The 112,788-nt window shown below is 46.7% G+C and overlaps 4 protein-coding genes across 5 annotated transcripts; 2 read left to right on the top strand and 2 right to left on the bottom strand.

Moving 5' to 3' along the window:
- The first annotated feature begins 4,467 nt into the window (after nucleotides 1-4,467).
- Nucleotides 4,468-29,075, top strand: TADA2A (transcriptional adaptor 2A). Its single transcript, XM_009478625.2, has 15 exons — nucleotides 4,468-4,591; nucleotides 5,427-5,533; nucleotides 6,623-6,682; nucleotides 7,319-7,410; nucleotides 8,873-9,030; nucleotides 10,497-10,585; nucleotides 11,371-11,443; nucleotides 18,319-18,382; nucleotides 20,318-20,361; nucleotides 20,901-21,011; nucleotides 22,393-22,464; nucleotides 23,093-23,225; nucleotides 24,173-24,216; nucleotides 26,856-26,929; nucleotides 28,779-29,075. The coding sequence occupies exons 1-15, from the start codon at nucleotides 4,567-4,569 to the stop codon at nucleotides 28,962-28,964; spliced, it is 1,332 nt and encodes a 443-aa protein (XP_009476900.2). The 5' UTR covers nucleotides 4,468-4,566; the 3' UTR covers nucleotides 28,965-29,075.
- Nucleotides 29,076-40,080: 11,005 nt separating this feature from the next.
- On the top strand, nucleotides 40,081-53,595 carry DUSP14 (dual specificity phosphatase 14). The gene is made up of 3 exons (XM_075719830.1): nucleotides 40,081-40,111; nucleotides 50,682-50,780; nucleotides 52,324-53,595. The coding sequence occupies exon 3, from the start codon at nucleotides 52,442-52,444 to the stop codon at nucleotides 53,036-53,038; it is 597 nt and encodes a 198-aa protein (XP_075575945.1). The 5' UTR covers nucleotides 40,081-40,111; nucleotides 50,682-50,780; nucleotides 52,324-52,441; the 3' UTR covers nucleotides 53,039-53,595.
- A 6,800-nt stretch (nucleotides 53,596-60,395) lies between these two features.
- SYNRG (synergin gamma) lies at nucleotides 60,396-96,255 on the bottom strand. Its single transcript, XM_075719768.1, has 22 exons — nucleotides 96,215-96,255; nucleotides 94,757-94,875; nucleotides 92,652-92,782; nucleotides 92,164-92,269; nucleotides 91,435-91,546; nucleotides 89,980-90,279; nucleotides 89,015-89,239; nucleotides 86,477-86,554; nucleotides 85,563-85,759; nucleotides 84,444-84,692; nucleotides 83,470-83,606; nucleotides 80,851-80,969; nucleotides 80,609-80,671; nucleotides 77,191-78,138; nucleotides 67,690-68,286; nucleotides 67,168-67,331; nucleotides 66,374-66,427; nucleotides 65,547-65,643; nucleotides 65,120-65,268; nucleotides 62,116-62,226; nucleotides 61,627-61,662; nucleotides 60,396-60,603 (listed from the first exon to the last, which is right to left on the bottom strand). The coding sequence occupies exons 1-22, from the start codon at nucleotides 96,249-96,251 to the stop codon at nucleotides 60,472-60,474; spliced, it is 4,161 nt and encodes a 1,386-aa protein (XP_075575883.1). The 5' UTR covers nucleotides 96,252-96,255; the 3' UTR covers nucleotides 60,396-60,471.
- Nucleotides 96,256-103,357: 7,102 nt separating this feature from the next.
- On the bottom strand, nucleotides 103,358-111,369 carry DDX52 (DExD-box helicase 52). Of its 2 annotated transcripts, XM_075719802.1 has the most exons (16): nucleotides 111,283-111,369; nucleotides 111,019-111,096; nucleotides 110,859-110,970; nucleotides 110,369-110,499; nucleotides 109,986-110,171; nucleotides 109,559-109,702; nucleotides 108,791-108,902; nucleotides 108,403-108,475; nucleotides 108,047-108,250; nucleotides 107,593-107,683; nucleotides 106,944-107,066; nucleotides 106,559-106,709; nucleotides 106,096-106,171; nucleotides 105,216-105,287; nucleotides 104,493-104,585; nucleotides 103,358-103,927 (listed from the first exon to the last, which is right to left on the bottom strand). In XM_075719802.1, the coding sequence occupies exons 1-16, from the start codon at nucleotides 111,367-111,369 to the stop codon at nucleotides 103,840-103,842; spliced, it is 1,821 nt and encodes a 606-aa protein (XP_075575917.1). In that variant the 3' UTR covers nucleotides 103,358-103,839. The 2 variants fall into 2 exon arrangements, with proteins under 2 accessions (XP_075575917.1, XP_075575916.1); XM_075719801.1 differs by having other exon boundaries at nucleotides 110,859-111,096.
- Between the last annotated feature and the right edge of the window lie 1,419 nt (nucleotides 111,370-112,788).

Below are 112,788 nucleotides of genomic sequence, written 5' to 3'. Positions count from 1 at the left end.
ATTATCAGTAAATAATTTCAAATAGCAAATGAAAATTACCTCATTTGTTAAAACTTCCGAGTAGAAAAAGGCAGCATGTGAGCACATTATTCATTACAAATTATCCACTTAGATCTTCTCGGAGTGTAAGTGTAGTGAGAAATGTGCTACAGTGAGAGGTTTGGAAATTGAACTGAGACCCTTAAGAGCCATTTCACACAAGCCATTGAACAGCCATCGGGTGATGACACCTTTGGGCCTCTACCAAGCTGAAAACCATTTGAACCGACTTAAGGCAAAAGACTTTTTATGTCATTGCTCCCTCCAGGAGACATCAGGCGTGCTGTAACTTCTTTAGTTCAGTTCAGCCAGGAGATGTCACACCACTAAATTACTGAGCCAAAAAACGTGAGCACTGGTGTAAGACTCTAGGAGTACAGTTCTTTAACATTCCTCACAAAAATTTTTTCTTCCCTTGCCACACAGATGCATAATAGCAAGACCCTTACACAGAAAGATCAAAAATCATCGTCATCCATGAAAAGCTGCAGGCGTCAGAGGAACATCCTTTCTACTTGCAAAGATGCATCACCTTTCCCTCACCACTTACTGGAAACAGCAGAAAGCAACCTCTGAGAAGACACCCATATGCTGATTCCTTCCATTAACTACCCAGATTCTTATTTTAATTCCCAGATACAAGAAAAACCTGTTGGCATAAGCAATAAATAGTTTGTTGACATTCCAAACTCTCCTTCTCCCAAATTCTTAATTTTTTTCCCATAATTTTTCACACGCATTTGGGGCCTGGGCAAAAGGAAAAGGAAATAATTTCCAGTATTTTTAGTCCTGCAATTAAATAGTTCAGACAAGGAGCATACGTGTAGCAAACTCATCCTAGGATACCAGCCCCTCTCCTCCAGCCTCAACAGGAATAACGCAGATATTAATTACTGAGCTTTAGCCTCTGCCTAGGTCTGAGTAGGTGCACATTTTCATGCGCTGATACAAAACGAATCTCTGATCTATTTGCAATGTACTTGTATCTAATGCAATCTTCAGCTCTCAGATATGAACTGCCAAAGGCTACATCTGTCTGCTACAGAGAACAGCTCTCAAGTTCCCATGCAAAGGATTAAATGCTTCAGAATCTGCATAAAGAAGCAGCCTTTGAGCCTCGCAGTGAACAATATACCACTTCCCCCCAGCGATGCAGATCCTGTTCGTGTAAATCAACATCATGCGTGCTCTGAGGGGCACCAGAAGAATTTCACACAAAATTAGCATCTTCCAACAGCATAAAAAATGTTGCGGAGAAACGGCAGCGACAGGAGTTTTTTGCGGAAGAGGCATGGGGCGTGGAGTCACTGAGCTACATGGGGTAGACACAGCCACGGCCACGTGGGGTGTTCCAGGCAGGTTGAGTTTACTGCAACAGCACGCAAGTTAAGCAAGTATTTGAAATCCATGAAATGCCGGTTACATTTGCCAGCACCAGAGCACCATAAACATAGCGAGAACCTACTTAATATCTGTGTTAAACCCCATTTTAATTGTCAGCGTTGCTGTTACAATTGCACCGGGCTCCGAATGAGCACCAAGTCCCCACGGGAACGCAGCACAGCATACAAGGCTACCGCAGAGGCGACGAGAGGCACCATGAGGTATTGCCACCATGCCAGGTTGGCTGTGCAGACCCTCTAATACGAAAACAAATGGCTAAACAAAGCAACTCGCTAAATCGTCCCTGAGCTTTAAGGTTTTATGCAATGGAGGACTTGTTAAGCCCTACTCAAATCCCTCTGGATGTTCTCAAGAAGCCCAAGCCCATGTGTGTGCCTAGGACAAGGGTCTGCAGCGTATGTGGGAGACCACGAAAGCCTCGCAGGCAGGAGAGGGAAAGGGCTGGAGAGCCCCTTCCTCAGGCGACAGTCAGCCAAGATTCGCCTTCGCTACCTCAGAACCTTGCGGGATGAACCCGCAAAGCTGGCTTGGTCGGCAGGAGCCATCTGAAGGCCGATGGATTCGCCGCTATGGGAAGGAGCGCCGGTTCCTCGCCGGCGCAGCTGCAGCGCAGCCCTGTACCTGAGGGCGAGCTGAGGGAGAGCGGAGGCGGTCGAGGCCTCTCAGGCACGGCGCCGTGCGGCCTCCGGAGCGACGGACGGACAGAGGCGCACGGGGGGGGGGGGGGGGGGGGGCGGAGACCCGCCGCACGCCACAGAGCTCGGAAACACGACGCGGCCCCGCGGGATCCCCACGGCCCGGACCGGCGGCCGCAGCCGCGCCCGCCCAGAGGCGGGGCCCGCGCGGCGCGGGGGGGGGGGGGGGGGTGGGGGGGGGTGGGGGGTGCGGCGCGCGCGCACGCACGCACGCAGCGGCGCACGCGCACGGCGCGGCCGCGGAGGGGCCCGTGGCGCGCGGGGCCTGCTCGCCGCCCGGCGTGAGGTGAGAGGCGGCGGGGGAGCGGGCGGCGGGGCGGCCCGGCAGGGGCGAGCGGGAAGTCGGGACCGTGCCGTAGCGGGGAGGAGCCGGCCGCGGGGCGGGGGAGGCGGAAAGGGAGGGGAGGGGAGGGGAGGGGCGGCGACCGGGCAGCCGGGGCGGGGGGGGGCGGCAGCGCGCGCGTCCCACACCCGCCTCAGGGCCCGCGCTTGCGCCTGCCGGGGGCGGGGCCTCGCCGGGGGCGGGGCCTCGCCGGGGCGGAGGGCGCCGCCTGGTGGTGATGGGGAGAAGGGTCCGCCAAGGCTGGACGGGGGTTGGGGTATGGGGAGCGGGGGAGTGGGATATGAGGATATGGGGGAGTGGGGAGTGGGATATGGGGAGTGGGGAGAGGGATATGAGGATATGGGAGACTGGGGAGTGGGATATGGGGGAGTGGGATATGGGGAGTGGGATATGGGGGAGGGGGAGTGGGGAGTGGGATATGGGGGAGTGGGATACGGGGGAGTGAGGAGTGGGGATTGAGGAGTGGGATATGGGGGAGTGGGGAGTGGGATATGAGGATATGGGGGAGTGGGATATGGGGAGTGGGATATGGGGGAGTGGGGAGAGGGATATGAGGATATGGGGGACTGGGGAGTGGGATATGGGGGAGTGAGGAGTGGGGATTGAGGAGTGGGATATGGGGGAGTGGGGAGTGGGATATGAGGATATGGGGGAGTGGGGAGTGGGATATGGGGCAGTGAGGAGTGGGATATGGGGGAGTGTTATATGGGGGAGTGGGGGAGTGGGATATGGGAGAGTGGGGATGTGGGGAGTGGTTTATGGGGGAGTGAGGAATGGGATATGGGGGAGTGGGGATGTGGGGGATTGGGGAGTGGGATATGGGGGAGTGGGGAGTGGGATATGGAGGACTGGGGATTGGAGAGTAGGGATTGGGGACTGGGGAGTGGGATATGGGGGAGTGGTGATTGGGATATGAGGATATAGGGGAGTGGGGAGTGGGATAGAGGGGAGTGGGATACAGGCAAGTGGGGAGTGGGATATGGGGGAGTGGGGATTGGAGAGTAGGGATTGGGGACTGGGGAGTGGGATGTAGGGGAGTGGGGTTTGGGGGAGTGCGTGGGGTGCTGCAGGAGTGGCCTGTGCTGCTGTGCCTGGTGCTGGCCCTGCACCGGCGGGTTGGCGGTGCACGGGTTCAAGCAGCCCTGGAGACGGGGCTACAGTGGTTTGCAGCTGACTCCCCAAACCCCACTCCCCCGCTTCACAGAGTGCAGTGAGTGCCCGGAGGTGGCTGTGCCGTGTCACTTACGGCCATGGGGTAAAAAGTCCAGCCTGGAAGTTGCTCTTGGTTGTCTGAGGATCCAAGCAGAGGTGCAGGGACGTGCAGCTGGGATGGAGGCAGCTGCCATCTGCGTGGAGGGACTGCACCGCTTCAGTGGTGTCCGGGGACGCAGGACCATGCCTCCTCACATGGTGCCTGGAGGAGCAAAGTCTAGAAAGAAAAATATGAATTTCAATAAGTGAGAAGCCTGAGGCATTCCCACCAAAAATACCTTGTAAAAATGAGACATGTTAGAGATCCCACAATGGAAAACAACTCAATTCGCTGATGGTGGACTGCGGTGTAGAACCTCACCGTACAGGTGCTGGTGAATCAGGGCCGTTCGTAGGAGCTGCCACACAGTCAACGCTGAGAATGTCGTTGACATCAGCATGGTAGAGTTTTGCACTGCTGTGTCCATGCCACCTCTAACCTGTTCGTTCTCTTCCCGGTGCTTCTTGGAGGTGCAAAACACTTTCTGGCACAACAGCTGTTCATGACTGTCTGCTCAGCACATACATTCCCACTGAAAGCCTCGGTTCAGGATTGGCTTGTATCCCCATCACTTCTCATCTCTTCTTACGCTGTATCCTGTCTCTCCGCGTTTGATTTCTCCTCATATGCAGAAAACAGACTCTCAGCCATGTCAGATGGTCCCTGTTACAAAGACTGCTGACAGCCCTTTTGCTTTTGTGTTCAGGACGCTCTGGGAGGATCTCGTCCGAATACCCTTTTTGGACGCACTGGTTGGGGCAAGGCTTACGCTACGGGCTTTTAGGCGAGACGCGTTTTACTCAGAGGAGCAAGAACACCGCAGAGGGAGAGGAATGGAGCGCCTGGCCTCCTTCAGTAGTAAGTACCATAGATGACATTTGGAAAGTGTTTGCCATTGTTTAAAGACATTAGCAGCCATCTGGGGGACAGAGACAGAAAACTAGCAATATTTGGTCCACAGGGTCACTTCTTTGATCAAATTCTCAGGAGCATGAGTACATGAATGATTCAGTGGGAATTCAGGTCTTTTTGTCTATCCAGTTTTTATAGTTGGACTGGTTCAAATCCATTTTCTTGGAAAAAACGTGGCTTATAACTTGACAGTCTATTTATTTTGACTGCTTTGCAATGAACAAAATAAGAAAAACTTGCAGAGCAGCGTTTCATTCCTTGTTCAGCAATCTGAGCAGAGTCTGAGGTTTGGACAGGTTACAGAACAATCTTGTCGATGTCTTTGCAACCACAGCAATATGCTTTACGAGTCTGACTTGAGGTAGATGGATGGGAGACTGCGGCTGTCTGTGCAGTATTCTCCACAAATAAGGTCTTGGGTCTGGTCTTCAGCGCAGAACACGAGCACGGGCACTGGGTCAAATCAGCCAGCTAGCAGAGCCCCTGGCATCGCTGCTGAGTTGCACCAGGAGGCTGCTGCAGAGAAGATTTTCCTTTGAGTCCGTGGCACAAGCTTAGGTTTAGCCCTCAGTGTATCAGGTCTAGCAGGGATGCAGTGCCAACATCTCTCTTGCAACTCTAGCTGAACGAGGAACTTCTAACAGGTATTTGAAGAAGCTGCAGTAGGAAAGAGGTTATATACAGTTGAGTTCACTTAAAATTGCGGGGCCCAAGTGAATTTAGGTGATTGCAAAACCAGTGCCTTGCTTGTGTTGCATGAGATTTACTTTTGGCTTCACAGATGACCCTTTTGATAAGCCTCCGTGCCGAGGTTGCTCTTCGTACCTCACAGAGCCCTATGTTAAGTGTGCTGAGTGTGGGCCTCCTCCCTTCCTCCTGTGTTTGCAGGTGAGTGCAAGGATAAAAGCAAAGGCATTAATGTCTTTGAGAAAGTCATTAAAGGCCTGTCCGGTGCCAAGCTGTTCCGTAACACATTAATAACTGGTCTCTGTAAACTTGTATCAACACACTTATTTGCTCAGGGACAGGGAAATGACAAAGAAAATGTTGGAGGCTGAAGAATTGAGGCATGAGCAACTGAAGGAGATCTTTGTGAAGGTAGCCAAAGCTACCTAAAGACACACAGTCAGCCTGACTGTGTAACGGAGCATGCCGCTGCCTGTCTAGAGAGGTATCGTTTCTGTCATTTTTTATGGCATGGAAAAGAAAAGCCATCAAGAAACACCCTTTCCCTGTCACCACATGTTGGTTTTTTCCTGCCAAATGGAAAAGAAAATTTGGGGAAAGTTTGCAATATTGACAGTAATTGCTTGTGACCAGATACAGTTCTTTAAAAATTATGTGTGTGATCTGATAACCACAGAAAGTACTGCTAGTTTTAATAATTAATAAATACGTTTGCATTATTTATGATTAAAAAATGGCAATAACCTCTAAAACTGAAAAAAGAGCTTAGCCTTGCACTCAGATATGCACAAAATACACAAAACCATATTTTGTATATTGGGTGTATTTTTGTTCATTTACCTGTACTTAAAAAACCAGAAATTTAACTGTTGAAAATGGCTGCAAACCATGCTGGTGCTGTTTAAACAGAAAACCAAGATTAAAGGGAAAATGTCTTTTCAATACTTAAGAAGTGCTCTGTGCTCTCTTCCTGGAACGATCCACTTTAAAACATACCATCGAGTGTCTTTCACCTGCCTAACTTTGCCATAAGTACTTAACAAAAAAGTGTGTCGATTCATGGGAGTTATGTCTTGGTGCGAAAGACAAGTAAGATACAAAGACAGATTTAACACAATTTTAACAAAGATTCTTCTACCATTTTATGTTTTTTCTGAAATGAAATCAGAAAAATTTAATATCTTTTTCAGCACCCAGTGATCAGAGAATAAAAGGAAAAAAAGGGACCAGTTAAAATGTTTTCAGGGCAGAAGGGGGAGACTAACATAATGCTAATCTTTTGTTTAACAGTGTTTCACACGAGGATTTGAATACAAGAAACATCAAAGTGATCATACTTACGAGATAATGGTAAATATTCCTTTTAGATAACACCTACTCGATCTTGAGCTTTCATAACTTCCCAGGACTTAGCCCCTTGCTTACTAATATTACACTGAAAAGTTAAGTGATACAATTCTTTGGTCCAGAGGTTTCGAACTATTAAAAAAAGAAAGGATCTTCCTTGAGAGCAAAGGAAAATATCCACCTGGAACATAATGGAACAGTGGAGACATTTAAAGCTACCTTTTTTATTGTGCCTAGATAGCACAATGCATCTCACTAGACTTCCAGTGCTTTAACCATGTGGATCAACTTCTGTTTCTCTGTTCTTGTTTTTTCTTCCCCAAAATTAATCATTTTAAAAGACTTCCATAATTTTTATTGTGTTTCATAGCATAACGTGGTGGAATTACAGCCGGTAGCTACAACATGTAACAGTATATCAGAAGATCTGTAGTGGCAAACTAGTTTTTACTGTAGCTGGTGACCCGATGCCCTAAATAATTCAACAATTACTTGATCAGGTTTCATGGGACACAGTAAAAGTTTAAAACTACCAGTATTATATACTATGTTGCCCTGTAGTTTGGAACATCTTTGCTCTTCCTGTGGTGGATTATAACAGAGGATCGCAGTGGTTTGATTTGCTTTTTTCTGCTCTAGACTTCCGATTTCCCTGTCTTGGATCCTAACTGGACAGCTCAAGAGGAAATGGCACTCCTAGAAGCCGTGATGGACTGTGGATTTGGAAACTGGTGAGAATTTAGTGGTTCAGCCAGCTTCAGTGAACGATGGGTAGTTTTTCCTTTCATTTCACTGGATCTTGCTGTTGAATACATCAGTGCACATTGAATGTTCAATGACTTATTGTGGGTGAGAGACTAATTTAGCAGCTAAAGTGGAAGACTGGGGTAGCAGATGCTGTTTTCAAATCTGCTGTTAGATATACAAGGAAATTGTTAAAGGCTTCTTGTGAGATGCAGGGCACCTCCAGTGAAGTACAAAGTTCCCTCCATTCGCATTAAAGTCACTAGGTTTTGAAGGAGCTCAACTATTGCACAAGCTTTTCTGTGCCTCAGTTTACTCCTATGTAAAAACCAATTACAGAATTTCTTATCTTGTGTGCTTTCAGTTTGCTTACAGCGGACTAGCTGGGTATTGTTAATTTTGGAGGTTTCCTGCTTCTCTGTCATATTTAGGATAGAGCACTGAAGTATTTAAGATTTTTACATTACGTTCTGTTAATTTCTGTAGTTGCTACAGGATTGTTATGCATTTGTAAATAAAGGAGATCTGTAGTCATGAGTTATCTCTCTTCTCCTCCATGAAAAAATAGCTGTATTAAAAGTATCGAACTCCAGACTTCACTGAAACAGAACTGTGAGTTCTTATGTGTACATTGCTGTCATAATTAAGACTGAAAACTGGTTGCAGTTATGTTTGGCAAGTATGCTGTCTAGTACACTTTGCCCTACTTAGCAATACAAGTAATCTTAACTTTTTCCTTAAACACTTGGCTTTTTTCAGCCTTTACCAAATAAAGGAAAAACTGACTTTTCTTCCTGGAATCAGTTGATTCCAGTTTTTAGTTTAACAGAAATTAAAACGATTGCTGGGGTGAATTTTTTTTTTTTTTAAATTCCTCAACTTACACAGCCATTCTATTAAGACAAAATACTTCATGTTTCTTGTCAACTACTTTTCCAAGAAAGTTTGGCAAAGATTTCTAGAATGTGTTTTGTAAAACCATTCCGATGTTTTAAAAAAAACTGTTTAACATCTCTACAAAAAAGGGGAAATCACTATCCAGTTAAAATCGCAAGAGAAACTTGAGAAGCAGAATGCGATTCTGGACTTAGAATTTACCGTTACCTGGAGTTAGTAAAATGTGTAAAAAGCTCTCAAATAACAACACTAAATTTTCAAACATATAAAACATTTGGTACGTTCCATCAGCCAGGGAATTTTTCATGTAAAGACAGTGAATTACATTGCTCATGACCACCAAAAAAGTGCTCCCTAGCACTTTATCAAACGTGTAAGTATTAGCTCAGTGTTAGTATGCAAAATGTGGATTCAGACATCATCACAGATCAGTTCTCTGCACACAATGCGATCCATCTCTTGTCCAAAATTATCTTTTCCCACTAGAGAAAGAAAAAAACCCTCAACGTTTCTGTGTTCTTCATATTAAGCCTCCCCCTCTCCCCACTTCAGGCAGGACGTAGCCAACCAGATGTGTACAAAATCCAAGGAGGAGTGTGAGAAACACTATATGAAACACTTTATCAACAATCCCTTGTTTGCCTCTACATTACTGAACCTGAAGCAGGCGGAGGAGGCGCAGCACAATGAAACAGCCATTCCTTTCCACCGTGAGTATCCCCTGCCCACTAGCACACGCGGGGAGCTTCCCCGCAAGGTCTCTGCTCTTCCAAAACTGGAATGAGCAGCCTTTGGAGAAAGGCATGCACCACACATACAGGTTGCTTTCATTCCCGGAAGGAGAGCTTGTCCTGACGGCTAACTTCAGTAATGTTAGTAGTAAGGTTTTCTTCACGCTGTATTAAATCCTTGGTGTATCAAATGAACAAGACAGCCAGCTCAGTGGGAAAAGGGAGGGAACAGAGTGGTCTGATACAAACATCACGTTCTCAAAACCAGAAGTGCCTGCACAGCCAGTGGAAACGGTCACTCACAGAAATCACCACAGCAGAAGCCTGGATGTGCACATTCATTTAAAGGACAAGCTACCTCAAAGCTGCTTCGCACGTGGCATGGTGTAACAGCGTGTCCTTCATGGGAAATACCAGTGTGAGTTCTCACCCTGATGCTGGGGTGGTTCCTTTTCTTGTCCAGACCCTGCGTAGCAATGTTAACTGAGAAGGACTTCTACTTTAACACATTTCATCTGATTATCCACTGTGTACCGGGCCTGACTGCTGATGTGATTTGTCATAAAATCGTTCCCTTTAAACTATGCCAATTTCACACCTCTCTCTTTAAAACTGCCTTTTAAAAAGTGTATGTTAAATTTCAGCAATTTAACAAATTCCCAGTTTTCCTTAAATTTCATATCTTTAGAGTTCCCCCAGTCTAGCAGCTGTTCCATTATAAAGCTCCCCAGATTGGCTGGGTAAAAAGATTGCTTGGTATCTGGAGATTTAAATTTCACAATAAAGCGGTTAGAGCTAAAGCAGTAGGAACTGGACAATTTTGGTTCTGTCCCTGGCTGTCATTGATTTTTTTATGTGACCTGGGCCGAGACAAATTCTCTGTGCCTCAGCTTGCTTTATCTGTAGCATGGGACTTATAATGCTTAGCTCCTTCACAAGTGTGTTGTGAGCCTCAGTCCATTATTGTCTGTGAAACACTGCGTTCCTCAGTTGGGAAGCGCTGTAAAAATTCAGAGTTGTATAGCTTTAATTGCAGCTCTCTGTAAATGGCACCCAGAAGGTGGCAGATTTAACACCCCTGTTGCTATTAACTAAAAGACCCTGCACGCTGAGACCGAGTGATCTGCAGAGGTTTACCCGGGGCGGGGGGGGATGCTGAGCTCTGAAATGTAGAGTTCACGTTTTATAACCTATTTATTACCTTGAATTTATGTGTTTGACTTTTGAGAATACTATGAAGATCTCGGGTTACTGCATTTTTCTCTGGATGAACTCGGTCTTTTTCTGAATATAACGCTGAATAAAAGCCCAATCAGGGTGTTTTTCCTCAACTAATTATTCCCACTTTTCCTGCAAAAGAAACACCTATTTACGCATCGTTTTGTGTTAAAAAAAAAAAAGACCCCAAGCTCTACACAACAACTCAAAACCTTTATTTTTTTCAGCTGCTGATGATCCCCCACGGCCTACTTTTGATTCCTTGCTCTCCAGGGATATGGCTGGGTACATGCCAGCGAGAGCTGACTTTGTTGAGGTAAGACTCCCTCTTCTCCCGTTATTTTAAATTCGCTACTGAATGCCAGATCAGCAAACGCACCCTTGTTTGCCCCTGCCTATAGGTCTTTACTCACGTAAAAAAAGCGTTAGAAGAGAGGGCAGGACGGGGTGATTAATCCAAGGAGTTAATTGCAGAGGTGGCGCTGCAGGCCTGCGAAGCTGCGGGCAGGCGAGCCGTGAGCTGCTGGCCGTGCACGTACGGGCTGCGCGGCATGCTGCTGCCACCAGATGCCCAGTAACGAACGGCTTTTTGCGTAAGCGGACTGGATGTTGCAAATTAGATGCTTAGCAAAAGGGCTCGGCTTCAGCATGCTTCCATTTCATTGGCCTTGCAGAAGCACGTGTGAGCCCGATCCAAAGACCGCTTGAAAGACCTGCATTGTCTTCGGTGTTTTTAGCTGTGGGCCCAGGACCCCAATTCCTCTTGCAGAACGAGCTCCTGTACGTGAAGGAACGCGTTCAGCCATACAGGGGCCTGTTTGTGTACATTTGAGCAGAATTTCCGCCACAGTGTGGGAGTCATGGAGATAACCTGATTAATTCCCATGATCCTATCACAGCACCCTGGTCCAGTTCCAGCCATGGGGGTGCCTGTTATACATTCTCTAGTTAAAGCTCCCCTGTAACGTATGTTGCTCAAGGATGGAACCTTGTATGACTGTGTGTGAGTAAATAATCTCTGTTTTCAGTCTACGTGTACTGAAACTTGATGCCAATTTTTTAGTGCTAGTTAGTGACAATTTATTAATCACCTCCGAACAGGAGTTTGACAACTACGCTGAATGGGATTTGAGAGATATTGATTTTGTAGAAGATGATTCAGACATTTTGCATGGTAAGTCCCATGTTTTTGTACATTGTCTGAAAACAATGTTTCAGAGTGCCTACACAGCATTTCATTGGGTCTCTTCTTCTCTCCACACTTTTTTGAAAGTGAACATACATTTTTAATGATCTCACTTCTGTGCGCTGGGATTTAAACACTGGCATTTCTATGGTCCTCACTTTCAAATCTCTTTTAAAAGCTCTCAATCAACTGACGTGCAAATGGTACTTATATAGACAATAATGCACTTCACTCGCTACTGCAATGTGGCCAGCTGTAAAGTAGAACATAGAATCATAGAATCATAGAATCATCTAGGTTGGAAAAGACCTTTAAGATCATCCAGTCCAACCATTAACCTACACTACCAAGCCCACTCTAGACTAATCAAGGGTAGACCAGACTAAACCATATCCCGAAGTGCCACATCTACCCGTTTTTTAAACGCCTCCAGGGATGGGGACTCCACCACCTCTCTGGGCAGCCTGTTCCAATGCCTGACCACCCTTTCCGTAAAGAAATTTTTCCTAATTTCCAGTCTAAACCTCCCCTGGCGCAGCTTAAGCCCATTTCCTCTTGTCCTATCGCTAGCTACTTGGGAGAAGAGACCAACACCCACCTCACTACGACCTCCTTTCAGGTAGTTGTAGAGAGCGATAAGGTCTCCCCTCAGCCTCCTCTTTTCCAGGCTAAACAACCCCAGTTCCCTCAGCCGCTCCTCATAAGGCCTGTGCTCCAGACCCTTCACCAGCTTCGTTGCCCGCCTCTGAACACGCTCCAGCACCTCAATGTCTTTCTTGTAGTGAGGGGCCCAAAACTGGACATGACTGAAACCAAATAGTCCCCACCAGTAGTATGCATCTCTTTAGGAAAGACACAAATGATGTTTTATCCGGTATAAACTCTAGAGAAAGTTTAACTAAGTAGAAGCAAATTATCTGAGATAGCAGTCTGTCTGGAAACAGGTAGCAGTACATCAGTGTTTGAATAAACAGACCTACAGGCCTATTAAAAACCAGCAACATCAGTGCCTTCCTATTACTTCCCCTCCCCGTCCGAAAGATATTCTTTCCATCTACATAATGTTTGTGAGCATCAGAGCAAGGCACAACTTTTGTTCTGATTCAGAAAGAGGGACACTTCTCTGTTGCCATTACGCCTTTCCCCTCCTATATCTAGCTCGGTAGAACATCTGCCACTTACTCTATCCCCTCTTAGTTTAGGAAATCTGATATCTGGATAGGTATTACTGGAGGCAGCAAGGAGGTACGTGGTGTAAGACTATGCGCAACACATTGAAACTGTGCTACTCTTGAAGTTGTGTGGTTTTTCGTGTGTTAAACGCACACTGAGTTATGGTAGCATTAGCTGTACGTGACAGCTTTTTTATTGTGAAGGGGATGGCTGTTGTATGAGTCCAATTACTGCTACCCAGTTTCTGTGAACGCAGCTGCCTTAATAATACCAAATAACAGGAATTACTAAAATGATGTTAATCCATAGAGGAGAAAAGATCGTACTTTTCCCCACATTTGTAAGTACATATAGTGTTTAAAAGTACTGTGTTTATGCTTCAGAATTCTCCCATCTATGTCAGGCCGTTCTAAGCTAAAGCCTTAGCATCCCTTGGAGACAGACAAATCCTGTTACGTACAGACAGTCTTTCCAAACTTAAAAAATCAGTTTGAAATTTAGCAGTGTACACAGAGCTTTAAGGAGTGCAAACTCCCTTGGCTCAAAAAAGGTTATGAGAATCTTATGTCAGTCTCTCTTCCCTTTTAACATTTATTGAAAGCGGGACTGGCTTGTGGACATGTCACAGATTCATCATGCCATCTCTCTACTGTTTCTTTTTATTACTATTAAAAATATATATTTTCTTGCTTCCGTGTCCTATTCTGAGTGCTGGTAAACTGGAAAAGCAAAATAATCTCCTAGTTCTGTTCATTAATTGATAGCTTAATATTCATTCAAGCTGGTTTACCAGCACTCTTCCGCACCCCTGACACCGGTCTTCCTCCAGCTGCACAGTTCAGCCATTTAAGATATCTCCTACCAGCCTCCTGTTTCAGTTGTCAATCTGACTGCAAAAACCAGCTTTCCTCACCTCTTCAGAATATCACAAAGCTACGCAGGGCCAGACCCTTTGGTCTGCCTGGCTCAGTGTCCTGTCAGTACCCCATAGCAGATGCACAGGAGAAGAATGTAAGAAAAGGCAAGTATAGGCAGATGCTTTTCCTGGCCTATCTTCCACGTTTCCTGCAACAATAAGTTCAGAGACTTCTTGAGCCATAGGTTGTGTTCAGACCATTTTGACCAAAGGACCTGTCCTCCATGAACTTAGCTAGCTACTGTTAGAACGATACGTATCTGTACTTTTGCCCCCATAACATCCTGTAGCAGCGAGTTCCACAACTGAGTTAGGAGTTCGACGATTTAATTATGTGTTGTGTGAAAAAATACTTCCTTCTGTCTGTCAAATCTTTTGCCTGATAATTTCATTGGCTGTTCTCTAGTCCATTCAGTTGTCTTCAGCATTTAGTATAGGATGTCCGGCATTTGCCCTGTGAAAACTTTGGCAGAGGTTATGGAGCGTGACCAACTACATTTTTGATCTCTTAGCTCAGGAACTCTGGCATCTTCCTTCCCACAGCTGTCCTAGATCTGCCCACGTGAGAGAGAATGCCTCTTAAAAAATGAAGTCCCAGGGTCTAGCCAGCTGTTTTTCTTTTACATGAGGCATCTTGCGGAGAGAAAGAATTATTTTCTAAAAAGCTTTGGAATTAGGTCTTTCCCTTCTCCAAGTTTATACAAAAAAGGAAGGAGCCACATCCTCCCTGTCCTGCAGTTTTAAAGATCTCAGATGCTGACTTTGCTCAATTGCTTGAGAATGCTTTGCAGCCTAATTGTAGGATTTCATACTGTAGAAAATGGCTCAACACTTGGATCCGAAGGCAGGGACAGGCATTTGGATGATTTAAGAAACCTTCGTACTTTCTAGTTAACAGGCAGAGAAGGTTGTGAGGCAGCCCTGGAGGCCCAGGTTCTCGTAATCTCTCCCAAGGGTGCCTGTCCCACTACGTCCAGGCAGCGGCTCTGACGTGCCTCTCTACCCTGCCCACTGGCAAACTTCTTACGCTAGATCTTATAGCAGTGTCCTTGAAAAGCTGCCCTGTGGCTGTTTTCCACACCTGCTCGAGACAAATTTTTGCTGGCCGAACAGCAAGCTTTTTTTTTTTTTAAAGGTAAAGATGTAAAACAGGGTTTTAACACATTTTATAGCCCAGAGAAACCCAAATGGGGTTTTGCAGCGTAGATTAAGTGTCAGGTTAGTGAAAAAATCCTCAGTTTGTTTTCCTGCCATACATTAAACCCCACTGGGCTCAAGATTAATTTTTGAAAACTGTATTTTATATTCCATTTGCTGAAAGTTACTCAGGCTAGACCCTGAGAACACACCAACCAGAGTAATTTCTATGCTCTCTCTTTCTTTTGTTTCACAAGTCATAGATCAGTGCTGCAACATCTAGGCTGCACATAACACAGGAGTATTTGATGCTTTCATTGGAACAGAATTCCCCCATCTTCCCTTTCCTCCACATTGCTCTGCTTTTCTTAAAAATTTGTAAAAATCGTTTTATAAGAAGTCCTAGATCTAAGCTGCTTGACCTCTGTTTCCTGATACCATGGCATTTTCCCTGCTACATTTTCCTGTGTCACTCTAAACAAGTTCTCAGTATGCCCACAAGAAAGAAGAGTGCAATTTAATACAAGGTGGAAAGACTCCCAGGCAGCCTTTTATGAGGAACACAGAAACCTGTACCTGCTGACTCACCAGCTCCTCCCACCACGCAGGAGGTCACAGGCGCTGTTCAGTCACTTCTTGATATTTGTGAGATGGTAGAAATGAAATCTCTCCTATTTCGATTAACTTACTGAACTGTTAACTTTTATTCAGTACTTGCAATATAATAAGCGCATGCAAATATATACTGCAAACAAAACCATAATGGGCAGATCAAAAGAAACGACTGCTGACAAATTAATTCAGCCCAGAGTGCTTGAATATTTCATGAATTACAAGTTTTCATCAGACCAAATTATAACATTAGTAATTTATCTTTTTCCAGGCTTTTTCTCCCCTTTCCCTCTCGTGTAAATGATTTTTACTTCCAACGTGGGAAAGTAATTGCTGAAACCGCAAGTTTAGAAGTGAGTGGAAATAGACTGCAACTCTGGCTGTACAGTAGTGAAATTTCATTTTATAAGATACAAGGCGGTCACTGCCCTTCTAAATATTACACGATGTTTATTCTTTTGTGGAAAGTCCTGACACGCTCTGAAGGCAGATGCTCCGTTTGCCTAGGGTCCTGCTTTCCTCTAGGGAAGGTGAATTTGGATTGTAGCCATTAAGTTTGTACCAACCAAGGCACACACTGGATGCACAGCCTGTTTACTTTGATTAGTTTGCATTCTTCCCGTTATTTGGGCCTTGCATGCCAAACAGAGGTTAGTTAGCATGAAACAAAGGTCTCACTCATTAGTGTTCAAGAAAGTTTTTGCAGGCCAAACGAGGCTGAAGAGGAATGAAAAGCAAAGAAACTGTTTTCGACACACTCTTGAGAAACCAAAATATTTTGATTTTTTGGAATGAAGAAGGGAGCCTTGAATTTCTGCCTATCACTGGATCCTTCGGAGCTACTCTGACCATCTCAAAGAACCTTATCATTTCCCAAAATGGACGCTTTGAACACGGTGTCAGCTTGGATTATCTTAAGTTGCCAGTACAAACAACTGCCTCCCTAGTATAGTCCATGGGGAAAAGCACAGGCAAATCATTTTCATTCGTGCAGCATCTCTTTTCTCATTTCAATGCAGCTTGTAACAGTATAGTAGTCTGAGTTATTCATGCATTCCAGATTTTGTAATCGGCTGTTCCTGTGTGAATATGTCTATTAAAAACAAAAGCCCCTCCAAAAGTGCATGTGGCAGCAAATACTCATTTTTCTGTAAGAAGCAGCTCCTTTCTTTTCCTTCATTTGTTCTCATGAATGTTCCTTCCCCTCCCCAGCTGATCATAATTTCTTTCAGAATATTGTGCACTCAGGTGAAAGCATCAAAATGCAATGGTTATAGGTGCATAATTACTTGTGATATTTATAGAGGTTCTCCAGTGCAATTTCTGCATGTACTTATTAAGTTCTGCCCACACAAACCCCAGAAAATAACATGTTAGCTTAGCTTGCAGAGGGTTTAAAAATATAAAAATATTTTCCATAAATTGGCACCGATTCCAACACTTAGTAATATATTTCATTCATGTTTAACTTGCTGCATTTCCCAATTTCTTGTCCCCACATTTAAGCAAGAAGAAGAATTTGCTACCTGTGCTTGTTCTTGAATTAGGAAAGTTAAATACCTCTTTATGAAAATACACCATGATTCTTGACCACTCTGGTTTTGCAAGAAATTTGCAAGAAGAAGTAAGAATATTGTACCACCCCTCCTATCTTCATACATTATCTTTTGCTCCTAGATTAACATCAGATCAGTTTTGTATAAATTGAAGATCTTGGTGCTAATACAGGATCAGCAAGCGTAACTCAAAACTGTTGACTCCTGAGCTAATATGCACAGCCTTTGGGCTTTAGCTGTCCCCGTTTATAGGAAATTTTATTACCCAGAGGACTGCACAGATGAATTGCCTGGAGGCTAGGGGCTTCCCAGTGTTTACATATAAATATATATTTTAAAACAGACGCATAACCACACGTCTTTCTTAATTGCATTATTAATTATTTATCGGAGAGTGCAATCAATAAACTGCCAGTATCAGTTTTGCTCTTTTCTTGTAACTGCAGAGGAGGGGATTCTGGCTTCTGTCACACTTGGGCCAGCCCTGTTTACACGGCGCAGTGGGCTGAAGGGGGACGTGCTCTTGCTTAGTTTCAGAGCGCTGCATGTTGTCTCTACAGACTGTAAACCCACTGTCAAGTCTTAAGCCTCTTCCTTCTGAGAGCATATTGAAATGATTAACGTAAAGGGAAAAAAGCCAACCAAGAAATCAGCCAACTCTACGCTTATTTAATAACCTAGAATTTTTGCATTATTTAACAAAATGAGGGAAGGAAGGCAATAGGTGTCTCCTTATCTTTTCTTTCAACAATTTACCAAAAAAGTTTATTAACCTAGCAGTTACAGGAAAAAGAAGCTGAAGGATCTCCGAGTGGATCAGCCAGACTGCAGACAGATTTGATTTTGAAAAGGATATGATTCTAATGAGCGTGGCTTTTTCCTGTGCCTCTTCACATTGTGAACTATTCTCTTTGTTCTTCTGGCAGACAGATAGGTTTAGCAGTTAACAAGCTAAAATCTTGTAGATGTTTTTAAGAACGGTAGCAAAGGCTACTTTGAACCTTCGCAGTTCAGAACTGTGTCTTTCTATTTTTTGGAATTCCTTGTTCTGTGCAAAGAAGCCTTTGTCCAAAGATGATACCTCAGATCCTTAAAATCTGATAAATTTGCTTTTCAGGAGAAGGAATATTTAACAATTGCATGTATGAAGGAACAAGTAAGTGCTCATAGTAAAACAGTCCAAGAAGAAAGAGGAAAAGAGTTCTCAGGATCTTCTACTCAGGTTCATATTTACAGGCAGTAATGTATTTGGAAGGAGTAAGCAAAAGAAAGCTTCTACAGGTGGCATGTATAGTCTGCACAAGGTTAGCCTCTAGTGAGTTGATGCCCCTGTAAAATTGCCACAGGATTTTTAAAACAGCAAAGTAGAGTGACCATTTCAGCCTACCATGAACATAAAGGCTTGAAAATTAGCCTAACATGGTGATTACTTATCTAGGCTCTAATCTTTTTTTATTATTATTTTGCAGCCCTGAAGATTGCAGTTGTAGATATCTATCATTCCAGGTTAAAGGAAAGACAGAGAAGAAAAAAGTAAGTTTTCAAGCAATAACTGCATTCCTTTGCTTCATTACCATGTTTTGGTCCCCAGTGTTGTCCTAATACTAAACGTAATTGATTTCCTATAGCATCCTTCCAGACAATTCCCATGCATGGAGACCTTCTGCTGTGAGAGTTGCTCGACAGATTAAGATCGGGCACATGGCTTTAGCAATGGTACCAGCCCAGAAAACACAGATTAGCAGACCCTGATACTTATTTGTACACATGGTTGACAAAGGACCTCTACACACCGTAACTGCCCTTTAAACTCTCAAAACAAGTCATTAATTGTGAAAAGCCTATTTTCCAGTCCTTTTTAGTGCAAGAAAGTCATGTACGCAGCGCTCTTCATATTATGATCCCAAATCCAGCTATACATAAATAACTAAGCTTTCTAGCACACCTTATGAGATCACACAGCCATTTTGCAGAACGAGAAACTGAAATACTATCTGGGAAACCGGTCACAGATCCAGGGCAAAAAAGGAGCAAATCTCTGTGCTTTTTGCTCCCGATGTAATGCTGATGGACTGCACATAATTCATTTTCTACTTTAAGGAAAAAAAAAAAAGCTGCCAGTCTGTGACTAATTGCTAGGCCCCCACTTTCTCCATAGAAATGTTTGCATCATTATTTTTAATTCTTAGTGGTCCGTAAGTTAGTTTTCCACACTGTGTAATGAAGATAACTATATTGCTGATGTGAGTTTGAATAATTTACTCAGTTCAGTTGACGGCTTTTTAGAATGACTCAATCCATTCATGAAATTCAATTTTATTATAACTTTCAAATACTTTGTTCAATATGTAAAATTATATCTTGCTGTATCATTCCCTGCTGGAACAATTAGTACTTTGGAGTAAGACTCCTCCATTCCTTCTCCTCATAATACAGCCCAGTTCTGCTGAATGACAGGTAAGAGTTGATGTGTATTGACCTGGTTCTTTAGATTTCATAAATAAAAAATATTTATGTGGTATAATTTCCGTTATGCTAAATCATGTCATACTAAAAGAAAGTGCCATAAGGCTCAGTTATATAACTCAAATCGGTGTCAGTTTTTGTAAAGTTTCTACAGCAGGATGGGACAAAAATCTGGAAAATGACATGAAAATGCTCGTGTCACTCTCAGAAAGGCCTCTTTACATGGGACAGGAGTATTCTTTCATACATACTAAAGAAAATGTAATGGATTTTGTAGAGCGAATTCCAGCCTGACCTTGACGAGCCCAGCTTTGTAGTGTCTCTTATCATTTGCAAAAGTCGCGTGTTTATGGAATCACCACATAGCAATGACCACATGACATTTGCTGAAACCTGTGACAAATGTATTTGTCAGGCATTTCTAAATATCTTACCTGCCTTTTTACTCTGCTCACTTCCCTGATCCTGTCAGGAGCATTTCAAACTTATGAGTTACCTAAATCATTTTCCTCTTTTTAAAGTCTAAGCTGTCATGGAAAAATTCCTTCATCCTGCTCCCAGTGGTGAAATTTACAGTCCATCTCTCACCCTTGCTCTGGCAGAAGGACGTTTGTCTCTCTCTGAAGCTGGAAATCATGCTTCATGAGACATTGCTTTACCTCCAGTTTTGGAAGGACGAGTTATAAGACACTGTAGATGCAAAATCTGTGCCTAAAGAAGCAATTTCAAACCTCTAGAGCGATTGTAGCTCCCTTTGTGCTTAATGCTGTCAGAGTCTGACTAATGCGCACCCCTATCCAAAATTTACCCTGATTAAACCCGCGCTGCATCACTACATCACGTTTCTCAGCTAGCCAGCTCAAGAGTTATGGAAATTTCATACGTGTTTAGTTTTAGACCCCTCTGATGGTCTAAATCAAAGTTTCTTCTGAAGCCTTTGTATTTATGAGGTAATACACGACTTGATGCCTTTTGTTAACACCATTTTGCTCTCAATTACAGAATTATAAGAGATCATGGCCTAATCAACCTCAGAAAATTTCAGAGTGAGTATCAGGTGTAACTGCTTAACTTTAAAGTGGCTTCTCTACTTCTGAAGCAAAACTTCGCATGTTCACTATTTCCAGTGCACCAGTATGGTTTGTTCATACTGGACCATATTCAGATGCTCTGAATTCCAGCAGATTTCCTGCCCCAACTGTTTCCAGCCGGCTGGCTCTAGCTACTCCCAGCTCGGTGTTGTAGTTATTGCCTCAGAATTGCTCTTCAGAAACATTTTGGGCTCCACTGAGTAGGGAGAGGGGTGAAGGTGAAATCTAGGCCTTTTAAGTGCATCTCACTATTCTAAGAAATGATCAAACAACATTTAAATACCATCCTTTATGCTTGTAGAATTTTAAGGGCTGTATAATTTTATTGCTTTTTACTCAGCAATTTCTAGTTGTGACACCAAAATGGCCAAGAAGCGTGCCAAATCTGGATCTTGGGGCGGTCCACAGAGGCTGGTAGTCACTTCAGGTTCCACTGAACTTACTTTATTCTCACAGTAGGAGTGATACGGTATGTCACCTTTTCCCCCCTCTAGTTTTGGAAAGGCGATATCCAAAGGAGGTTCAAGACCTTTATGAAACAATGCGACGATTTGCACGAATTCTTGGGCCGGTAGAGCATGATAAGTTCATTGAAAGCCACGCATGTAAGTCTTTTGAGGATTTTAGCGTATATGTTCTTCAACAGGCATAATGAGGGGTTGCATCATCTACAGTCTTTCCTAAATATATACCACTCCTGGAGGGCTGGATGTTGTTTTTCTCCTCCTCCCCCATCTACCTCAGAAAAACAAATACATTTGTGGTTTGATACATTAAATGAGCAGCAAGTGTTTTTTTCCACTAAACTGCGTCTGAGTTCTTTGTTTGATTTCTCAGTTGACTGAGCATTCTGGTCATGTGTTAGAAATAGTAGTTTCTTATCAAAAGACCACTATTCATTTACTGGGACTCTATATCACCGAAAGAACAAAATCCCTAAAATTTATGTCTGTATTGAGAGATGGGGAGCTGGCAGCAAATTGTGAATTCTTTGAAAGATACATGTTAAACTATTATATGTGTACATAATTATATAGTACAGCTGTCATTATGTCCCTTACCTTAAAGTGGGAGGCATTGTTCCATCACTGAATCATCTCGAGTCTTTATGCATAATCATAGCATGCATTTAGTCAAATTCCAGTACAAATCATTACATCCTGCTTACTTCTGTGACTTAAACTGGGCAAATTGTTGCTCATTAGAAGGAACAAAGCATTTAAACAGTTGCAACTATTTTCAGGACACCCTGTGTGAAATACCAAAAGTATGATCCTGCAAAATCATGAGGCCCACATGTAAGTGCTAGTCCTGGAACCTAATTTTGCTGTTGTAGTGACAGCAAAGTCCTCAAGTTAACCTGATAGTCAAGTACACGCATTATACAGATCTCCCGAGTAGTATGAGTAAACAAATTCAAGACAAGCAAACTTGCTCACTGTAAAACTAAGCAATGCCTGGAAGCCAGCTGATAAAAGCTACAGGCAGCATATGTATCTCTGAGCAAAAGAAACATGGGTATTTAATCTTTCTGACTGCAGAAAAAAAGAGTTGTCTGCAAAGAAAAATTTTGGAAGGTCCAGTTATGAAAATCGTAGTTCAAAGACGGTATTAGCTGCTGTGAGGAGCCTGGATGGAGTAGTTTTTCAAACCTTTTGAAATGCCTTCCAGAATTCCTACATTATTGTTATTTGCCTTGTCCAGGATATGGCAAAGGAACTGTCAAAGCACGAAGAGAAAATAACTTTTCTGAGCACACAAATGCTAGAAACCAGCTTAAATCTGCGATCAAGGAGTGTTAGGACACAGTGAGTTTGAGGTGTGATACAGACTTGTGCGGAGAGGTTAACCCTGTCTGTGGTTCTGTGTGCTTCATAGCTGAACTGTAAATAAGAAATAGCAATGTACACCACAGTTCACTGCCACCCCCACTGACCCACATTTGTTTTTTGGATTTCCCTTCTGCTAACTGTTGGGGTGCAACAGTGGAATTTGAGCTGCGAAGGGAAATAAAGCGACTACAAGAATACAGAGCAGCAGGAATCACCAATTTCTGTAGTAAGTACCTGATGCATTATTCAGTCCCTTCCCATTCATCAAGGTGTGGAAGGATGATTTTACAACGTTTAGGATGTGTTGAATAAAAAGACATTTACTTTTGAAATGCATTTGCCTAGCTCTTTAACCGAACAAGGCTTTGGCAATAATGCTTCAGTCCAGCTGTGCTTTTTTAAAGCTAGTTTGAGCCATCAGCTTGGAGAAGGCGCTGTCTAGCAGAGCTCTGCTTTAGTCACCACTTCGCAAAAGATCCAGGAAAAGAAAAAAATATATGTGTCGTGGCACAGTGGTCTCCAGTGCTTTATCTGTGGACGCTTTCACTGGCTACCACCAAGTGTGATATCTGGAGAGAGGGCTAAAACCTCTGCGTAAACAAAATGACCTATTTTATCCTGGAATTGGATCGTGGAAGCCTTTTTTGTTTGGTTTTGGCCTGAAATTAATGGGGGGAGGGGTGCAGAGTGGAATCTAATATCTTCTGATGCCAAGTAGTTGTCATGAGGGAGAATAGCAGAGTCTGGTCCAGAGCTAGAGAACAGTTTCTCACTTACTTCCTAAAGCAGAAAAACAACAGTCTGAAAATGTTGACCAAGGGAGCTGGTGAGAATGTGGTATCTGTTTGCCATAGGTGCCAGAACATACGATCACCTTAAGAAGACGCGAGATGAGGAACGCCTGAAGCGCACTATGCTTTCGGAAGTCCTGCAGTACATCCAGGACAGCAGCGCCTGCCAGCAGTGGCTCAGTCGACAAGCCGATATGTACGGTTACAGTAAGACTGTGCATTTTACACACCTATAGAATCATCGAATCGTTTAGGTTGGAAAAGACCTTTAAGATCATCCAGTCCAACCGTTAACCTAGCACCGCCAAGTCCACCACTAAACCCTGTCCCTAATCACCTCGTCTACGCGTCCTTTGAATACCTCCAGGGATGGTGATTCAGCCGCTTCCCTGGGCAGCCTGTGCCAGTGCTTGACAACCCTTTTGGTGAAGAAAAATGTCTTCACCCAAATTCTTCTTTCTATGCTTTAGTCAGGGTGCATCAAACACGTTTTTTCTGTCTGATAATAACAAATGCATTCCCAATTTATTACAGTAGGAGCAGTCTGCAAAATTCAGAAGGGCAAGAAACTGTGGGTAACAGCAACAGTGCTTGTTGAAGTGCAGACGAGGAAGCGACTACTAAAGGCTCCAAAATCTCAGTTTTCGTATTTTATATTTCAGGAACTTAACTGCTGTTAATAAAGTCATGGAGGGAAATGAGGTCTTTATGGATATTAATGAGGACACAGATGACACCTGAAATGTTTCAGATGATTTTAGATGTTGCAACATTACTAATGTGTAGTCACCCTGCATAAAGCATTTGATTTAAGGAGCAAGCTGCAATGCAAAGGAAGTGCATCCTGCATGCCACATGGTCTGAGAAGCTGATCTGTAATTTCCCCAGTCAGTCTCCATTGAATTTTTTATTGTCCCACCCCCATCCCTTTTTTTTTTAAAAAAAAAAAAAAGTTTTAAACATAGTCTTCAATCTGGGAGTGCTAAATATTTAGAAATCCTGTCGACTTCAGATCAGGGTCTGGGTTATGCAATTTGAATTGTATAATTATTAGAAGTTGGGGAAAAAGTAGTTTCAGGGCCAATATATGCAGTTATTCTTAAAAAACCATAAAGGCAATTTGAAAATTTCCTTTCTTTTCAGTGATTCCGGCCTGAGTCCCACGGTACCAGTTCCTTCAAATTCAGGTAACTGTTAGATGATGGGCTGGGGTAAAAAGCCAGCCATACATCAGTAATACTGTTCTGACAGCCAGTTGGGGAGTGACTCCTTTGCTTCAGTGCAAAAGTGTCAGTCCTCCAGCCTCATGGTTAAGCACTGCTCAAGTCACCATTACCTCAGTCTGCAACTCATTCCACATGCAAATCCTGTGGGTTTTTTTGCTGAATTTCTAGATTTTTCTGGCTACAGATGGAAAACCCATCCTAAAGCTACATTAACAAGGCAGGAAAGAAAAAAAATTTTCACATGACAACAAAGTTTTATCTTGAAAAGATAAAGCTAATCCAGTTTTTTTAATGAAGCTGTATAGCACATACCGTAGCAAGATGAACCTGACAGAAAGCAGATTTAGGAGGGCAGAACACCACAAAACAGGTGCCCAAGAAGCAGGCAATGGTTGCAGCATCAAGCACTCCAGAGTGACAGAATGAGATGATACCGGTTGCCTGTGCAACTTCAGTTTCCCTTTTCTATGAATATGCTTTTATATTCTTCGATTCTGTAATCACAAATTATGTTTTTTTCCACCAAGAGGAACCCTACTTCTTTCAGTGCCCAGTAAGGACAGATTCAGGGGTCAGTCAAGGCCCTCCCACACAAGACTTCTGTAAAATCCCATCCTCATTTGTTGAGGACACGGGATGGCATGCGAATGAGACTAGGATAAAGTTTCACTATAAGGCTGTTAGATGTTGCTGGGGAAAACTGGCTTCTAGCTCTGTCTCTACATCCAGTTTTTACGTGGATGCTAATAAACCACTTGAACCAAACTTCTCAGAGGTGGCCACTGATCTGTATGTTCCTCCTCATTTCTGCCAGGAGCTCTGGAAATTTGGGTCAGCATGCCAAGCAATTAGTCATTGCAGAAGTCAGTACGCACTGTGTTTTAAACATAGCGGGCGATAGCTAAGATCTGGTGTTCTGGGGAGAAGATAGCATTGTGTATCTCAGGCTGGGCATCCAGAATCCATGAAATGGGGACAGTATCCCCTCAGCCGAAGGGCTAGTATGAAGAATGAAATTAATTGTTTGTCAAGTATGCAGTGGTCAGTGAGGGGGAAGAGGCCAACAGAACATGAATTGTTTTGCCTATGGAACTCAGCATGCGGTGTTTACAACCTGCATGTTGAACAAAACCCAAACAAAATACCATATAGTTAGTAATTAAGCAAACATCCTGCATACTGAATAAGGCAAGGATCCTGCGGAAAAACTGCCACGTGTCTATATAATTAAAGGCTGCATCATACTGAATATACAAGAGGGCAAATTAATGTTGCTTAACTTTCCTTCTAGATTTTGAGATCTTGATTTTGCAGCCTTAATGTGTTTTCTTTAATGTAGTTTGTGCGTGTGCGTTATTTCCTAGGTTTTTAAAAGACTAAACCCAAGTTCTGTCATGTCTCATCATAGCACGCTCGTTCCAGGCTGTAGAAAGAGGGAGGAGTCCTGGGCAATAACTTCCTCTACACCCACCAGAGACTCACTACTCAAGCTTCTTTCTAATCCTTCAGTTCTCTCTCTGATCAGGATCCCCTTGCCCAGACAGGCTCCCATCTGTCTCCTCCAGACGCACGGGAGAAGGAGATAGAGAGAGACTCCCCAGTCCCAGAGGCAGGACCCAGACAGGGCAGGGTCTGGAGCAGCAGCCAGCAGAATCCTTGGGAAAACGGAGCTGCAGATTTCCCAAGATCTCGTCACTTTGCCAAATGTGGGAAGGCTGTCCTGGGATAGAGCACCCTATCTCTAAGAGTGCTAAATATGCAACCCACAGCACAGGGGCAATAGACTTTCTAAAAATGTAAACAAATGACCCTAGCTTTGTTCTGAGATCTGGAAGTTAAAAAAAAAAATACTATTAGAAAAAAAACCCCAAACAAACCTGCAAGTAGACAGCCCTCGTGAAAGTTTAAGCTATACCAGTTAAAGTTCAGCAAAGTTACAAACAATAGTGGAAGTGAGAACTATCAGACTACCTTGTAATATTTCTTTTGGTACTGTTTATCATAAGACAAAGATAAATCCACAAACTGCGTTTGCTTTACAATATCTGCATCGTCTTTAAAGGCATTTAAAGAAAACTCTGCTTCATGAAGTTGTCAGTAAAGCCAGAGAAATTGGCTGCTAATCACGGCAATAAATAATCTCAGCATCCTTGCAAGGTACTGGTTTCACGCCTGCTGGGAGTTCATCCTGCATGCTGTGCACACCCGGGGCACACCCTCCACGCAACACTGACCTCCCTAACCCCGGCTGGAAGAGTCGGTTTAGTCAGGAGGTACAGCCCAGCTTAGCCATGATCAGTGCCAGTCTGACAGCAAGCGCTTGTCTTTCAGTTCCTCCTAAAAGCCAGTGAGCCAGGGTTAAAGCGTAAGAATCCTCGTGCAGGTATTCACAGTGCTTAACTATGCCGGTTCAAAATCATACCTTTTGTCAAATCAGTGCAGTTTTTGTGTTAAGCCCTAAATAACCCTGCCTATAAACACTTGGATCATACCGGGTTAACATCACCGGGATTTAATTGCCTCTGAGATAATGCACCTAAGGAACAGCCACCGCCAAACCACTCGGGGTTCTTCAGTGTTTTCCTGTCTTGTCCCTGCAGGCAGACGGAGTGCCCCACCGCTGAACCTCACAGGTCTCCCAGGAACAGAGAAACTTAATGAGAAGGAGAAGGAGGTGAGGAAAAGAATGGAAAGATAATCTATATAGAACTTCATCTTCACAGTGCAGGGCTGCTCACACCATCTGTCTCAGGTGCTGCGAATATCACCTCAGCTATGTGCCCTGACTACACTTTCCTGCTCACAAAAATAATTCAGGTTTTCCAGTTGGCTTCTTAATTTCAGTTGCTGTACTATACGTACAACATAGCTGCAGCAAATGAGCTTATCTAGCAAAGAAAGGTGGAGAGCGCCAAGGTGCTGTTATAACATCCAGAGTGTGACATCCTCTCTTCCTCCCGTTGTGAGACTGGGGTGAGCAGAAGGGTTCTTTTTGCTTAATGAACATTGGGTTTAAAACCGGGAGAGGATTTTGTCAAGGGCTTCACTGGACAGATCACTGAACCTAAATAGCATAGCTCTTTCTGTATTACAGATATCTCACAGCCAAACCTCGACCAGTTCTGGTTGGGTTTTTGCTGTAACACTCAGGTGAACCATGGAGGCGTACGGTTCTTTTCACGTTTTTCCCATACTTCTGCTTTACAGCGCATATACCAAGCTTTCTGTATGCACGTGTGGCAGAGAACAGAACCTGGCTTTAAGCCGTGGGTGGTTAGCTCGGCCGGGCGTTGCAGTTGGCAGTCCCGCGCGGAATGCTCTTGCGCAGTCACCTAGAGCCATCAGAGGCACAGGGGCATCGACAGAGCAGGCAGGAACGGGACTGCAACCCCTGCGGCAACCCCCGGGAGAGGTAAACAAGGCAGCAGGGGCCTGCCGCGTATTTATTTATGGCCCCGTTTCTTCTGCAGCCCAGTGGAGGCCTGTCCTCTAATTCAGTGAAAGGCAACACTGGAAAGCTCTTGAAATAAAAGAATTTCTTTTTTTAATAGAAGGCATAATCTGTCCGTAGATTGTCCACAAGGCAGATTTCAGCGTCTGTGAAACCCAGATGCATTTCAGACTTTTCCCTCTGTGTGGAAGCTGTTTCCCCTTCACTGGAGATGGCAGCATTGAAAATCAGATCACAGATTCACCATGGAACATGGCATTTCTGGCTCCGTTCAGCATATAAATAATTGTGCCTAGGACATTAGTGCATATGGGGAATCTGATTTTCTCGTCAGCTGAGACATAAAGTCTGAGTTCCTCTGAATTCTGCTATTTCCTATCAATGAGGAGCAATCATTAAGCATTTCCTTATTAAAAGGAGGCGGCAGCCAGTATCTCCATTGGGAGCGATACAGCGCACCATCTAGAAGGCAGCTGGTATTTGGAAGCTGAATAGGAGCGTTGCAACCTAACAGCAGAGCGCAGGGGCTCTCAAAAGCAATTCCTTTTACCAAACTTCCAAACACGTAACGCCCTCCCTGCACAGTTTCCCTCCTAGACTTCCGGAGGGGGCCGGCGTTGTGTGCATAGCTGCTTTTGTAGAAAGGTATTAAAGACTTAGTCTGCAGGGGATTAATAGACAGATGCCCTCCCTGGCTGTCGTCCAGCATGCCGAATTGCTGGTTGCAAGTCTCTTTGGCATGTGTACTTTCCTTGGTTTGTAAAGAACAACGCCCACACAGGACACACTCATAGTTACACTCCTGTGAGCCGAGAGCTTGCTTTCATCCTCCTAGTTTATTTTTTAGTCAGGAATGTTTTTGAATGCAGCAGCCAGCAAGCTCCTCCCCTCCCTACCTGTGGATCGAAACAGCTCATAATGCAATTACTGTATGCCTCCCCCATACAAAAAAACCCCCACATTTAAACTGTTTTCCGAAAAATATTCACAATGTTACTCCTCCGACAGGGATCGCAGAATGAAAGAGCGTGACAAGTGTTAGTGTTTATTAACTTCACCTTTTGTCTTCCAGCTCTGTCAGATGGTGAGGTTGGTCCCTGGAGCCTATTTAGAATATAAAGCTGCTTTAGTGAACGAGTGTAACAAACAAGGAGGCCTGAGACTTGCGCAGGCTAGAGCACTCATCAAGATCGATGTGAACAAAACCAGGAAAATCTATGACTTCCTTATCAGAGAAGGGTACATCACGAAAGCCTGAGGACAGAAATCAGCGCTTGGCTGGAGCAAAGCTTCTCCGCATCTGTCTGAAGTCACTTTGACAGCGCTGAAAGATTTTAAGAGTGTTGAATGAAGGACGTTCCCTTTTGTTTAAAATCTTTTGGGGCTTTTTTTTTTTTTTTTGTAAAAACAAGTAGGGAGCTTTGTTAACTTGTACGATATTGACATTTCTTTGTCTGGTTTCCTTTTGACTCTGCTGTTTAACACTGCCGTTGTCAGAATTACACTGCCACGTAGTGCTGGAAGGAATCATACGCTGTGTAAGCTAATCTTAAATGTGAACGGGCATTCTCTAGTAACACCTCTTGTAACTAAGAAGAGAATCACGGTACTTGTATCCTGACAGTGACACAAAATAAGGACAGAAGAGCAGCACGTCACGAGAGTCACGCTTTGACTTTGTGTGAGTACGGGGTATAGAAATGCAGTCCCCTCCCTTCTTGTACTCCTTCCTAAAACAGTGTCAGCTTTCAAAGGAGACAGCACATGCCCGAGGGTATAAAAATAGAGCTTGCAGTGGTCCAGTCTTTTTAACTTAATTGTGATAAAGGATGGGAAAGGACATTGCAGGGAAGCTCCTCAACAGTTGTTACTTTTATGTGATATTAGCACATATCACAGCATGAGCGCACTGTACAAACCAATAAGCTTCATCTGCTCGCTACTTGATTTGTGGTTGTGAAGTTATATATAATCCCTCAGTTTAGGTCTTCGTTGGAAAGGCTGGATGTCACAACCAGAGCAGCCTTTCGGAACATAAACGAAAAGACGCTCAGTACCCCGACGTTCTCTCCCGAAAGATAACAAGTGAAGAGCACACAGACTGCCCAGAGCACGCACTTACGCCCTTCCTGCCCTGTTCGTGGGGCCTTATTCTCTGGCCTTACCGCGCTGGCAGCGACATACCCAGTGACCTACAAAGCAATGACGAGGTGCAGCGAGTTACTACACACCCCTGCCATGCCCCGTCACATCAGGCGATGCCGTTGTATGACTTTGGTACAAAACATTGGGATTTGAAAATACAGTTGGATGGTGAAGACAGTTCTTTGCAGATGCAGCTTGGCGTGGTTTACGAGGCAGCGCAGTCTTTATCAAACAGCTTCCATTGCTAACGTATAATGCTGAAATAATGTCCCGTGAGTAACCTGACAGCCAAAGCAGGTGGGATGAGGTGCTCTCAAGTTTGGGATCTGATGTGGAAAAGCCTAACTGAGCTACAACTATCCTGATACCTATTTAAGGTGTTTAGGTTTTGGGGTTTTTTTTCCCAAGAGTAATTATCCTGTGTACCTGAGGTGCCATTGAATGTGAAGTATTTTGGTTTGTAATAAAATCAAAATGACTTGAAACAATCTTACATCCTTGTTCCTGGACTCTGAGTGAGACTGTAAAGGTCACACAACTGCCTGTATCTGTAGCCATCAGCTCCTCGCTGTGAGAGAGAGGAGATAAATGCACAACAGTGGCTGTATGGACGTGACCGCTAACCTACCCAGAAAATACTGCAATTCAGAGAAAAGCGGCAGTAGTAAACTACACGTTGAAGATTAAAGTTGGTAGAAATTGAGAGTATATAGACTGGGAATGCCCAGGGAAGGGACAAAGCAAGCTGGAAATCCTTGGGAATGTTTTTCCCGGTTGTCTTTTAACATTAACCAGCCAAACGACCTTTCCTCTTGCCCAGTCTCCTATGCCGTGACTTGTACAAAAAAGCAGTAGGCGAGCCAAATACACCGGTACCTGCTGTCGCCACCCCCAGATCCGCGACATCCCCACCCAGCAAGCTTCAGTGACGTTTCTTTGCCCCAAAGGGACCCAAACAAGACCGCGAGCGTGACCTGCTTTGACCAAACGCAGAACTACCCAAATCCGAGCTGTTGCCGAGCTCTGTGCTTTGGGCAGCGCTCAATAATTTGAGCATCTGGAAAATGTCAGGGGGAAAAGATCTCTGGAAAGGCGAAAACCGCAATCCTTTAACGGGTCGGGAGGGGAACCAGAAAAGAGACTTTTCTTTTCCAAGGCAAGTAGGAGAGCGCAAGGCAGTGGGGAAGCAAGGCCGGGATGTCTCCCTCGTGTCGCATCGAAGTACAAAACCAACAGGATTTTCCCCTTTCGCAGCATCTCCCAAGCAGGGAAGGCAAGAGACTTCCAGCGCGCCGATGCAAGGGTCGGCGCCTCTTTGCTGCTCCCGTTACCTTTAATTGCCAGGCTGCAACACAGCGCGCTGCTGTGCGAGAGCAAGCCAGAAAAGTCACATCGGGAAAAGGCTGTGGGGTTAAAAAGCTCCATCTGTGCCCGTGCCAGGCTCAGGGGCGAGGTGGGAACCAGGGGACACACGCGGGGGCTGGCTGGTGCTGGTGCCGTGGCCGTGCACACCCCACCGCGGCACGACCGTCCCGCTGCCGCTTACACCCGCGGTCTGAGGACGGGCAAGCGATCGGTCACCAGAGACACACCGACAGCAGGGGTTTGGGTACAAATCAACCCCTCGTAGCACCGGCTGGGGCCAGACCGGCTGACGGCGGGGAGGTGGGACAGGGACCTCTTCACCCCAGAACTTTCATACCACTTCCAATAAAATGGTGGTGGGCACGGTGGTGTTGGGTTGATGGTTGGACTGATGATCTTAGAGGTCCTTTCCAATCTTAATGGTTCCCAGTTTTTATTTTCATTATAAATGATCCAGCCACCAAGCCAGGAGGCGTGGGGTTGCTCCTCTCCCCTTAACTGGTTTAGTGGTGGGCTTGGTAGTGTTAGGTTACTGGTTGGACTGGATGATCTTAAAGGTCTTTTCCAACCTAAACGATTCGATGACTCTATGATTCTAAAATCAAACCCAACGAACAGCAAACGAAGCCCACCCAAACGGTGCCAGCTGAGGCTGAGCTCGTCCGCTCAGAAGCGAGCTCAGCTGCACTGGTTTCTAAGCAGGGCAGGGTTTCTGCGGGGGGCTCCTGCATGGCACAAGGGCTCAAGCCGACGCCAACAGATCCCTGCGCCTTTGGTGACAATCGCCGCTGGCGCTTCCTCCCCTCTGCGCTCTCTCGAGCGCCATTAAACAGAGAGGAAGGACCAGCCAGCGCTCGGGCGCAGGGCAGCCCCTCTCCCCATCGCTTTGTCCCCCTCCTCCCCGCTGGCTCCGCGCTGCTCTGGCCCCTCAGAACCATTTTCTGACACACGGGGAAGGTGTTTTTCGGGAGAAAAGCCGCCCCCGAGCCGCTGGCTGCCTCTCTGCCACACCAGTCCCTCCTCCTTTAAATCCTGGCTCCTCTCCGACTTCTCACAAAATGTCTCCGTCGCTGCCTGCCAGACCCGGCTCCAGCCTCCCAAGAGCTAGCTGTCGCCTCCATGTCATTTGGAGAGGCTTTGAAAAGGGGATCTATCTTTATCCGCGCTGGGAAGCGCCATGCGCGGCTCTGGCACCGTGCAAGTAATTAACAATAATGAAAAGTTGGGGTTGCCATGGATATGCCGTTCTATTTACAACGCGCATCTCTCCCCATCACCCAGACCGGCGCGGCGACCGAGGGAAATCAGAACCCCATTCACTGCCTCGGCGCGTGGTTTTATTTTTAACCGGGATGCTGTCGGCAGCCAGGCAGGACGGCAGGGGCAGGACAGCGGCTCCTCCGCCGGCTGCCTGCGCTGGCGCTCGGGAAGCAGCACGTGGGGTTTCCGTGCTGCCCTGCCTCGGCCAGACGCAAGCTCTCTGGACAAGTGCTGCCGGTGAAAAGAAAGACTATAAAAGCGTTTTTCAGATACCTCGAACTAACTGGGCATGACTTTGCTGGAAAAAAAATTTAAAAAAAACCACACAAAAAACATGGTCCCCACACACCGCTTTGGAGAGCTTTGCTGCTAATGGGTCCTCACTTGAGACCCTGCCTTGGGACTGGCGTTAGTTCGGGGGGGGGAAAGGAAAAAAAAAAAAAAAAAGAAAAAAGAGAAATAGAAAACAAAGGAAAAAACATCAGCCTGCGAGTTGGTTTTGGTGGGCTGCTGCGCGGGTCTCGCGCGCACAGCAGTCCGGGAACGCCAGACCTCGTTAGTACGCTGCGGGCTCTCAGCGAAGGATTGCAGTCGCCTTAATTAGAGACTCAGGTGAACATGAAAGATTAAATATGGAACAAAGCCGGGGAACAGGCGGGAAGACGGCCAGTTTGGGTTAATGTGCCGATACAGGTACCTGCAGAATTAATTACGCCAGGACTCGGGCGATGCGGGGAGGCTGTCGCGGCTCCATCCCAGCACGGTCTTAGTCACCGCTAATAGCCGGCGCACGAGGTATGCGCGGTATGAATCTTCTTCGGGGCTGTGTTATTCGCCTGTCATTAAAAGCATCAGCGCTGGGTTTTTTTTGGGTCTCACAGCTGCCGTCACACCAGCAGCAAACGCACTCGGCCCGTCGGTGACTCAGCCCCGGGAGGTGGGGGCTGCCTGGAGCAGATCCCGGGGGCTCGAGCCGCCCCCGGCGCAGCACCGGGCTCCCCACGGCTGCTGCAGCGGAGCAGATAACGCCGGTAACGAAGGCGACAAGAAGCCCTAGTTTTATCGCCTGCTCGAGTTCCCATCAGGTGGGGCTGGTGAAACCTAACCCCCTTCCTTTTGGAGACAAACACCGCCGGGCTGGAACAGCAGCTCTTCAGCTGCGGTTAAAGAAACACCAGAGCCGCGCTCCTGGCCGGTGCGACACGAGAAAGGGAAAAATCCAAACCGCTCGGCGACACGAGAAAGGGAAAACTCCAAACCGCTCGGCGATGCCCCTTAGTGACCTCCTCTGCTCTTCCAACAACTGGTTCAACGACCTTCCGGGAAAAACCAGCATGGATTTATTAGCGTGGAGAAAGCGCGCACAGTGGCACGGGAAAAGCGCACGCGTTTCCATCCCGCTCCCTGCGACTGGAGCCGACGGAGGGTGCCGGGGAGCAAACCCACCAGCAGCCTCGCGCGCGCAATGCCCGCAGCCCCCCGTCCTGCCCAGCTGCTCCCCGTGGAGCCGAACGCGCTTCCGCGGGGGAACCACGAGCCGGACCGCACATCCCGGCCGTGTGCGGGCGCAGCGTGGCAGCGCTGGGTCAGGACCGTGTGGGAACCCGACGGGCAACAACGGAGTAGGAACGAGCACGAGAAACCCAGGTGCAGGGTCGAGCGCAAGCTCGGAGCACGCGGGGTGCCCGGCGTTTTGGGCCTCTGTGGCGCGGGAGCCGTTCGGCAACGCCTGCTCCACCGCAGGCGACCCGCCAGCCCCACGCAAGGATCACCTTTTTGCGCCTGAAAAAGCAACCTGGCCTCCCTTGAGCTTTCCGTACAATCGCTAGCGCCTTATTTCTTTTGCAAAGCCTGTCTGGAAAGTCGATGGTTCACGAAGCAGCACCTGCAGGCACGAGCGCCCCGCAAACCCTTCCCATTAAACGCGACGGGGACACGAGCTCGGCGCACGCCTGCGCAGCGCTGGCAGGGCAGGCTCCGCAGGGGCACGCTGCGGGCTGGGCTTCCAGGAGATGTTTGAGGTCCCTGACCCCGGCTCGGCTGCCCGGGAGGCAGGCAGGGATGCAGGGAGCCGCAGTGGGAGAGGTGCAAGGAGCAGGGAGCGCCTTTGGGGAGGCTGAGCTGCCAGGCCACGTCAGTCCATCAGCCCTCGCTTCCCCGCCCGGCCACAGAGCCTTTCCCCGGGGCGCAGGGAGAGGGGTCGGGGAAGGACGCGGAGCATCGCCCGCCAGCCAGGCCGGAGGCACGCGCGCCGCGGCTCCGGCTCACGCGGCTGCGCAGCCCCGTGACTCGGCGGGCGAGCGCCCGGATGAAGCTCACCCCACCCTCCCGAGACCAAACAGCACCCAGGCACCCCCGTGCCCAGCGTCTCGCCAAGGGAGCTACCGAAACGCAGCCCGTACCACGGGGGCCCTGCGCAACGCACCATCTCTGCTCCCCCGCTGGCCAACGAGGGGCCGCTCAATGCGACGAGGGGAACCCCTCAATGCAACAAACACAGAGCGGAGCTGCTCCCCGTCACCCTGTCGTCACCTACAGCCCGTCAGGCGGGAGAGCAGAGGCAAAACCGGCCTTGGCGGATGGCTCTTGTCTCCGTGCGGCGCAGGCAGCCCGGCCGGGCAGCCAGGAGCAGGCAGGGATGCCTGGGCTGCTGGGGCGAGGCACGGGGATTGCCCCGGAGGTGAGTAAGCCTCTGGCACGTGTGGCTCCCCGCAGCTGGGCGCAACACACCTGGGCTACAGAGACACCTCCCGCTTCACCCACTGGCCCCGTGAATCAGAGCACCCCGTGGATTTGGAAATAGTCACGCACCCTCGCAGCCGATCGCACCCCAGGAGCCCCTAAGCCAAAATGTGCTCCTGCGCAGGGGCACTCGGCCCGCGCGTTGGGATGCGCTACCCCCTCTGCTCCTTGTGTCGCTGGAAACAAAAAACCCCGCCGTGTTTTGACATCCCCCTGCCTCCCCAGAGAGGCCTCCGGTGACCGGCACTCAGCCGCTTAAATTGTACGCGGTGACCTAAAGCTCAGGTTTTGTTTTCCCCCATTAACAAGCCATAGCCTGAGCGCCTGCTCGGGGATCTCTGCTCCGTGCTGTCACCTCGCATTCAATAAGAAGCGGCCGATGGCCCCGCGGCTGGATTTATCCCCAGAAGATCACTCGCTGCCTCCCCCGGGTCCCTGCTGCCGTCAGGGAGGCGAGGAGGGGAAGGCAGCACACCAAAACCGTGCCGCAGCTCTCCCGAACGCCGTAAAGGTGCCGTTCGGCCGGGACGCCAGCGCTGCCGGGACTGTCGGTGCCCGTCGCTCCGCGGTTTGACCGCCCTGGGATGCAGTTGTTGCTACCAAAAACCAGGAGGTCCCACGTCCCTGGGCTTTTTGCATCACGCGGGGACCTTCTTTTGCATCACGCCCGTGCAGGCGGCCAAAGGCGGGGAAGAGTAAACTCTGGCGTAGCCATGGAAACTGGAGAGGATGGATGGATGGAGCCGGATCCCTGCACACGCGTGCCACGGCCGTGCGGAAAGCAGCCATCTGCTCCCCACTCAGCCAGCCTGCGTGACCCTGCGGCTGCTGATCACAGAGCCCGGCAGGAAAACACCCCGGTGATTAAGCTAATAGCCCTAATGACCAGCTAATGGACTGCGGGCCAGACGCACCCTTCGGGAATGTGCCCAGGACTGCCTGGTGCCGCGCTCACCCCAGCACGCCCGGTGCCAGCCTGGGCTGCCATGAGGCGGGTTTGAGCCCCTCCAATGCCATCGTCCCCAAAGGCACCGTGGGGCGTCACTGAGGGGGTCTGGTCCCCCTTCAAGCATCTTTTCCCCAACGCCGTCTTCGTATCTCTTCCGAGAGCTGCACAGGTTCCTGCGGGGAGCGGGGGAAACGTGCCCACAACACGATGGCTGCCTTACAGGAGAGCTGCTGCTGCCCCGCATCACCTGGGCGGTGCTGGGAGCGGGGGCTGCCGTCCCGGGGCAGGGGGTCCCACGGAGGCACCGCTGGCCCCCGCACGCCAGGACAGAGGGCAAGCAGGCACCTGAGAAAGCGCTCGCTGCCCGACACCTCCCCTGCGCTCAAGAGCAAACCCTCTCGGTCCCCCCGGCCCCTCCGCGCGTCCGTTCTGGCCGAAATGGCTCTTTGGTGGAGGACACCAGCCCTTCAGCAGCACCCAGCCTGCCCACCGAGGCCCCCGGCTCGCCCCTTCCCCGCTCTCGCTGCCAGCCGCCGGCAAGCAAAGCCTTTGCCAGGGCTGAGCGCGGGGAGGAGCCGACATTTCCTTTTAGCTCCGGTGCCCGCTGCGTTTGCTCCGTCCCTGGGTCAAAGGCCTCCCAAGTTCCCCTCTTCGCATCCTCTAACCCACGCTAAAAACCACATAAAGCTCCCGGCAGGGTGAAGGTTAAAAGCACGAGTTACACCAGCATTAAAAACATCCGTGCACGGGTGTGCGAGTAGGTAAGAACCGCCCGGGAGGAGCACAGGGCTGCGCACGAGCCTATTTCTCATTTAATGACGGTCAAATGGAGGGGAAAATGAGGGGTTTGGGTGCTTGGGGAGGAAACCCCACGGGTTGCTGAGGCTGCCACCCCAAAACCCATCCTCATCGCTCCCTACGCCGCCCGTGGCCGACACCACCGCGGGCTGGCAGTGCGAGGGCTCCAAGCGCCCAGCCGGGGGCACGGTCCCTCGCCCCCCGCTCCCGAAGAGGCTCTCCGGGAGGCTCAGCCCATCTCTCTGCTCCTCGGTGACTTGAGATCGCCCGGGGGTTCGCCTCTGCCCCGGCAGCGCGGCTCCGAGGAAGGCAGCAGAGGAAGAGCAGAGCTGATGCAAGGCGGAGGCAAAGCAAACCTCGAGCTTGCAGAGCCGACATCCTTACATTTTCATTTTTTGGCCTTTTGAGGTTTTCTTAATTTGTCTATTTTTGTTCCTCGCCCACCTCCGCGCTGAGTGTGACGAGAGCCTTCGCTGGAGAGGCAGGGTTTTAAGGAAGAGCGCTGGCTGTTATAAAGCAGCGAGGCTCTTGGAAAAAACAGCCTCTGGAGCAATAAACAGCTTCGGCGCTGAGGGCTGTGAGGGATGGCTCCATCTGGGCTGCTGAGTCACGAAACCTGCCCGAGGGAGATACAAGCCAGAGGGCTCGGGGTAGGGGAAGCTTCCTATTAGGGATTTTTGCTATTTCGGTCCGAACGTGCGACAACAAAACCAGAAACCGAACAAAAGCGGGCCGGGGTGGCAACGCTTCGCTCCAGCAGTCGGGGGGTTAAAGTGGAGGCTGCCCTCCTCCTCCTCCTCCTCGCCCGGTGCCAGGCAGCCTCGTCCCATCCCTGCCATGGTGGCGAGGCGGGTGGGAGCAGACCCGTCCACCCCAGCCTTGCGCTTTCCAGCCGAAGCCGAAGTCTCCCCCTTGCCGTGCGCATCCCCCTGCCCACGCCACCCCGCCGTGGGGACCCCGGCCCACCCTGCCGCCGGCGAGGGACCAGCCTGGCCCCCAGCATGGCACCCATGGGGAGCCATGGGAGCCAGGGGCCCCCCGGGCCGCCCTCCTGCCTCTCCCCCGGGAGGGGAGAGCAGCGGCTGTGGCTCGGGGACGTCCCAAAAGCCAGGCTCAGCTCCCTCCCCACCAAGGCACCCGCTTTGTCCCCACAGGGACCCTGCCTCGTCCCCACAGGGACACCGTCATGTCCCTTCATGGACTCTGACACATCCCCATCCCCACAGGGACCCTCACTTGTCCCCATCCCCACAGGGACCCTCACTTGTCCCCATCCCCACAGGGACCCCGCCACATCCCCACACGCTCTGGCAGGGTCCCCGTGGGGACGTGACCTGTCCCACCCCTAACAGGGACACCACCGTGCCCCCGCACGGGCCTGGCCACATCCCCACATGCTGTCACATCCCCAGAGGCACCCCGCCACAGCCCCGTCCCCACAAGGACCCTCTCACGTCCCCAGAGGCACCCCACAGGGGTCCCACCATGTCCCTTTACGGACTCTGACACACCCCCATGCCCCCGGCGACCCTGCCACGTCCCCCCAGGGACCCCTGCCTGTCCCCACACGCTGTCACGTCCCCACAGGGGTCCTGCCATGTCCCTTCATGGGCTCTGGCACATCCCCATGTGCACAGGGACCCTGCCATGACCCCCCAGGGACCCCCCCATTGTCCACAGCCCCACAGACACCCTGCCATGTCCCCAAGGAACCCCCACTTGTCCCCACACGCTGTCACATCCCCAAAGGGCTCTCGCCACATCCCCACAGGGGTCCAGCCACGTCCCTTCATGGATTCCAGCACATCCCCATGTGCACAGGGACCCTGCCATGTCCCTCCAGGGACCCTCACTTGTCCCCAGCCCCCCAGGGACCCCCGCTGTCCCCACACACTGTCACATGCCCACAGGGGTCCTGCCATGTCCCTTCATGGGCTCCGGCACATCCCCATGTGCACAGGGTCCCTGCCATGCCCCCCCCAGGGACCCCCCCTTGTCCCCAGCCCCCCAGGGACCCTGCCATGACCCCCCCTTGTCCCCAGCCCCCCAGGAATCCTGCCATGACCCCCAGGGACCCCCCCCTTGTCCCCAGCCCCCCAGGGACCCCCGCCTGTCCCCACACGCTGTCACGTCCCCACAGGGGTCCTGCCACATCCCTTCATGGACTCCAGCACATCCCCATGTGCACAGGGTCCCTGCCATGACCCCCCAGGGACCCGCCCTTGTCCCCAGCCCCCCAGGGACCCTGCCATGACCCCCCAGGGACCCGCCCTTGTCCCCAGCCCCCCAGGGACCCTGCCATGACCCCCCAGGGACCCCCCCCTTGTCCCCAGCCCCCCAGGGACCCTGCCATGACCTCCCAGGGACCCCCCCCTTGTCCCCAGCCCCCCAGGGACCCTGCCATGACCTCCCAGGGACCCCCCCCTTGTCCCCAGCCCCCCAGGGACCCTGCCATGACCCCCCCCTTGTCCCCAGCCCCCCAGGGACCCTGCCATGACCCCCCAGGGACCCCCCCCTTTTCCCCAGCCCCCCAGGGACCCTGCCATGACCCCCCAGGGACCCCCCCCCTTGTCCCCAGCCCCCCAGGGACCCTCCCATGACCCCCCAGGGACCCCCCCCTTGTCCCCAGCCCCCCAGGGACCCTCCCATGACCCCCCCTTGTCCCCAGCCCCCCAGGGACCCTGCCATGACCCCCCAGGGACCCCCCCCTTGTCCCCAGCCCCCCAGGGACCCTGCCATGACCGCCCCTTGTCCTCAGCCCCCCAGGGACCTCCTTGTCCCCACACGCTCTCACATCCCCACAGACCCCCAGGGGAGCGGGGCCGGGGTCGCGCTGTCGCTCCCCACCCGCGGCGGCACAGCGGCCCCCCCGGTGTCCCCGTCCCCCCGTCCCCCCCCCCCGGCGGGCAGCGGCGCCTTTAAGGCTGGGCCGGGCGCCAGCAGCCTCCGCCCGTGGGCCGGGCCGGGCGGGCCGGGCCCCGCCGTAGCCTGGTAACCGCGGCTCGGCGGGCGGAGGGGCGGCCCCGGCAGCGCCGCGGTCAGGTGGCAGCCCGGGAGACGGAGCCGCGGCTGCCGGCCCGATAAAAGAAGTCCTTGCCCCGCCGCCCGGCCGCCACGGAGCGCGGAGCCGCCGCCGCGGAGCCATGGTAAGGGCAGAGCGGGCCGGGCCCGGGGGGGGGGGGGGGGGGGGGGGCGGCGGAGCGGGGCGCGGGGCTCGGGCTCGCCCCGGGGCCCCCTGCCCGGGCTGCTCCGGCCGCGGGCTTCCCCCGCTGCCGCGTTATCCACGGCTCGCCCCGCTAAACCCGGCCTGCCAGTGCCCACCCGGCCTGGAAGTGCCCTCCCCGGGGGGCACCGGCGCTGCCCGGGAGACCACCGCCCCCCCCCCTGCCCCTCAGCGCGGCCTCGGGGCGGCCGGGCAGCGCTGCTGGCTGCGGCCCTGGCTCCGGCTGCCCCGGGCCGGGAGGGTCCCGCAGGGCCCCTGGCTGCGGGGGGATGCCCGGGACCAGCCAGGCGGCTCTGCCAGAGGCGCCCGAAAGGCCGGGCCGGGGCAAAAACCCACTGGCGGGTGGTTCAGCCCCGAGCGAGCCCGGCTGGAACCAGAGCGAGAGGGAATCGCTTCAGACCCGCGCCAGAATAACCAAGTACGGCGCTCGGGTGTTTCCTCGACGTGGACGCAAGCCTCGGCCCACGCGGCAATGCCGGCGTCGAGCCGGCGTCCCTGGCTCCCGGCCGTCGGGGTGCTGGGCACCCCCGGCTCGCCCTGGGCACCCCCGGCTCGCCCTGGGCACCCCGGTGCCCGCCAACGCCGGCGCGTGGCTGCGGCTGGCTGGCCTGGCAGCCCAACCGGTTGCGTGCGCGGCCCTTGAGTCAGCTCCGGAGTCGCTGCTTTGAGCGACGCCAGTAATGAATGAGTGGCATTTGGCTGGAGGGAGGTTGGGGAGGATTATAACCTGTTCGACTGGGCAGCAAATGAGTCTTTTATTCTGAAGCTCTGCGTATTGACAGATGTCCTAATATCATGTTGCAAGTTCAGTTTATCCCTAATGCCACCGCCACAGGAACGGTGGAGGGATTAGCACTGACAAAACACTGCTTTCCCTTACGATACACCGGATCAGCTGTCCCTGCTCTAGCAGGGAGCAGATTCCTCTCCCTGGGCCTCTCCGTCCACCGCGTTCCCGGTGGCTGGGACAAGCTCCGTAGCACTCCAGTTCCCAAGCAAGGAAAACCAAGAGTCCCCGGTGTGGGGACCACGCGCCAGTCCCCACGGGCAGAGATCTGCTGCCGTGACTTGGCTAACGTGACCCTGGTGAACGTCAGGAGGGGAGCGGTAACGCAGCGGGTTTTCATTGATTTATGCCTAGAAGGTGTGAACGCGCAGCTCTGCCTGCCCCCGAGGGCTCGCCTGGGTCCTGGACAGGGGCACGCGCGTCCCATCCTTCCTCCCGAAACAAAGGTGAAATCCCAAGGATTTCATCCAAGCTCTCGCCGCTCTGCGGGCTCTGCTCCGGGCTCTGGCACCGGCTTCCTTGTTGGTCAGGGCAATATGGAAATTTGCACGGCTTAATTCAATACCTGATCACAGCTGGGATCTCGGAGCTGGAAAGGCAGAGAGCTCATGCTGCTGTAGCGCTGGAAACGTGTGGGGGAGAATCTGCTGTCTAAACCAGACGTGACGGGAGGGAGGAAAGAAATGCAGAAGCCAACACAAGAAAGTCTCAAACGGATCTCTGTTTTGAGAGTCCGTACTGGCTTTGTCCCAGGGAACCGGCCACACGGCACGGCTGGGCATCCAGGCAGAAGTCAGGAATGAGGAGAGGGGAAAAGGCATCCGGGCAAGGCAGCGGGTACCGGGAGCAGCTTTGCTCCAGCTCGTCATGCGCTGGCCCCCAAAGAGCCGTCTGCGCGAGGCCGTTCACCGGCGCAGCGGAGAAGCCTTCCAGGCTTCCTGCCGCTGCTGCGGGACCTTCCTTCCAGGGGCCGCCTGCCAGGGTGGTTTTCCCTGGAAGGTGGGGGTAACGCCGTGAACCGGGGACGGGAGCTTCGCCCAGCCCCTTTCCTATCCAGGTACACGGCCCTCGCAACATGCACGCCGATTTATCGCTTCAAAAAGACACGCCGAGCAACCAGAATGCAAACAGAAATGAGAATATCTAGCAGATAGGGCTCTGGCATTTGGAAAGAGCTGAGAAATCTCCAAACAGCAGCCCCAGCTCCCCAGTTGCTTGGAAATAAAGCCTTAAACTGAAACTGCCCACCCTTCCTTGGGCACCGCAGGGCTGGGGGTGGCTGCCCCAGCGGCGCTGCCTGCAGAGCACTCCGTAGTGCCAGCGCTACCGCTCATGGGCTAGTCTCACACGGCTACTCTCCCACTTTATTGTTATTATTTTTTTTGATCAGGCAGGTTTTAATTTCCCAGCAGGAAGGCTCAACAGGTGCCGCTGTGCTCGCTCCTGCATCCCACAGCCGTGTGGGTTGGGGTACCTGGGCTGATGAGACTTCATTTTCCCCTCCGTCACCGCCCCACCCCGCCGCGCGGAGGGTGGCTGCGGGTCCCTTCGGGCCCCTTCCCCTTGGGGGGACGCTGAGCAGCGGCTCACGGGGGCCGGAGTCCCAGCTCGCAAAGGAAATCTGCATTTGCTCAGCGGCCCTTCCACTGAGCAAAACACAATTTCACCAAGCCTCGGGCAGGCAGAGCTACGTACTGGGAGGCGAGGGGCGCTGGCCCCGCGCCGCTTCCATGGGAAGCGTTTGCTACTGCATGTAAACTTGATTTCCAACTAATTGATTAAAATCGGCCTCCCTTCCTGTTACCCTAAGCAACCCCGTTGATGTGCTCAGAAGGTGACCTCATTCCTTACAGCTGCTGCGGGCGGCCGGGCGCAGCTGACCAGCCCGTTCCCATCCTGATTTCTCACTGCTCTCCCTCCAGCTCTCGCTTCCTGCTTTTACTGCCCTGTGCCAAAAGCCCGCCTGGCCTCGGAAAGCGTGGGCAGCCCCTGCCTGCCCGCCCGCAGGGGATTCCTCCAGCGGGGTATCTCACAGGTCAGGTTTACCGGGGGGGTGCCAGGCTTTGAGCCCCCCGCAGAAGCGGGGCTGCTCTCGGAGCGTGCAGCAGTTGGCAGTGCCCCTGGAAAAGGTCCGGGTGCGCGCCAGCATGAAAGCACCAGACAGTTTCCAGGGCACGTTGCAGCGAATTTGCAGCTGCTTTTGATTTTATGGGTTTTGAGGTGGGCTGGCAGGGACGGGGCAGAGCCCGGAGCTGCTGCCCCAGCGCCCAGCCCTGCCACATAAGCAAGAGGCACAACCCCCGGCAGCGTAGAGCTGAGCGAGCCCTGGTCCCAGCAGAGCGGTCACACATGAGCAAACACACCAGGCCCCTGTGTTTTGCTCAACTAATAAGGAAGAGATTGTGTCCCTCCTGTCAGCTGTGACTGCGCAGGGCACGTCCCCAGGAAAAACAAGGCTCCATCTTGCAGCGCCCGGGGAGCCAGCGCCAGGCGTGGGTCTGCTCCCCGACCCCTCTCCATCCGCGCCCCCCCAGGGTCACGCACGCTCAGACACAGGGAGCCGGGGATGGAGCAGGGAAGCTTTTTCTAAACCTCACCTGCAACCCAGATGCCATCAGCTGGCGCTGAGATAAGCTGTAGCGCTTCAGAACAGATGATATCTCTACTTGGGGTTCGAAAACAGCCCTTGGTGTTCAGCCGACTACAGAAGGGAGGCTGCACGCAACTGTAGGATCCTGTTCGTGCCTCCTCAAGGCTTAATTCTGGTTTCTAAAGAGTGTTTCACGCACCCGACCAGAGTTTTTAAGTAAGATACAGATGGCCGTACTACTGGCTCGTATCGGGGCCCCGCAGGTGAGCCCCATGCCCCCGCTGCTCTCTCCAAGCCCCTGGCACGCAGAGCGTGGCGCGTTAGAGCCGGCCAGGAGCCAGCAGCTCCAAAATAACAGACACCGCTTTTTAAAAAAAAAAAAAAAGGTTTGTTTTTCTTGCATAAAATCCTCTTGCTGGTTGCGGAGGGAAGCTTGTCCCCAGAGCGGAGCGGCCGTATCACGTAGGAGTTTTATAAATATCAGCGTGCTCTAGGTTGCACCCGCGCCTGCTCCCCGTCTCGCTCTGTCCGTGCACGCCGGCCGGCAGCTCTCCCCGCGGCAAGAGGTTTTGCTCGCAGCTGGTGGGATCCAGCTGTCGAGGGGAGAGGAAGCAGCCCTGCCTGTTCCCACTCCGCGGCGGCAAGGAGGGGGCGGCTGCGTGGCAGGGAGCGCGTAACGTGCCCGTGGGCAGGCTCTGCTGCCTCGCCGAGGAAATAGTGGCAGCATGCATGAAGAGTCCGCGGAGCTGCCTGCCCCTGCCTGGGAGAGGCACGCAGGCAGCAGGAAAGCGGGCAGCTGGGCACTCCGGCTGATGGGCCACACACATCCTCGGATGGATCCTTCCAAAAACCTCACCACCCATTTTTTTCCTGCTCCTTTGGTGCTGGGAGAATAGCAAATCAGGGAGCCAGGCTTTGGCTCACGGGGTGAGGAGGGGCCCAGGGTCTTGTAGAGCACCCCTAGACTTTTAGGAGCTCATTAGCTGGTCACATTGGGCTGATTTACAGCCAGCTGTAAGGCATGCCCTGACAGTCTGGAAATGCTTGCAACGCTACCCATGCATTTTGCAATTGCTCGTTAACCCCTCATAAGTTTGCTCAGTGTATTAACCACAGCAGCCTGGTCACAGACCCAGGCTCGGTGGTGCGACGTGCCCGTAGCGTGAGCAGAGGCCGCCCGCAAGAGCGGGGACCCTGCTCCTGGGCCGCAGAGGTGAGGCTCGCAAAGCCCTGGCCTTACCCCAGCCTGCCCAGCACGCCGCCGGTGCCCCTGGAAGGGAGATGAGCCGTGACGCAGGAGCGTCTGCTGTCACCCCTCCAAAGGCAGCGTCACAGCAGGCTGGGACAGGCTAATTGGGGTTCGTCAGCCCTGCAGCCTGGAGAGCTGGCTTGGGTCATGGGAGCAGCCCGAATTCCAGCTGTGTGGAGGAGGCAGGGGAAGCAAGGCTCCGTGCTTACAGACTGAACGCGTTTGAGCTGAGTTCGTTGAGCAAGGATAAGCCTGGGACCTTTTGCAGCCGTACCCTGCGGGCTTCTGGTGTAAAAGGGGAGTCGCGCCTGAAATGCACCACAAAACCTTTGGGAAGTTACCAGTGTGTCCTTGCGAGCGCGGGGGACCCGGTTGTGCTGGGTGCTGCACAAGCAGCCAGGCCTGCTCAGAGCTTCAGGGAGATAGATTATTATCTTGATTTAACAGCTGACAGCCTCCATCCTGCGCTCGCCTCAGAGGGTAATGCGGGCTGCAAGCAGGAATCAATCAGGGTTCAGTCGAGGCATCCTCTGGCACAGCCCAAATCACCCCACCATCCCCTCCTGCTTCCCCTTCCTTCTTTTCCGCTTCAAAACCAAACTGCTCGCCCCTGCCATCACGAGGATGCGCCGATGGCTCGGAACCACGCGCCCGGGAGGAGGCTCCAGCAGCTCGGGAGCACATCCACCACAGCCAAAGGCAGGAAAGCAAAGACCCCGGCAGAGCAAACGGCGAGCTGCGGTCGCTGCTGTGACGCCCGGGAGAGGCGGGCTTGCCGACGGCCTCGGGCCCGCTTCAAGCTCCCACGGACTCGGCACGAGCAAGACCTGACCCTGAGAGCGGCTGCAGTTTGCGCTCTCTGCTGAAATTTATTTTAAATGCTGTACTCCGAGACCATTTCTGAAGCAATTTGCTGTTCAGCTTGGCTAGGAAGAGCCCTGAGCAGACTCGTTCGTTCAGCACCTGCAATATTGACTGTTCTCTTTACGGCAGCATTAGAGAGCATTTGTCATCTCTAAAATGAATAACTTTTCCTCTCCTGGGAAGGGGGATAAGGCTTGCTTCGGTACTGACATTTCACACACCCAGCCCACAAGCCTGCCTCGAATCCCAGATGATGCTCTGGGAACAAAACCAGGGGCTTCGGTGTCTTTGCTCGATCCTCCCCACGCACTAAACTTGCCGGGGACCCCCCAGGCCCGGCCCTCCGCACCCCTCCAAGGACGCCCTGCTCCGCCACAGCCCTCCCGGCAGCGTTAGGGCAAGAACAGCTTCCAGAAAGCCAGGGCACCCAGCAGCAAAGGTGGGAGCAGGCCCAGCCGTCCCTTCCCACCTGGTGAGCTGGCTACCGAGTCGCACGTCTGCGGAATTTCATGTGGTCCAGGGGGAAAAAGGGCCTGGGAGATGCTCTCACCTACACCAGGTACCGGCCACGTTGCCATGTTACTGATATACAGCCCTACACCAACTGCAAGTCTCACTCAAGTCCCTCAGGAACAAGTCACAGCCTCTGCTCTCAAGCCAGAGGAGCCCTTAAAAAAATAAAGTATTAAAAAAAAAAAAAAAAAAATCCCAAACCCAAAATCAGAGAAAACCACTCAGCAGCACCAGAATAAGAAACCAGAAGGTCAGACGTGCCAGCTCAGTGTCTAGAGACTGAGAAGCAAGGCTCTCCCCTCCTGTCCTAGAGATCACAGTGTATTTAGCTAACATCTGCCTGTTTGCCTTGGTCTTTTGAGCTTTCAGAGATGTTTTCAAGCCTTTCTCAGGAGGTCCAGGAACCAGGAATGCTTTCCTGTGGGAATTTCAGCCTGTTAGCAGGACCACATTCCCAGGAACGAAAGCAAGAGAAACAAACTCCAGCTATTGCAAGACTTGGAAGAACAGAGCCATAAGCATTGCCAGCAGCAACCTTTCCAAGGGACCGAGCCACCCGACACGCGAAGCGTTACATCAGCGCTGTTGTATTGCTTTTGAAACCCCCTTGCCTGGGGAGGGGCTGCTCCGATGCCAGGAAATCCAGCCCAGGTGGGATGCAACCCAGGATCAAGCTGGTCCACCCTGCGAAGGCACGCACCACCAGCCTTCCGCAGGAGCGGCTACCACGAGCAAAGCGCCTGCCCCTTCTCCCGGCGGACCCGACCGCAGATGAACCACGCAGCTTAGCTTCGAGGTACAGCAGGAACACGCGCGGTGCCCGGATACGCGCCAGCCGGGCTTACCTGAGCAGCGCAGCTGGGAGCGGAGAGCCGGCGCGTGCAGGATGAGGTCCCAGCCACGGCGGGTGCTGGAGAAGCGTCCCCTCGCCGTACACCTGCACCCAAGGAGGGTGCTGGCCGGGAGCTGTGTGGAAAGGACCTGGGAGAGGACCTTGAGGCTTTGAAGACCAGACTCATCTCCAGGCTGTAATTACCCACTTGCTTCCCCCACCCCTGATTATGCAGATGAGGGAAATGGCAGAACCCACCAATCTGCTGGGGAGGGAGGAGGCTGCGCTGGTCCTGCCCCTGTGTCACCAGGGCTGGGGACCCCGGGGACCCCCTGCCACCCGGCGGGTCCCAGCCCTCCCCAGCAGCCCAGCGGGGTGAGCACGCAGCCGCGGCCGCTCTCTGCGCGTGGGGAAGACCAAGGCAGAGTCTAGAAAGGGATTTGCTGTGGGTCAGGGCTGTTACAAGGTTAATTAATCCATTAATTGGTGTCAGCTCAGCAAACGAGGATGCAAGGGCAGGAACACCTGGTTGCTACCAGCCCACCACCAGCCAGTCTTTACCCGAAGGACCATGCTGCTCCCTCTGGGAATTTCAGCCCTTTGTGGGAAACCACAACCACATCCCGTCTCCTTTGGAAGGCGGCTTTCGGCTGCTCATTTAGAGACAGTCCCAGTTCCGACCCCTCGGCGCCGTCTCGCAGCCCGGGTGCAGCACGCCGGGGAGCACCCACGGCCCCACCGCCCGGCGACGAGCCAGCTGAGACAGGCTCCAGCACCCCGAGGACGCCGACTTCGGGCTTGTGTGACCACCCCAGCCTACGCAACCACTCCAAAACTCAAACCGAGAAGAAATGGGAGGAGATGTGGGGTGTTTTTTTTTTTTTTTTTTTTTTCCCCAGGAGATGGTGCAGACTGGCTGTATCGGTGCAGCTCTCCCCATCTCTGTGCAGGGGCTGAAGGAGGCACAGCGGGACCCGCAGCCAGCGCCTCTCCCCGTGCCCGGGCACGGAGCCTGTTTGCCGCTGCGCCGGCCTGTTCTGCCGCTGTCCTTTGCAGGTACCGCAGCCGGCACAGCCCAGGCTGGGCTCTGTGTGTGCCTCATTTGCTCCTCAGCTATTTTTTTGCCTTTTTTTTTTGCACACAGTAACGGCTGGGGAGAGGCTTTTCGCTCTTTTCCTCTCTCTCTGCCCCAGCACAATAACAGGAACTACTGCATGAAGAGCAACAGTGGTGGATTACAGCAGGGACACGGCAGGGTAAAGCAGGCATGTTGAGAAAGGCAAATGGGGTTTCACGGGAGCGAAACGGCAGACCTTAGGCAGGCCTTTGTCTGCAGCTGGCTGGGGCCAGGCAGGAGGGTTACGAGAAGGTGCAGCTATCGGGACTGATAAAGACTCGCACCTCCAAGCCTGGCAGTAGCTCCTCAGCAGCAGCCAAAGGCGCCGCACCGAGCCCGCAGCCTCCGCCGCCATCCGAGGCCCCTTTCATTTTCAGGCTCCCTGCAAGCCAGCAGCTGCTCAGCCTGGTACGTGTGGGCAGGAGGACCACGGCTCTGTCACATGCCTGAGCCAGCGTGTCGCAGTCGGTGGCATCCCAGCCAGCTCCTGCTGCGAGAGCCGTGAAACACGGGCAGGGCCGCTGGCACCTGCCCCTCTCCCTTAGTGCCTTTCCGCCGGCATCTGCTCCTGCCGCGGCCGGCATCCTCGGCTACCGGGGATTTGGTGTGACGGAGCACAGCAGCCTTATCTCTCGCTTATATAATGAACTCCTCTCCAAAACATTAACTCTTTCTGGACGAGAGCTGCTCAGGTTCGAGCAGGGGCAGCGCTGCCTGCTGTCGGCCATTTGGAGCCCCAGGGAAGCAGAGTTAAACTGGGACACAGGACTGCGGGCGCCCGGCTGCATTCCCAGCTGGCCCCAAAATCTGCCCTGTTCGCCCGCCGCTGCTGACAGCAAGCAGAGGCGGGACAGACGGGTGCCTCCCCGGCGCTGCTCCTCTCTTCCCGGGGGAGCAGCGTGTCCCGTAGCAGCAAGCCGCCCGTCCGTCCGACTGACCGTCCGTCTCGGCCGCCATGCGATGCCGTCTCGGGTGGCTGCTCGGGAGCGGGCTGCACACAGTGTGCAGGCAGTTTTGCTGCCAGCCCGGTGGCGGCGGAGTTTGCAGAGCGAGCCCAGCCTGTCACATGCAAATGTCCGGATAAGTTGCTGCCTGCAAACAGGAACCACTTTATGGAAAGCAGCAAAGCCCTTCCCAAACCGCCCCGAGGAGCGCTCCGGGTCCCCTCGGGGAGCAGCTGGAGCCCAGGTGCGGCAGCGTGGACGCGGGGCCGGCAGGAGCGGGCGGTGCAGGCGAGCGTGCTCAACGCCAGCAGCGCGTCAGGGCCCAGTTGGGGCAGAGATTGGGGTGCCCCGGTCTGTGGGAGCAAGGCCGGGACGCTGCTGCCCTGCTCCCAGAGGTGCCCCGGCACCAGCAGGCCCTTGGCAGGCGAGCGGAGCGAGGTGCCGTGGCAGCACCCGCCGGCCTCTCCTGCCCTCCCGCAGCACGTTTGCAGGCCGCCCTCTGCTAACATTTCCCAACCATCCTGAAGGGAGGTGCGGCGTTAAAAAAAAAAAAAAAAAAAAATCCCATTTGGGTTTGTCATTTGGCCTCTGGCAGGCTTGTCTCAGCTCCCCAGCGCCTGCCGGAGCCTCCCAGCCCGCCCTGCGCCACGGGCATCTCCACGGCACCGCGCAAGGCCTGCCCGGCCAGCCATCGGGCCGAAGCACCGAGTCCCACCAGCTACAGCAGCTCTCCCTTCTCCGACCCTGGCTCCAAAGCTAAGCCAGCCCGTTTCCCCCTTGCTCCCGCTCCGGAGCTTGGCGTGCAGGTTCCTTCATCATTTTAAGGCCATGCACAGGGAAACCGAGTCCTCTCCCTCCGCACGCCCCTGTCCCGGGGAGGGGGCACGGAGCAGCGTGCGATGGCCGACATTGAGCTGCATGACAGCAGGAGGGGTGCGGGTGGGTCTGCCTTGCTCCGACCTGTTTTGGGGGCAGGCGTTACCCTCCCCAGGTCCGGCAGCGTTTCCAGCTGCTTCACCTGCACTCTGGGGACTTGTGTTATTTCTGGTCTGGCTGGAGAAATAAAAGAAGGCGACGCTTCCCCCCGGCCTCCGCTTTCCAGGAGCGAGATGCTGCGGCTCGCCCCTTCCCGTTTGCCGCTGTAATTCCAGCGGTGCCGGAGCAGGGAGCGCAGCCCTTGCAGAGGGTCTCGCAGGAGAGCGTGCTGTGGGCACCGTCAGAAGAAACGCAGGCCCGCACTACCTGTCTGCGACTAGGCAAGAGCCTTGGTGACTGCTAAAGGAGACGTTAGAGCAAATTAATTACTTAAACTAATTTTTTTTCTTTTAGTTATGACTGTTGTGTCGGCCTCAGATTCCTCTGGGCGTAACGTGATTTTGAACGCTGTGTTAGCAGCGATTGGTGACATTACGCTGTGGGCAGCGCCGTCCCGAGGCCTCTGTCTCTCCCTGGGGAGCAGGCAGGGAAGCTGTCGTCCTCCTTCCCAGTTCTTGGCCAACACCTAAATTGGGTGGCTTAAACGTACCTCAGCGGAGGGGGCTGCCCGGTTGGGTCCGGCACAGGTCCCAGTAAGCCCCGTGCTCTCTTCTCTCCCCAGCACAGCGTTGGACACGCTCTATGAGACATCCCAGCTTCAGCAGCCCACAGCGTCCGCGTGCCGGTCGGTGATTTGGAGCAGGACAGTTTGTTACTGAGCGTAAGTGCCCGAATCCTTTGCGTTGTCAGTAGCAGCTATTTGAGAGCAGGGATTTCCCCTGCTCAAAAGACTTTATTCCTTTGAAAAACCGTGCCTTTCATTGCCGCTCCAGCTGGGTGGCTGCGGTGGGGGTGTCCGCAGGGGAAGCCGAGCGCTCACAGCTGCGGCAAAAATCTTGTCGGGGCATGAACTCTTGCAGCGCCGGCACTTTGGGGCCCAGGGTTGCAGGAGCTGCTCAAGTAGCTGCCAGCAGGGAACAAACCACAGAGGAGACTGTGTTATGCTCATTAAGTTACCGTACCGCAAAGCCATGCCAAAAATCTGCTGGCAGCGTTACCAGCCGCTGCTGAGACCTGCCGGTGTTTCCCGGAGTGCGGGATGCAGCCGGACGGCTGCGCTCTCGTGTCAGGGCCGGGGGAGCCGCGGTCGGGGTCTCTCAGCCCTTTGAGGACTCTCTGCCCTGGAGAGTTAACTGCTGGAGGGACAGACGCCCTCTCACCCGAGGCGCTGAGCATCCCCCAGATCCCCTCCGTGCAAAGCCCGGCGACGCTTTGGTGGGCTCAGACGTACCTGGGCAGAGCGGGGACTCCCCAGCCCGCGCTGACCGGAGCCTCTCCCACGGCACGTCTCCGGCCGGAGACTGCATAGCTCCAAGGGACTTGCAAATTATTAACGCTCTGGGGCTCGTCCCCCTGCCTGGGGCTTCTCCACTGGCTTCGCCCAAGTCCTAAAGGAGCAGGGGGAATCAAAGCGGGGGTCCTGTCAACGCGGGGGGTCCTTCCTGGGGACCACAGCAGAGGTAGGCGGGAGCGGGTGGCTCAGGCGGGCGAACCCAAGCCCTTTGCAGAGCGTGTCTTTCTCCAAAGCATTAGTCAGTCATTAAAGCAGCAGGAGAGAGCCTCCCCTGTCCCAGCCTCTGCTTCGGTTTTACTCTCAGCTTCTGACATAACCAGGTCACTCTTTCCACACTTCCCCAGCCTAGATGAGAACCGATTACGGATCTGGATGGACATGACTCACTGCCTTCTCTAATGAGCAACTTTCCTCTGTTTATGTACTTTGGCGGGGCCTTTCGTATACCTAAAAAAGGAGAAGGGTGGCATTGGGGAGAGGGCAGGGTGATCTAAATTGCTGGCATCTGCATCCAGCTCCAGTGAGCTGTTTCTCACCATCCCCTTGGACTCGGGCCAGCTGTGAAGTTGCTGCTTTTGAGCCTGGAAAAGGTGTAGCTGATCTTCCACGTGCTAATCCGGGTGAAACGCTGTCCAGGCCCACAGGTAGGCTGCCCAAACCCTCGACGAGTAATTGCAGCTAATTAGGGCTGGGAAATTTTTTTTTTTTGTTACTGTCTGCCCAGGTGATGCCTGGGGGCCCCGTGGTAAGAAGCACCGTGCAAACCCAGAACCACCTTAGCCCACGGAGGTTCGCCAGCAGGAGGTTGTCCAGGCCGCAGCAGGGCGAGTTGGGTTTTCCTGTTCTTGTGCATAGACGTGGTCTCATCGGACGGCTGCCCCGCTCATGTGGCGTTGCTTGTGTTTTGCAGTGACTAAGCGGAGGAAGCTCTTGCTGTCCTAGCACCGCCAGGCCAGACAATCCTTCCCTTGGCTGAAGATCCCCTTGGATCTCTTCCCATAATGGAAGCGTGAGTGCCAAGATCCTCCATGACCTCCAGAAGCCACAACTCCTTACCGAGAACTCTGATGGCTCCACGAATGCTTTCCGAAGGTGCCCTCGGGGGCATCGCCCAGATCACCCCCTCGCTGTACCTGAGCCGGGGCAGCGTCGCCTCCAACCGGCACCTGCTCCTCTCCCGGGGAATCACCTGCATCATCAACGCGACCATCGAGATTCCCAATTTTAACTGGCCCCAGTTTGAATACGTGAAAGTGCCTTTGGCTGACATGCCCAACGCCCCCATCTCCCTGTACTTCGACAGCGTCGCCGACAAGATAAACAGCGTGGCGCGGAAGCACGGGGCCACCTTAGTCCATTGCGCCGCCGGCGTGAGCAGGTCGGCCACCCTCTGCATCGCCTACCTGATGAAGTACCACAAGGTGTCCCTCTTTGAGGCATACAACTGGGTCAAATCCAGACGCCCTGTTATACGCCCCAACGTGGGCTTCTGGAGGCAACTGATAGACTACGAGAGGAAGCTCTTTGGGAAGACGACAGTTAAAATGGTACAGACACCGTATGGCATCATCCCAGACGTTTATGAGAGAGAGAGGAGACCCCTGATGCCTTACTGGGGAATTTAATGTGACTGCAGACAGGAAGCACAAAAGAAGGGACACGCTGTTCCGAGTCGCCCAGACTGGAGACATCCCCTTCTCCTTCTACAGCCAACTTTGGTTCTTTACCATACAGCAGAACCTCAACTAATTCTCACCTCACTAACCTGCAAGGCCAACGATTCCCTTCAAAGCATTTCTCTCTACAGGGATTCCCCCATCCGCATTTCTCTGATTTAGCAGAATGAGGTCTCCTTATAAGTTTATTCCTTTCATAAAGCCTCCCTCCCTTTTTTAGTCAGTTTATTAGTATCCTATGAGGAAAGGCCTAAAAGGCATTTGGCAGAGTTAATGAACAAAGTGTGCTTTGTGATGCGGTAGCCTGGATATTTCGTTAATAGCTTGTTTGCTTCCTTGCAAAATCCTGTAGTGGCTAGGGAGCGGCACTAGCACGGAACGAGCAAGGTCCTACTCTAAGGCAGCGGGTTCTTCCAAGAGCCAGGAAGGCAGGCGTGCAGGGTTGTGGTGCTAGTGCTGGTGTTTTCTTTAACATCTGTAGTGACTCTCAGTATATAGTGTTTGAGATCTTTAGTCAGCTCTTAATCTGTATTAAAAGTAAAAAAAAAAAAAAAAAAAAAAAGTGTGAAGTCAGTCCGTGTCGGCCACAAGTAAAATTAAATTTGAATTCTTCAAATCGAATAAATACAAGATCCTTTTTCACTCATTCCATGCCAGGGCAATAGTCCTGGAATACACTTACACTACGGAAAAACGCTGGTGTTTTTTGTGGGTGGAAAGTAAATGGAGATCTTGTCCAAACGTGGCTCAAGACAGAAGTGAGAGGTTAACCCTCCCCGCACTGGACAGCCAAAGAAACGTTTAGGAAACCATGTGTGCGTGGCCACCTTCCAAAGGGGCTGGGCTGTGTTTTCTAATATTCAGTCGAGCAGTAAATTGGAAGTAGGTAAAACCGCTTGATTACTTAGCTCTAAGTATGGTTGTGATCTGCCTTAGCCCATTTCTAAATCACTTCATTACGTCCTCAAGGTTATGTTGCATTCTAGAATTATTCTGCGCAAAATGGCGATCTGTTCCACCTCCCGGACAAGGATGGCTTTACGGAGAAGGCTTCGCCTTGTTCTCTATGTGACAAGAACGATTCCAACCCGAGACGTGGGAGAAGCCTTTCCGTGGCGTAGCCGCGGCCTCCTGGACGTCGCTCCCCTCCCTGCGGACGGGAAGGGACTGGGTTCGTTAGAGCGTAACTGGACCACCGGGAGCAAGGCAAGTCCGTTCCTCGACGAGACATTCGTGTCCTCTCTTGCATCTCTGAAGGAGGAATACGCAGATTGCTGGATGCCGAGATAGCTATCTGATTTAAATGAGATTCTATACTTGTAAAAAAAAAAAAAAAAAAAAATCAATAAAGATTAAACAAGAACATGTGTTGGTTTCCTGTTCAGAACTGTCCTAATGTATCTCAAGTAACAGCGAGAACATGGTGTAACACTGAGCAGCGGCTTTAAACAAATCTGGACCTCAGTCTTGAGAAAAATACTGTGATCTGTTCCCATCGCTTGGCTAATCCGTTTACAATCCATCCAGGTGTCCCGCAATTCCTGATCCTCATCGCAAAAGCCAGGCAATTAATTTGGCTATTTCAACATTTTTATCTTCCGAAGTCCTTGCTGAGCAGCTGAGGTTTTAAGGAAGAGCAGACATGGTTAAAGGTTTTCTCCAAGCTGAACCACGCTGCGTGAGGATTGCAGCACCAGTAGGTTTCTGGTTTCCCCAGACTAAAAGCCGCTCGGGCTGAAATACGGTTATCACCGATACAAAACTGCGCAAACGGCCTCAACCCCGTTTGGATCCAGAGTAAAACCAGGCCTGGTTGGAATAAAAGTCTAGATCAGAGTGAGTTTGGTACGGAGGCTTTGATAGCTCCGACTCAGAAGTCGGGTTTCAAATTTACTGCAGGGACAAGAGCTTTACCAGACTGGGCAAATGCCGCTTGCTTGAAATTGCTCACAGGGGAAGGGAAGGGTGCTCAGTGATTTCTAGGCTCCAGCCAGAGGTCTGGCAGGGTCAGCGAGGACGGCTGTAGAAGTTCACAGACTTTAAATGGGGGCTTGGTGGCACACAGGTGCGCTCGGAACCCCTCTGGGCGTGGAGGTCACGAGGTTGGCCGTAGGTTCGGCGTTAATGCCAAACCCACGCGCGGAGCCAGCACTGTGAAAAGAGTGACTGCAAATCCCTCGCCGTGGCAAGGGCATCCGGAGACATTTCCCGTGTGCACTTACATATAGCCCGTCCCCCCTGCAAACCCTTCTTTTATCCGTTATCCAGGACGCACTTAGACAAAACTGCACATAAAAAACCCCAAACACTTCATTTTTTTCCAACAGCATCAACACGTGGACCTCGGTGTCCTTCAGTACCACAAGAACAGAGCGCAGTCGCGCGCTGGCAGGGGGAGGTCACCTCCTGATTTTGCGGATGAGCAAGAAGGAAGTTTTGGCGCGCTGAAATAAAAGCGAGTTTGGCCATCAGCTGCGTGCGGTTCAGGTTTCGCGGCTGCGTCTCTTGGCCCCGGTTTCAGTGCCAAACCAGCAGACGCAGGAGACTGGCTGTCCATTTAAAAAAAGTACACTCTGCTCATCACTCTGTTTTTATCATGAGTCGAACTGTACTAGGGAAATGGTAAATAAGAAAAGGAACTAGAGATTAAAAATCAAGACTAAGCATCAGTCTGGAGACATTCTGAAAGCATGACATTTCAAAGGGGAAAAAAAACCCCAAACCCTAAAACTTGAAATCTGCTTTCAAAATTAAACTTTACCTAAAAAATGGACTACGTATAATTTAACAGTATTTTCTATATAAAAACCGGAAGGTAAACATTCTCCATTTTGAATAATTATAGATACTTTATACGCACACTGCCCTAGTACCTAGGCGAGGGGAAGATGCTAATGTTCAGCCAAGAAAGCATCAAGACTACTTTGAAACAAAAAGGAAGGTTAGACCTATAAGAAAATGTAATTGCCTAATAAAGCACATTATGAAATAAAGAATTTACCTGGAATACCCATTAGCGATTATATTATGGAAAAGTACAGTGGTATTAATACTTGCAGGGATTTCTTTGCAAACGTTCCTCTTGTGTGCATTCTAAGAGATCTTTTACATGAGTCTGTCTTTCCCTCCTTCAAAACCCAGTTTTTCACGCATCCTCAAATCAAAGAGAGCGAGAGTTGAACTCTGCCTGCTGTGTGCTCACAAATCCTGCTGGATTTAAGATCGTTCTTCCCGCTCCCCGTAGGCTTTCCCAAGCGGACGGTATCTTAAGCGCCTGCAGAATAATTCATATATTATTTGGTGAGACCTCTTCCAGCTATGAGCCACAAGGAAGGTTTCACTTACACAGCTTCGTTACGTTTAAGGCCCTTTTTGTCAACCTTTCACGGCTCCTCCCGCGTCACGGGACGATTCCACCTGCGGAGCTCTGACCGGGGCTGACAACCTTTGGGTACCAGCAAGCAGCAAAAGAGACATTTGGGTTTTTTTTTTTCTGGCTGCATCCTGGAACAATCCACTTCACAGGTTGGTCGGATATGAAATGAGCTCTTTATTGAAAACCAGGGTTGAATCTCAACAAAGGATTTATAAAGCGTTGCAAGAATTAAGGGAGTAAACAATGTACTAAAGTCAATTAATAATCACTTAATAACGCTTACTCTTGTTGGATTTAAAACACCAGCAGCGACTCCAAACTGAAAGAGCTCCAACTACTAATCACAAAACCACTTCTAGAAGACAAATAACATTCACCCAGAGGGAAGGAAAAAAGAGTCGCAATATGAAGAGAAGTTTTCTGACTGCTTTTCTTCATAAAATTCTGACATTTATATTTTAATATTGAGAACTGGAATTAAATACAGGCCCAGAAAGTGGGGGGGGGGGGGGGGAATCTTTCAGAAAAAGTAGTTTGTACAATAGCAGCTTTTATTGAAAAGGCAGGTTTTGTTTCAAGTTTAATTAAGCTGACATGTGGCTAACCAGAAATCAGAGCGTTCCTTGCGTTTTCACCAGCTTCTTCTCAACCTGAGGTCGAACTTCACTACCGCTTCACACATATACTGCATGATTCTCGAGGAAGGAGCTGCTCAAAACACACCCAGGTGAAGAGAAGCTGCTGCCAGAAAGGAAAAGCCAGCCAGGTCAAGTGCAGAACGCAACAACTCCCACGCCACAAAAAACCTCCAAGCGGCTACAGCCGCTGCGGGCCAGCAAGCCTGGGAGATAGGCAACCCAAAACTCGGCCATGGGTGGGCAGGGGAAGAGGCCGGAGCGGTCCCCGGCACCCCTGCCACCGAGGCAAAACTGCCGCACACGAACGTAGCACTGAAGCATCAGGAATACAGCCGGGCAAAGCGATATCTCCATTAAATAAACAAGCGAATCATCTGTTAAAGTTCCAAATATGCACAAATATATAGAAAAATCACTTTCCATAGGTAACTCCAAGGCAGCTCTAGAGAAGACATACATTAAAAAAACCCCAAAAAACAACCCGCATTTCTTACTTTTTTCTAGTCAAAGAATACATGCAGAAAAAGGAGCTACGTTTCTAAAATCCAACACAAGCAAAGCAAAAGGCAGCGTGTCCATTAGCCTGTATGCAAAGGAAGCAGGGGAACGTGGTCTGTCACAACGCGCTGCAGAAAATACTGTAACCTTGAATACAGATTGCAAGGACACCGGGGCTTTGACTGGCAGCGTAGTATCTGAGGAGATGCCGAATGCAAGAGTGAGTCATTTTAATGACTAGGATATGTAAGCGAGCTGATCCTCATTGTGCAACACCTTTATCAGGGGTATCTACACGCGAAACGTTTGGTATATTCCCATGACGTAAAGGCGTTCAGTTCAGAAGAACGCTTTCTGCTTGCCACAAACACGGCAATATTGCCGGCTGCTTTCCCTTCTGTAGGGAGCGAGCAAGCAGGAGCGTCATACTTCAGTAAGCTCTGCTGCAATTATAATTGTAAATGTCGGTTCCTTATTTTTATGGGCCAAAAGACAGGCTGGATACATCTCAGAGAGGGAACTTACTTGCTTAACAAGTACATTAACAAGTACAAGAAAAACATCACTGAAAAAGGCTTTTATGACAATATAGCTGGTACTGTATTTGACATACTGGTTGCTTTAACTTTCACATCGTGGCCTCTTATTTGTGGCATTCTCTTTTAATTAGAAAAAAAAAAAAAATCCTATCCAGCTAAGTGTTCAGGAACTGTGGTGGAAACCCACGCTACCAATAAACTCCCGTTTCCCAATATAGCATTTCATAAGCAACAGCCTTTGCGTCAGCCAGATGCTCAAAACCACTCGAGAAGTCCCCTTGCTAGCAGCGAGACGAGGCATTTGCCTGAAGCCAGACAATGCTAAAGCGCTTCTGTAATTCAGCGTGCAAAAGCGAGCGCTGGCTTACTGTGCTGAGCAGACCCCAAACACCGACAGGAATTCTTGCCCCGGTGACGTATGGAGCAGCCCCTAATTACGATGGAAAACAACGTATGTGGTCAAAAGCTACGGTGCTGACTGCTGTAACTATTTCACACCTAATAAATGGACCAGAGAGCAAGCAATGAGTGACTGGCCTTTTTTTGATAATTACTGGGCAACAGAAGGCAGGCAGTCACTGTCACACTGCTGAAAATCTGCCAGTGGATTCGCTTGAGCTTGCGACTGTAGGCACAAGTTGCTTATTTTATGAATGAGCTAATTTCAGGCAGCAGGAGGATTTCTTTTAATTTGTGTAAATAAGGGGCCAGACACCTAGCACTCCTATTAGCCAAGATCGTTTCATTTGGCATAATTAATAGTTTAGTATAACTAAGCCCCCCCCCTTTTTTTTTTTTAAATACAAAGCATCATTTTTCCTCATTGTAATTTCTATTTCAGCAAATAACCACTGGTCGATGTCAGCTACTCATAATGCAGGCAAGATTAACTTGGAAAAGCTGTTGATATCTTTGGAGAGAAGAGAGATTTTTCTAGAGATCTGAGAAAACTTCAGTCAAAGAATTAAGAAGAAAGCTGTACCCGATGGATATACACCCCACTTCATTCACTGCAGACTAAGACTGTATAGTGATAAGGCTGTTAGAACGATGCCATGAAGCTCCCATTAGCTTTAAAATTCTGTAACTAGCACTAAAGCCGATCGCACTGTCGTCTGGATATTGTATCTGAAGAGAGAATCAGGTACTTTAGGTGCATGGGTAACATTTTTGCGGTAGTCTGTTACGCTGACCTCCTCCTGTCCAGATAGGTGTACCTACCACAAGCGACGGAACGGCAGCGTGCGACAGCCTGCTTCAAAAAACAGCTTGAGAAGAGCAACTTCCAGTGTTAAATCACACCCACCTGTAGCTAAGGGCCATCCTGTGCTGCCAGTTCGGGGTCGGAGAAACACGTTATTACAGCGCGCGCGAGACCGCACAAGTTACACGCAGGCATCCCAGCGAGAAAAGCATATTAACGTACAAAAACGGTAAAATATATATATATACAGGACACGCTGTATCAGTGGAGTTCAATTTTCAACAGCGATGCAGCCACACAGCTACCAAAGGGTCAGGTGGAACACAACAAATCATACCTGTAGGTCAGGACAAGTCCAAGGAAGAGTTTGTCTGTATTTACAACAGAGTAGCAAAGACCACAAGTTTTAAAATCCAGCTGCCTGTACTACAGAATTCAGATATTACAGGGAAAGTTTCAACCATTTTTTCAAGTCCTTATCCCCCAGTACTAACCAGTTATGCATATGAATACAGTATAATTTACAGCACAGAACAGTGGAAGTATAAATATACAACGGCTCTCCGCAGTCTCATTCCTCCTAAGTCAATAATTCATTTTGCCTTGAAAGTTACTGTGACTCGTGCATTGTATGCACTGTAATATAATAGCAGCAAATATTGAAAAGAAAAACATCATGGTCCATATACCAGAAACATTAAAGAAAAGATGTGTTTGCAAATATGTACTTCAAGTATTTAAGTGGGCACTTCTATGCAAATCAGTCTAACATTTCAGTTTTTCTTGGAAGCTCGGTACTGGCCTCTCTCAGAGGTTTATGCACTTGGTTAGCAGACTGCTTTTTACAAAGACTGACCCGCTTTCATCTTGAGAAAGACTGAAATGCCACATTTTTTGCCACATTACATTTTTTTCTGGTTATTTCTGAAACCCTAGCCATTTCAAGTGAAATTCTTCCCCAGCAATTTGTGTCTGACAGTGGTGTCAACCCGTTACGGTACAAAAACCAAACCGAGACATTTCAAACACTAAGCACCCCTCCAGCCTTTCCACTTACCCTATCACACCATTTACCCCAAGTGTCCTGCATTATTAGACCCGATACTCCATCGTCGCTGCAACTGCTTTCAGAGCAGGTCTGGCAAAATGAGACCTGGAGGTTTTGGCTCCACACAGTTGATCCAGAAATTTGCACAGCTTGCATGGTATTGGTGCCCTCCGTACGCCAGCTTAAAGTTATCTGTTTCCGAATTAAAGGCCTAAAATAACAAGAATTAAAACAAGTGTGACAGTCTCATCTACTCCAGGATCTAGAAACCAGAGTGGAAGATGGCTACTGCACAGGTATCACCCCAGAATAGCACAGCATGGTAGGACCCTCTCACTCGGAACAGACCGCCCCATAAACAGTATTTTATTTTGGTCTGCAAAGTGTTTGCAGGTGGACAAAAGCCCCGACCATCACACCTGATGCGTACTTTGCCTGTTGCAGCCTGTATGAAGGGAGCCACCTGATTAGCTTGCTGCCTGATCTGACACCTGGCAACTAACTCCCCTTGTTTCATGCACCTTCTGCATATCTGTGCAAGGTAAATGCTTGTTCTGCCAGCCAGCAGGTAGCTACTGCATTTACTTCCCTGGGTCAAATTTTGCTGTGATTTAGGCAGGTGCAGTTCTTGATCTTAGTGTTATTTCAGGTTGAATTTGCTCTACTTTCTTCTGTTAATTGAATCTGCTTTACAATAGGAGCTTCTGAACAGAGCGTGTGAAGCCACGAACAAGCTTAAAACATCTCCATGTTTGTTGCTAGGAGATACTTTCCAATGCTTCCACAGCTACCTATTTAAAAAAATATTCTAAACCTGTTCCCCACACCCTGGATTTCCTGCAGAGATTTCTAAAAATGCCATTGCGTACCACATATAGCCAAAAGTCAGTATTTGTAGCAAAAATCCCCCCCCAGTTCCCCCTCCCTTCTGCAACAGACACACAGGCAGTTACAAATTCAGAAACTCGCTGCAGTGAATTTCCTACCACACAACAGAAGTAGCACAAAACCAGAAAGCTATTCACAAGATACGAGCATGCAGACAAGACAAAGGGGAGGCTCTAGAGCATGTTAGTTGATCAGATCAAGTGTTACGGTCACGAAAAATGACTAGAAGAAAAGGATTCATGATTGGTACAATTGAGAATGACAGCTGAAGGCCAGTCAGCAGTTCAGCCTTCCACACTCAACTAAGAATGATTCTATAAAGAATATGCTTTTTACAGATTCATACTTTTCTAGGAAGCTCTTCCACAGGTTTCTCTTCTTTCTGAAATAACGTTGAAACCAGAAAGTCAACAAAACTGCCGATATACGTTAATTGGTTGGCATTACTCTGTACATATCCTGGGATTCCCTCCCAGCTCTGCTAATTGCAACAGTCCCCTCCTGGTGATCCTCAGAGATGCATTTCATAAAGAAAAGTCATTAAAAGATTTTTATTTTTTTAAAAAATATATGTACTTTTTAAGTCTTAGTATCCCAGTTTCTTCCCCATTCTGAACAATTTAACTCAACCCTTTATCCACACCTGTGTCACACCCAAAGCCCAGCGAATACAGGACATGGACGATTTGAGTCCCATCTATAGGTCAGCTTTTGCCTTTGCCACTTCCAGTTACAAATTACAGCCATGAAAATTTTTTAAATACACCCAAGGCCTAAATGAAAGTCCAAACTGTAACCTAAAAACGAGTTTAACGGTAGAGGCCATTATACTTACTTTACTTCTTGAATCCACGTTTAGGAGGCACACTCCACAGGCAAGATCTTGGGCATTTTTAATCCCTGGACGCAGCATACAAGAAGAGAAATCCAGTGAGTTTTCATCTGGCTAAAGAAACAAGACAATAAAGTTTAGACATTTTCAGTGACTGAAAAAGTTTCAGACATCATGATAAAAATTATCGATCTGGTTGCTACCGAGAGCCATGGTATCACACCGGCAACGTGGCAGGGATGACATATTACGTTTTCGCATAAACTGATGCGTGATTTAATCAAAGCCATTAGTATGTATTTGCGATCCCGCTACGCAATCTCCATCAGCATGAATTTATAACACTCAAGCTCTTGAAAAAGGGTTAGACTACAAAGGAACGAATTCTTAAGTTCCACATTCCCACATCAAAAGGGGAAGAAACTTCTGAGAAAAGAGCCCAGGCGGCGGCTGCTACATTTCAACTGCAGCGTATTAAGAACTGGACGAAGATAAAGAGTGGTATGCAACAACTATTTGTGCAGCTGCGAGGAAACGAGCCATCGGCCAGCACAGCTTTCACTGGTTAACATCTGAAGTGGTGTCTGTATCTGTTTATTGTCCTGAGTTCCGTATTATTGCCTGATCAAAAGAGGGCAGTTGTTATTCTTTCGGAAGGTTTTTCTGAAGCTAGAATATGGCACAGCAGCACAAAATGGGATATGAAGGTTAACCAAACCAGAGAAGAATTAAGGTCACCAGTCATACACAAGCTCAGGTTAAAGAGAGGCGAAGGATGGGAGAATAAGCCTGCGAATAAGTAATAAATTAATATAGTCACTTTTCCGGTACACAATCTTATATTTCAGCCACAAGATAAATGATAATTTAAAATTTTGCATAAGGATGGTATAAAACTGTGGAAGTTTTGCTTGAAGATAGTAGCGTAAATAGAAACAATGACTAGAAATGCAAGAAGTTTAAAAACAATGGTGTGATCGTGGAACACGTGTACTCTTAATCCGTACTCTAGGTATGCTGATCACGGTCCCCCGCCGAATGGCTAGAGAATAATTGGAATCCTGAAAAAAACACCCTTTAATCTTTAAGTAGATCAATCAAATTAATAAAGGCACTCTAATATTTGTTTACCAAATGCATGAGTGAAGCAAATGAGAAGGTCATCCTGTAATTTGCAGCGAAAAACCACAAGGCTGTGCATAAAATTGCCTCATAACAAAATCCTTTAAAAGATAAAATTAACCTTTCCAAGCACATGCCTCTGAGCTAGAATATTTCTCTCTACTTAATTGGCACTTCTGCATCATTTGGGATACGTGCCTGCAACACCAGAGGAAGAAGGTATGGTTCCACACCTTCCAGTGACCCAGGTGGAGAAGGGAAACCAAAAGGGAGGATTCCGAGAGCCCCAGGAGTCCCTGTCTCTTGGATAATTTCAGAGGTACTGTGTGTATACGAGCAGTCATTATTTGCAGCTCCTAGTATGCTTAAAATTTAGCTGGACTGCTACCAGCCAGGAGCCGCTGCAGCTCGGAGAACACGTGGCCAAGCTTTGGACTTTAAGGTAATCTCTGTAATCTTCCAAGGAAAAACACTTTAAGAACTAAATTTTAATCCACTTGCTTAAATCAGGAGAGGATCCCGATAGCTTTTTAGATTGTTACTATCAACAATGCCAGAGCTCAAACAGATGAATCCCAGTCTATCAACTTCATCTGCCAAGCAGTAAAATACTGAAAGTATAAATTTTGTATTATGACAGGCTTTGGGCAACACAGGACATCGCCGAAAATACCTGCTTGCCACCGCTGTTTGTACTGGAGAGCTTTAAAATGTGTAAAAGGTGTGTAAAAAGGGACCGATCATTTCTAATACCTGTTTTGCAGGGAATGACAGTGAGCTGAAGATGGCTATTTCAAGCAGAAATCTTGAAATATTTCAAGCTCTGGGCCTTACTTATAAACAAGTGCTTATTGGGGAGCAAAAATCTTCAGTGGCCGTAGCTGCATTGCAAGAAGGAAGCCACAAATTAAAATGTTCAGTGAAAACATAACCATGGTAATGATCCGCTTAGTGACGCTTGATGCGATGTGCTGATACTAACGAAGAGTTAACAACTCCTTCGGTATACACTGAGTTAAAGGGACCCATTATGCAAGACGATGTCAAGCACGCACAGACAGCTGACTCCCTAAAAATATGAGTTTTACCGTGGTTAAAGAAAGTAATTTTGCACACTGTATTTCCTGCAACAGACAGACACAGAAAAGTGCAAGGTATTTAATGGCAAGGCGACTTTCTTGCCTTCCAATTGTGTGTATTCCGTGCCTGGCCCCCATGGGCCCCTCCTGTTCCCGGTTCCTGTGCAGACCCTTCCCATGGGGTGCTCCTTCTCTTAAAGGCCACCCCTCAGACAGCCCCTCACCATCTCTCCTCCTAACACTCGCCCAGTTATGTAGAAAGCTCTCGAGCTCCTACCAGACTGTCTCAGAGCAATTGAGCTTTTTCTGGCAGTTCTATTCAGAGGAGGAAAAGCTATTTAGTCTGTAGCAGGAACCAAAACAAACTTAGGCACTTCCAAATGCAGAGAGAAAGGAAAACAGTTTAGTTATTCCTGTTTAGTTATTCCTGTGTTGCTGCATTGTGTGCTCCTGTATCGTGAGCATTAAAACTAATTGCAGGGATATTAAAAAGACAAGGTATGTCCACACTATTCTGGCTTCATAAAATGGCTTATTTAAGTTTTACCAAATTTCCCTTATTGGAGAGGTCCACAGACACATAGGATATCATCTAAATCGTTAAGACACTAAGTAAGATAACATTGTGTTTGTACATAAGTAACAGTTTTCTTACAGACTGCTTTAAACTGGTTTTCACAAAAAAAGTGCATTTCCATTCTGCAAGAGAAAAATACAAACTGTAAAGTGAGAACACCCCGTGAAGTCACTTTACATATAATCATGACATTTAATTTAGGAAAGACATAGCTTATTTCTGGCCTTACCGTTAAAGCAGCAAGCGACATGAAGCTTATTAGGTTGTTCCACACTTTATCAATATCCTTCAGCAGCTGCTGAAGTTTCTCACTACAAACAGCCGTTGCTTTGATACCCAGTTCAACTCTCTTGGTTACTCTGTAGACTTCAACAACCCCTGTTGATATAAAACGCAGTGGAGGATTGCAAAGAATTCACTGCAAGCACAGGTTCCTGAAACTTTAACTCAGAAATAGCACAAAATAGGCATGGCAACAAAAGGTGGTCATGGACGGTTATTCCAAAGTAGCAGTTACATTTATTTAGCAGAAGGGTTGTTCATTATTGCGGTGCAGGCAAAGATTAAGCTAAAAAATAATACCATTTTGGAAAGATATATTACTGTTCTCCAGAAGAGAACTTTCAATGTAAGAGACACAGTAAATTAAAACATACCTAGTAAATATTCCATGCCTTGAGCAGACTGGATGACTTCAGTGCAAACGGATGAACTACTTATTCCATTTAAGGTATCATTTGCTTTCTTTATGACCTGGTGGAGATGAGTTTCATAAAATGATGGTGTTATCTACCTTAAAATAATTATTATGAACAAGATTGTCCCCAACAGAAACTGTTATACAAAAAAGGAGGCAAATGAAATCAGAAATAATTGCTATACTCCATCGCATGTTTTTATATATTCATGCCATAACTGTAAGTAGATCGGGGGAAAAGTATGAACATTTAAAACCTTAACGTATTCCCCCAAATATTTTCATTACCAAAATCATAGTTTTAAGAGTATGCATGCATTGCTATCTAGTTTCATAATAGCATTCACAGTTTTGGCTGTCTAATACTCAAATGCAAAGAAGAATTTTAAGGAAAACTAATCTGGCTGTGAAACATCTGACACCCATCAGCAGAAAATGAATGGCCCCTCCACAGGGCACATTTCTCAAGGAGTGCTGAAGAGCCAGATGCCGGTATCAGTGCCCCAAACAACGTGCCTTACTGGGCACCCAAAACACAGACCACCAAATTAACTCGTTAGCTTGAAAATTTAGGCAAAAGCCAAACTAATCACACATGACAGGGAGATTAGCATAGGATCTTTAACTGAGGAGGTAACGCTTCTGCTGTGTGACAGCTTTTGGTTTAAAAATTGTAATCCACTTGGGCTGATTCACACCCTTTCTATGTCTATATGGTCTTTAACACTGAGTGAGGTGGTACCTACAGGAAGGAGGAAAAGGTTTGGGAGGAGACTACACACTTACTTGCAGGGCACTCTCCAAGCATCTTTGCCATTCATATGCATACCTCTCGCTTTCCTATTTGAAAGAAAAGGACAGTCTGAATCTTGTTCCTACACCCGTTTCCCTTTCTCCTATCACAATAGACATATAGGAGAGAGGTATTTTAAAAGACTGTTTGCAGATTAGCTATGTAAACTTTTAACATACCTATTCCTAATTTTCCCCCCAGTCTTTAAATATTCTCTTCGCACCTCAACTCTATAAAGTTCGATTTCTGGGAGTTAGAACTAGTTTCAAAAGAAAGAACATACATGAATGGGTAAAAAGTTTGCATTGCACATACTTACTCCCGACACGTTTGTTACAGGTCTGCTGTTCTAGAAATGGGGATTAGCAGAATTTAATCCGAGTCCTTTTACCATCTATTCTCAAGATGAGCGAGAGAAATAACTACCACACAGCCAAAAAAGTTAAGCCATTTCCCAAAGCCAATGGTCTCGGTCGGTGCCAAAGCTGGGACTAGATTTAAGTCATAACTAATTTCCAGTTACAAGCTTAGACTGCAAGGTCAAGTGACTGACTTTCAGACAACAGCGGTTTTTTTCCCACTTCACAAGACTTTAAAGACGGGAAAGAAGAAACCTCCTTTATGAGCGGTTTCCAATCAAAACATCTAACCTTACCCAAATGCCATCTTAGAACCATACCCTAAATTCAAATAGCTAAAGTCCCAAAGAGCTGGGATACAGAACACCCTTGACATCACACTGATGAAGGTCACTGCCAATTTACTTGTATTCCAGAGAATTCCTTACCTCAACTTCCCCAGTCAAGTCTTTGTATTTGTCTCTGATGACAGGCAAAGCAGGCTTCTCACTTAGAGTATTTGAACGATCTCTAAATGGCTGTTCCAAAACTGGTAAAGGTGAAGAGCGACTTATTTCTCGGTCACCTAGGCTTAAGCTCCTTTTATGAGACCCTAAAAAGTTAGGATATAAACAAGTTAGTTTTTTACTCATAAAGGCATGGACTATTTAAAATGAACAAAGTAGTAGCAAGGCATGCACTAGTACTCCAGAGGAACAAAGCCTTCTATTTACTCGGTGCCTGGTGCAAACTTCCCCAGTTCCTCTATTCTTACAATTTTTTGGCACAATTTTTTTTTTTTCTTCTAGAACAAGACCTGCTCCAAACGCGATAGAAATCAGTGAGAAGATTCAGCTTGTTTCCAGTAGCCTTTGGAACGATCCCCATTGGCTAATCTATAATTTGATTAGAAAAATTAGCCTTTGATAAGCACATGCATCACGAGCTTTCTGCACCCTGAGCAGGCTTACCTTGAACAGACAGGTCAAAGGTAGCCAGTTCACTCTTGATCATTTCTTCACTAGATTTCACCTTGCCTTGGGAAGTTGCCACCAAGAAGTCAAACTTGCTGATTTTTGGCTTTTCACTCTGGAATTCTCCAAAGTCATCTGTAGATTCTCTTCGCAGTTCAGAAGAGATACCACTAGCAAGGAAGTCTGCCTCTTGACTTGTGTCAGCCGCTGCATCCTGCGCTTCTGATGAAGGTCTTGCAAAATCACCAAAGTCTCCAATGTCATCGTCACTTGGACCGCTGGATATTGGTCCAGAGTCTTTAAAGTTTGCAAAGGCTGCAAAGGACACATCCTGTAAAGCATCCTCGCTAGAAAAGGTTGTCACTTTGGAGACTGTTGTCATGGTAATGTTTTCCGAACTGCCAAACAAGGTCTCCTTCTTCTGAAGAACAGAAGTAGCCGCAGAGGATCCACTTCCTGAAGACTGGACAAAGGAGGAGAACTTCTTGCCCTGATGAATGTCATCTTTGTCGGACCAGTCATAGCTTGCCAGGCTGCTCACTGCAGACCCACTGTTATAGCTTCCAAATGGGGCACATTTTAAGTCATCTATATCTGAGAAAAACAAACCCCTACAATTAGAAGCTGAAGTTCAAACGTTAATCTCTCCACACTGTATAAAAACAATAGCAAATGGCAAAGGGTCTTAAAGAACTGCAAGAACACACACAGTGAATTGTTGTTTCAATCAAGCTTAAACTAGAGTTTGCACAAAAATAATCTGAAAAATACCAAAGCGTTTCATACAAAAAAAAAAAAACCTCCATTTAATAAAGGTAAGCCTTGACCTTTGAATATTGCCTTATATTTTAGGCTGAAAGTCACCATCCCACTACGGGTAGTGAAGAAACACTAGAAAAATAAATGTTTCTAGACAGTACAGACTGCACAAATCACCAGCTCAGTTTTCTGATGCTGGCTGCAGAATCTACAATTAAAATGTAAACATTAGCAACTCAAACATCTTATTGCATTATTTCATCTTATCAAAAGCAACCACACAGAAAACTGGGCTAACTTTCCCTTTCCCGCCGATGAAGTCTTAATACACTTTAATTTTATATTCATGCTTTGATACAAATAATGCATAAAAATGTGCTGCAAGAATTTTTAAAAAATGGAAATCCTGTTTAAGCTTATCATAGTTACTGCAGCGCCGCACGGCCGACTCCTCAAACTCACAGGTTCCAGGAATGACATGAATATTGCGAAGATCGTGTTTTAGCTTTTACAAACTATTTATTCAGTTAAGTACAGAGCAGATCCAATTATTCTGCAGAAAGCTCCAAACATTTATACTCACCCGGCAATTATATGGGCCAATAGGGTCTTCTCATTGCCATGAGCAGGTATAGCATAGAGCCTGGCTGCTTACATTAGAGCCAGCAAAGGAGCCTACGCAGCAACCAGGCTCTGCTGGGCTTTGTCTGCTACTCATTCAACTGATCTTTCACGTTTAGGCTGAGATTGATCCATAGTGAAGGCACAGAGAGCTAGGGGCTAGCTAGTTTTCATTAAAGCATTAAAAAAAAAAAAAAAAAAAAAAAGCCCTACTCTACTACATTTGGCATTTGTTTTCCAGCATTAACAATTGTCAGTTTGGATTAGACATTCAGCCGCTGCTCAGCGCCTAGGGTCAAACGGGCTCAAGGTAAAGCAAACCCAAACTGGAAAATCCAATCTCTTTAGCCGAGATTCCTCGGACAAACATTTTGGTCTGAACTGGCTGGCACGCAGGAACAGTAGCTTGGTTTAACGCAGCCAGGGTGGGAACAAGCTGACTTCCCCGCCGCCCTCCGTATTCCATCTGGCCACGCCAGCCTGAGGATTAAGCCATCGCAACAAAACATTTCTGCCTTCATTTATGCATTTTACCGGAAGGGGAGAGCACGCTACGCTTCAGGCTGCTTTCCAGGCACGACCCACGTACGCAGCTAATTAAAAAGTCCAACGAATATACGGGGTAATGACAGAGTTTAATGGCCACTACAACAAAGCGAAAAGGCCCTTTGCCATGGGTCCGCGAGGCGCGGCGCGGCACCCATCGGAGTGTCCTAAGGGACAGCCTTCCTGCAGCTGCTGCATTTGCACATGACAGCACCTCAATAACAAACGCTAGCACCTTGCATATACCCAGCAAGGTTTCAAAGCGCCGTTCGAATATTAAATTTGTAGAGCAAGCAGTTTGCAGAAGGGTAAACAGACGAGAGATGAGATCACCTGCTTACGGCAAAACTGAATAGAAAGAAGGCTCCGAGGTGAAAAGGAGCTGACTTGCAAGGGATCGGTGATTTATCGCAAGAAGCCACACCTTGTGCTCTCAAATGCACAGTTTTGTTTAAAGAAGTTAAATGAAAGCTTCGCTAGCGTTAAAGAGAGTGCCAGAATAACCTCCAAAATGTTAGCCAACTGTAATTAATCCTGGGATCTTGAAAATACCACAGTGTACTAGGCAACCTCTTTTTTTTTTTTTTTTTTTCAATTTGTGTTGACTCCAAAACCCAGGAAAGATTTAAGCATCGCTATTGTTTCGGTGTTGACCGGGAAATAAAAAGAAAGACCGATGATGCTACCGTGAAGATCTGCACAATCCATTGTGAGCGATTTCTTTGGTAACTGGTAAGAGTTTGAGCTGAAAACAGATGCTAAAGGAGCAGGTCAGCACACTCCTCCTGACCTGATCCTGGCTCCGGGACAGGCAGAATGAGCAGCAGGCTTCGGTGGGAATCCTGAACTCCCCATGCTTCGCCTGCAATCAATAGGTCACAGCAGGGAAGGCAGAACAATCTTTTAATTATTCACAAACTAAGATTCAAGATTCTCGATGTGAATTCATGCAGACACGAACCCCGTCTGCACAGGTGTAAGAGCTGAGATGAAATGCGATAGCTCAATTCTATGCATTTTATTTATTTGCATAGTTACGAAAGGATATACTCTGGTGAATGAACTTTCCTAAGAGTATTATATTACAGGAAAAATACCGTGTTCAAAGTGTTTACGGTTAAAGCAGTCCTAAAACAATTTATTGAGAAGCGTGAAAAATAAGAATATATGTTTAACTGTCCATAATCCAAGGGACACTAGCTTTTATAAGAATTTTTATTCTATTGCAAAAAACCCACCACCTTGCCGTGCCATGCACTGCATTTCATAGAACCGTTTGTCACGAGTTAGATGTTTTTGAACAGAGGAAGTAAAATCATAACCTTTGTCATAGCTACGGCAAAACGAAAGGCTTAGCTGAGCTCTTAGTGCACTTGCTGCATAATGAAAAAGGAGGATTTTTTTCCCCCCGACAGGGAGCAGAGCAACTCGCCACCAGACTAATAAGCGAAGGAGCAGTTTACGTGTGAAAAGCACTTCTTGTTGGCCCTAGAGAACGTTTCGTGATGTGGGTATCTTTATTATCGGCAAAAAGATTGGTTTATTAAGCAGCGTTAAGAACCGCTCCTCCAATAACCTTTTTCGTAAAGGCCACCGGTACGTTTAATGAATAAAAAAGCTCCAGCTAAAATGCTGCAGAGCTATCGCCTCTGGTGTAAAAAAAAAAAAAAAAGCTTCGTTTTGCTGGTATGGCGATTCAAAATTTGAAAAGATGCATGTGTATCAGTAATATTTTTTTCAAAGCAAGAGATGATTAAGTGGAAAAAAAAATGAATTACTTCAACTAAGCATCACACTTAGCGAAGCCAGATGCTACGGAGCTACCGCCATTTCCTCCTGGAGGACGCTTCTAGGAAGAACAGAATCTGAACTGATGAGCAGTGTCAAATGTTATCAAAAAAATGAGGAAAGACTAAATCCCGTCAAAATTCTATGAAAATGCTTTGTTTTGGGGATACGCAATCTTTTTTTTTTGTAAGGTTAAAAGCGATTTCTTAGTTAGCATTTTTTGGAGAGCGTACAGCAAATTCCCTGGCGAAGCAGGGCAAATCTTAAATTGATCATGCATTAGGAATCCTATAATCCTACCGCAAGAGATGTATCAACAGATTTCAGTGAAATTCATCGACATAAAACAGTGTTCCTTAGTAACCCTCAGTAGCGATTCTGTGGTGTCTTCCAGAAACGACAGAGGAGATTTGAGTTTAGTTTTGTTCTGAAAATCCAAAAGCTCTGACGCCCAGTGTAGTTAAAGCCGCGTGTCTGGCACAGTCAGCTTTGCACTGGTGAGACCACGAAACACACCCCAGATTAAATACACTGGATATAAATTCTCAAATCACTTAAAGAAGGGGGCAGGGCAGGAAGGGGTGTGTGCATCTGAAAAATAAGTCAGATCCATTCAAATATCAAACGTAACCACTTTTTTTTTTTTTCCCTTAAAAATATTTTCTAGCGAACCAAGAATGGAAAAGTGATCTTCACAGTGTCACGCTGGAGTGCAGCAAGTTTCCGAAAGCTTTAGAAACCAAACCCAACTTTGTATTTCTTCCAAAGCAAAAGGTTTGAAATATTTACCATTTAGTTTCCTTTTTGATCTACCACCTGGGCACAGCTACAGCTCTACGAGCCAGCCACGCAACTGCTGGGGAGAGGCAGAGCGATACGGACAGGAGAATCCCGACAGAGGATGCAGTACAGTTAAAACACTGCTTCCCAGCGTTATCTCATCTACAGAAAAACTTGACATCCTTCATTTGAGCCAACTATAACAATTTATTTCAGCTACCAAGGATTAACTTATGGCTGGAGGCAATTTACAAGCTGGAGCCTTCAAATGTCAACAGTTTAATCATTTCAGGAAAACCCTTGACAGCATTAGTGATATTCTAAAGAAAAGTGAAAAAGACAATTTGGAAGATGGTAATATACTTTGTGATTTAAACGAACATAGGAGACTTTCAAGTTTCTATGTTTCAGTTTATGTTAAATTCTGGTGAACAAATGTAACTTCAGTGCCATTTTTTGGTTGTGAGGGTGACGCAGGTGGCAGCTAGCTCTGTTCCTAGCGGAAGAGCATCAACGCACCAAAACCAGAGCTGTTACACCGGGAACATCACCAGCGGTCTGAGCAAGGAGCCCAGAGACTGCACGGGGACAGGCACCACCTCCTTACCGCTTCCCGTGGGGCTTCACCTCATCAAGGCGGAGAGGAAACTGGAAGAGCACAGAGGCTCGTGTGTACCTCTGCCATCTGCACCATGCCTGCCAGCAATCGGAAAAATTCAATCGGAAAAATTTCTCAGCTGGTGAAGTCTGGAACAGCGTTAATGGTAAGGGAGTTACTCCAATTTACTTCCCTTGAAGATGGCAGTACCTCGCACCGCTAAGGTGGAAACCATCAAGAATGCTGACTGTAAGATAAATTAAAATGAAGGAAAAAGGAGAGAAAAGCCTTCAAACCGTGTGGGATTGAAGAATTTGCTAATTATTTTTTAAATTATCACGATAAACAACGTTTCACAGGAAAATAAAGACCCCCTGAGCTTGGACTGGAAGCGGGGAGAGGGCTCGGCGGAGAGAAAAGCCTTCAAACCTTGTGGGATCGAAGAATTTGCTCATTATTTTTTAAATTATCACGATAAACAACGTTTCACAGGAAAATAAAGACCCCCTGAGCTTGGACTGGAAGCGAGAGAGGGCTCGGCTGAGCCCTGCGGAAGCCCAGGGCAGCTGCCGCGTCTCTGCGCCCTTTGGCTCGGCTTGGAAGGCGTTCAGGAACCACGCACCCGCCCTCCGCTGTCAGAGGCCTTCGCAGGATAAGTAAGTGTTGTTAAGCTCTTCTATTTGCAGAATCATACGAAATGAGAGCAAGCGAGTCAATCTGACTGTCAAGTCTGGACAAAAACGTAATAAAAGTAGAGAGTCATGAACGTTACTCTCCCTCCTCCAGGTACGATTAACTGAACAAATACAAACAGCACAAGCCCTGCAGAATTAGGTCTCTCAGGTTTACGTTCAAGCCTTCAGTTCAAAAAGCTTTAGGGCTAGGCATAACCTACTGGTTCTCCAGAATGAAAGAGAGGTGATGTTTGGGTTTTTTTTTTTTTTTATTTAAAGTCTCTCAAGAATGGTGTAAAGAAGAGAAAACACATTCTGGTTTCTGGTCTGATTTTTGCTGTTGTGGCAAGGAACTACAAAAACCCAGCTTGTGCCGGCATAACACTTTAACTCGATTCCACATCTCAATTATTTTTAGCTTTTTACCTTGTCTGCTAATTTGATGTTAATCCCAAACTGTTAGTGACCCGGGATTTGGAGAAAGTCAACGTGACATAATTACGTGACACAAATTTGCAGCTGTCGTTTGTGTTCGAAAGCTTCAGTATTTAGTAAGCCAGGACTTCCCAAACAGAAAAAGGAAGCAGGGCCCTTTACTTTGGGGCACTGATTAACTCACTCTAGATTAGCTAAATAAATATTAGAATATTGTTTAATGGGCTCCTACTCATAAAGGCCTAGATAGCGACACATTTTCCAGTCGGTCCCCTTCACAAAGGCGTATCATAACCTTGGCTGGCAGCGGGGAAATCCAGACGAGGAGACAACGGGACAGAGAAAACAGTATTTGCCTTCAGTCTGAACTACCACCATACCCTCAAAACCAACTCACAGAAACAACCCTGCCATCCACACAGCTCCTCTATTCAATCCCTTGCAAAAAGCGCTCTTTTAAAAAAAATATTGATTAGCCTGACATGTAAAGTTTCAGAGGTACGCAGGGAGCGAGGTCAAAGCGTTGGAAGAGGAGGAAGAAGCTCACCCACACGCTGCTCTGCAAGAGAAAGGCATGCGCCACCTTAAGGGGATACTATGACTTTAAACTTCGTATTTTTCAGGAAAGAGATACACATTGCTGGTTTGCAACAAATCACACACGTCCCCACACTTTCAAAATACGCCAAGATAATATTTATTAACACAGCAGGACTTACAGGTCACAAAAGGTAGTGATACATAGGAGCTCGTAAGGGCGTTATCAGAATAAAGCATGCAGGTCAATACTTGCAGAAGAGAGATATCAAAGCAGATCTGAGAAGGCACATTCACACAGGAAATGTTTCATTGAAATTAGACATTAGAAAAGCAGCAAAAAACCTGAAGTTGATTAAAATATACAGAGATCTCCAATAATGCCAAAGAAAAAGGTACTTTACAGATTTGTAAGTGCAGCAAACGGATAACCCTTTGAGAATACCCGGGCGAGGGTACGCTCTCGCTGCAAAGTGCGGCAGGACGCAGAACAAATTAGGTTCATATAACATGACTAGGCGCTAATTAAAATGCTTTCGTCTACGAGTGAAACATAAATTTGGGTTAAAAGAAGCAGCCTGCTTGAAACTAACAGCATGCAGCCAGTGCTCAAAGGGTTATACGAAGTAAATGCAAGAGAAATCAGGCAACATTAGTATAATCTACCTTCCACACAAAGAATTCTAGCAAAGTTTAAAGAGACAGTATCCCCTTTGGAGAGAGCAAAAATTAAAACCTTTCTTCCCCCAGAGACCAAAGTCTGTCGTGTGGGAAGCAACTCAACGCTTTCTTCCTAATTCCCAGCGTAAGCAACCTACCTGCCCATACCTGGAAGCTATGCAACATGAAATCTCAATAGCCAAAGGAGAAAGAGCTCTGTATTGGTATGTCAGAAAAGTCAAACCATTTATCAGCACCTCTGTCCCGCTGCTGCCTCACTGGAGATGCTTGCAAACGTACGATTCCCAGTGACTAGTCTCCCATTTCTCAGCAGTGAGGATGGCAAAGGGATACTGTCCCTTTTTGACATTAGATTTACAGATCGAAGAAAATTAAGAGAGAAAAAAAAAAAATCTGCTTTTTAACTTATGTAAACTGGAAAAAAAAAAAAAAAAAAGACTTGAACATCAGCAGCTCATAGCTTGAAATGCATCAAACATACATAAAGGAACACATGAGCACAGAAGTATTTGTAACAGATCGTCCAGAGCATGCTCCGTTACGAAATCCAAACAGAGTTAAATGGAGTAAAACTCTCCCCATGGAAAAACGTCTAGCTTGGCACCATAGGAGAATACAGACTTGTTTAAGTTTAATAAAAATAGCTTCTAATTAATACTTCAGAGTTCAAAAGTTTAGCAACAAGCACATGGTTGGCTAACCCCTTTAAACAAACCAAAAAGAGTCTTTCCTGCCACGAATGGCAATTATTAATCACTGATTTCTGTGGCAAAAGCTCACATCCTGTAGAAGAGCTACATAAGTCAAACTACCACCAAAAGAGGCTAGAAAAATATTAGGAAAAAGTGCTTTCAAAACCAAAGTAAACATTCAAGAATACACTGTAGGTGCTACGTTTTTGACAGCTCACTCAACTTGGAGTTTTACCAAGCAGTAATACGAAAATTAAATGTCTTTGCTAATAAATTATTCCTGATATTTTGTACCCTGTTATAGAGTATCTTCCATGTCAAAGTCGCCAACTTAATCCTCTCCCCTACTTAAAAATATCATAATGCAAAATTACAGTACTGTATATTTTCTCTACCCATATCTGCAAGAATGGAAGAAATATTTCATATGGAAATAACCAATTCTTCCAGTAACAGCTTTTACGTTGACAGTTGGTATGCTCCCCCCCGTTCAGAAAGGCCTTTGACTGCATAACACTTGTCGCTAGAACACAGTAATGGTTCCCGTATTATTGAAGGCCACAGAACATTTAACTACATCTTATCTTCCTATGTACATACGAAAAGAAAAAGCAGGACACTTGGGAAATTTGTTTTATGATATGCGATCAGATTGGAGATGGTCAATTCATTCTCTCAGGAGCACTTTCATAAAGGGAAATTAAAGAAGGTGAAAAGCTGATCGGGGTAAAGTAAAAGTCCTGTAGTTTTAAATATGGGTCCGAAAACTATCAATCATGAGACTAGCATTTACAGCCCCTTCGCACAATTATTCCAATGAGGGTTTTAACTCTAAAAAGTCTATGCAATACTTCTACTTGCAGTCCTGCAAAATACTGGCTACACAGATTAAGCCCCACCGTAACGGGTATACACTAGTGTTGGTGATTAGACAGCTTTTCATTAACAGCACAAATTAGTGTTCTGCCTACCCTTTCAGAAGCGCAGAGCGGGTTAAGTCCCCAAGCCAAATGCTTTGTTGAAACCAAGAGATTAAAGTGAGACTCTCTGCCATTCATCTTGCTAATATAAATGGAATGACATTGTTTGCATTAGAAAATTTTCCACTTGAATCCCTTCAGTGACAATAGCTAACAGGTACCAGTAATATGATGTTGTCAAATCTCAAAAATAAACTGGCATGGAGTTCAAACTGTTCGATCTATTTATAGTCATCTAAGACAGAAAATAAACACTGCCCTGCTAAGGGGCTGTTGGCTAGCGGGTGCACAGATTTCTTAGTCTTTCACTACTGAAAGACCAGTGCATAATACTGTAATTTAGCACACAGAAGAACACCGAAATCTCCATCACCTGTGTTACCAGAGCAATCTAACCAGTTCCTCACCTGCTGCTGGTGGATGCTGGCCACTAACTGTTGGCAAATCCAGAGAGCTATCAGACATGACATGCTTAAGATCTCCTCCCACATCAGCCAGTTTCATGTCAAACTGAACAGACAACGCGTCTTCAGAATCCTCCTTGCCAACACTGCTGCCACCAATAGAAGGGAGATCCAGAGACTTCACCGAAGCAGAGTCTTCTTTGGCCTGCTTGAAAGCCGCGACTTTGTCCACCAGGGACTTGTCTGCGCTGTTGCACGTGGAAGAAAACTTGTTAGAGTGAAAGTCGGCAAAATCGTCATCGCTCTTCACTGAAGAAAGCGTGTTGTCCTTCGCCTCCTCAAAGCCCGCCCCAGAGCCTTCCAGAGAAAGCTGTTTGAAGATATCGTATTTGGTGGGCGTAGCAGCGGTGGCAGAACTCTGCCCACTCTTCGTGCTGGCAGATGAGCCAGACTGAGGAACAGGACCGGCCTCCAGCTTAAGTGCATTGTATTTGTCATCTGGTTTTTGTTCTGAAAATCCACTGCTGTTGTTGAAAGCCATAAAATCTGCAAAGTCATCCTGTCCGCTGGCTGATGCGCAATTAGAAAATTCCCCAAAAAGGTTGAACTCTCCAAATTCATCAGCTAAGCTTGAACTTTTGCTGGGTGCTGGTTGGGCAGTGGTAGATGGAAGGGGTGGTGGAGGAAAGGAGCCCGATTTTGATGTATTAAATGGAGGTGGAAAGGATGGCTGCTTGTTTTCTCCAGTAGAGGAAAAGAGATCCAAGTCTGCCAGATTCAAAGAGGTCTTTGCTTGTGTTTGCTGTTTTGACTGAACGGGCAGAGAAGGGAAGGATGTAGGGAAAGTTTTGTCTTTTGTAGGTGGCTCTAATGGTGAGATACTGTCAGCGGTTTTAAAATCTGTGAAACCATCATCGGTTCCTGCAGGCTTGAATTCTGCAAGGTTATCTCCTGAGAATAAAAACAATGAAAACACAACAATAAGACACTGCAGTGACAACAAATACATCATACTCACACCGTGCAAGCAAGCAAGTTATTTCATGCAATGTCAGAAGTTTTTATGCAAACTATTTAAATTAAGACCTCAGGATGCACGTAGAACTGCAAACTCAACTTCTACGAACCACACAAGTTTCAAGGTCAGCAATTCTAATATTCATTCCAGCAAACACTTAAGTCTTTCAAATAGCCTCAAAGTCATATTAAATTCCCTTTACACTGAGTTAATGGCAAAACATACCATGACCAATAGATTCAAAAGTTGATCAGTACTGTCTCATTCAGCTTCCACGTAAGTTCTTTTTCCCCCACCCCATCCTTCCCATATTTGCCAAGCAATGAATGTAATCTTGAATTTCACTTATACCAATATAGTATTTGCCTTCTTACAGAAGCAATTCTCCCCCTCCCTCCTTTCAAAATATCGCCTAAATACAGTTTATTCATGGGGCGTCAGCAGAGGGTTGAGACAAAAGCAACCCTGCTGATAAGCTGAAAGGGGAACATAGTAGAGACCAACTGGACTTGCCTGGTGGCTGAAGGTACTTTTGAAAAAAAGTTCACTTGAAAGAAGGCAGACGGGCAACAAGCCTGTCCAGCGGGGCATAATGGGGAACCCAACGGTGGAAGAGACAAAGCCCCAAACAGAAAAGAATGCAAGGCGATGATCCTAACATGTTGTTCTAGAACATTTTTAAGCTCTCATTTTAACCTATCGTGTTTTCCTTCTGTCAGGTTCACCTAAACGTACGGAAGTGTTAAGTGATCAGAACTTCAGTAAATGTAATAACTCGGGCATCTTCTAGCTTCTGCTAAGACTGATTACAGTTTTCTAGGAAGCCTGGAGACAAGACTTTCACACGAAAGTCAGCATGATTAATCACAAGATGTGCTGATCTCTAGTTCAACTACATGCTGAATGTAAGATAGTACTATGTAAGGATTATAATTTAAACCTGATTGATTGAACAATGTTTTCATTGAATTTACATTAAATATTTTGGTGTACTAATTTTATAACTTTCTTCCTGTTCGTACACAATTATTTCTTTTATAAAGCAATTTCTTCTGAACATGAAAAACATTGTTTAACCCATTCACCAGCACGTACATACTTCAACTACTTGTAATTTTAAAGTATTGATGCACACTAAGACAACTGTCCAATAAACAGATTTTGTTCTATTTTAGAAGTACACCATTAACATTTAATTCTTAAGCTGCCACACAGTGTCATACTTGAAATTAGTTTAACCAAGATTTAAAAGAATACTCTTTATAATAGTAGTAAAGGAGCATGACTATACCCAACATATTCTTCCATTCTCCCTCCCCTCCAAATCAGTTCACTTGGCCTAGCACCACTACAAATATTCATGAAATTGCTATTCATTGATCAAAACTAAAACACCACAGCAAACTAAACTTACTGAGGAATTGCAAACTTTTCCATTAGAAATGTAAGCTGGTGAAAGGGTTAAGAGCAGTCAGACCTTGATAGCAGGCAAATACAGTAATTTTCTATATTTTAAGACATGTATGGAAAGAGATAAAATGTTATTTCATTTCATTGCATGCATTTAATCCTGAAGAGGTACTGAGCCTGAAAACCTCACAAAACATTACAGGAGCTTCAGAAGCTCAGTGTCTGAAAAAAGAAGAATTCTGTCTTTGAAAAATAAGGAGTAGGAGTGAACTCAGGTAAGCAGTTTTATCCTAGAATCTAAAGTTGTCTTCTAATAATGAAACAAAATGCTGGGTGTAACATAATTCTGTGGAACGACTTCCACAGAAGTTAAGTTAGTAATCTGTTTATCTTCTGATCTGTCTACTGATAATATAAGAAAGTTTTTCCCCATCTGATTAAAAAGATGAGATTACCACTTATATTGCATAAATGAGTTAGACATAGATGGTTCTAGAAAAGGCTTAGGGAGACTCTGCTTCTGTAATTCCACAGATGTTGCACTTGAGATACCATCTAGGTTTTACTTTCCCAACCAAAACCAGTTAAACGCAAATTTCAAAACAAGTGATCAGATTTATTCTTAGAGCACCAGAGACCATGACAAGTTTAAATTCTACCCTAACAATAGAAAAAAGTTGCAATTTTGTCCAGAAGTATCTTATCCTGTCTTCTAAGAATACATGATTCCTTAGTTAAAATGAGCAAATTCCAGCTGTATTGTTATTTTAAAATAAAACTCAGAAGCATCCAAAAGAGATGCCAATTGTCTAGAAATACAATTTGTAGATTGCTCCATTCATATATTACACGAATGGATCAGGATATTTCCTGCTAAGTTGTTTAGAGGAGCAGAAGCAGCATTATTCTAGAATTGTAGCAATGGAAATTCTGCAGCTCATAAAAATAATCATGAAAACACGCTAAAACAGCTCCAAAAAACATACTGCTTACCTAAGTATTTGCTCTCTGACGGTTGTTCTAATTCACGGAAAGCACTATACTTGTCTCCACAATCTAGTGAATATGAGAAAAGGAATACATTTAATAAAGATATTAGGAATTCATATCATAAATTTTATATTGACATAATTGCTCTCATTTTTCAAATATTAATATTTTATCGATGCCAAAACCAAGATGTATGGCAATATTGTAATAAATTGCTCATAGTGCTTGTATATTTTTCCTTTTACCTCCAAAAGTAGCTGTACTTTCAGAAGGCTTCTCAGCTGCAATTCCTTTAAACACAGCATACTTATCAGTTGATGAGAGTGTCTTATTACCTGGGAGTGGCATTAGTAAAGAAGGAACACTAAAAACAAAAGAGATAAAAGCAAAGTTCCTTAATTCATCCATAAGAAATCTACATTTCCAGGTTTTAGTTAAAGGAGCCTCTTATTATGACTACATAATTTGGATCGCTAAACCTAAGCTTGTACCCTAAAGAGTTCTTAATCAAGAACCAGATGTAAATGACCTCAATATCTATTAAGAATAAGAGCATGTACACAGGCAGCTGGGTAACTGATGGGTGAATTCACACGTTATCTCACCTAATTGTATTTCTTTAGGCCAGAAGTCAATTTTCACCCTTCTTGATTTTAATTTGCACCAAAACATGAACAAAACGCTCCAGAACTTTACACCACAGGAATTCTTAGCCCAGGAGACAATAAGCACACAGACATACCCCAGGAACCACTGCTGTTTAATTTATCACTTTGCCCAGGGCAGCGTTAAGGACAGTTCTCCCTGACAGAATTAGATAGAGTAAAGAGTTAAAACTGCATGAGATTTTGTCTGCTCCATACCTTCAGCTTATCTACTTTTGATTATATTCCATTACACATTGCAAAATTAAGATAATAAAGTGGAACCACTGTTCTAAAGAAAGGAAAGGATAACTTTGAATTTCTGTCAGTGCAAATCAGCGAGTCTAGGTAGCTATCTAATCAGCAAAATAAGGATTAGTCCACAGTTACACAAGCAAATCTTTTTACACATAAACACACTCTACTTTATATAGTAAAACTGCCATAATAACCTAACACCATGTTAGCAACTGCTGTAAGATTTAGAAGACGTTCTGGGAGAGATTTGCTTGCCCTCCACGCAAGCCCCCTTATCAGACCTTGGCAGCTCTACAGAACAACATCCTTTACATATGAATGATGCATTTTACCTCTCATTTATGTCATTCAGTACTATGCACATTGAAAACGTGAATGAATTTCTATGGCGTTCTTTGGCCTCAAGCAAGAATCTTTCCAGAGCCATTTAAATCTCCTTATCAGCAGCCTACAAGCAACATACAAACCTAGCACTTGCACACACGTGCTAATGATGGTCTGTGATCCTTGCAGACAGACAGTGCAATGTCAGGGGGAAAAAAAAAAAGCTTATGGTAATATAATTAAATTTCACATCACTGCAAAACAGGCTATTAGATATGCAATCTTGGCCAAGGTAATGGTTAATCATCTGTACTCTACAGATGGCTTTTTTTTTAAATAAAGCTCCATAAGCAATTAGATTATAGCTCATTGTAACATTCTGTTCAAAACTGAATGCTTTTACAACTGAAGAAAGAGAACTGCTGCAGTGAAAAAGAAACATAATTTTTTTTTTTTTTTTTTTTTTTTAATGATCCCCTACTTCCCATTGTGGAATTTGCCATGATTCTGTTAAAACTTTCAGTAACAGAATAGCTTTAATGACATCTAACACAAATTAAGATATACTTAAAAGAGAGCATCTTCAGATGCATGTGGCATTGATTGACATCAGCAAAATTTAATTTCTTACATAGCATGCCATTAGGCACGGTGTAACAGAACAATCTGTTTTAGTATCTCCATTTGACGTCACTGTTGAGGAAGCAACTGGTAATCACTGCTTACCTGGAAAGTGCTAGTTCTATTTGCAACTAAGAACAGTCAGTTCAACACACAGAAAATTTGTATGTCTGCAGTTAGACACCTGGGAGGGACATAAAAGTTTGCTGTGTGCAGTAAAAGGAAACAACGCTGAATTTTTGTAACCACGGGACTTTGAAAGATTAATTGTAAACTCTCAAAGGGAGTAAACATGCTTACTTATTTTGTTATACAAAATTTGCCTGATCCAGAATTACATTTTGGCAGTCTCCCAAATGAAAAGCCAAGACTGCTGAAGTCTGAATGAGATTTCAATTGAGATTTATAGTCAGTTACTGAAAGTTTAAGCACTGGCCAGAGAAACAACAGAAGTAACAATAATCCTGTCCACTGGAGTTCTCAGTCATTTAAGAGTACGATGTCATGCTCTTCGCATGAATCTTTGGGCCCATATTCAGGGCCTGAAGAAAGACCTTGATGTCAGCAAATGGTTTCTGTCAACTCCAACAAACATGGGGTCATACTTTTAATGGAAGCACACAGCACTAAATGCAGAACTCCTCCGTCCCAGTGTATTTTTTCTGAATAGCTTTATGTAAGGTTTTCGCCTGAATGCACAGTATGAAGTAACTTCCAATTGCCTGTGCGGTAGTATAAACACTTGAAAACCTATCCCCATACCTTGTAAACGCAATTTACCTCAGCGTGATGACTAGAATGCTAAAGAATGGCCAACCACCTATGGCACATCAAATGTCATTTTTTATTCAGAAAGCCTAATTGTAATTGTAACAACCTTCAAAAGAAACTGTCAGAGCAGAAGTCAGGTGACAGAAGAAAATTACAGGCTAGACAGCTACCCACAAAAGAGGAAAACATTTCATTTCATAAAAGACTTCTAAAATACCAAAGGGCTGGAAATCAAAGATCTACTACCTGCTCCGGTGCTGTGAACTGGCTGCTTTGGAGGAGCCAGCTACATCCCCTTGGAAATCAGTGAAAGAGTCATCTAGTGAGCCAGACTTTGAAGCATCTTGAAACTCCTGGAAATCATCATCTTCTGGTTTTACGACCTGAATTACAAGCAACATGTAAATTGCTATACTGTTGTCTTTTCAAATTGTCATATAGTGTGAAAGCAGTTCAGAGTAGCATGATTAACTTAATGGGGGGGGGAGGGGAAGCAAAAGATGGCAAAAACCTTTCAACGTCAGCAGGCAAAATTCGCGTGGTCAGTGTTTCCACTTTGCCTGCACCTCACCCAACTCAAAACACACGCAAGGTGTACGGGATTACAAGCAGTGTGCATGAAGAACAGGTGAATAAGGAACTCTAGTCCTTTCACATTAAATGTGTTATTGATCATAGCCATGCAATCTTTTACTACAGGACAAATATTAATAATTTAAATCAATCAATAATTTAAAATCAATACACACAGCAAAAGCATCAGAAGAAATATTTTCCGAAGAAGGATGAACCATATTTGCAAACAGCAAAATTTATCCCCCAGATGATTTACAGTGCTGTAAACCAAAGGTTTTCATAGTTCTCAGCTCCTCCTGAAAACTCTTGATTTATTTTACCAGCTAATAGAGTCTGTTGTATAGTTTAAACTAAAATTCCACTTTATGTGCATTACAAAATCCTAACTACAACTAAAAACCTTTTTCGATGCAATTAGTTTGTAATGGAGAACGCTTTTGTATCTCTTCTAATGCCACCAGAAAAATGAAAGAAATAAAAGAACATCCTTAGTGGCGTGACTTCATGTTTTCAGATGTCACGTGCTAGATTTCAGCTCCATTTTTTGCTATTTAAGTCTGTTTTCACTACGTAGCTTTGAAAGAGTCGGGCTAATTCTCTTTCCAGAACAAGGGAGCTTTGCCACGCAACAAGAGTGAGCTAACCTGACTGGGTGGGTAGGATGGCACGAATCCTCCCGAAGGCTGTGCTGCAGCTCCGCCCGCTGGTGCCGTGATGTTCATCCCCATCACGGCCGGCCCGATGCTAAGAGGCATGGAGACGGGCGGTGCCGAGGGCATCAGGGGCTGCTGGCTCACTGTGGCAGGCAGCGGCACTGGAAATCCAGTTAAAGTAGGAACGGGGGCAGCTGGAAACTGGTTTAAGACGTCAGGACTCACTGCAGGTATTCCTCTCTGCAAAGGCAGAAAAGCAAAGACAACCGTATACACACGTGCACATCAACAAAAAGGCACGTTGCGTTCTCACTCCAGTTTCTAGCTTGTATTACTGAAATCATGAAAGAGCAGGGTACTGGACAAGCTTCAAGTAAACCTGCCAAAGCAAAACACGCTATCAAGAGCCTGTGTAAGTGAATCCTATTCAACACCCTGACTGCCGGAGTTACACGGAGGGTAATGATACCTGCCTGGGTGGGCAGAGGCATTTGACAGCATTCTTTTTTGGCTCTTAGTAAACCAATCTAGAAAGCACTGGCAAGCAAAGCCACGCTGAACCTGGTGCGCTATATCATTTTTCCTGCACACCGCTCCAACAAAGTACCTCAGCTTCAATCTTCACTGGTCAAGACACTCTTGCCTTCGTTTTCATAAGGGGCTGGTATTTAGAAACAACTGTTAAGAGATGACACTATGCTGACAAAGAATGGAAGCCTAAAATTAACACTCCACTGGTTCAGGAGAGAGGTAGCAAGTCTAGCTATTAGCTAGATACAGAAACCATATAGTGTGAGGAAAACAGACGCGTATACAACAGAAGAAAAACAGCCCATATTTTCTACTAGAAATACATATACATGTGTTTGGTAGATATATCTAAGAACTATCCTCAACTGACACTAAAGAAAGGAGTAACTGAAATGTAACTGCAGGGGATGAACTTACAACCCCACTGAAGTTACAAGGGGAGTTTCTTCTCTGGACTTCAACAGAAGTAGTATTTTACTACAGGTGTGGTATACCAGCCACTTGTGCTAACACGCAATCTATGGCAGATTAGCTAAGCGAACTGCCTTTCTGCACTAATCTCCGAAGCGTTAGTCATACCTGAGTTACTGCTATCATAGCCAGGACAGCGTAGAGCTCTTCTTTTGTGAGCTTCCCAGGGGTAGTACGGTTGGCTAAAGCCCATATCTGTCCAAGAGTCTCTCTGGGCAATCCAGACGACATCAGTATGGGATAGAGTTTAGCTGTATCTATTCCAGTAGGAGTCAAAGTGGTTTCCAAAATTTTCTTATACAACTCTGTTAAGAGGGAGTCAGTATTAGACAGTGACAACTGCTGTTCTCAAGTGAATTTCAGATTGCTTTTCTCTTTTGTCTCAGACTCAACATTATATCAATTAGTAATGCTCAAAGCATAAGGTAAGGCAACAGCATTCTGGTGTTGTATTGTATCATCATGTTTCATCTAAATGCATTATTGGATGGTCTTTACAGACAAGGTTAACACGAGCAAATAAATATTTTATATAAAATACAGTTAGTGCTCCATTTCAAAACATGTTTCCTTAATGAAATTGCAGGATAATCCATACAAAAAGATAGTTATAACAGCTTTATGTATTTAAACCTCAGTGTAATCAATATTTACTACAGCATTTCATTTTCTACTGTTATTTGCACATATAAGATAAATAGCCTTAAGAAATGAGCCTGCTTAATTACAAGACACGCCAAAAACAAGACTACCCATGACAGCAGTATTATCAGCAATGCAACCTCTACTAGTATAATCTGCTGTCATAGCAAATTCCAGATTAAACATCTAACATGCTTGAATAAAACCCATACTTCTTCAAATCAAGATAAAGTCCCCATAAATCCGTAACATATCAAAGATATAGGATTCATTTGATGACTGAGGAATAATAATGCTTTGAGCAATAAATGGCAACGTAAGCACACATACATTCACACCTCACGCTGCCTGCTTGGCTAAACGCCCACTTTCTTGTTTACCTGGGACCAGGCTATCGTTGTAAATCCAAGGAGGCATCATTTGCTGAATTGGGTCCTGTGGAGGGAATACTCCAACTCCTAAACGTATTCCATTGAGTAAGAAAAAGACAGACAGTTGTATTAGGATCTAAAGATTCAGACTACAAAGGTCTTAGAGACTAGTTCATAGCTGGTCATATCATTTAGCATTTCAGGCAAAGATTTCAGATAGGGATCACTGTGCTCAGAGGACAAACAGCTACTGCAGGAGTATGTATTTCAACATAAGTAGAATGATTTGGCAGTAACAGCAAGAATATAGTTATACACATGATGAAATGAGGAGCTCCTTATTTGCCTCCCTCTTAATTTCTAGTTGTACAAAAGCTCAGGTCTCATTGTCTCTTAAAATTTCATAGCAGCAGTTCTGTGCCATATCAGATTCAGTCTTCCCATCAAGTACATGCTATTAGGGCTACTTGTGGAATAAATAAATTCGTACCTACCATAAGAACCACAATGCTCCACCAGGACATCCTTATCGGGGAAATCCACAAACAGCCTATTAGACTCAATCTCAGTAAGATCTTATCCCATGTTCACAAAAATATATCCATTGCTCCTAGTCTTCAGATCCAGAAGACGTCATAGCCGCCTTCGCTACTACAGGCTTTCAGAACGCGATCTGCCACACTTTACTCCCTGAGAATCGCTTATTTATTTCTTCACTGTGTGGATTCTTCCCCTCAGTCTCATGGTTTTACTTCCTGTCTAGCTCCCTCTAAGCAGATTTTATGCTCAACTTGGATGGAGCTCTGACAAAAGTCAGAATTGTTTCAGATTTCATTGTCTTTCCCAGTGCCCTTGCATGTCCTCATCTTCCACATGGACTCTCCCCTGACTGCAGTCTAATTTTTAATCATCCCGCAATTCCAAGCACATTTTAATATAAGCAATTCCTTCCATTTCACCAGCCAAGTAAAATAAATTTGCTACTTCCTCCAATCTCATTATTCTTCAGCGCTAACCACCCTTCCATGCACTTCTGCATCCTACCAATTCTTGCTTTTCACCCTTGAATCTCTCTGATAAAATTCAGCCCCTTAAAAATCAAATAATAGGAGAAGTGAAAAGGAATTCTCAGCCATATTTAGTTGATAGATAGGAGAGTCTTACTCAAAACTTTGATAATATCCAGGTGACTTAGGGTCTGCCATTTTTCAGCATTATCACTTAACTACTAAACTTCTGTTCCTCACAAAGTATTTCAGCTCAGCCTTCAAAGCACCCTTAACAACATTTGGAACTATTCCTAACTATTGTTGCTCTACATAATCACTTCCAACACTACCTTCATCTGCAGGCTGTATTTAAACTCGCTCTGTCTCACACTCTTAAACGAGGGTAGTTTCCTGTCTCCCTCTCTCCCCTCCCTTTTTTTTTTCTTTTAAAATCAGGCATCAGATTGTGTTGGATTTGTACAAAATGAACAATTTAATTGGCTGAACTATGAATGAATGAACAGCTCCTATTTCATGCTGTGTATTCTTTTGAGTCACTTTCAGCAGTTTACTGTGCATTTCAAAGCCCCTCCACTTACTAAAAATGTCCACTCAAACCATTTAATTTCATCCAATAACATTTTTCAAATATGCTGGATAAGAAAACACTTGAAAGCAACATATCCAATGACTGAGGAGAGGAACACATGAGTTTATTAATAAAGTTATGGTACTTCTAGGAAAGAAAGAACTGCTTGAGAAAGTGCCCAATTCAATTATCCACAGACCAGGAGCCTTCTCCCCCTTCTCTCTCTCCTCTCACCCCCCAGCAAAGTGAGATTACACTACATTTATTTTTACCATACTTGACTACAGTGGAGCCCACATTTCACATAACCCTTAAGTACGACATCAGAGCACTAATCAAGGTGCACCAGAGACCCTGCATCTATTTTGACTGGAATAAACCAAAACCAAACAGTCAATGTCAGCTTTAATAAAATCCAAATTGGAACTAAAGCTTGCTTGAAGTTTTCATCTAGTCCAGCTTTTGAAATTTTGATCCCTAAAGCACAGATAGCTTTAGACATAACGCATATGAGCAGCAAATTGTCTGAGAAACAAGTATTAACTAGCTAAGAGCTTTAACTCAACAAGATTTTATCCCCTCAAAGATGAAAACCCACCATGACATTGACCATCTTTAGGAATAAGTTTCCTTAAATAATTTAAAATAAAATAAAATAAAATAAAATAAATCTTTAGAGATCATGTATTTTTTTCCCCCCAAGAAAGAGGACAGAACATTGTAAAACAGCAGACCTGATTAAACAAACATGTTAAAAGTGATTACAGCAGTAAATTCACGGGGAAGAAGTTCAGAGTAAAATCACAGTTGTTATACTTTTAGCAAGGAGCAGGACGCACTGACATATTATTCAAGCAGGCGTTCAGAGCAAAATTACGCAGGATTGGCCTTAGAATTAGTGTACGGAGTGTTAGCGTTCAAGCAGCATCTCATTAGATTTAAATTCTGTCAAACATTTCATTTGCTCACCACACTCTTCAACTGCTATGTTTTGTTCTGAAGCCTTGTGCACCTCTGCAGCAATGGTACCACTTTCGTGTCCACCTACAACATCCCAGTCATTGATGGTTAGACTGGGATGAACTTGGCTTGCAGCCGAGGCCTTGTGCCCAACTTCGGATGTTTTAAGTTTGGTTTGCTCTTGTTCAGATTCATTTGAGCCATTATCTAAGACTTTCTCCTCCAAGGAAGAGCCTGAATAAACAGCAGGAGGAATTATTTGTATTTTGTTATTAACCACCCAGGTCGCAATTCCACACTTTCAAAGGAAAAGTATAATTGGTACCACTGATGAGTTACCAAGATGAGTATCCGTCCCAGCTCAGACCAACAGCACCACCCTGTTCAAACACTTTTATAGCCTGATTCTGCCCTTTACTTACCATGCATACACAACAAATTCAACAAACAAAAAGCAACAAGTAGGAGAAGGAATACACAAAACTATTTTCTCTATGAGGATTACCGTTGCATAATCATCTAGGCATCAATAGCAGAAGTGTCCAGTATCTACTTACATCTGCAAAATTCTTCACATTCATCTCACCAACATCCATTTAGCCTCCAAGAGAGGAAGCGCACAAGTGCTCCACGTTATCATACAGTTATTTTTTACACCACCACCTCAACTGTATCTTTTTCTACTACACAGACTTACAAAGATGCCGGCACACAAGACTTAATTCACTTAAGATCAGCCGTATGCATATTTAGCAATCACTGGATCCACATGTGACTTGCTTTTACAGTGCGGTTCTAAGGGAGGGAAGAAGGGGACTTAACTCATCTTTTCCCATGGATCAGCACGTTTCTACTTAATTATCTCTACATTACTTCTTTCAGCCAGACTGAAAAAAAACCCAGCAAAGCAAGTAAAGACTCCATGTAGCTCTATGACAGAAGGTGACATGTAAAAGAAGATACTTTAGAGTTACCTGGTTTATGGATATTGGGTGAAGATGCAGAGGTAGGAAAATAAGGAACCTGCCCAGTTGTACCATGCAGGATGGATAACACTGGAGCCTGGGCTGGAGGGAGAGGTTGGACCACAGCCTTTTCTGAAAGCAGTTGCCCAGCCTCAGTAGCAGAATGGAAAGGCTGAAAAGGCTGAGAGGTGGGTTGAGGCACCAGTTTGGGGATTTCAACAGGCCCTTGCACAAAGTCACTAAATTCTTCATCATCGAGAAAAGCAGAGTGGGAAACAGATACAGCAGAATGGGATGATGTGGGATGATCTGTAAAATGGAATGAACACACAATGCAAAGTGATGAGCAAAAAGGTTCACAGGTGGGAAGGTAGGAAAAGTGGCAAATACTAGGTACACACAGCAAATGGGTGAGGGGAAACAGCAGTGGATGCATTATTTGAGAGAGATGTGTAGAGTTGTTATTGTCAGTGTAACAAACACGTATGGTAAAACTGAGCAGCCACTTCCAACCACGCATCTTCTCTCCCAGATATTTATGATGTAAACACTTTGATTGAAACTCAATTCTTAACGCTGGCTATGGAAGTATTCTATTTGTTTGAAACAGACGGGGTCAAAACAAATCAAGAATATTTCAAACTGGACATAATAGGGGTGTGCACAGGGGGACATTCTCCCTCAGAGGAGTGTTTTATCCTCAAAAGCTCAGTAATATATCATAAGACACATAAGAAATGTGTACTCATTTAGACAATCTGCTGTTTGGTCCCTTGCATAGTTACCCATTTCAACAGAACTGATATAGGATGAGCAAATCTACAGGCAACGGAAAATTGTCAGAAACCACCTGTAACTTCAAAATTATCAAAGAGCAAATCCACAGTACAGATAAAGATTTTACACAGGAAAAAGCTTGTCTAGATAAGCTTTGTTTCAGGCTAGACACAGAGCAAACTATACTACAACCCACAGGAAATCTTTAGCAGCAATTCTTACAAATGTAGTAATTACTGAGAAGAGAATACAGAAGGCTTCGGTTTGACCATGCCCAGGCAATGGTACCCAAGCAAGCTGTTACAGTACACTGAAGTCATTACACAACGTTTTGATCATTCTTAGCACTTGTATAGCACTTCTCGGCTTCAAAAGCACTCTGCAAAACATTAATTAATGCTTTGAGTAGAAAAGAACAAACGCATTATCAATTTCCATGGTATTTCACATTAAGCACAGCACATTAAGCTTTCTTTTAAAGATTTCAAGTCTTCTAATAAAAGGTGATACCTAATATTTCACCTGACCAAGCAAACAGATGCTAGAATGACACTTTATTTTACAAAACAGTTGATCCACTCACTTTGTACCACCAAATAAAAATACTTCTTGGAATTAGTTCCCCCTGCTGAGGATTTCAAACATTAGAGTTTTATTTTCAGTTGGAAGATGAGAAAAATGACAAACCTGGCTTTTTTGGATGTGATGCTGGTGTTGGGTGCATTTTAGCATCTCTAGAAAAACCATCTAAATTTCCTTTAATGGCTTCCAAAGCATCATCCCTGCTTTTTTCACCTGTCTGAAACACCACAGAACACATTTTGAAAAACTCACAGAACAGCTCAGTTTTCTTTCAATATCTACACTTCTTCAGTACAAAAATTAGCAATGCCTGCTGTTAGATTAAACCCCTTTTTTCTCCAGCAGTGCCTTCCTGAAGCATATCAACAATAACTCCCACATTTAGAAAGCATTTATTTTGCAGACTACGCCATAACAGTGTTCCCCAGTCTGTAGACATAGCTTTATGCACAAGAACAATATATAAATCTTACTCAGCTATTTGTATTCTTGCAGATAACAGCCTTTGAGCTCATTGCAAGTGTCCAAAACTTTGGACAAAGTTAACAAACAAGCAACCAAACATTCTCTATTCTAGAAACTCAGCCTGTTCCCAAAGGCTACACACCAGTTTGGTTTATTTTTCAAACGCTGATTTCATTTTCAACATCAGACTTCATTTACATTACACCAAGAGTGCATAAAGGACTGACTATTCCAGATGCTTTCCAAGATGTAATCTGATGTCTCTCATAAGTTCCACACTTATTTGCTTGTTGAAAGAGACCATCCCATTAAAAAATATTAAAAAAAACCCTGAAGAAACACACACCCCACTTATTATTTAGGACATACCTTAGGTTTCACACTGCTTAGGAGTCTCAGCTTTTGTTTCTGCTCTTCAAACTGGCGCCGCTTTCTTTCTTCTTCCAAGAATTTCTGCTGATGCTCAAACCTCTTCCTGAAGCAAAATGATAAAAAAAAATCTAAACATAATTTTTCATTACAATAGAACTGTAGAATCATTTAGGTTAGAAAAGACCTTTAAGATCATCGAGTAACATTCATGTCAAGCTTCTGCTTAATTTCTTCACTACTTCTCTCAAATTCAGATGGTCTGGTGCACACATTTCCACTTTTCCTTAGAGCTGTATGACAGCCACTACTAACTTCACAGGTACCCTTCAAATCCAATGGAGTGATCTCAACAATATTCTACAGCCCTAAGTGGACTACTTTTCTAGAGAAAGTATCAATATTTTTACTGTGTGGACTACCCCTCCAGACTACATCTCCCCCTTGAAAAAGAAGAATTTCCCAAGAGCCAGTAAAGCGTCACTTACTGTTGTTCCTCTGCAAACTGCTTCTGCATGTCAGGGGTGTACTGCGGGGCTGCTGGACGCATTCCCAAGAAAGAAGGCTGTCCCATGTAAGGCATTCCAGCTGCTGGCATCGGCCCTAAGGGCATGCCACCCTAGAACAAAATAAATAATACAACTCCAAGATTTTTTTTCCCCCCCCCCCACAGAAAAAGCCAAACCACTGGCAATTACAGCCTGCCAAATTGTGAACCACATAGATCTCATAAGATGAAGAGCGTTAAGTACAGCTGGATGCACAGTCTCTGAGCACACACGAGCTGTTAGAGAAGAAAGCACAGCTCTTTCAGTAGATGGCACTCTTCCCTCTCAATAACGAGTTACGATCCTGAAAGGATTTTAGAAGACGGGATGGTCTTCTGGTCAAATGCAAAAATCAAGACTTCAAATCTAGACAACCTACCTCAAGAGCAGGAACGTTACAGGCATCCTACAGTGCTACACATGGTTCAGTATCATGCTTTTGGGTTTTCTTGGGTTTTTTGTTTCCTATTCCTATTTTAAGGGATTGCATACTACTTTTGAATTCCATGGTGGAGGTGCACACTCCTAACAAACGATGGATGCTAGCAAAACATGGTCTAGACATTTTGCAAACATAGCTTATCCAGGGGTCCAAGGGAGGGAGACGGTGTACGGCAACAGCCAAGAGGAGACTCGTCTGAACAAACTGCATCTGTATCAGAAACAGTTGCTGAGGAATATATTCTGGTATAGTTATAGCAGCAAAGCTTGCCTAATATAGAAGGGGCCAGAAAACAGTTTACTTTTCTTACCATTCATTTTGTATTTGGTATCAGAACACGCAGGAAGAGGACAAAAGCTATTTATTATTTTTAGACCAGCTCTCATAAAAACATCTTCCTACTATAAATTTTACAAAATCAATCTCACAAATTCCAGGTGAGGGTGTGAAGGGAAGGGAGCGTAAAGAGACAGCAAGATACAATAAATTCAATTTGTCACATAGCAATTTGGCTACAAAGCCATGCCAAAACATTAAATTTCAGCAAAGTGCAAATTTGTACATAAGCACATATGGTGCTAAATAGAAAACAAAAGATTAAAAGAGAGAAAACATAGTATTAGCTACTCATACTTCATTCTTATTCCTCAATTAGCAACAGCAGAGTTAAAGACAAAGTTACTTTAAGCAAGAAAAAGAATGAGAATGAAACACCGGAAGTAGGACAAATGGGAAAACCAGTCACGTGAGAAAATACAGCACACTGAAGAGATTCCTTGCTCCCTAGAACAAGGTATTTAAAAAGAAAGTTTATGAATTGCCACTTCCACTCAGGATACTTGTTCTATTAACTCCAGCATTTGAGATACAAAGGGATAAAACAATTCAGTGAATTGGTCACGATCAATCAGATTGTGTACACAGTCACTTCTTATCAGCTTATAAAGGGCTCATTTAAAATACTACACAATACGCCACCTTAACGGCAAGTACATAAAACCAAAGCAAAAGAAGAAAAAGCACGAAGCAAAATTAAAAAGACAGAAGAGGTACGTTGTGGGAGTTTTGAATTATAGTCACTTAACAATTCAACACTATTACGAACCACACTTTGGAGTAGGTGGCATCTGGTAGCTTTTCAACATCTCGCTGGTGTTTTTGTTTCCTTTCCTGTTCAGAGACCATGCTTCTCTTATCACACTTTGGTGTCATAACACGTATAGTGGAATGAAGGTTCAGATTCTGACATCTTTGAGTGGGCTATACCGTCCAAGTTACTTTAAATATTACTGATGCTGTCCTTGCACTACAGCCTCGTTTCTCTCTACTCTACAACAGTGAGTAATGTATGCCAAACTCCCCCACACTCTCTATCCAGGCACCAGCGAAACTTGGGAGAATTCTTTAAATTATCAGAAATATCTTCAAAGAGAATACTACAAAATATGATGTCCCACTACGGACCAATACCCACACTTCAGTTTCTAGGCAAGTTCCACCCTCTTACCCCCACTGCAGTTGTGAGAGGACTATGGCATCAGCTGTCACCTTTCGGACAAGCACCAAGGTATCTCATCTCAGACCACAGTTCATCACCACGCACCTGCATGGTCATGGGTCCAGGAGGCATCTGAGAACCATAATTCATTCCCATCATGCCTGGCATATTGGACTGCATGACAGGAACCATCGGAAATCCTTGCTGTTGCATAGGAATCATCCCTACAACAAAACATTAAACAACATAAGCTCCCAGTTAGCGTTAAAGGGCAGTTTTTCCTCTTTTCTTCCCCCCCCCCTTTTTTTTTTTAAACTAAAACAGCAAAGGAAAGGAAAAAACTCTCAGTCTTGTTGGACTGCTTAAAAAATAAAAAAATACGCTACACTGCAGGCAGCCACAGAATTTCCTTAGTTTAGATACTGGTCAGTCTAAGGGAAGAAATGTTATGGGGCTTTCCCAATAACCAAGCTGATGAATTCTCCCACCATCCTAAGGATTCTCTGTGGGTTTCTTCCCATATAATTTTTGAAAGGGTCATTTCCAATTAACAAGATTTAATTAACCAGGTTGACCGGTGCTGATAATTGTCCGTTTCTCTTGAAAGGCAAAACATACAAACTGGCAACTTTTGAAGATAAGTCTTGGGAAATAAACTCATCATTTCACAACGCAACTTCACACTCTGATCTGGCTGGATAATTTCTCTGTAGGTTAATTAGCCCACTACCTATATTGGAATGGCTACAATATTTGTCAGTAAAAGCTAAACTTCAACAAAATTGGACAAATCAAGCTGGAATGTATTAGTTCACTGAATAAAGCCAAATGGATTATGTTTCAGTATTTTCGTATCTCATATTTTGCAATCTTGGGAGACATACACTAACACACATTTGCTACCAGCACACTGTGAGATAATTATAACTGTGCATAACTGAACATCACACACAAAAGCACTCCAGGAGGGACGTGACACACTCAGGAATAATCCATAAATCAATCCCTGAGACTTTTTGTAAGAAAACTCTCCACTTTCCCTACAAGTTCTCTCTGTATTTTCCATTAATTAAACAGCACTGCAACAGGAATGAGAACAAAGGTAATTTAAGGCTGAGGCTCTCCTATTGTATTAATATTTTCCACACAGGTTGTGACTCTTGTCCCAGGGTCTTGCTGTGCTTTGTAAATATTTACCAGGTCTTGCAACACCCACACAATATGGGTATACACAGCTGGTAGATGAAGCATAAAGAGGTTAAATACCACACTCAAAATAACACAAAAATCTTAAAGGCAAATTCGGGTGAAAAATGGAGATTAGTTTTTCCTAGATCTTTCATCGAGCATTCTGGTAACACTGCTTCTTCAACACTGCATGGAAAGTTTTATAACTAGAGTTGCAAGAGTCAGCTTACCAGTATTGAATTCAAGGGGAAAAACAGCTGTGGAGTTCAATTAATAATCACGCTTCCGAGCATCAGCGCAGAACTACTTTAAGTTGATTAATGTACCTAAACAAGGCCAAGAACTTTGTGCTCAAAATGTTAAGTTCATACATACCTTGAGGGGGGCCTAAACCACCTGCGACAGGAAACATGAAGCTGGAGGAGGAAAAAAAGGTACGTGAAAGTCTGTAATTTTCGTGCAAATATAAAGGAATGAAAAAGCTACCTCGACTTGCACGTCAGCAGCACCACCCAAAGCCTCCCACCTCCTGGTCCGCGTATTCATCTGCTCCTGCGGGTCTCGCAGAACCCAACCCCACCGCAGGGAAAAGGCCACCCCGCTCCCAGGGATCGCCCAAAGCACCAGAGAGCCCCACCAGCCCGTCAGCGCTGCCACAGGATGCAAAGCTAGGAAGAGATAGATCTTATCCTCCACAGCAGCACTAAAATGGCTTTGACTCATCGACATCACCCACAAGAGAGTTTCGGCACCTACGCAGGTTGGTAACAGGTCAGTTTGTTAGCGTAGGCTAGGCCTTCAAGCACCACAGAATGAATAAGCATCTCCTGCTGGAAGTATCTGATTCAGCAAGACCATTAATTGCACCAGACAATAGTTCTCAGCTGCTTAGTAACAGTTTTCTGCAGAGAAACACTGTCCACGAAACCCCACCACTTCTGCATTCTCCCCCCCACTTTGAAACACTAAGTATCACAAAATAATGGAGTTTCTATTTTCTCAATGACATCTAATTACAAGAAAAATAGTGCCTTGGGGGGGGGGGAAAAAAAAAATTCATTCAAATATCAAGTGCCAAGTGCACCTGGAGGAAGAACTGTTAAAATTTCAACTGAAATCATAATGGAAATTGCTAGCCCTCAAACAGGAGCATGTGCTGCGCTGCCAAACAGCAAAAAAGGACCTAGTTTAAAAGTCTCATTTGCAAGCAACTCTCAGAAACCCACGTCAGCAGTAATTTACCGAACAAGAACCTCACTCAGTGTCCCAGGCAGCTATTACATCAAAACGCCATGAAAGAGAAACACGCTTATAGATATTCAATATTCCTCAGCACGAGGGTGGATGTAAAAGAAACCGCCTAAGAGTAAAGGAGAAAATGCTATCTCAAATGACTGCAGACAGTTTTTCAAAACCTGCAGGAAGTTCTGAAAGCCAACCTGGTTTATAAATATAAAAGAGCCGTGTAATATGAGTACCAAGATAAAAATAAGGAATTTAAATTATGCATTTATCCAGGAGCAAGTTGCACCTACCCACTATACAGACAGCAGGTTACACGGTCACCAAGACAACCCATATTACGCTTCATTTCATCCTCTAACTCAGAATCTTCTTAATACTGAAGCTTCTCCTTTTACCCTGACTGCTATGTGCTAACTTTTCCTTCCACAACTAAGACACACCTACGCCTTCCGCCGGGTCCAGGTCTTATCCTCAATCAGCACAGTTTTGGGCTTCTCTCTTTGAAGCACTCCGCAGACGCACTCTGCCTTGTCTCAAAACAAGTGCTGGGCTTCTCTGGATTGGGTTCAGTTCACGCACACCGCAGCCAACGCCTGTTCTACTGACCGGTGTTCACGTCGGTCATTTTTAATCCACTCCTTAGGGTACCAATGTTAACATCATGAAGACAGCGGACTGAAAATCACAGAGGGACCCATGACTGAACTCCAGTGCTGGCCAGGAAAGCTGTTTTCTCCACTCAGGGGCTGAAGCCCGGTGAATTAACTGGATTTTGCCTGCATTTGGTTTCACCTGTGGAAATGGCTGTCAGTACAGAGTGCCTCCTCAGCAATATACCCCCTTCAAACGTGTGCAAGTTCAGATGTGTAGAGCTTCTGTCGTAAGCCAGATCGGCAAGCGCAGCAATTTTAGGCATCATAAAAATACACCGTTCTTAATATTTCATCATTCTGACTAAACTAAAAGTTATTTTTGAAAAGCTCACAAGTATGGAAAAGTGTTCGTAGCTTCATATTTTCCCTTCTTATTGGGGAATCCGGTCAACAAGATTTCTTCCAAATCAGCAAATGTAATGCAAACTGAACAAGCGTAGCAAGGTACCACTGCTTGTTGGAAGCAAATAAAGGCCAGACCATTAAATATTTATCCCTTTCTACAGAGCTCCTGATTTATTTATAAGTCTCTGTTGGGGCGGCGGCAGGGGGATCAACAAAAAAACCTGCAGCTAATTAGAGGGCACTGGAAGAAGAGCTCATTAAAAGTAGCAAAGCAAGCTCCTGCAGCACAGCACTCTCTACGTGCGGCTTGGACTCATCACGGACCTCGCTCCAACATTTAGCCGTGCAGTCGCCAACGCCAGCCACACACGCACGTACAGAAACCCCATCGCCTTCTTTATTCAAGCAACAGGAACTTTATTTCTAAACTACTCTTCGGAGATGCAAAAGCAATGCCCACACGCATCTTGTAAAAGCAGCTGATTCCCGCCGCTGAGAAAGCAAGTTTAAGGCACGGTCGTTTGTGAGATTAACTGAAGCGCTACAGAAAGCCATCGAACTTCGTAACCATACAGCGATAGGAGCAACGTCAGAAGTCACTTTCTTTTAAATAAAACATTCTCATTCCAGTTATCTCAAAATAACAACACTGACAGGAGACTTAAGAATAAACAGACAAAATAGAACAGTCTCCTCTTTTTTTTTTTTTTTTTTTTTTTTAAACTTCAAAAAGAAGAATAAAAGCCAGGCATGATAAATTAAGCAGTCTGTGAGGACCAATATACTACTTGGGGGCTAAAAGAACATTTATAGCCAGCTGACTGCATGCTCCAAAATGACCAAATGCATTTTCTAGACAATGGAAACCTTTATGACCCCAGATGCTTAAAATATAGAGATTTGTTGACTACTATTAAGGAACCTATTTTAATACAGTTTCTTACTCCTCTGTATTTCCACAGTGGATTTAAATGCACCTGCAGACATTTCTGTTGTTATCAACAGCTGAAGCACTTTACCACCCAGGTTCATGCAACTAGCCATAATACTTTTGGTAACACAGTAAGAAAGTGTAACGTATACAATATATTTATTTTATTTTCTGCGGTGTAAGGAAAATGAAGCAATTACCCTACAACAGAACTCTTGAAGTAGTAATACGGAATCTGTAAATTCCTATCAGATAAGTATTTTAAATATGGAACTTCAAAAAAAAAAAAAAAAAACCTAAACAAACCAACTTCAGTCAAAATGCAGGAGCGTGGGGAGAAGCAACTCCTTCTCTGTATTCAGGCTTCGCTATAAAAGCTCCAAACCACACATAACATTTTCCTATCTACAAGTAGATTTTTAAACGCCTTAATTCCCAATCAGTACAACGCTATCAACACAACACAGACTGTCATGGTATTTTTGAATGGCAGAAATCCACAAAAATTAAAGTGAAACAAGGCAAAGAACCCACACAGACACAGAGAATGGAACTTTTCCTCTACCTCCAGGCTTCATTCTCAAAAACCCCAAAATACTAACAATGGGAAACAATGATTTTTAAATCCTTTTACGTTTCAAAACCTATAGTCTGCTGATAACACTTTTGCTACTTTTGTATTAAATTGCTAAGTGGGCAGCGTTGCTCTAAGAGGTGAGACGGTTCATCTAGCCCCTCGCAAGAACTGTTTCAGCATTTATATACGTGGGGAAATCCAAAGATAGCCTCCCATCCCTTCCACAGCACGCACAGGCGGACACAAACACCTCAGCTTTTCTCTTCCCAAGTATTCCGGACCCCTTGGATGCCTCTTCCCCAGCGCAGAGCGGCAGACCCACGCCTTGCGGGTGAAGGTCATAGAATCATCAAATCATTTAGGTTGGAAAAGACCTTTAAGATCATCCAGTCCAACCATTAACCTAACGTTGCCCCGGCACAGACCTCCCCTCCTCACGTTCCCACTGACAAAACCGTAGGCTTCGGATATCCAAGACAACTCAATGAACTTATTTGTCAAATGCAAAATTTACCCAGCCTCCTGAGAAGCAGGGCAACAGATAAATAGCACGCAAGAGCCTACGTTAAAAAAAAAAAATTACTAAGTCTTCAAAGATAGTGAAATACAGCTTCCTAACCTTTCCAAAAACACAACGACACGTTTGCACGTCTCTTTTACCACTGTTTCCCTCTCCTGACACCATTCCTCGGTCCCCCCCTCTTCGCCGAAGTGCCCTTTGTGGGACGGAGGGGAAAAGAAAACTCCCCACAGCAGCGGCGGGCGAGCAGAGGCCCCATCCTGCAGCCGCCACAAACCTGCCCGGTGGCAATAAGCAACATTTATCGCTGCCGACACCAGCGGCACCCAAGCAGGGCTGGTGAAATCCCGAAATCCCTTTCCGCCCCAGTATCTGAGATTGCAGCTGTGGAGCCTGATGGCAAGCGGGCTACAGCTGCCCTAAGCCCGGACACCACTGCCACAGGCCTGGACAAGCTGGGGGATAAGGTGGGCTCCCAAAATGTGAATAAATACCAGCAAACTGTGGAGCCACCGTGGCTGTGTTCCACACACCCCACCTGGGACCTCCACACCCCACCCAGGACCCCACATACCCTGCCCAGGACCCCAAAAACCCCATCTGGGACCCCCACATCCCACCCGGGACCCCCACACACTCCGCCTGGGACCTCCACACCCCACCCAGGACGCCACAAGCCCCATCTAGGACCCCCACATACCCTGCTCAGGACCCCACAAACCCCATCTGGGACCCCCACATACCCTGTTCAGGACCCCACAAACCCCATCTGGGACCCCCACATCCCACCCAGGACCCCCACACACTCTGCCCGGGACCCCCACACCCCACCCAGGACGCCACAAACCCTGTCTGGGACCCCCACATACCCTGCCCGGGACCCCCACATACCCTGCCCAGGACCCCCACACCCCACCCGGGACCCCACAAACCCCGTCTGGGACCCCCACATACCCTGCCCGGGACCCCCACATACCCTGCCCGGGACCCCCACATACCCTGTCTGGGACCCCCACATACCCTGCCCGGGACCCCCATATACCCTGCCCAGGACCCCACAAACCCCGTCTGGGACCCCCACACCCCACCCGGGACGCCACAAACCACATCTGGGACCCCCACATACCCCGCCCGGGACCCCCCCACAACACCTGGGCCCTGACCCCTCTGCCCCCACAGCCCAACTGCACCCCGAGCCCGCACCCCACGAGTTCCCCCCTCACCGCCCACCAGCTCCCCCATCTCTGCCCCCCCCCCGCGCGCCCCCCTCAGCCCCCATCGCTCCCCCTCCTCTCCAAAGCCCCCCCTCACCCCCGCACCCCATCTGCGGCCCCGCACCCCCGCCGGCCGCAGCCCCCCAACCCCGCTCTCCGCCCCGGCCCCGGCCCCGCCACCACCGACCTGGCGGCCCCCGCTCCGCCGCCGCCCGCCGCCCCGCCGCCGCCCCCCCGCGCCGGCTCCCGGCCGCAGCGCCATCTTCCCGCTCCGGCCCCGGCAGCGGCTGTCAGCTGAGCGGCGGCGGCTTCCGGGGCCGGGCCCAGCCGCGGCCCGCCCACGGCCCCACAGCCCCGGCCCGCCCACGGCCCCACGACCCCGGCCCCACGGCCCCACAGCCCCGGCCCGCCCACGGCCTCACAGCCCCCGCCCCGGCCCGCCCACGGCCCCACAGCCCCGGCCCGCCCACGGCCCCACGGCCCCGGCCCGCCCACGGCCCCACGGCCCCGGCCCCACGGCCCCGGCCCCACGACCCCAGCCAGCCCACGGCCCCACAGCCCCGGCCCCACGGCGGGAACCCACAGAGCCGGGCGGGGACGCGCGTCGAGGCCTTAAAGGGGAGAAGGAAGCGTTCTAGGAAGAACGCTTGGTAAATCGAAGCTGTGTGTTGGGAAAGGCAACCTCAGGAACCTGAAAACAAAAGCTTTTCCCTCAAAAAGTGCCGCCCTGCCACCCCAAACGTCAAGGGGACGTGGGGATGGATAGCCCGGGACTGACCTGAAACCCATCCCCGGCTGAGGGGCACTGCAAAGATTACTTATCACATGGTAACTGTGCCGGCCAAAAACCTCAGAAATACCGTAAAATAAGCGCTCCTGACGAGGTGCGGAATGCCTCCCTAGGCTGTTGCGCAGAAGCGGCTCCCCTCTCTTCGTAAGGTCAGCCAAAGCTCACCAGAGTCCGTGACAAAGCGTGGAAATTCAGGAGTTGCTCCTCACCCTCGGCAGAAGGTGTTGGGTGTGCCAGCTTTTCAGCACTTCACAGCCAGTAAATCCTGAGCAAGGCCGCTGCTTAAACGTCTCGTTACGCTACTGATCGGGGTCAGAAATCACATTAAAATCAAACCCGGCCTTAGAGAAAGAGCTAAATGAAATTTAAGCTCTCATTTTAAAACTAAGCCCCTCAGAAAGAGAACTAGCATCTTCTAGCCCCCTGCTATAACAAGACACAGATGCTCATCACCGAAAGCTGTTCTCTCTCCTGTTACCACTATTTTAATAAGCACATCTACCCTACATAGTAGCAGTGCCTTTAAAGGCAAATATTGGTAATTTCTCACTCAAATTGTTAAATGTAGTCCACGTCGTATCCGTCATCAGTATCTTGCAGCAGGCAACTTGGTATTTATCAGAATATAAACTGCATTTTTATTAAAATATACAGGCAAATTTGCTCATAGATGTCAAAGCGAAGACACTAGCTCCTACATAACCCAAATAGAAGATGCAATTCTGCAAACAAAGCAAAAACAGGTCAGCTTCAGTCCAGCTCAGGAATAAGCAGAAGAGGATGCAGAGCCTTCATCCATTTCTCACAAAACTCCACAGTCATCACTTGGGCAGAGCGATTAACAGTGCCCCGCTCTAACTGAGTTATACCGACCTGGGATCCATTTCCAAACTGCATCAAGTATGACAAAGCAGGAAGACAATCCTGCACAGGAACGCTTCCTTAAAGGAGGGTTAGAGTTGCAAACGAGAAGACATTCCTGCATTACCGGAATTGTGACACAACATTGGACTGAGAACACAGAGAGCAGACGAGGAGGTGGAAAACGCGAGGAGCCTGGCTTTTTTGTGTAAAGCCGGCAGACTTGTTCCATCAAGGCTGTACAGACAGACAGGCACCTGTGTGAGAATCATTTATGACTTTGTTTATTCTGAGATTTAAATATGAAACAGTACAAAATTACTAGAGTTTACAGATATGTAAAGTATTAGTTATTTCAAAATGATTTCAAAGAAGCAAAAAAGTAGGAGGAGCAAGGCTTTAGTTTCACATACAGTACAAGTGGGTTTGTTCCGTTTTGCTTTTAAAGTGTCCGGGGAAGTCTTTGACAGCCGCATTTTATCAAGCCTAACAGTAAGCTTTGTGTGTTTTCTGCCACTGAATCTTCCTGCAGTCTGACAAACATACTAGGGTACAGAACTGACAGTATTCCCAAGGAGTAATACAAAACTGCGTGACAGCAACACAAACAGATGCTATTTTTGAACTATTGTTCAGAAACACAAGGCATTTTGCAAGAGCACACTCTTTAGCTTCTATAAGAAGCATTCAGGAATCCTCTACTGGTATTTCAGTAGAGCCTTTCTTGCATGTAAACATCCATCCTCACCCAGAGGGACACATAAGAAATATTTTTCTCCCTTCCCCTTTGCTGCTATCGTCGTTCTTCTGTTTGTCAGTACGGACACAGGCACCAGCCCCAGCTCAGGAGTAGTCTGCTGCTATTCAGCTTTTCGAAACAGTCTGTGATTTACTGCCATTTTTATCTTCTTTAACTTCCTTTTTTCCCTTAATGTTTTCCTTTGCAGCTTTCCTACAAGAAACACAGTGGAGACCAAGACACCTGAACATTATATATATATATATAAAAGATGAAGTATATAGCAGTGACACAGACATTAGTCGCTTTACAGCTGAACATAAATCCTTCGGAAGCAACACTCCAAAGTGTGGGTAATGGTGTTCTTTATGACCACTTCCACTACACCAAACTGCTACATGCCAAATCTTCTGTGACCTCCGGTCATTACAACTTAACATCTGCTTCTTGTATTAATACTCCACGTGTTAAAATCAAAGCCGTCCCTTTGCCAGAAGGGAAGCAGATAGGTTCTGTGAAATGACAGCTGGTCTGAAGTCTGGCTTTAAGGCCAGTGGTTTAAACTCAGCTCGCTATCACCCGATACATGGCACCATGCGAGGCAAACTGGCAGCATTAATCCCATTTCCAGTAGGCAGGTACTGAGACTAAAACTTCACCATCACTAAAATCATTGTGACCGGGTGGTCCACCCAAAGAACTTATTGGTTATTCCAGAGGAAGGTTGCTGGCCCTTTTCTGGATAAACAGCATCTCCTGTTGAGAAAAACCTACTTACGTTTTTCTTTTGGCTTTTTTTAAGAAGCACTGAGGGGTGGTACAAATGGATTCTCTTGTCAATGGCTTCTTAATGAATTTCTTCTTTTGTTTGCTGAGAACGACATTTCGTGAAGACATATTAAATTACTTTAAAGGGCAAAAATTAACATCCAAAGTAAATAAAACAGATAATGAAAACCTTGACTGGTTGTTCGGCATTTATGGGTCTGAATATATTTTCAGTGTTGTTTATTCCAAGATTAGTTCAGCCACATTATCTCCAAGACATTCAAACAAACTTTGTTTTAATATATGTCTAATATATATAGAAGGATTTCTAATTTCAGAAACCACTACAAGTTATGAAAAAGCGTGAAAAGAAGCACTAATTAAAAAAAAAGTTATCTGTATACATACACCAATTTTTCTAAAGGTAACTCAAAAGAGTAAAGTATCAGAAGCCCAATTCATGAGTATGGGCCTAGGAAGTCTGAAGCAAATTTCAGGGAACTCAGAGAGAAAATAGTTAGCTCCAGGAAAACCTTAAGTTGAGAATTCTTTTTGTTTCCATTTTTGTCCAGGTAAAAAACTGCCATGTCTGCCCTGTCTAAAATTCCTTTTGCAGCTAAACCGCAACTCTGTTGCAAACAACCAGATCTTTTGCAACCCTTACACACCCAGCACCGCTCATGCAGGCTTTTAAAATGGGAAACAAACTAGTAAAGCATTCAAATGAACATACCTTTGCAGTTTGGGGAAGTGTTTTATGTAGTCTGGCACAGGACAGCCAGCTCGCTGAATAACACTGGCTATACTGGAAAGGAGAGGAGGGAAGACATTAACTATGGCAGCGAGTGCTTGGACAATAGATAAGCTGCTTCTGCAGAAAACAGCAATCTGTTGGGTTCTGTTGTGTTTTTTTTAAGCAAGAAATGAAGACACAAAAGCAAGTTTGAAGTAAGGTGAGGAAGAAACAAAAAGACACAAAAGGCTTAAATGAAACTAATGACTCCATTTGGATAATTTAAACAAATTGAAACTCTAGGCGAGTACAGCCTTCAAGGAGATGAAGAAAAAGCAGTAAGCCGAAACAGAGAATCGTACCAAGAAATTCTGGACACAAGCAAGTTAAAGAACCTAAAGCATAGCATGAGGTAGTTGCGCTGTCTACATGGCAAATGATTCAGGAAAACCAGAACAAGAGCAAAGTTATTTGTAAAAGACTGTTGAGCCTGCCCTTTAGCAAGGTTCACATCAGAATAACTGAGTTTCACCGAAAGGTGCTACCAAGTAAGCCATCGCGTTGTCACTCCTGGCAACGTGACTGGAAGAAGTGAAAGGATGCTAGTTTCTCTCTTGCTGCATTACTGAAAGGCTTCAAAAAGAAACCTTAACATTGAAATGTTCTCAGTCTTTCCCATACTGTGGTACCACCTTGCAGTTCCACCATGTTGATACAGAGTTCTCCATTTCTAAGAGCTTTTTTTACAGCAGCGTGGGGTTTCCAGAGCATGGCAATGCTGTGCTTACGAGATGTGTGGTACCAGACACAACCATATGGTTCAGCAGTACGCTATACGAAACACAGAAAACATTTTTGCTATATCATGTTTCCAATTTACCTCCGTAATAAAGGTTTATCATCTTCTGTAAAGAAAGTGACTGCTTTTCCTGTGTGCCCTGCTCTTCCAGTACGACCTGACAAACACAAATTGCGAAAAGAATAAAGATTTTACTTCAAATATCTCCATTTATTCTATTCCCCTTCACAGCCCCAGCCTCCCGGTGTGTGTTAGTACACTAAGCACACTACTGAGCAGCCGATCCCCAGAGATTGTTCCTATTGAATGAAAGCACAGGTATGTCTGAAGCGTCTAAATATTTAAGGTTCATAGAAGACTGACAAAAACTAACGCAGTTTTACTGGAAGTTGAGCCAAGATATAAACTGGCTCAAGTGATGTAGAAGCCAGTGCTGCAGCAACAGAGGAGGCTCGGTTTCAGGATTTTTGCTCGTGCACAAGAGCATCTACATTAAAAATCTAGGAAATGAGAAAAAGAACATAATTTGTGAGCAATCACTCACCTATCCTGTGGATATATTCCACCGCGCTCGTTGGCAAGTCATAATTAATGACCATATTCACCCCTTTGAAGTCAATCCCTCGAGCCAGTAAGGCTGAGCAGATGAGCACCCAGATCTTCCCCGCTCTGAAACTGCGTACTACGTTATCTCTCTAGGAAAAGGGGGGGGGGGGGAAAAAAAAAGGTACTTGGAAACAGCCTAATTAGCAATTTGAGAAAGGAGGTGAACTTGTTTCCTGAAAGTTGTCATGATGTTAATGAATAAAACTAAACCTCTAAGCAAAAACCTGCAGTAATTTACTGTCAGTTACCTCAAGTTACATTAGAAAGAAGGGTAAAGGCAAGTGTTGTAAAGTGTTTCTTGAAAAGAACTTCTATCCCCCTACCTGTTGCTGAGTTTTGTCTGCATGGATGACATCCACGTTGATGCCTTCGTAAATAAGTTCATGGAAAAGCTCTTTAGCCCTCTCAATAGACTGTACAAAGACCAGGACCGGAGGAGCAAAACCCTGCAAGAGAATAAGCTTGTCTGAGGTTCAAGTCCTTTTCCTACCATTATTGGCTGCAGACACCAAGCTGCTAAGGAGACTTAACCAGCCCCAGTATTTTACACCTTAGAGGATTTTTTTTTTTTTTTTTTTTTGACTTGCCAAATCTTTGGGAGTCAGAACTAAGCAAATTCAACTCCATTGCCTTTGATGGAATGGTTCGTAAGCATCAGGCTGCATTTTAATCCACAGAAACAAACAGATTTTTTTCCCCACCCAATGTGAAGAACCCATTCACACTGCCAAGTAAAATTAAACAGACTTAATACAAACTGCTCCGAAGCAAGACTCAAATATATAACCAAGAATGGGAAACACTCTCCGTTTTCATAGGTAGGGTACTTACTCTTCCTCTTGTACAGCAGATTTGGACAGTGGTTTTACATGTGTCACAGAGAAATCTTTGCCCTAGGAAATTACGAGCCTCTGACAGAACACACAGCCCAGTTCAGAAGCAAGCAGAATGTACTCAGCCTCTCCAAAATACCTTTTTAACAAGCTCTCTCATTGCCGTTAGTTTTCCTGTCTCAGATCCAACAAACAACAGCTCTTGTTCTACTGTCTCTGCTGCAGAGTTTCTGAAACCAGAAATCCAACAGAAGCGTGCTACTGTTAGAGTTTACTTATAAACACTAAAAACCATAAAATATTACCTGGTGAATGAGAAATATTGCACGACAAACTTTTTTCACCAGCACATGATTCTAACTTTAATGTTTATTTGATGATAAAGTAATGGGTAAAGAAAACCAACACTTTCCCCAGTAGGTGAGAAAGATCTGTACGCCTACACAATTTTTTCTGGAGACAACCAACCTGCAGTACTAAGACTAACAACAAAGACATACAACCAAGCAGGCTGATGATGCAAAGCAAACAAATAATTTGCCCAAGAAATGAAAAAGACCCATGAGAGAGTCAGGGTACAATGGTACACCTACCTTGCTCCAACAGACACCAGAACAACGCTGTCAAGGTTGAGTTTACACCACTCCTCTACATCGTGTGCAAAGGTTGCGCTGAACAAGGCTCTCCTCACCAAGTGGGACGTGCATGCCAGGAAGATGGAGGCCAGCTGATCTCGGAACCCCGACTTCCCATCTTCAAACAATTTGTCTGACTCATCCACCACCAGCCACTCCACACTAGGAAGAGAGAGGTTTTCTTTTCAGTAAGGGTCACTCGCGGAGAAGGCAAAAGTTCCAACAGACCATCACGCACGCAAGGACGATGCGCACATCTGCTTTTCAGTGGCAAAGCTAATAGCAAAGCCAAATTTGATAAAGACTCTTGGTACCTGGTCAAGTCTATTGCTGGAGGATCTTGTTTCAGCAAATAAATGAGTCTGTTCGGAGTAGTAACTAGTATATCTACAGAAATGGGGCGGGGGGAGAAAAAAAAAAATAGCAAAACATTAAAAAAAGACACAAAATAAACCAGACTAACAGAGCCCCGAGAAACACAAGTTCCAATCCAGTCTGCCAGAGGTACAATTTAACAGGGTCCACTATCAGGCTCACTTCCTATTTCTCCCATTCCAGCTACATTTTTTTTTAGTGTTGAGCAATAGATTGCACGTCTTAAGTGGTATTAACTGATCTCTTTAAAACCACACAGGCCAGAAGAGGAAAGTCAGTGACATTTTTTACATTTTCAGAAGCACTTCACGTAGTTAAAACAATTACCAAATTTCTTAGAAGACTTGGGCCCAAACTTCTTTGCTGCTTCAGCTGCCTTGTGGATCATGTGTATTCTGAAGCCCGTCCCCTCAGCCAACTTCACCAGCTCCCGATGTGTCTGAAAAGGCAGCAAGAGACTAAGTTTTCAAACCAATCCAGTTAGCTTTGCTGACCAGAAAAACTGCAGGAAATTGCCAAGTTAGCGTTTCAAACATCACCCTGACTTCAGTGTTAAGAGAAAGCTGTCTGGTCTTCTGAGCATAATAAAACACAGCTTTCTAACACACGTTTTTCACTTGAAAGTTCTCACAGATCTGACTACCATATTGTGACTCTAAGGACATAACTCCCATAAGGCCCCTCTCCCATTTGAATAAAAACGGAACTCTGCCAAAAGTTGCAATTTTTATTTCAGTTTAATAACAAAGCTTCAATATGAAGCTTTTGGTTGAAATTCTGTGTTTGGGGCAAACAGACAAATCTCTCGTAGCAAACTCAAATATGAAGGTAGGTATTAAGAACACCTAAGTGTTGGGCAGTTTTAAAATGTGATCAAAGAATCTTGAGCCTCTAATCTAATTATCTGGATTAGACTAAGATGCTAGATATGTAGCTATTTCCCAGAAGACAAAAAGACACGTTTAAATTAGCTTTTTCTGATACCTGAGGGTAATAAAGGAAAAAAATATTTACCAAGCTGCTATTTTACTGATTCAGAGTGAAAACTTTGAAGCGCATCAATATCACAACAACCCCTTTCCCCTCAACACATACCTGGCTAGCAAGTTCTCGGGTAGGCGAGATGATCAGCGCTCTGAATCCTTTGTTCCTAGGCTGTTTCAGATGTGTCAAGAGAGGGATACAAAATGCCAGCGTTTTTCCAGACCCAGTAGGAGCTGAAGCTAGAAGTTCCCGACCCTGTAAGAAAAACAAGAAGGGTGTTCTATTTTACTACAAAAAAAGAGAAAAAAGAAAAACCCCACAAAAATCACATTCACCTAAATATTAATGCTACAAACTAACCCAAAATACCTTAGTAACAGCACAGATCAAGAATATTGTAATGACTAAGTTTTGAACTCTGATGCAGTTGATGTATCTCTAAAGCTGAGCAACTAGCCACTGCCATGACCCTAAAGAGAGGCCGCTCTCCCAAGTTTGCCACAGTCCCTGCAACAAAACGCAGTACCAGAAAACTCACGTGAAGCATGACGGGAATAGCCTGCATCTGGATTGGTGTTGGGACCTGGAAGCCAGCAGCTTGAATATTCTCCATGATTTTAGGGTGGATTTTGTATTCCTTCTGAAGTTGATCAAACGTGGCAATTGGGTCAGGAAGATCTGTTCCTTGAACATTTATCTTGTGTTGATTTCTGAAGCGGTTTATCTAAAAGGTAAAAGACAAACTCTTTCTTTCTTTGACAGCATAAAAATAAACATATATGGATTCATCTCCTGGTTATTTTCCCCATAGTCGGTCACCTTCCTCCCAAGAGAAATTACCATTAATAAACCTCACTTTTCAGATGAAACAGCCACAGAAACCAAGTAATCTGTTGCTACATTACAATGCTGTGGTCCCACCTTTTCTCTTCTCAAGCGTTCAACTTTTTCCGCAGTAGGTTTTTTGTCTTTTGCATCTTCGAATTTTGCTTCCAGAGAGGACATCCACTTTATTCCATTGCTTTCTGACAACTCTGGCATTGATGCCGCTTCTGGAAGTTTCCAAAAGAAAAAAAAAAAAAAAAAAACACTGAGATTTCCATTAGTAAAACCCAATCAAAAATAATTTGGTAAAAAATGTGACCTCAAAACCTTTTTTCTGTCATTCTCACTAAAGTTCATGAAGACTCCAGAAGGACGGCAACCACATTCTCAAGCCTTAACACTGAATCTTGGCCCAATTATTTTGTCAGCTCTGACACAGGCCGGCCAAAGAACCCAGAAGCTTTTTTTTTCCCCTGGTAAAATGACCTACACTACCTGCAGATTTACAGTAAACTGAAACAAGCAAGAAGCACGAACTACATCAGAGCATTCTGTCTGGGACATGCACGCATATATATATAAATACCTCGTGTCTTTTTCTTTTTTCTTTTCCCTTCACTGCTTTCTGCAGTTCTTTTTCTCTTCCCTGCCATCTCTCCGGCGTTACTCCCTGCTCCATCGTCCTGCTGGTCTCCACCCTTCACCTCCTCTCCAGCCCCTGCGAGCCCCCAGCCTCCCTCGGCAGCGCCCAGAGGGGCCCCCTCCTTGCGTCCGAAGAAGTCGAGGCTCTCCAGCGAGTCGCTGCCGCCGCTCTCCTTTATCACCTGAAGGAGAGAGCAGGGAAAACCGTGAGACGCCCCGGCCAGGCCCCAGCGCCCCCCCGAGCGCTACCGCAAGGCCGCGGGTAGGCCTGGGGGCCCGCCGCATGGAGGGGCCGGGGCCCGGCGACCCGCGTCGCGGAGGGAACGGGGCCCAGACCCGCCCCGGCCGCCCCCCCGGTGGCGCCGTACCCCGAATCGCCGGGCATCCTGCCTGAAGCGCCTCACGTCAAAGCGGGCACCGGCACCCAAGCGCCGAAACAGCTCTTGCACCTCCATGCTGCCGCACGCCCAGCGCTCCCCGCGGCGCCCCCGGAAGTAGCGAGCACTTCCGGGAGCGCCGGCGGCGTATCCTAGCAACCGCCCCGCGGCGGGGGGCATGGCGCCGCGTTGCCACGGCAACCGCGCCGTTAGGCTTCGCCGGGCCGCGCTCCGCTCTAGGCCGCACCAGGCCCCCGGGGCACCGGGAGAAGCCAGCCCGCCGCGGGCACGGCCGTCCCCACAGCCCGAGGGCGGAAAGCAGCTGCAGGGGCCGGCCCCAGCCCCGGGGGGCTCCGGGCCAGCAGCGCGGGGGTCTGGACGGGGCCGGACGGGAGGGCCCCACAGCAGGGGGGTGGTTGTTGATGGTCAGTTTCCTTTTTTAAAAAAATTCTAATCATCTGCATGAGGTCTAAACGAATCAGAAATACCGAATCCGGCGTATGAGCCATAAAACTGTTCTACATCTTTATAGGCCGAGCGCAGCGTTTTGTCCTTTTGTGTATTCCTGATGGCGAGTTAATTGCGCTGACTGCTTCAACTATTTTTAAGGACCGGCTCGGCTGAATAAGAGGACAAAAGCTTTTGTGGGAAGTTTTTGTTCGCACATGTCTGGGCTTTGGTGATTTACAGTATCATTAGCTGGTCTCAAAGGACTGACCTCTCTTCTATCCATCACAGCGCCAGCAAGTCGAGATTATCAGCTCCGCTGGGCACAGCCACTCTGCCTCTTAGAGATGCAAACTTGGGTCCTAGATATTTCTGAGGAGGCCAAACGGTGGCTTATTAGCACTTTTCATTGCCTGCATCATCCCTTGGGTTATATTCTCTTCGTGGATTGACAGGGAAGTCCCTTTGTGATCTGCAGCAACCGTCTCTGCCTTTCCCTGTGAAAGCGGAGGAATGTCCTCTCTTGGTTTCATTCAAATCTATTTTGTTAAAAAACACTTAGGGCTCAATCTGCACTACCCTCCCAATTTTAAGACCCTCATCGACGGAGCATTCCAGCATGCATTTGAGGCGAAGCCAGTTAGCAGTCCCAGTGACACCTAAATTAAAGGCAGGAATGTGCCCGGTTAATTTGTTTAATCCTTGATTTCCCCTGAAACAATCCGGCCTCACAACTACGCTTGAAGAATGAAACGCTAGCGGCAATGGCAGGAGCAACCTTTGCATAGATTAAGATCAGAATTTAATTCATGTATTTATTCATTATGGTAAACTGTGAGACCCAATAGTACAGGTAAGTCTCCTAGTACTCTGTATCAGATCAAACAATACAGGTATTTTTCCTGGTGTTCTTGAAGTAAAACAAACAGAAATCCAATTAAGCAACAACAGCATTACAAAAACTGTTTTATGCAATAAAAGTCTCAAGGGCTAAACGCTTACATCACCGAGGTTCGAGCGCCCTGAGAGATACAAGCAACGGCTGTTCCT

Source organism: Pelecanus crispus, chromosome 12 (assembly GCF_030463565.1).
Source record: "Pelecanus crispus isolate bPelCri1 chromosome 12, bPelCri1.pri, whole genome shotgun sequence".
NCBI lineage: Eukaryota > Metazoa > Chordata > Aves > Pelecaniformes > Pelecanidae > Pelecanus > Pelecanus crispus.
Note: the sequence above shows the minus strand (reverse complement) of the source record. Positions and strands in the feature narration are given on the sequence as shown.

Coding starts and splice junctions, on each gene's coding strand:
- TADA2A (XM_009478625.2), top strand. CDS start 4,567: ATGGAGCGCCTGGCCTCCTTCAGTA. Junction 10,586..11,370: donor CGAGAGCTGACTTTGTTGAG/GTAAGACTCCCT, acceptor ACCTCCGAACAG/GAGTTTGACAACTACGCTGA. Junction 23,226..24,172: donor CTCAGTCGACAAGCCGATAT/GTACGGTTACAG, acceptor CTTTCTTTTCAG/TGATTCCGGCCTGAGTCCCA.
- DUSP14 (XM_075719830.1), top strand. CDS start 52,442: ATGACCTCCAGAAGCCACAACTCCTTACCGAGAACTCTGATGGCTCCA.
- SYNRG (XM_075719768.1), bottom strand. CDS start 96,251: ATGTTTCCTGTCGCAGGTGGTTTAGGCCCCCCTCAAG. Junction 80,672..80,850: donor AAGTACAGCTACTTTTGGAG/GTAAAAGGAAAA, acceptor CATATTCACTAG/ATTGTGGAGACAAGTATAGT. Junction 62,227..65,119: donor TGTCGCTTGCTGCTTTAACG/GTAAGGCCAGAA, acceptor TTGTTTCTTTAG/CCAGATGAAAACTCACTGGA.
- DDX52 (XM_075719801.1), bottom strand. CDS start 111,369: ATGGAGGTGCAAGAGCTGTTTCGGCGCTTGGGTGCCGGTGCCCGCTTT. Junction 106,710..106,943: donor CAGACAAAACTCAGCAACAG/GTAGGGGGATAG, acceptor CCCTTTTCCTAG/AGAGATAACGTAGTACGCAG. Junction 105,288..106,095: donor GATAAACCTTTATTACGGAG/GTAAATTGGAAA, acceptor TCTCCTTTCCAG/TATAGCCAGTGTTATTCAGC.